We start from the raw sequence: 123,425 nt of genomic DNA on the forward strand, positions 1-123,425 counted from the left end.
TTCAGCCTATTGATCTGAATTAACACCTTTTCCATATTCTAAGTTGTCTGTATACATATGGGTTCATTTATGGGCTATTCTGTATATTCATGTATGTCTGAATTATTGAATCCTTAGAATATGTTTTCATATCCTGAAGAATTAATCCCCCACTGCACCTTTTTCCTGGAAATCTGCTGATAATTCTTGCTTTTTTATTTTTCCCTAGAAATAAATAATTCAATTCTAAAAGAAGCTTGTTGCTATTTTTATTGAGACCACATTAAATCCATAGGCTTTCTAGATAGATATGAAATCTGTGGTCTACTGAGTTCTACCATTCAATAATAGGATATGCCTTTTATTTGTTTAAATCTTCTTTTTGGTTCCTTGATAGAATCTTAAAGTTTCTTCTGAAAGTTCTTGCCAATTTTGCTTAAGTTTATTCCTAGGTATTTTACATTTTTTCATTGCTACTGTAATGTTAAATTCTTTCATTATGCTTCTAATTGGTTGTTATCTGAAGATATAAAGACTATTGATTTATCTTTTTATATCCAGTCACTTTGTAAATTCTCTTATCATTTTTAACAGTTCTGAGTATAAATCTCCCAGATTTTCCAGGTAAACAATCATAAACTTTGCAAAAATCCTAATGTTACCTTCTTTTCAGTTTTTATTCTTCATTTCTTTTCTTTTTTCATTGTATTCACTAATATCTCTAGAGATATTCCATGAATATTTAATGCATATATATACATATAAATGTATTTACAAAGTAGTGATTATAAACGACTCCCCTTTCTCATTCATGGAAATGTTCTTAGTATTAGGTCATTAGCATAATGTTGGCTTTGGAGATAAACAATTACATAAACACATGTATATTATTTATTTATACATATTCATATATTTATATATAACATGCTAAATAATTTTAACCATATTTATCATATCAATAAGTGCAAACAATAAAAATCATTTATTAAAATTAAAATGTGTTATTTTAAGTTATAAGCCAAAATTAAATATAGTATAGACAAGAAACAAACATAATTAGAATAATTTCAAAATGAAAACCAAGAATAGATAAAGTTATATCAGATAAATAGAAACAAACAGAAGGCACATTGTTAAGATCTTAGTAATAGATAAAGTTTAACTATTGGTAAAAAGATCACTCATGTCAAAAAAGTGTTTTATAATTACATTGACTATTCTTCATGATAAAGAACTGATAATTGTGAGTAGCTCTATTTCAAAATAAAAACCATTAGCTTCCAAAATAATCAGAAAAGCCAGAGGTATACTGAACCAAAATAATAAAAGAGGCTTTAATTCAACTCTTCAATTCATCCTAGACCCAGAAGAAAAAAAATGAGAATGTAGATGATCTTAGTAATAGAATTTAGTTGTATACCTTTAATTCTATAATTCATAGGATATTTTTACTTTTTATTTTTTAAAGATTTTATTTATTTATTCATGAGACACACAGAGAGGCAGAGACAGGCAGAAGGAGAAGAAGGCTCCTCAAAGGGAGCCTGATGTAGGACTGGATCCAGGTACTCCAGGACCACGTCCTGAGCTGAAGGCAGATGCTCAACCACTGAGCCACCCAGGTGCCCCTCATAGAATATTTTTAAATGTACTTTTAATTTTATTTGGCTAGAAAGAAAATCTTAATATATTTTCACAAGTAGAAAAAATATAGATAATATTTTATTAAATTCAATAAAACCATAAATTAATTACAAACTTGTAAACCATCCTTGCCATCTGGAATATCTTATAGAAAAAAGGGATTCAAAACCAAAATTTGATAATATCTAGCAAATGTTTTGAAAAATACAAGATATCAATTATGGTGGAATATCAAACAGGAATAGGAAGAAAAATCCATAGCCTTATTTATCTTAATGATAAATACAGAACAAAAATAAAGCATTCAGCTTAAAAACTACTTAAATAGCCAACAAAATAAAGGAAAGAGCCAATAAAGAGACAAGCGGAAATAAATTAATAAGAAGAAACATCTGATTTCATAAATCCAAGAATTTGTCTTATGAAGAAATTGAATTACTCAATAAAAAAGAGGGAGGAAAAAAATCACTGAAATGGGAAATAATAATGCATAAATAACCACAGAGAAGAAACAGAAACTACAACCAACTAGTTATCATAAAATATAAGAAAAAAGTAGTTAAAGATCCATCTCCCCAATGCTCTCTCCTACTCTCCCTTTGCTGAAAGCAATAAGCAACGGATATTTCATTGTGATTTCTATCAAACCTTCAAAGAAATGATAGTCCTAATACTGTATAAGTTGTTCCATGAAACAGAAAAAGAAGAAAACTTCCAAGTTCTTTTTATAAAGGAAATATAACATTAATACCAAAGCTCCATGAAACAGCCCAAAGGGAAAAAAAAAACTAACTAGAATTGATGTAAAACATCCTAAGTAAAACATTAGCAAAGAAAATACATCATGATATTAATAAGTGATAATCCAAGACCTAATGCTATTTTTTGCAAGAATGCAATTATAGTTCAATATGAAGAAATTTCTTTCTTTCTTTCTTTCTTTCTCTCTCTGTCTCTCTTTCTTTCTTTCTTTCTTTCTTTCTTTCTTTCTTTCTTTCTTTCTTTCTTTCTTTCTTTCTTTCTTTTAGATTTTATTTATTTATTCGTGAGAGATACAGAAAGAGGCAGAGACACAGGCAGAGGGAAAAGCAGGCTCACTGCAGGGAGCTCCATGCAGGACTTGATCCTGGGACCCCGGGGTCACGCCCTGGGCCAAAGGCAGGTGCTCCACCGCTGAGCCACCCAGGCGTCCCTATATGAGGAAATTTCTTAACAACTTCTATACTAACAGAGAAACTGAAAAATGATACAATTATTTCTGCAAATTCATTAAACATACATTTATTGAATGTTTACTATCTGCTATGCACTGTTCTTACTACAGGGGGTAGATTAGTGAGTCAAATAGATAAAAATCCCTGCATTCGTATTTGTTTGGAGCAGTGGAGAGCTTCAGAGCTTAAATCTGGAATGCCATTTTGACCTAATATAAAGCCTATACCGCTACACTGTACTTTTTCAAAATAAAATTTAAAAAGCCATCTTGAGTAGTGATACTAGTCCTCTATACTTTTCTCTGTACTTCCTAACTACTACAGCCAAGTACTCTTTTCAACACTAACTCACATTTTAAAATATTATTTTTTAAAGATTTATTTATTTATTTTTAAAGATAGATAGATTTATTTATTTATTTATTTATTTATTTATTTATTTATTTATTTATTTTATGATAGGCACACAGTGAGAGAGAGAGAGAGGCAGAGACACAGGCAGAGGGAGAAGCAGGCTCCATGCACCGGGAGCCCGACGTGGGACTCGATCCCAGGACTCCAGGATTGTGCCCTGGGCCAAAGGCAGGCACTAAACCGCTGAGCCACCAAGGGATCCCCAATATTATTTATTTTATTAATGACAAATCTGAGGTGGCCAAAATTTGGTTTTTCTGTCATCACTCTTCTCACCCTTACTCCTTACCCACATCATCAATTCCACCACCAATTGACCAACCCAGAACTATTTCATTAGATGTGTTGAGAATATCAGTCCTTTGAGAAACTGCAATTTGGAAATTCACCTTAAGATATAGAAACACATGAGAAATACTGAATTAAAAACTGTTTGAGGGATCCCTGGGTGGCACAGCGGTTTAGCGCCTGCCTTTGGCCCAGGGCGCGATCCTGGAGACCCGGGATTGAATCCCACGTCGGGCTCTGGGTGCATGGAGCCTGCTTCTCCTTCTGCCTGTGTCTCTGCCTCTCTCTCTCTCTCTCTCTCTCTCTCTCTCTCTGTGACTATCATAAATAAATAAAAAATTTAAAAAAAACTGTTTGATTGGCTTACCATTTCACAAATTTATTTCATCTCCTAACATGTTTTAATTTTTTTGGTATTTTTTTTATTGGAGTTTGATTTGCCAACATATAGCATAACACCCAGTGCTCATCCGCCAAGTGTTCCCCTCAGTGCCTGTCACCCAGTCATCCCACCCCCCCACCCCCCCCCCCCCGCCCACCTCCCCTTCCACTACCCCTTGTTTGTTTCCCAGACTTAGGAGTCTCTCATGTTATGTCACCCTCACTGATATTTCCCACTTATTTTCTCTCCTTTCCCCTTTATTCCCTTTCACTATTTTTTATATTCCCCAAATGAATGAAACCATATAATGTTTGTCCTTCTCCGATTGACTTACTTCACTCAGCATAATACCCTCCAGTTCTATCCACATTGAAGCAAATGCTGGGTATTTGTCATTTCTAATGTCTGAGTAATATACCATTGTATACACAGACCACATCTTCTTTATCCATTCATCTTTCAATGGACAACGAAGCTCCTTCCACAGTTTGGCTATTGTGGACATTGCTGCCATAAACATTGGGGTGCAGGTGTCTCAGTTTTTTCACTGCATCTGTTTCTTTGGGCTAAATTCCCAGAAGTTGCTGGGTCATAGGGCAGTTCTATTTTTAACTCTTTGAGGAACCTTCACACAGTTTTCCAGAGTGGCTGTACCAGTTCACATTCCCACCAATGCAAGAGGGCTCCCCTTTCTCCACATCCTCTCCAACACTTGTTGATTCCTGTCTTTTTAATTTTCTTTTTCTTTTTTAAGATTTTATTTATTTATTCATGAGAGACAGGGGGATGGGGGGGGAGGCGGCAGAGACACAGGCAGAGAGAGAAGCAGGCTTCATGCAAGGAACCTGATATGGGACTCGATCCCAGGACTCCAGGATCACTCCCTGGGCCAAAGGCAGGCGCTAAACTGCTGAGCCACCCAGGGATCCCTGTGTTGTTAATTTTCATCATTCTCACTGGTGTGAAGTGGTATCTCATTGTGGTTTTGATTTGCATTTCCCTGATGGCAAGTGATGCGGAACATTTTCTCATGTGCTTGTTGGCCATGTCTATGTCTTCCTCTGTGAAATTTCTGTTCATGTCTTTTGCCTGTTTCATGATTGGATTGTTTGTTTCTTTGCTGTTGGGTTTAATAAGTTCTTTATAGAGAACCCAGAAATGGGCCCTCAACTCTATGGTCAACTAATATTTGACAAAGCAGGAAAGACTATCCACTGGAAAAAGGACAGTCTCTTCAATAAATGGTGTTGGCAAAAATGGACAGCCACGTGCAGAAGAATGAAACTACACCATTCTCTTACACCACACGCAAAGACAAACTCAAAATGGATGAAAGATCTAAATGTGAGATAAGAATCCATCAAAATCCTAGAGGAGAACACAGGCAACACTCTTTTTGAACTTGGCGACAGCAACTTCTTGCAAGATACATCTCTGGAGCCAAGGGAAACAAAAGCGAAAATGCCTATTGGGGCTTAATCAAGATAAAAAAGCTTCTGTACAGCAAAATAAACAGTCAACAAAACTAAAAGATAACCTACAGAATGGGAGAAGATATTTGCAAATGTCAGATAAAGGACTAGTATCCAAGATCTAGAAAGAATTTATTAAACTCAAGAGCAAAGAAACAAACAATCCAATCATGAAATGGGCTAAAGACATGAACAGAAATTTCACCAAAGAAGACATACACATGGCTAGCATGTTTTCATTTAGCCTCCATACATATCCTTAAGAAATCTCATCTATGTTCTTTTAAGGTCAGCAACTCCTAGAAAACAACTGGGTTGGGAGGAAATAGGGATTAGGGATAGTACATTATATTCTGAAAAAGGTAAACACACCAAAAACTTAGGTAGTAAAGGAGGAAAATGTAGGATGTTTATAAGCTTAGTGAAATGGACATTTTTATTTTGTCTTTCCTTTCTTTCCATTTATAGATTATTCATCATTTGCACAGAGGTTTCCTCACCCTCTGAGATTAAACTAGGTTGACATTTCAGAGATTAATCCCAAGAATGGACATGTAATCCACACAGAGCTGATCTCAGTCACTTAATGAGATCTAACATTAAGATATGTTTGGGGAGAGAGAGAGGGAGAAAATGAGAGAGAGAGAGTGTGTGAGAGAGAGCCTGACTCTACCTTTGAGATTTTAAACTGAGGAATATGAATCTAAAACTACCAGTGAACAACTTTACAACTTTCCTACTGTGTGAAGTCTTGAGAATGAAGCCAAAACAGTGAAGTTCAACTAAAATCTGGAGAGAGGAAAGTACAGAGGACCAAAATCATTGTTTGAACACCTGAATCCAGCTGTCCCTGGGATCATTTGAAATCCTGAACTTTCCTGTAGCAAGTTTTCAGTGTGCAACATGAATTTGAAGGAAAAATGGATCAATGGTCTGGCACCAAGAGAATGTTGGAAGGTACAACTGATAACCAGTTTGAGTTCTGAAGCCTGAGATTTAAAAATGTTGACTCCATGCAGAGAAATAAGTGAAATAGGGAAACCTGGGTGACTCAGTTAATTAACCCTCTGAGCTCTTGATTTCAGCTCTGGTCATGATCTCAGGGCTGTGAGATGCAGCCCTGCATTGGGCTCTGTGCTGGGTGTGGAACCTACTTGGGATTCTCTCTCTCCTTCTGCTTTTGTCCCTCCTCAACTCCAAAAAAAGAAAAAAAAATGAAATAATGAGGATAAAGAGAAACTATAAAGTTTCTTTCTTCTAGAACATAGAGGAAGGAGATAGATGATTTTTAAAATGTTCAGAGAGAAAATAAGAGATGTAGAAGAAGAAGAATTAGCTTTCCCAAAGAAGAGAATTGAGAAAATATGAATGAATATGAATAATAATATTCATTGGCGCAACAGAGAAAGTTTCTCCTGAATTTAAGAAATTTTTGACTATGTTCACCTAGAATGTCATTCAGAATTCAAAAGAATGAATATTAATCACCATTCATAAATTTCCTGCCTGCTACCAGATGTTTGGATCTGATAATCTTTTGTTATCCCATTTGGTCCATTATTTCCATTGTTCCATTTTTATATTTTTGTATTTGAATTGTCACTGTCTATGTATCAGTACGTGGTTTATAACGAATATCTTGCTTCAATACTGTAAAGAAATATGGCTGTTTTAAGTAAAATTGATTCAAAATGTATAGCCATATAGTTTTACATACTTAAAAAATAAATGTAACTGATGTGACTGTTATGTTAACAGAAATATCATGAAGTATTAAAAACAAGAAAAAACAAGAAAAACTAAAGCTAGTTGGATACAGATTTTACTCACTTTGAACAAGTGTTTTGATAATTATATGGGCAACAGTATTTCTTCCTGAATTCCATTAGTATGGAATATCAAAGATTAGAGAAAGCAGAAAAAAGATCCCCTTCATTCATAGATTTTCTTGCCTCTATGTTCTTGAGAAATGTTGGCATTTGTTTTCTTGTAATGTCTTTCCAGTTTTGATATGGAAATTCTGGCTTTATAAAATGAAGTTGCAACTTTTTCTCTCCACTGTTTTTTGGAAATATCTTTGTGAGATTGGTATTTTTCTTCTTTAAATGTTTAATAGAATTCCCTGATGAAGGCATTTGAGCCTGATGTTTTCTTTGTGGGATGATTTTTAATTACTCATTCAATTTTTAAAAATAGGCATAGGGCTATTGAGATTTTCGTTTCTTTTTCTTGTTCTGATAATTTGAATCTTTAAGGATTTTTTCCTATTTCATCTAAGTTGTCAATTTGGTAGCAGAAAGTTGTTTATCATTTTCCCTAATTATCCTTTTAATATTGGTAAAATTTGTGGTCAGGTTCCTCTTTCATTGTTGATACTAATTAGTTTTTCTGATCCTTTTAAAGAAGAAAACCTATTTACTATGTCCCTATTTTTACATTTTAAATTCTAATCAGTTGACATACAGTTCAATATTTGTTTCAGGAGTAGAGTTCAGTAGTATTTGGTTCATCATTTACATACAACATCCAGTGCTCATCATAACAAGTGCCCTCCTTAATACCCATCACACGTCTATCCCATCTCCCACCCCTTCCCTTCATCAACCTTATTTGTTCTCTATATTTAAAGAGTCTCTCATTATTTGTTTCCCTGTATCTCTCTTTTTCACTCTCCTGTATGTTCATCCGTTTTGTTTCTTAAATTCAACATATAAGTGAAATCATATGGTATTTGTTTCACTCTGATTGACTTATTTTGCTTAGTATAATACACTTTAGCTCCATCCACATTATTGTCCTTATTTTTTGTTCATTATTTATATCCTTGGCTTCAATTACTATCCTTATAACTTATACTCTTATATACTTATAACTTTCTTCTGTCTGGTTATTTTGAGCATAATTTGCTCTTCTCTTACTAACGTCTCAAGATGGGAGCTGGTATCATTGAGTTTAGACTTCATTTCTAAGCATTAAAGCTCTAAATTTCTCTCAAATCGCTTTCTTTGACAACTTTTGAAAATTGAATTATAATTGACATATGAAATTGTGTAAATTTAAGTTGTACAAAGTGTTGATTTGATACGTTTATATATTACATGACTACCACCTTACCATTACCTAACACTTCTATCACTTCACATAATTATCATTTATTTTTTGCAATCAGAGCACTTAAGATCTTAGCAACTTATACAACTTTGAAGTATATAATACAGTATTGTTGACTGTAATCACTATGCTGTGCATTAGATCTCTAGAACTTATTCATCTTCTATCTGCAAGTTTGTACCCTTTGACCAACATCTCCCCTATTCCTCCCTCCCCAAGCTCCTGGTAATTACCATTCTACTCTGTTTCTGTGAGTTCAGATTTTTAGATTCCACATATTCAATATTTTTCTCTGTCTTAGCACAATGCCCTCAAGGTCCATCCATGTTGTCACAAACGGCAGGATTTACTTTGCCATGGTTGAATAATATCCCCCCCCCCTCTGTGTGTGTGTGTGTGTGTGTGTGTTACATTTTCTTTACCCATTTATCTGTTGATGGGCACTTAGGTTGTTTTCCTATCTTGGCTATTGTGAATAATGCTGCAATAAACATGAGTGCAGGTATCTTTTTGATAAATTGTTTTCATTTCTTTTATGTATATACCCAGAAGTGAGACTGCTGGATCATATGGTAATTCTATTTTAAATTTTTTAGGAAAAAATTTTTCCATTATTTTTTCTATAGTGGCTGCACCAATTTACACCCCCCACTAACAAGTGTTCTCTTTTCTCCATATCCTTCCCAGCACTTGTTATTTCCTGTCTTTTTGATGCTACCCATTCTAACAGGTATAAGGTGATATCTCATTGTGGTTTTGATTTACAATTCCCAGATGATTAGTGAGGTTGAGGATCTTTTCATGTACCTGTTGGCAATTTAGATGCCTTCTTTGGGAAAAGATTTCATTAAGTCCACTTCTTGATCATTGCTTTGTTTCTTGTGCTTTTGTTGCTATATACAAAAACTCATTGCCAAGACCAATGTCAAGGGTATTTTCCCCTATTTCCTTCTAGGAGTTTAAAGGTTTCAGGTCTTAGGGATTTAAATCTGTAAGCAATTTTGTTACTTTTTCTGAGGTATGTATGATAGGGGTCAGATTTCATTTTTATGCATGTGGTTATCTAGTTTTACCAATATCATTTATGGAAGAGAGACTATCCCTTTTCCATTGAGTATGCTTGGCTCACTTGTCAAATATTAGTTAACTCTATATGTGGGATTTATTTCTGGTCATTCTATTCTGTTCCATTGGTCTATGTGTCTATTTTTATGCCAGCACAATACTAATTTATCAAACTTTGTAGTATAGTTTGAAATCAGGAAGTACGGTTCCTCCAGCTTTGTTCATTGTCAGGATTGCTTTGGCTATTTGGAGTCTTTTGTGATTCCATCCAAAATTTAGAATCATTTGTTTATGTGAAAAATGCCATTGGAATGTTTATATTAGAACTGCATTGAATCTATAGAAGACTTTTAGTAGTATGGATATTTTAACAGTAATAATTTTTATGATCCATGAACATGGGATATCTTTTCATTTGATTGTCTTCTTAAATTTCTTTCACCCAAGTCTTGTATTTCTCAGGTATATAGATCTTTCTGTATACTTCTGTGGTTAAATTTGTTCCCATGTATTTTATTGGTTTTGATGCTATTATGAATGGAATGGTTGTCTTTACTTCTTTTTAAGGTATTTCATTCTCAGTGTATAGAAGGGCAACTTCTATATATTGGTTCTCAATCTAGCAACTTTACTGAATTTGTTGATTTAGTTCCAACTGTTCTTTTGGTTGAGTCTTTAGAATTTTCTCTATATAAGATCATATCATCTGCAAATAATTACAATTTTAATTCTTCTTTTCCAATTTATATGTCTTTTACTTCTATATCTTATGTATTTGCTGTAGCTAGGATTTCCATTATTATGTTGCTTAAGAGTGGTGATAGTGGCCTCCTTATCTTTTTCCTGATATAAAGAAAAGCTCTCATTTGCATAAAGGAGGGTACTTGATGTGATGAGCACTGGGTGTTTTATGCAACTGATGAATCACTAAATTCTATCTCTGAAACTAATAAAACACTATATATTAACTAACCTGAATTTAAATTAAAAAAGAAAAGAAAAGCTTTCAACCTTCCACTGTGGAATATGATGGTAGTTGTTGGTTTTTTCTTTATAGTCTTCATTTTGTTGAAGTATGTTCCTTCTACACAAATTTGTGGAGGGCTTTTTTTCATGAAAGAATGTTGAATTTTATCAAATGCCTTTCCTGCATCTGTTGAGGTGATCCTATGATTTTTATCTTTCATTATATTAATGTGATGTATTACATTTATTGTTATGCCTATGTTGAACGATCCTTGCATCCCAGGGATAGAGCTTTATGATGGGATCTGTTGTTGAATTTATTTGCTAATATTTTGTGAATTTTTGCATCTATATTCAACAGGGATATTAGCCTGTGGTTTTCTTTTCTTGTAGTGTCTTAATCTGGCTTTGGTATCAGAATAATGCTGGCCTCATAACATGAGTTTGGGAGTATTTCCTGTTCTTCAATTTTTTGGGAAGAGTTTAAGAAGGAGTGACATTAATTCACCCACAAAACCTTGTGGGCTTGAACTTTTCTGCATTGGGGTATTTTGGATTACTGATTCAATCTCCTTACTGATTATTGGTCTGTTCAGATTTTCTATTTCTTCATGATTCAGTCCAGCTAGATTGTATGCTTCTAGAAATCTATCCATTTCTTCTAGGTTATACAATTTATTGGTGTATACTTGTTCATAGCAGTATCTTAAGATCCTATGTATTTCTGTGGTATCAGTTGTCTTCTCTTTCATTTTTGATTTTATGTATCTGCATCATCTCTTTTTTCTTAGTCAAGCCAAAGACTTGTCCATTTTGTTTGTCTTTTTAAAAACAGCTTTTAGGGGCGTTTAAGTGGCTCAATCAGTTAAGTATCTGACTCTTGATTTTGGCTCAGGTCATGATCTCAGGGTTGTGAGGGTAAGCCCCATGTCAGTCTCTGCACTGGGTGTGGAGCCTAAGATTCACTCTCCCCCTCACCCTCTACTCCCTCTCTCTCTTAAAAAAAAAAAAAAAAAAGGCTTAGTTTCGTTGATCTTTTCTATTGTTTTTCAGTGTCCATTTCATTTGTTCCACTATGAGCTTTGTTATTTCCTTCCTTCTCCTAACTTTGGACTTAGTTTGTTCACCTTTTTCTAGTTCCTTGAGGTATAAAATTAAGTTGTTTGAGATCTCTTTTTCTCCTTAGCTGAGGCATTTATCGCTATAAATTTCCCTCTAAGAACTGCTTTTGCAGCATTCCATAGCTTTGGTACATTGTTCCCATTTTCATTTAAGATACTTTTTGTTTCTATTTTGCTTTCTTCTTTGATCCATTAGTTGTTCAGGAGTGTGTTTAGTTTCCATATGTTTGTAAATTTTCCATCTTATCTCTTGCTTTTGATTTCTGGTTTCATATCATTGTGGTCAGAAAAGACATTTGGTATGATTTACACAAAGATATCTTTTGTGGCTTATTAAATGATCTGTCCTGGAGAATGTTCTGCATGCACTTGAGAAAAGGCTATTGCCTTATTACTAGCCATACTAATATATCAGCCAGTATTCATGACAGACATCAAAGCCAGAATCTATTTTTATTTGTTGGGAATCCATTTTAATTGCTCTGTGCTCATGCCTTACTGGTTACTAAATATTTTGAATACCAGCCCTGAGTCCAGGTGGGAGAAAATAATGGCTTAAACTAGACACTGAGATGTGTCCAGATTCAGGAGATATTTGAAGACAGAACACATGGGATTTGTTTTTGTGTTGAAAACATTATATGTTCTCATTCATTTGGGGAATATAAATAATAGTCAAAGGGAATATAAGAGAAGGGAGAAGAAATGTGTGGGAAATATCAGAAAGGGAGACAGAACGTAAAGACTGCTAACTCTGGGAAACGAACTAGGGGTGGTAGAAGGGGAGGAGGGCGGGGGGTGGGAGTGAATGGGTGACGGACACTGGGGGTTATTCTGTATGTTAGTAAATTGAACACCAATAAAAAATAAATTAAAAAAAAAAAAAGAAAATATGTTCGGGGGATCCCTGGGTGGCTTAGCGGTTTAGCACCTGCCTTCGGCCCAGGGTGTGATCCTGGAGTCCTGGGATCGAGTCCCACATCAGGCTTCCTGCATGGAGCCTGCTTCTCCCTCTGTCTGTGCCTCTGCCTCTCTCTATCTGTGTCTCTCATGAATAAATAAAATCTTTATCAAAAAAAGAAAAGAAAATATGTTGGGAGAAAGAGAAAAAAGGAATCAAAAGATGACTCTCAGGCATTGGATGAATTATCGTGATATTAACTTTATTTAATTTGAACATGTTATGTTTGAGATACTTGTTAGACATCCAAGAGATGTCAAGTAGTTAATTAAATATGTGAGTTTGAAATTTTTCAAGAGAGGTTCAGGCTGGAAATACACATTTGGGATTCACAGGAGCAGAAGCAATATTTAAAATTAGGGATTTGAATGGGATAATTAGTGGGAGAGGGTACAGAGAATTGGGAAGATACATCGGGAAAATATAGTAGAATTATCTATTGGTATCGGACAGATATGTCTGTTTCTTAGATGTAAAGTTGTTAATGAATTTATACTTTGGGAATCTTAAGATTATAGACGACAGTTTAAAACTGAGGAGTAGGGACCCCTGGGTATCTCAGTGGGTTCAGTATCTGCCTTTGGCTCAGGTCATGATCCCAGAGTCCTAGGATCCAGCACCACGCTGGGCTTCCTGCTCTGCGGGGAGCCTGTTTCTCCCTCTCTCTGCTGCTCGTGCTCCCTCTTGCTAGCTCTCTCTCACTCTGTCAAATAAATAAATAAATAAAATCTTTTTAAAAATAAATAAAACCGAGGCGTATATGAGAATACTCTTCACTTTTCCTCCCTACCCTTACATGAGTCAAGGGAATCATTCAAAAGTTATGTTTCAGATCCTCTTTGCTAACTCTAGTTGCAAACATGCTATTGAGAAGGCATCCAAATAGTTTATTTGGCTCTTGACATTATTTTTTTTAACTCAATATCTTTCCTTTGTTTCTCATTCATTTCTGTGTCTAGCCTTGCCTCCCTGCATTGAACAAGGATCAGAATTATGATTGTTTGCTTGGATGGAGCAAGAGAAATTCCAGATGGATTAAATGTAAAAAAAGCACACACACACACACAAAAAAAAAAAAACAGAAGAAAAATTTTGGACACAGATGGTAAAGGACTTTGTAAGCTTAAATGCAGAGAAAATAACACAAAAGGGAAAAATAGACTGGCTACATAACACAGTTTAAAAAGTAAAAAAAAAAGTAAACAGTAAACTTTGAAAAAGTTTGGAACAATTTATAGCAAGTGATTAATATCCTTTTTATTTAACTACATCATTCAAATAGAAAAAATAATACTATGAATGCAGTAACAAACAGGAAAAATGGTATGCTAATGATAAAAGAGGAAACATCAATGTTTAACAAACATTTGAGAAATGTTAAATATTACTTATGATGAAAAATAAATGTAAATACATGAAAGAAGTAGCATTTTATGCTTATAAAACTGATAAAAGATTAAAATATGATTTTTTTATGCTTTTTGCTCTTTTATTGAGGTCTTTGATACATTTTGACTTAGTTTTTGTGTATGGTGTTGGATAGGCATCCAGTTGGATTCCTTTGCATGCGGCTCTCTATGGTTTAGAACATCACTTATTGAGGAGACTGTCATTTTCCTGTTTCATATTCTTGGCCCATTTGTCATACATTGACCACGTAAGTGTGGGTTTCCCTCTGGACTTTCTGATGTGTTCCATTGAACTGTGTGTCTGTTCTTGTGTTGATTTAAAAATGGTTCTCAGGCCTGGCAAATAAGCATTGTCAGACCCTCTAATATTCTGTTGGTTTGACTGTAAATTAATGCAAATATTTATGCAAGCATATGGGCAATATAAATCAAGATCACAAAGTACTTATAGCACAAAGACAGGAGTGGAAATGCAGTGAGAAGATGAAGGATTACAAATTCAGTGTAAGCCATGCTTTTACCAACAAAATTCATACATACAGTGTATATCTGGAAGGTAAGAAAGGAAGTCCACTATGGACCTTATGACATAGGGTCTGCAGTAAGAATTGAAAATAAAGCAGAAGGTGGCAAGCACACGTGTAAGTGTGTGCCAATAACTATCTCACTCTCCTAAGGGAGGGGAGATTGAGTATAGATTGGTCCTTGGATCTATCTCTCAAAGATGCAGGTGAGGAAGGAAATGGTTGCATTATGTCAATGATACACTGTTTGCATCAGTTTGTGTGACTTCATTTACATCCTTAGTTAGGGTTTGATTTGGATAAGGATGCCTTTCCTGTTATGCCCATAAACTGTATCTAAATATGTCCCCTTTGGAAAGTTTCTCTTAAGAATATTTAAAGTCAGGGTGGGGGAGTATAATGATGTTATTATTAACTATTCCTTTATTTAAAAAGTCATTAAGTTATATTAATTCTACTCCTACCATATCTCAAATTTAGGTCACTTAGGGAGAACCATGCTCCACATGAGGTACCTGGTTGGCTACACTCTGTACTAGAACCTCCTTTTCCTTGACAAAATCAGATGATGTTAATACTTAGAATAATTTATGCAAGGGCTATTTATCATTGATATAAAACCATTATCCATAATATACTTCATTTTGAAGTATATTTTTTCTGAAAAAAGATTTTTTGTATATTACATCTTAAAAATTATAAAATACTTCTTTTATTCATCCACTATACATTTCCCCTAATTTTATAGAATTTACTATATATTTAAGAGTTCATAATAAAAATATAACACCAACAATATTTGTTATTTTGATTTGTAAGAAGTTAAGAAAATGCCAAAGAAAAAATCTTACTTTTGGCTGATTCTTATAAGGGTAGAAATACAATGATTCATATTAAATATTTCATTACAGAGGTCATGTGAGTCCGTTTATATACTTTGGGTTGTGAGCTTATTGTTTCCCCCTCCATGGCTCTTTTGTGACAAGAAATTAATTTATTTGATTGAATATATGTCAAAGCAACACTGGGCAGTAGACTCGGGTTTGGCTGAGTGAGACCATCAGATACTGAATAAACTAATTGGTTTGATATCCTCAGGATTGAGTGAAAACATCATTTTGAGACCGCATAGGCATTCACCAGTTTTGAGTTCCAACAAGGTCTCTATTCTAGTCAACAAACATAATCTCATCCCACACAGTAGTCACTACCAGTGAAAAAATATATTTTTTCTTTTTAATGAACTAAGACAGGTCTCCACTAATCTGTGTCTTTGCTTTCTGGCAACTAAGTATATCGATTTTTTAGGTTACTCCAGGTTAGGTGAATGAAACAAACTTCATTTAGTATCATCTTCAATTAGTAACTCATTTCCACTTTGAAGTGTGTTTCACACACATCTTTTTTTTTAAAAAAAGACAACAAAACACTTTGATGCCTATAATTCCAAAACTCTTGAACAAAATAAACAGATTTGGACATAGTCTATACTACTTCATCCCAGTACGTATTTCTCAGTCTTCATTGAATTTTCTTGCCAAATACTATAAAATAAGCAATAACACACTTAAACCTCTATTACCAAGATCCAAGAGGTTATTTTCTTTTTTATTTATTTATTTATTTATTTATTTATTTATTTATTTATTTATTTATTTATTTTTATTGGTGTTCAATTTACTAACATACAGAATAACACCCAGTGCCCGTCACCCATTCACTCCCACCCCCCGCCCTCCTCCCCTTCTACCACCCCTAGTTCGTTTCCCAGAGTTAGCAGTCTTTACGTTCTGTCTCCCTTTCTGATATTTCCCACACATTTCTTCTCCCTTCCCTTATTTTCCCTTTCACTATTATTTATATTCCCCAAATGAATGAGAACATATAATGTTTGGATCTATACCCTCAAAACTATAGAACACTTCTGAAAGAAATTGAGGAAGACACAAAGAGATGGAAAAATATTCCATGCTCATGGATTGGCAGAATTAATATTGTGAAAATGTCAATGTTACCCAGGGCAATATACACGTTTAATGCAATCCCTATCAAAATACCATGGACTTTCTTCAGAGAGTTAGAACAAATTATTTTAAGATTTGTGTGGAATCAGAAAAGACCCCGAATAGCCAGGGGAATTTTAAACAAGAGGTTATTTTCATCAAATGGCAAATTTTTGAAGTGATCAAGTTAGACATTATTAATATATTTCATCACCTGTTCTCTCATTGTCTTATAACCAAATACAATATGAATTTTCCATATATAGAGAGACACAGTTATTGCTTCAACATTTTATGCAGAGCTGCCTTCACCTCCTGGTTCTTGAGGCTATAGATGAGGGGGTTCAGCAAAGATGTGATCACACTGTACTGAATGGAAACCACTTGTTCCAACTTAGAGCCTGAGAGGGGAGTCATGTACCTGAATAAAGCTGTGCCATAGTACAAAAGCACCACAGTGAGGTGGGAAGAACAGGTAGAGAAGGCTTTGCCTTGACCCCCAGAAGAACGGATGACTAGGATGGCAGAGATGATTCTAGAATAAGAGAAGAGGATGAGGGGAAGTGTCACAAATCCCAACAATGCACATGACCCAGCAAGAAGGACCTCATTGGCAGTAGCGTCAGTGCAGGACAGAGGGAAGAGAGAAGGAAGCTCACAGCAAAAGTGAGGGATGACATTGGGGCCACAGAAATGTAAGTTGTAGGTGAAAAGACTATTTGGCAAGGAGTTTAGGAACCCCACTGCCCATGCTGCAATTATCATCCCAACACAGAGAGGCCTATTCATAACCACACTATATAGGAGAGGGTGGCAGATGGCAGCATAGCGGTCATAGGCCATGGCTGACAGTAAGCAGGCCTCTGTGCTCCCAGAAAATATGAGAAAGAAACTCTGGGTCACACAGCCCCATGTAGAAATAGTTTTCTTTTGAGCTAATAAATTCTGCAGCATCTTAGGCATCGTTACTGAAGAAAGGCAGAGATCTAGAAATGACAGGTGACCTAGGAAGAAGTACATGGGTGTTTTAAGGTGAGAATCATTTCTGATCACCAGGATCATCATCAGATTCCCCATCAAGGTCAAGAGGTAAATCACCAGGGAACAGTACAAAAAGCATGGTCTGGATCTGAGGATTTCCGGACAGTCCTATGAGGACAAACTCGGTAATGATGGTAAGATTTTTCATGATTAAAGTTACTGGCCCTAGAAAGAAACATAATGCAGTTGAGTCATCCCAGATGAATAAGACTTTTTAAAAAAATGTGACTTCCAGCTTAGAGGTATAAATGAAAAACTATGAGGTCAAGAAGTTTCCCTCTGGGTCACATTCACCATCCCCATTATTATTTCAATTCTGGTGGCATGAGCACCCCAAAGTGCTTCCTCTGTAACTGGTTCTTTGAACTTTAATACCTATTTATTCAGGAAATATTTAATAAGCATCCAAGTGCTGGATACCGTACCAGATCCTGGGGATACAAATAATGCTTGAGACATTATTCCTGCCCTCAAAGGGCTTAGAATTTAACAGGGCAGAGAAACATGTAAAGAAGCAAAATAGTCTGTAATAACATAATGCATAGGACATAGCAATGGCACAAATATAAATTAATTGTCTCTGGATAACTTGGAAAATGAAGAATGGGTAATGCTTAGCCTGTTTTGGGATATTTACTCCACTAAGTAAACAAAGTGGAAGACAGTGCTCTAGGCAAAGGAAATGGCATGATCAAATATAGGGGAGGCATGAAATATTAGTGCCTCTCTGAAGAACTTCATCAGCTCAGAGTGGTTGGGTACAGGGTGATTCACAAGGGCATGTGGTGCTAAGTGTGAAGGTCATGTGATCAAATTGGTAGTTTAGAGACATTCACCCTGGGGACATGTGGAAGATGAGCTGGAGGCAAAGCAACATATAGTTAGGGCAGTGAGTTCATTCTTTTAGTAGATACTTACCAAATACCTACTATGTTCCCAGCACAATTCTAGACTCTTAGGCTGTATCATTGAACACAACAGACAAAAATTTTTATCTTCACAGAACTTACATTCTAGTTGGGAAATTTAGAAAATAAATAAAGACATAAGTAAGTAAGTATAATGTGTTAGAAGGTGCTATGTGCTATATAAAATAATAAAGCAGGGAAAGGGAGACGGCTAATATGGGGGTAGAGGAGGGCAGTGAGGTTTGCAATTTAAATAGTGTGGTCAGGAGAGGAGTGACTGAGATAGGGTTATTGGAACAAGGATTTGAAGGTGATGAGGTCATTATCCCTGCAAATGTTCTATGGATGGAGAATTGGGGGAGTATAGCACTGAGTCTAGTCAGAGCTGGTGAGGGGTTAACAGAGGCTGTAGCAGTGAGAGATTAGAGGAGACAGATTTGAGAGATATTGTTGAGATGAATTCTAAAGAATGTCATCACCAATTTGTTGTTTAGAGTGAAAGTAAGTAAATTAAAAATGATTCTCCAGTTTTTGCCTTTGGTAATTGAGTGGTCCCATTCACTGCAACAGGAGCATATTTGAGGCAAAGATAATAAACACAGTTTTGAATATGTTGTTTGATGAACCCTGTGAGACAGTGAGAGGGTGTCCAGAAGGCACTAAGAGATAGGGTCCTGAAGTTTAGAGAAGATATTTGGGCTGAATGTATGAGTCAAAGAGTCATAAACAAACTCACCCAGAGTGAGCCCATTTATAAGAGAAGACGCTCTGGGGTGGAGTTCCATATGACAGAAAAAATCCAATGGGAAAAAGAGAAAGAGAAACACAAAAGATCTCATTCAGCATGGTCAATCATGGACCCATGCCTTTCTGATTTGAAGGACCCACTGGAGGTCATACAGCACAATGCCCTGTTGATAGTTGAGGAGATTGAGGTCCAGTGAGGGAAGACATAACTCCTGCCACCAACTCCTTTACTCACCAACCCACCCATCATCCCTGTTTCTCTTTCTCTGCCTATTGTGTTAAGAACCCTCAGGTCTCAGCTCAAGGGTCATTTCCTCAGGGAAGCCCTTACTCTGCCACTATAATTTTCTTTTGTCACATTTGGTTTTCTATTATTATGCTTGCTATAATTGTGGTGCTCAAACTCACAACCCTGAGATCAAGACCTGAACTGAGATTAAGAGTTGGATGCCTAACCAATTGAGCTATCCAGGCATCGCAAAATAAATAAACTTTTCTGAATATAGAAGAGAGGTACTCCCAACCTCCCTCAACCTGTCCCCATCCCTGTAGTCAGTCTTTGTCTTATTACCCTGCTTTGTCTTCATAACACTTACCAACATCTGGTATTTTAAAGTACATTTATTATCCACTTTCTCTTCTACTAGAATGTAAACTCAAAGACTTTTTCTTGTTTTGGCCATTACTATATATCCCTAGCACTTAGAATAATACCTAGCATATAGAAAGGGCTCAGTATATATTTGATGAATGAATTTGTTTCATGTATGTCTGTGTTTTGAGAAGTTCCATGAGGACTTAGACCATGCCGGTATTTTTTATTTTTATATCCTCAGAGCTTAGCACAATGCCTAAAACTTAGTAGGCATTTAAAGTTTATAGAATAAAAAAAAAAAAAAAAAAAATAAAGTTTATAGAATAAAATCATAAAAAAATCACAAGATAGCTTTTGCACACTATTCAACTTTTAACATATCATATATTGGAGCTCAGAAAAACATTTTTGATCACCGAATAAGTAAAAGAATAAATAAAATAAATGAATGTATGATTCATAGGCAACCCTGTTAGTGAGACAAACTGCCATTGGGCAGTAAGATGTCATATTATACTCTAATGCCTGTGCCCCTGTTCTAAGGAAGGGGACAGTTTGAAATCCCTGTGACTGTCTTGGATGGATGGCAATGAGGCTGTACAAAGAGTCAGAAGACCTTGACACGAGTCTCAGCTACTAGTCAGGCAGTGTGGCTTTAGGCACGTAGGCAAATCTGTATCTGAATCTCTATTTTCTTTTCGTTTTCAAAGATTTTATTCATTTATTTGAAAGAGAAAGCGCATAAATAAGGTTAGGAGCAGAGGAAGATGAAGAGAGAGAAGCAGACTTCACACTGAGCAGAGAGCCTGACATGGGGATTGATATCAGGACCCGGAAATCATGACCTGAGCAAAAGGCAGATGTTTAACTGACTGAGCCACCCAAGGGTTCCTGATTTTCTGTTTTGTCATTAGATTTATCTCCCTAAGTCTACATGGCAATAGATAAAAATGAATTATTTTTAGGATTTAACATTTCTGGTTTCTGGTAAGGAGGGAAGATGGTACCAGAGTAGGAGGATCCTAGGCTCATCTCACCCCATGAACACAACTAGATAACTATCAAATAATCCTAAATACCCCAGAAATCAACCTGAAGACTGAAAGAATAAACTCCACACCTAAAGGAAGAGAAGAGGCCACACAGATGAAGGTAGAAAGTGTGGAGATGTGATTTAGGGAAGAAAGGAATTGTGGGTACTGTGGAGGAGAGGAAGCCATGGTCACAGAGAAGAATTAGAGAGACTGGAGGACACAGGGAAATGCACAAGGAGAACATTTCCCCCAAAGCCACTGGCTTGGAAAATGAGAGGGACTGAATTTTGTGGGTTCTTGCAACCAACATAGCTTAAAGCCTGGAGTATTAAAGGGCAGTAGGGTTGGCCAAGATAGAGCCTGGGGCACTGTGCCACTCTTGGAGAGAAGGCAGGGAAACAAACTGGGGACAGATGGCATGGAAACAGTGATCTGAAGAATGCAAGGGACACACAGGAAGGTGATTATTTGCTCTTCTTGGAATGCATCCCTGAGAGGCAGCATTCACAAGAATGCGTCTCTAGGAACAAAGAAGCTAGCTGTTGCCATTTTCCTCCCCTGCCCCTCAGCATAAACACAGACCTGCAGGAAGCAGCACAGTGCCAACATTAGCTGCCTAACTTGCTTACACTAAGCCCCACTCCCCTGCACTCCAGAGGGACTGCCTTTCTCAGTTAAGCTTGCTTCAGCCCCAGTGTGGCATGCCCCTCCCCCAGAAGACCAGCACAAACCCCTGCCCACACCAGGTTGCCCCCCCCCCCCGCCCCCCGAGTTCTTCAGGGCCTCAATTCTGGTGGAAGTGTTACCAGGCCTCATTTCACAAGCAGGCCAGAGTACACCTGGTTAAAACTCACCGCATTCAGGTCAGGAACCAAACACTGCCCACAGCACGCAAGATGAGCCTCCTTAAATGATTGACCTGAAGGGTACAGCAGCCAAAATACAACAGCAGAGCACAGGTAGCACACACCAGAGACATTTCCTGAAGTTCCAGGCCCTGGGCACTACATGACCTCTTCTTTATAACCATTACCTTCAGGAGCAGGAGACATGGCTTTTCTTTTTTCTTTTTTTTTTTTTTTAAATTTATTTTTTATTGGTGTTCAATTTACTAACATACAGAATAACCCCCAGTGCCCGTCACCCATTCACTCCCACCCCCCGCCCTCCTCCCCTTCTACCACCCCTAGTTCGTTTCCCAGAGTTAGCAGTCTTTACGTTCTGTCTCCCTTTCTGATATTTCCTACAGACATGGCTTTTCTAACACAGAGTAGAAGGTAGAAACTTAGACAAATGCCAAGACACAGGAATTTATCCCAAATGAAAGAACAAGGCCATAGCCAGAGATCTAAGAAAAACAGATATAAGTAACATGCCTAATAGAACTTTTTTAAAAGATTTTATTTATTTATTCACGAGAAACACACACACACACACACACACACACACACACACACACACAGGCAGAGACATAGGCAGAGGGAGAAGCAGACTCCACGCAGGGCACCCAATGTGGGATTGGCACCCGATGTAGGACTCGATCCCGGGACTCCAGGATCATGCCCTGGGCTGAAGGCAGATGCTCAACCACTGAGTCACCCAGGCGTCCCACCTAGTGGAAAATTTAAAGTAACAATCATAAGGATACTTACTGGGCTTGAGAAAAGAATAGAAGACATCAGCGAGATCCTTGCAACAGAGATAAAAGAGTTGAAAAACGATCAATCTGAGATGAAGAATACAATAAACAAGATTGAAAGCAGGTTTGATGCAATGAACAGGACACTGGAAGAAGCAGAGGAACAAATAAATTAGTTACCCAGAAGACAAAATAATAGAAATAGTAAAGATGAACAAAAAGGACAAAGAATTATGCAACATAAGAAGATTTAGGGAACTCAGTGACTCATTAAACATAATAAAATTCGTATTATAGAGGTCCCAAAAGAAGAGGAGAGATAAAAGGGGGAAGAAAATATATTTGAAGAAGTATAGCTGAAAACTTCTGTGTTCTGGGGAAGGAAATAGACATCCAGATCCAGGAGGCACAGACAACTCCCATCAAAATCAACAAAAGTAGGCTAAACACCAAGATATATTATAATTGAATTCACAAAATATAATAATAAAGAAAAAACCTTAAAAGCAGCAAGACAAAAGAAGTCCTTAACTTAAAAGGGAAGACCCATAGGGCTAGCTGCAAATCTCTCCACAGAAACTTGGTAAGAAGGGAGTGGCGCAATATATTCAACATGCTGAATGGAAAAAAATTGTAGCCAAGAATACTCTACCCAGCAAGGATGGCATTCAGAATAGAAGAGATAGCTTTCCATACAAATGAAAGCTAAAGGAGTTTGTTACCACTAAATGGGATGCTTTAAGTGCAAAGGAGGACCAAAAGTGACAAAGGACAAGAAAAAAAATCAGAGAAAGCTCCAAAAACAAACAAAAACAAATAATAAGATGGCATGCAATGCATATCTGTCACTAATTACTTTGAATGTAAATGGACTAAGCGCTCCAAACAAAAGACATAGGTGTCAAAATGGATAAAAATACAAGACCTATCTATACGCTGCCTACAAGAGACTCATTTTAGACCTAAAGACATCAGCAGATTGAAAGTGAGGGGATGGAGAAATATTTATCACACAAATGGATGTCAAAAGAAAGCCAGAGTAGTGATACTTAACATTAGGCAAACAAGACTTTAAACCAAAGTCTGTAACAAGAGATAAAGGAAGGCACTATAAAGAGGACAATCCAACAAGAAGATCTAACAGTGGATCTTGTCCAGTGTGTCATTCAAAGTCATTGTTTCCAAAAACAAACAAACAAACAAACAAACAAACAAAAAACCCAAAAACACCAAATCATTGTTTCCTTGTTTTCTGTTTAGATGCTCCATTAATGCAAATGGAGTTTTAAGTCCCCTACCATTATTGTATTATTATCAATGAGTTCTTTTATGTTTGTTATTAATTATTTTGTATATTTGTTTGCTCCCATGTTGAGTGCATAATATTTATTTAGATCTTCTTTAGGGGTTGGATTTCTTTCTAAAGAAATAAATGATATAGACACTTAAAAAAAATCCAATAGAACAGAACAATGAAACTAGGAGTCAGTTCTTTGAAAGAATTAATAAGCCTCTAGCTAGACTTACCAAAAAGAAAAGAGAAAAACCCAAATAAAATCACAAACAAGAGAGGAGAAATAACAACAAAGACTAGGGAAATACAAACAATTGTAAGAGAGTATTATGAAAAACTATGCCAACAAATTGGACAATCTGTAAGAAATGGATAAATTCCTAGAAACATAAACTACCAAAACTGAAACAGGAAGAAATAGAAAACTTGAAAATCCTGATAATCAGCAAGAAATTGAATCAGTAATAAAAAGTCTTTTCAGCAGGAACGCCTGGCTTAGTGGTTGAGCATCTGCCTTTGGCTCAGAGTATGATCTTGAGTCCAGGGATCTAGCATGACCTTGGGCTCCCTGCATGGAGCCTGCTTCTCCCTCTGCCTGTCTCTGCCTCTCTCTGTGTTTCTCTCATGAATAAATAAATAAAATCTTAAAAAAAAAAAATCTTTCAGCAAACAAAAGCTCAGGGCCAGATCACTTCACGGCAAATTCTACCATACATTTAAGGAAGAGTAAATATCTATTCTTCTGAGACTACTCAAAAAGGTAGAAAAGGAAAGAAAACTTTCAAATTCATTCTATGAGGCCTGCATTACACTGATACAAAAATCAAATAAAGGAACGCCTGGGTGGCTCAGCAGTTGAGCATCTGCCTTAGGCCCAGGGCATGATCCTGGTGGAGCCTGCTTCTCCCTCTGCCTATGTCTCTGCCTCTCTGTGTCTTTCATGAATAAATACAATCTTGAAATAAAAAAAAAAGATAAAGATTCCACTAAAAAAGAGAACTACAGGCCAATATCCCTGATGAACATGGATGTAAAAATTCTCAATAAGGGGCAGCCCCAATGGCTTAGCAGTTTAGTGCCACTTTCAGCCCAGGGTGTGATCCTGGAGGCCCGGATGGAGTCCCACATCAGGCTCCCTGAATACAGCCTGCTTCTCCCTCTGCCACTGTCTCTGCCTCTCTCTCTCTCTCTATTTCTAATAAATAAATACAATCTTTTAAAAAAAATTCTCAATCAAATATTAGTAAACTGATTCCAACAATACATTTAAAGAAACCATTTACCACAATCAAGTGGGATTTATTCCTGAGTTCCAAGGGTGGTTCAATATTTGTAAATCAGTCAATCAATATGATACGTCACATTAATAAAAGGATAAGAACCATATGATCATGTCAAAAGATTCAGAAAAAGCAAAACCCACAGCTAATATCATCCCTGATGGAGAAAAACTGAGAGCTTTTCCTCTATGGTCAGGAACAAAACAGATGTACACTCTCACCACTGTTATTTAACATACTACTAGAAGATCTAGCCACAGCAATCAGATGGAAGGAAGAAAGGAAGGTAGATACCCTTAAGGGAGTAAAGTGAATTGCAAAACAAAAGCAATTTGTGTGTGAACTCTGTTTTTCTGATAGGAACTAGTTTAACTATTTTATGGTCTTTAACAAGTCAATTGATTCTTCTTGGTTTACTTTAAACATGGTGTTGAGCATAAGATAGTCTCCCTGATTTCTCCCTAACATCTTTTGTTACTCTTTTGTCTCATTATTTTAAAATTTCCCTCTTTTAACAATCTTCTACAATGTTTATGCTTTGGAATTACCATCTAGCATTCAATGAAATTCAATTTAAATTCATTCCAGAGCCTTATTAGTGACCTATCTAGAGCAATTTTTCTCCTGTGATGACTTGCAGCTGATACAATTCCTTGGGCAAAATTAAAGTGGCACCATGAATAGCCTGAAATCCTATGCATATGTGATAGATAGATAGATAGATAGATAGATAGATAGATAGATGTGAAAAATCTCAACTCTACCTATAATCAAAGACTTGCAAGCTAAAACTAGATGATGATACTGCTCTACAACTATTTATATGGAAATAAACTATTTAAAACTGTAATAAACAGTGCTGGCAAGATTTGGTGAGACTTTTATGCCCTTTTACATTGTTGGTAGCATTATATGTTGGTATAATACTTTTGGCAATATGAAATACAAAATATCTCTTTTGGAAATTTATCTTAAACACATGCTTCAAAAGAAGAGAAAAAACCTATGTGTGAATATGTATATTCCAGTGTTGTTTTTAAGACAGTAGCACTAGGATCAACCTAAAGATCAAATAATTAGAGAATAGTTGCTACATTTCAGTGGAAACACATGACAATATTAGCTAACGGTGAAAATGATAATTACAGAGAGGAGGAAACAAAATGTCCATGATATATAGTTTAGAAAAAGATCAGAATATATAATTGCTATAAATTCATTAGATTATGTGAAAATATGCATACAATAAGGATTTATATGAAATTAAAAACTGAAAAATTAACAGTTGTTAGGATGGTAACAGAATGGACAACTGCTTTGATTTTTACATTTAAAAACATGCTTTTTATACTTTCAATTAAAAAATATCTTTCTGGAGTAGATAATATATAAGCCACATTGCACCTTTTTACTTCTAACTCAGCAATTAATCAAACCCAATTCCAATAAGGAATATGCAACTCTTTCTTTTCTCATTCTATTTCTGCCTTGCATGTTCTATAACAAACTTGAATTTGGTCTAAAAAGCCATTTCTTTAAGGAGTCTTAGCTGCTCAGATGGAGAATGGAAATAATAATAGTCTGATTTTCCTAATGCCTTTTGCCTGTCCTCTGTCTACAGGTTTTTCAATCCCAAATTCATGATCCAGAAAACTTGGCTGGTCCTGAGGCCACTGGGAAGGTTGGAGGCTAGAGCTTCTCTGCATTGAAAGTTCCCTGATAGAGAAGTCTCCCACCCCCACCCCCATTCCCCATAAAAAGCATTTTAAGGAAAGACAGTGTCTTAAAGTAAAGGATGCTGTGCCCTTGTGGAATGGGAAGAAAGGGGTATCAAGGATGTTCTCTCTTCTTCATTTCTCACCCTAGTTGCAAACTTTGTGGTTTTCCCTGAGTAAATCTTTTTAGACATATGGTATTTAGTCATTTAGATAATGAAAATTTGTTTTTAAAAAATTTTGTTTTATAATGAGAATGTAAAGGAAAGTTAGAGGTTTTGCTTCATCTCTGAAAAATTCTAAGGAGCTGTACAATCAGGCTGTGCTTTCTAAATATTTGGTCTTGCTTGGAGATGGGGCTGTGAACTAAATAAATGAGCTCTCAAATTAACTTCAGCTTAAGATCCTGGCATTTAGCTAGGAAATTTCCCACCAGAGAAAATGAGAATACTCCAAACTTACTGCCACCCATAAGTCAGGAATTCTCCATCCAGCTGCCCACCTGATAGCTATAGCTGCCCCCTCCCCATTCAATCCCAAAGGAATCTCAACCTTTTGTCCAGAATCTGATAAAGGAAGAATACAAACAGATTATGGATTAATAAAGTGACAAACTGGGGTGCCGGGGTTGCTCAGTCAGTTGGGCATTTGCCTTTGGTTCAGGTCATGATCCCAGAGTCCCAGATCATGCTCTGCAACAGGCTCCCTGTTCAGTGGGGAGTCTGCTTCTTCCTCTGCCCCTCATCCTGCTCATGCTCTCTCTCTTAAGTAAATAAATAAAATCTTAAAAAATAAAAATAAAAAAATAAAGTGACAAACTACTTAACCTCCTAAAAATTTCATCTCAGCCCAGCCATGATCTTCTTTTGTGAATTTGGGAAGGCACTTTTACTTGTTCTTCCTAGGCTCAGTTCCCTCTGCAGTGCAATGAAGGTCTAGAACAAATTTCTCACATTTGGTGCAATGGGGAAGATAGAGAAGGACTGTTGAGTCTAGTTTTTCTGCCTTGTTTTAAGAGGTGAATGATGTAGGACACTCAAATAATTCAGGTCTCAGGAAAAAGTGTTATATTTTCCCAACCAGTTGAAAACTGTGTGTCTATTGCAGTTAAAGTCACCTTATGTTTCGTTTTGGATAAAGGATTAAGTGTTGACATGCATGGGCTCTGGTTTGAACCACTACCTGTTAAGAGGCTTTGGCCATCCTTTTTTTCTTCCTTTGTCTTCTTTATCTCTTCTGATTCAAGGAGAGCTCCTGGCCAATTTGTATGAATTTTATCATTTTTTCTAGTCTTCTACTTGGTACCTATATGCTAGGCTGGCCCTTGGAGAAGGAGAGTGAATAATGAGGACCCCAGGGAGCCTGGGATAGTCTGAACTTATGGGGGAAGTCAGTTGTCTGGGCCCCTGGCACTCTTGCCACTATGGTAGTTTGAGCAAGCGTGGAGTAAGGGGTGGGCACTGCTAGTGCTCTGCTAGCAGGAGACTAGCCTGGGGTTTCTTCAGGTTTGGCAGAACTTTATCTTCCCTATACATTTGCTTGTACACATAGTCCTACCCTCACTCTCTCACATACATGCAAACAGTTAAGCCTCACTTCTAGAATCACAGGATTTTTTTTTAAGATTTTATTTATTTATTCATGATAGAGAGAGAGAGAGAGGGAGAGAGGCAGAGACACAGGCAGAGGGAGAAGCAGGCTCCATGCAGGGAACTCAATGCAGGACTCGATCCTGGGACTCCAGGATCACGCCCTGGGCCAAAGGCAGATGCTTAACCTCTGAGCCACCCAGGCAACCCTAGAATCACAGGATTTTATGGAACATAAAAAATCACACATATCATTTTATTTGAATCTCCAACCTGAAGCATGAGCTCCACACAGCCTCTCCCATAAGTGTACACCCAGCCTGTTAGAACTTCTTCAGGAATTCTCTTCCATCAGCTAACTACTGTAGAACTGATTTAAAGTTTGTCTCCACCCTGCCTAAAATTCTAATATTATATTACCTATGTTACCATTTCCAAAAACATCTAAACAAGCTTTAACAAAAACAAAGCAACTAGGAAAAACAAAAACTCCTCAGACTGCATATCCCCTAAATCTATGGCTGGCTCTCATATTCTCTATCTCCTTCATATCAAGACTTCTTCATGAAGTTATCTATGAAAATAACTTCTCTATGAAGTTATCTCTTTATACAGTCTCTCCTTATCTTACTTTAGCTAGTTGAAACTTGTCAGTATTATCAAGTACTTCCAAAACCAGAGTTGCAAAATCAGTGTAACTTTTCTGTTTCTTCTCACTAGAATTTTCAGTGGCATTTGACACAACTGACTTCTCTATCCTCCTTGAAACATTCTTTTGTTGGCTTTTTTGATACAAAAATTACTGATTTCCTTCCTCAATCAATGGCTACCGTTCCTGTTTCTCTTTCTGGGTCATTCTCAAGTTCAACTAAAAGTGCTAGACTGTTCCATGACCTCCTCTTCACTTCATTTTCCTTAGATGTTCTATGTCAATCATATAATATCTCCAAACACCATATATACTCCAAGTACTAGCCCTGATCCCTCCCTAGAATAATATATACAATTAGATACTTGACATTTCACTTTGATGTCTAAAACTATCTTTAACAATTTAGCTAAAATGCAACTAACCAACCAGCCAATCTAACAAATATCAAATCCTTAATTTTCACCCTCCTGGTATGCATTTCCCCCAAATATGCTGATCTCTGCAAGTGATGTCACCATCTACCTACCATTTGCTCAAGTAAAAATATGACTTATCTCTGAGCCCTCTCTCTTTTCCAGTCTAATGTAGCAGCAAGTCCTATAACTATATTAGTTCTCCATAGAGTAGCCAGAGTAATCTTCAAAGCTTGTCTCCTTAAAAATCCTTTAAAAGTGTTACTTTTAACTCTAGCTTCTTCTGCACTAGCTGTTTTCTCTGCCTGGAATGTTCTTCCTCCTGAGCAAGGTGAGTTTCTCTTGTCATTTGATCTCAGCTCAAATAGCATTTACTCAGAGAGGTCTTCCATAACACAACCCAACTAAAATAAAGAACCAGATAGTATTTACCACGTCAGCCTAATGTTATTCTCCACATAGAACTTATTATTGTTTGGGATTTCATTATTCATCATTTGTTTTATTGCTGGTTTTATCTCATTAGGTTGTAAGCTGTATGACAGCAGGGACCCTGAATGTGTCGTTCACCATGGAATTTCCCAGTATGGGGAACAAACCCTGACAATGTAGAATTTTGTTAAATAAAGGGTGGGTTAGGAAGCTGTTACTCAGACACACCAGCTGACATTTTTACATTAAAATATTACCTTTTAAAATAATTAGTACTTGATTATGTGGCCAGAGAAATTTTTATCAATTTTGATTTAGTATTTCCCATTCTGTTGCGTTTTCCTAATATGTCTTCTAAAAAACTCCCACGTGAGGCAAACAAGGAAGAGTTCAGTGTATCTGCTTGACTGGTTCAACTTTGTAAAGCTCAGTGTCAAGGTTTCCTTAATCTATTATTAGAGATTTTTTAAAAATTGTGGTAAAATACAGATAACATAAAATCTGCTATCTTAACCATTTTTAATGTAGAGTTCAGTAGTGTTAAATATATTTATATTATTGTATAACCAGACTCCAGAACATTCATTTTGCAAAATGCTAATTCTTTACCCATTAATAACAACTCCCCATTCTGCCTTCCTCCCCAGCCCTTGGCAAGCACCTTCTACTTTCTGCCTCTATGAATTTCACCATTCTAAATACCTCATTTAAGTAGAATTATGCAGTAAGTGTCTTTTTGTAACTAGCTTATTTTACTTAGGATAATTCCCTCAAAGTTCATCCATGTTGCAGTGTGTGTCAGAATTTCATTCCTTTTTAAAGCTGAATACTATTCCTATTAGAGATATTTAGCCTTGCACTCTTATAAAAGCCATAGACTACAGAATCTCCTTATTACAATTATTACAAAACTTTGGACTACTTCATTTTCCTTGACACTTTTAGGTCAAGGAAATTGACCTTGACATTTCAAGGACAATTTTATTTTCAACAAAGCACCATTTCCTGCATGTCCTGACTTGGCTTCAAATGTTTTTAATTCACTGAGTTTGGTTGCTCTATTCTCTGAATATACCAGTTTTCTCATTCCTAAAGATCTGTTTGCTCTCTTACATTCCTTTGCAGTAATGCATTTCCTCCAAGTTGCTCAGGCTACCGGGGAGAATGTTCAACTTGAGTTTCTGCTTAAAGAACAAGAATAACCTGGTGAGGTGACTGTAGCGGCAGTAAGCCTCACTGAGATGCTACCATAGTGTTTACGTAGAACCACCTCCCTTCTTCTCTTTAGGTGTTCAGGAGCCATATTCCAAGGGAAGATACCCTGAAGGCTTAGCTTGGGTCTCCTGTATTTATCTTTGGCAGTTACTCTGTCAGGACAATGGGCTAAATAACTGCCCTATCTTGATTTCCTGCTGACAGTTCCAGTTGTCCAAGTGGACTAGATGAGTAATACCTTCTCAAAGGAAGAATGGATTGCTGTAGTTGAGGAAACTAGAAGCCATGCCATTTAGGGAAAACAAAACAAAATCCAGTGTACAGTGAATACTAAATAAACATTTTTAAAATAACCTCACAACAGGGATTATTTGACCATCTTATTTCTTCTAAGAAAACTAACTCTGTGTCATCACCAGAAAATAGATCCTTAACCTATCCTGGTCCACATGGAGATAATGTATTATTTTTTAAAATCTGGGTACTAGCAAACATTTCTTTAAGTGCTCTAATATCCCATCTGAGAAAACCCCTGGAAAAGTAGCTGCAGAGAGAATCAAATCAAGAAATCCTTCATTTTAGGCAGAGGGTCCATATGACCCAGTAATGAATAGAGCAGCAGGTTATGCAGATGGTTTTAAGGACGCACAAATAAAACCTCCTCCCAGCATCCAAATATGGCTGCACTATATATGCAATCTGGGTAGAGAGGTTCTTTGAACTGTAGAAAGATTTCTGACCTTGGAACTGAGGCTCTAAACTGAAAATATATATATATAGCTAGATTATTTTCTCACAGTCTATGCTAAGTGTTAATGTCACTAGCCAGAGGCTCGACATCTATAAATGAAAAAGCTGTTTTTTTGTGTAAGGGCTATTAAGAGGATCATGATATATCTCCTTAAAAATTAAATATTCAACTTCCTTTTTTCTGCAGCTAATGCTGGAAATTTCTTCTTCGAGGTTTTATTTATTCAGATTGTGTATGCAAAATTAAAATGCAAGGAGCTCTAGGAAGCAAGGAATATATAACAACTATCACTTCATATCAACAAACCATAGACCGGGTTTGCTGGAACCTGTCTGAAAGAAGTACTACTTGAGAACAGCTCCTTACAGAGTGAGACATACAAAAACTACTTGGCACAGACACTTGGAAGAACCTCAATGACCTGGAAAAGAACAGAGTGTCACTGTTTTTGGAAAATGCATTAGGTTAAATTGATTAGAATGAGCAATTCAGGGCTCTGTACTATCATGAAATCCCTGAGTTTGTGGGAATGTATTGGTCCAGAAAGAAGAGGAGAGAACCAAAAACAAAGGTAGGAAGGTATTAGAGACAAGTTCACCTGGTATAAAATTTTGCCCAGCAAATGCCTGAATCTTGCATCCTTGCCATTTTCTGTAACCCACAATCCCGATAGGTGGACAGAATTGGAGATTACTCATAAGAGCAGAAAAATTAATGCTCTGGAAATCATAGGAATGGGGTGTTGATTGAGATGACCTTTGAGACACATGGATCTCAAAATTATCTTCTTGATGTCCTTTCTTCTATCCTTTCCAGACTAGGGCAGTGCTACAATGCTAATATCTGCTTCCCTGAAGTTTCATGCCCCCCAAAATGCAGACTCTATTCTAGAGGCATGAGAAAGTAGCAGGATACATGAAAATTAAGATAGTCTTGTAAACATATCTGGGGCTAAGTTTAAGTCATAGCTCTGTTTCTCATTAGCTGTATGTTCTTTGTAAAGTTTTTAAGCCTACTTTATCTCAATTTCCTTATCCACAAAATGGCCTCTAATACCTCTCTTGTATGGTTTTAGAAGTTATTTAGATAACTTACGTACCATGCTAAGCACACACTGGCTGTGATTAAAATTCTGTGTTATTCATTGACTAATTTTAATCCCCTAATGTTCCCAAGGAAAAGTCCATTCTGAGGGCAGATCAGAACATATTATTGAACTAAAAACCAGATCAAGGAGGGAGAGATGGAAACAGATAGGGGGAGGATGATCTCACTGTGAGAGCAGAATTTCAAGAGACATCAAACAAAATAAAGTACACAGCAAAGGAAACAGAGAGAGGAAGAGATGAAGAGAAGTGATAAGTAGCCCAGGAGCTAATCAGAGACATTAAGGGGGACCTAGCTCTCCTCTTTCCTGATGGTGAAACCCTCTAGGGGCTCTGGCCTGTTAATTGAATGTTTCAATAAACCTTAATGCAGAAGAAAAAAGCAACAATTGTGTGTGTGTGTGTGTGTGTGTGTGTGTGTGTGTGTGTCTTTCTCTCTCTCTTTCTCTGGGAAGAGGCTTTTGTCTATCTAGGTTCCAGTATTAGAAAAAGAAATATATTAGTGCATGTGCCAGGATCCTTCCAGGCTAAGATTTCAAAATCCTTTTCTAGATTCTTACAAGTTTGGGCTGCTCTGAATTCAAATAAAGAGAAATTTTGAAAAGTTTTGATTCTTGGCATGTAAATATTTGACCAATTATTTAGACCATTTCAAAACCAGCTATTTTTCACTGTTTTCTCTTACTGCTCTAAATATTTTTCCTGAGGGTATAATGCAAATTAAGGTTTCTCAGATCTAACCATTCAGAAGAGCAGGAGACTTAAATAGCCAGTGGGTTTAACAAGTTCTTTATAAATCTTGGATACTAGCCCCTTATCTGATATGTCATTTGCAAATATCTTCTCCCATTCTGTAGGTTGTCTTTTAGTTTTGTTGACTGTTTCTTTTGCTGTGCAGAAGCTTTTTATCTTGATTAAGTCCCAATAGTTCATTTTTGTTTTTGTTTCCCTTGCCTTCAGAGATGAATCTTGCAAGAAGTTGCTGTGGCCAAGTTCAAAAAGGGTGTTGCCTGTGTTCTCCTCTAGGATTTTGATGGATTCTTATCTCACATTTAGATCTTTCATCCATTTTGAGTTTGTCTTTGTGTGTGATGTAAGAGAATGGTCTAGTTTCATTCTTCTGCACGTGGTTGTCCATTTTTGCCAACACCATTTACTGAAGAAGACTGTCTTTTTTCCAGTGGGTAGTCTTTCCTGCTTTGTCAAATATTAGTTGACCATAGAGTTGAGGGCCCATTTCTGGGTTCTCTATAAAGAACTTATTAAACTCAACAGCAAAGAAACAAACAATCCAATCATGAAATGGGCAAAAGACATGAAGAGAAATTTCACCAAAGAAGACATAGACATGGCCAACAAGTACATGAGAAAATGCTCCGCATCACTTGCCATCAGGGAAATACAAATCAAAACCACAATGAGATACCACCTCACACCAGTAAGAATGAGGAAAATTAATAAGACAGGAATCAATAAATGTTGGAGAGGATGTGGAGAAAAGGGAACCCTCTTGCACTGTTGGTGGGAATGTGAACTGGTGCAGCCACTTTGGAGAACTGTGTCGGAGGTTCCTCGAAGAGTTAAAAATAGAACTGCCCTATGACCCAGCAATTGCACTGCTGGGGATTTACCCCAAAGATACAGATGCACCCCAGTGTTTCTAGCAGCAATGTCCACAATAGCCAAACTGTAGAAGGAGCCTTGGTGTCCATCGAAAAATGAACGGATAAAGATGTGGTTTGTGTATACAATGGAATATTACTCAGCCATTAGAATGACAAATACCATTTCCTTCGACGTGGATAGAACTGGAGGATATTATGCTGAGTGAAGTAAGTCAATCGGAGAAAGACAATCATTATATGGTCTCATTCATTAGGGGAATATAAAAAATAGTGAAAGGGATTAAAGGGGAAACGAGAGAAAATGAGTGGGAAATATCAGTGAGGGTGACAGAACATGAGAGACTCCTAACTGGGAAACGAACAAGGGGTAGTGGAAGGGGAGGTGGGCGGGGGATGGGGTGACTGGGTGATGGGCACAGAGGAGGGCACTTGACAGGATGAGCACTGGGTGTTATACTATATGCTGGCAAATTGAACTCCAATAAATAATATAAAAATTAGTTCCAGTATTAGAAAATAAAAAATATAAAAATATTTTTAAAATATAAAAAATATACAAAAAAAATTAAATAGCCAGTGGGTAGGCAGCTGAGCCTGCAAGCCCAGAGACAGCTGAATTGAAGTCTTGAGTTCCTTAAAGTTCATCCAGAAGCAAATTTTTGACTTCATTATCTTAGAAATTTCCTTATATGTATGTTTGTATTGACCAAAATACTCTTGACGTTCCCTTCAGCTTGACTAAACTTTAGAAAGGTTTCTTCCTGAATATAGACAGTTTCTCTCTGTGATCTCTATTTCTTGGCTTAGAGCATTTACTTCAGAAAATTTGAAACTGCAAATTCTTTCTCTGCCTCTTTAAAATGGATATCAATCTTCTCTCAGCCTTTGGCCTACTTTCTCAAGGTCCTGAGAACTATCTCTGTGAAATGCAAACATTGAAGGAAATAGTATTCCTATTTCTCAGTCTCTGGGAGAATAGGAGCCTAATTTAGATGGATAAAAATTAGCAAATACAGATGGCCTAATCACAGAGAAGAATATTTGCAACCTCAGGAATAATTCAATGTACTTGATACATCCCTTTGATCAATCTCCTCTGTACAGTTCTCTAATACTTTTAATCTACCTCATGCCAGTTCTTGCTTGCACTTTTTATTTATTTTTATTGAAGTATAGTTGCAGGGGTACAACATAGTGATTTGACAAGTCTATACATTACTCAATGCTCACCACAAAAGTGTATTCACATGTGCTTATGCTATTGTATTATAGTATTTAGTATATTCCTTATGCTGTGTTTTTCATCTTCATGTGTTTATTTTATAACTGGATTTTTGTACCTTTTAACTCTCTTAATCTATTTTGCCCATCCCCCCAAGCCATTTCCCTCTGGCAACCACTAATTTGTGTCTCTATTTAAGAGTCTGGTTTTTTTTTTTTTTAATTCATTAGTTTTGTTTTTTAGATTCCACATATAAATGAAATCATATAGTATTTATGCTTTAAAACTGTCCTACCTTTTCTTTCAGTAGAGTTCAGTCTCTCTCCTTTATTGCAATTTTAAGTCTAGTATAAAAGTTGAAGTAAAATACTGTAGCTACAATAATTTGCTAACAGATACACAATATAAAAGATGCTCCAGAGATGAGTTAAGAGGACCAAGGCATAGGAAATGGAAACTGGCTTGGGTAAAGACATAACAATCCTATTTTTACTAAGTTTTTAAAGTGTGAATTTGGGAAAGGTTTTGATCCCTCTTTTTTTGTTTCCCCAAATTTACCACAGGGATAATAATATTCTTTGCAAAATTGTGAGGATCTAGTTCTGAATAATGTTCAACACTAATTAAGCAGATCTTCAGTCACATATTTCTAACTTGTTCATCATTCTAAATTTAATTGCTCAGTATCTATACAAAGATAAAGAGGAGTAAGGGAACAGCATCCTAAGAAGGAAATGTCAGGATAATGGTCTGCTTTATGAGCCAAGTGTCACTGCAAGTTAGATGACTAGAGGACACAAAGAGGACACAAGTAAAATATGCAGAAAGGGATGGAATTAAGAAAATTAGCATCTCTGTGTTAAAAAAAGAAAACTGCAGGCCCAAAATGGCATTTCTTAGACCGAGTTCCAAACTGGGCTTAATACCCAACCTAGTTGCAGTTTCAACCTTCCCCAGAAATGTAGCTTTAACCAGTCAGTTAGGAAAATTTTTCTTCTGTTAGCACCAGAGAGTCTCTCATTTGGGTCCTCTCTATCCCCCAAAGAAAGATGAGGTCATCTGCATGATAAGACACCTGGTTGTTTTCCCCCTAGCAAACATCCTGCTCTGGAACAATCTTTTTCTTGTGCTAATAATTTTCTTACCCTCATCCACTATCTATAAAAACCTTCCATTTTGTACAACTCCTCGCAGTGCTTTACTTGCTAAATGGGGTGCTGCCTGATTCATGAATCCTTTAATAAAGCCAATTAGATCTTCAAATTTACTTGGTTGAATTTTGTTACTTAACATCTGACAGATAGCCAGGAGAATTCAGGATGGCAGTTTGCTTCTGTTTTCTGCAGATAGAAAGAGTGAACAGGTTTTCTGCCTTGATGGGTGAATAGGGTTGATCTCAGGAAACCTCTGCATAGCTAGCTATCCACATCTTGAGACAAACAGGTTTTTTTTTTCTTTTTCTTTCTGGAAATAATTTATGAAAAAAGAAAACCATATTGATTAGGGTTACAGGAATCCCCAGTCAAAATATTCAGAAGCATTTCTGAACTTGGACTTACTTGTGTACCCTGATGAGAGCCAAACTCAATCAAGAAGTTACAATTCTAGGGGTGCCTGGGTGGTTCAGTCAGTTAAGCGACTCTTGATCTCAGCTCAGGTCTTGATCTCATGGTCATGGAGCCTACTTAAACAAATAAACAGACAAGTTAAAATTCTCTCCAGGTAGTTATCTGAACTCCCAATCTCATGCTTTTCATTCCCATACATTCACTCCCCCTCTTCCCTGCCCCATAGCTTTCAGACCATTCTAAGTACCTGAGAGTATTATCAAAACAAAAGATTCTCAGGTCTAGTCAACTAGAGATGCCATTAGGCTTAACTAGCCAATGGGTGGGCAGAACCAGACGATGGCTGGGGTAGTATCTAGCATCTCCTGAATTGCTTACTTTTTGATTCTATATATCTCCTTTTAATTATTTGTATGTAATTTAATTTATTGAATAGAAGCTTTGAAATATTGTCTACTGTTTGTATTTATTTGTTTGTTGTTTAGTGACTTGCCTAGACTAATTCTGAGTGTGAAACTGCTTGTTTTACTTTTATTTATTAATTTTTAATTTTTTCCTTGCCAGTAATTATTTTTTCTTCCCAAATTTTTATTTAAATTCCAGTTAGTTAACATGCAGTGTAAAATTGTTTTTTGGTGTAGAATTTAGTGATCATCACTTACACTCAACACCTAGTGCTCATCACAATAGGTGATCTCCTTAATACCTATTACCTATGTAACCCATCACCCTGCCCAGCTCCCCTCCAGTAACCATCAGTTTGTTCTCGTAGTTAAGAGTCTATTTCCTGGTTTGCCTCTCTTTCTCCCACCATGTTCATTTGTTTTGTTTAAATCCCACATAGGAGTGAAATCATACAGTATTTGTCTTTCTCTGCCTAACTTATTTCACTTTAGCATAATACTCTCTGCTTCCACCATGTCATTGAAAATGGCAAGATTTCATTCTTTTTTTTTTTTTTTAAAGATTTTATGTATTTATTCATGAGAGACACACAGAGAGAAAGGCAGAGACATAGGCAGAGAGAGAGGCAGGCTCCATGCAGGGAGCCTGATGTGGGACTTGATCCCGGGACTCCAGGACCACGCCCTGGGCAGGCACACTGAAGCAGGCACTAAACCACTGAGCCATCCAGGGATCCCCCGATTTCATTCTTTTTTATGGGTAATATTCCACTGCATATATATATATATATATATACCATCTCTTCTTTAACCATCATCATTTGATGGACAATTGAACTCTTTCCATATTTCGGGTATTGTTGATAATGCTGCTATAAACATCAGGGTTCATGTATCCCTTTGACTTAGTTTTTTTGTCTTCTTTGGATAAATTCCTTAGTAGTGCAATTGCTGGATGATTTGGTACTTCTATTTTTAACTTTTTGAGGAAACTTCATACTGCTTTTCACAGTAGCTGCACCAGTTTGTATTCCCACCAACAGTGTAAGAGGGTTCCCCTTTGTCTGCATCTTTGCCAACACCTGTTGTTTCCTGAGTTGTCAATTTTACCCATTCTGACCTGGTGTGAGGTGATATCTCATTGTAGTTTTGATTTGGATTTCCCTGATGATTAGTGACGTTGAACATTCTTTCAAGGGTCTGTTAGCCATCTATATGTCTTCTTTGGAAACATGTCTATTCATGTGCCTAGTCTTTTCAATTGTATTATTCATTTTTGGAGTACTGATTTTGATCAGTTCTTTATAGATTGTGGATACTAACCCTTTATCAGATATGTCATTTGCAATTACTTTCTCCCATTCCATAGCTTGCCCTTTCATTTTGTTGATTATTTCCTTCACTATGCAGAAGGTTTTTATTTTGATGAAGTCCCAACAGTTTATTTTTGCTTTAGTTTCCCTTATTTCAGGAGACACATTTGCAATAGCATGGTTGGATCTAAAGCGTATAATGCTAAGTGAAATAAGCCAATCAGAGAAAGTCAGAGAAAGAAAAATGCCATATGATCTCACTCATATGTAGAATTTAAGGAATGAAACAAAGAAAAAAGGACAAACAGAAAACTAGACCCTTAACTGGTGGTTGATAGAGGGGAGGTCAGTGGAGGAATGGGTGAAATAGGTGAAGGGGATTAAGAGTACACTCCTCACGAGCACTAATGTAGAGAATTATGGAACACCTCAAACTAATATAACACTGTATATTAATTATACTGGAATTAAAAACAACAACAGCAACAAAATGAAGGTAAAGCAAATGAAATTCAGCATATTAAAAAGATTATACAGGGTGCATGTGTGGCTCAGTCAGTTAAGCATCTGCCTTTGGTTCAGGTCATGATCCCAGGGTCTTAGAATTGAGTCCCATGTTAAGCTCTCTGCTCAGTAGGGAATCTGCTTCTCCCTCTCCTTCTGCCTGCTTGTGCTCTCTCTCTCTCTCTGCCAAATAAATAAAACTTTAAAAAAATTATATATCATGATTGAGATTCATTTCTAGAATACAAGGATGGTTCAATATACAAAATCAATGTAATATACCATATTAACAGATGAAAGAAAGAACACCCATGATAATTTCAACTGATGCAGAAAAAGCATTTGACAAAATTCAACACCCTTTAATGATAAAAATATTTCAGGAATAGAAGGAGACTATCCTAAAAAATAAAAGCCATATATGCAAAGTTCTTAGAAAATATCATACTCAATGGTGAACGGCTAAAAGCTTTTCCTTTAAGATCAGAAACAAGAAAAGGATGCCAATGTCATCACTTCTATTTAACAGTACTAAAAGTTATCCAGAAGAATTAGGCAAGGAAAAGAAATAAAAGGCATCCAAATTAAAAAAGAAGTAAAATTATCTGTATTGGTAGATGATATGAACCTGTATTTAGAAACCCTAAGGACACAAAAATCTGCTAGACTAATAATGAATTCAGCAAAGTAGCAGGATACAAAGTCAAAACACAAAAATCAGTTGCATTTCTATATACTAACAATGAATAATCTGGAAAGGAAAATTAAGAAAACAATTCCATTTACAATAGCATCAAAAAATACTTATGAATTAACTTAACCAAGGAAGTAAAAGATGTGTACACTGAAAACTCTAAAACATTGCTTAAAGAAATTAAAGAAGTCATGAATAAATGGAAACATATATCATGTTCTTGTATTGGAAGACTTGATGTTGTTAAGATGTCAATACTACCTAAATGATCTATAGATTTATGCAGTTTCTGTCAAAATCCCAGTTATATTTTTTGCAGAAGTAGAAAAACCCATCCTAAAATTCAAATGGAATCTCAAAGAATCTAAAATAGCCAATACAATCTTGAAGAAGAACAAATCTGGAGAATTCACACTTGCTGATTTCAAAAATTACAATAAAGCTACAGTAATCAAAACAGTACAATATTGTTATAAAGACAGACATATAAACCAATGGAATAGAGAGCCCAGAAATAAATGTATTTAGTCAAAGGGTTTTTGACAAGGATGCCAATACCATTCAATGGAGAAGAAATAGTCCTTTTCAATAAATGATATTAGGAAAACTGGTTAGCCTGCAAAAAATGAAGTTGGATCCTTACCTAATGCCGTATACAAAAATTAGCTCAGAATGGAGCAGACATAAGATCTAAAATTGTAAAACTCAAAAATAAAATAAAATAAAAATGTAAAACTCTTAGAAGAAAACAGGGCAAAAGCGTTGTAACATTCAACTTGTAAACGTTTTATTGAATATAACCCCAAAGGCACAGGTAACAAAAGGAAACCTAGAAAATAGGACTTCGGGCAGCCCAGGGGGCTCAGTGGTTTAGCGATGCCTTCAGCCCAGGGCGTGATCCTGGAGACCCAGGATCCAGTCCCAGGTCAGGTTCCCTGCATGGAGCCTGCTTCTCCCTCTGCCTCTCTCTCTCTCTCTCTCTCTCTGTCTGTGTCTCTCATGAATAAATAAATAAAATCCTAAAAAAATAAATAAATAAAAGACGGGCAGCCCTGGTGACGCAGCGGTTTACTGCCACCTGCAGCCCAGGGCATGATCCTGGAGACCCTGGATGGAGTCCCACGTCGGGCTCCCTGCATGGAGCCTGCTTCTCCCTCTGTGTCTCTGCCTCTCTCTCTGTGTTTCTATGAATAAATAAATAAAATCTTTTAAAAAAATAGGACTTCACAAAAATTTAAAAATTTTGTACAATAGACATTACTTACAGAGTAAAAAGGCAACCCACAGAATGGAAGAATATTTGCAAGTCATATATCCGTTAAGTAATTAGTATCCAGAATGTATAGAACTCCTAAAGAACAAAAAAAGCAAACAACTCAATTCAAAAATGAGCAAAGGAATAGGTATTTCTCCAGATATACAAATGGCCAATAAGCACATGAAAAGGTATTCAGGGGGGGATCCCTGGGTGGCTCAGTGGTTTCGTGCCTGTCTTTGGCCCAGGGCACGATCCTGGAGTCCCAGGATCGAGTCCTGCGTCGGGCTCCTGGCATGGAGCCTGCTTCTCCATCTGCCTGTGTCTCTGCCTCTCTCTGTCTCTCTCTCTCTGTCTATCATAAATAAATAAAAATAAATCTTAAAAAAAAAGAAAAGGTGCTCAGCTTTACTAATCATTAGATAATGCAAATCAAAAATACAAGGAGATACTACCTCACACCCACTAGGATGGTTCCTATGTATATATATATATATATATTAAAAAAAAAAGACAACCAGAAAATAGGGGCACCTGGGTGGCTCAGTGGTTAAGCATCTGCCTTCAGAGTGATCCCGGAATCCTGGGATGTAGTCCTGCATCAGAATCCCTGCAGGGAGCCTGCTTCTCCCTCTGCCTATGTCTTTGTCTCTCTCTGTGTGTCTCTCATGAATAAGTAAATAAAATTTTTTTAAATTTATTTTTTATTGGTGTTCAATTTACCAACATACAGAATAACCCCCAGTGCCCGTCACCCATTCACTCCCACCCCCCGCCCTCCTCCCCTTCTACCACCCCTAGTTCATTTCCCAGAGTTAGCAGTCTTTACGTTCTGTCTCCCTTTCTGATATTTCTCACACATTTCTTCTCCCTTCCCTTATATTCCCTTTCACTATTATTTATATTCTCCACATGAATGAAAACATATAATGTTTGTCCTTCTCCGACTGACTTACTTCACTCATCTTTTTTGAAAAACCCAGAAAGTAGTAAGTATTGGCAAGGATATGGAGTAACTGCCTTGTGCACTATTGGTGGAAATCTAAACTGGCACAGCCACTGTGGAAAATAGCATGGTAGTTCCTCAAATATTAAAAAATAGGATTACCCATATGAGCCAAAAAAATTGAAAACAGGGTTTCAAGGGGATATTTGTACACCCATGTTTACAGCAATATTATTCATCAGAGATGGATGAATAAGCAAATGTGGTATATAGGTACAATGGGATATTTGGTCTTAAAAAGGAAGGAAATTTGACAATATGACAAGATATGTATGAACCTTGAAGATATTAAACTAAATGAAATAAACCAGTCACAAAAAGAAAAACATTCTATGATTCCACTTATATGAGGTACTTAGAGTAGTCAAAGTATAGAGACAGAATGTAGAATAGTGGTTGCTAGTGGTGGAGGAAGGGAGGAATGGGGAGTTATTGTTTTAATAGGTATAGAACTTCAATTTTAAAGATCAAAAGAGTTTTGGAGATAAACAGTGGTGATGGTTGCACAACATTATAAATGTACTTAATACCACTGAACAGTATTCTTAAAAATGGGTAAGATGGTAGGGGTACCTGAGTGGTGCAGTTGGCTGAGCATCCAGTTCTTCATTTTGGCTCAGGCTGTGATCCAGGGTCATGAGATCAAGCCCCATGTTGGGTTCCATGCTCAGCACAGACTCTGCTTAAGATTCTCTTGATTCTCTCTCCCACTGCCCCTCCCCCTGCTCTCGCTTTCAAATAAACCAATAAATAATTAATTTTAAAAATGGTTAAGATGGCAAATTTTATGTTATGTGCATTTACCACAATAAAAAAATTGTAAAGAATTAAGGTAGAATAAAGACATTTTCAGATAAACAACAGCTAAGAGATTTATTGCTACCGGGCTGGCCTTTCAAGAAGTACTAAAAAAAAGTTCTTTGGACTAAAAGGAAGTGATAGAATATGGTAACTCAAATCAACATAAGGAAATAAAGAACACCAGTAAAGGTAATTACATAGTGTTTAAAAAACAAAATTCAACTGAGTATATTTGAAGATAGAATTGGTTTTATTAAATGATTCATGGATCAGGAAACAAGTAAAGGGGAGTTCCAAAGGAGCTGACCTGTAAAAAATGGAAGGTTTTTAAGAAAGGAGGATGGGGCAAGAAAGGTATAAGCAAAATAACAGGATTGTTCCAGGAAAGGTCACCTTCCCTTAGGAGGAGGAACAGGGCGTCTTATGCAGATTACCTCATCTTCCTCTGAGGGAGAGGATCCATGTGATAAATTACCTCTTGGCACTGATCCAAACATTCCTTACTGACCCATTAAAATGTACATTTCTCAGGGAGGTTGAAACTGTAATTAGATTAGGTATTAAGCCTTGGTTTGGTGATTGGGCCTACATGATGCCATTTTGGGCCTGTGGCTTTAATTTCAATAGGTAATAATAAAGGACAATATGAAATATATTTCCCTTTTGGTTTTAAAATTAATTTAAAAGGCAATTGCATGGGGCACTTGATTGGCTCAGTTGGTTAAGCATCTGCCTTTGGCTCAGGTCATGATCCCAGAGTCCTCAGTGATCCTGTCTAGCTCCCTGGCTCAACGGGGAGTCTGCATCAACCTCTCCCTCTGCCCCTCCTCGCTTCTTATGCTTTCTCTCTCACTTGCTCTCTCTTTCTCAAGTAAATAAAATCTTTTTTAAAAACCATAATTAGAGGAGGGGCAAGATGGTGGAAGAGTAGGGTCCCCAAGTCACAGTCCCCACCAAATTACCTAGATAACCTTCAAATCATCCTGAAAATCTATGAATTCAGCCTGAGATTTAAAGAGAGAACAGCTGGAACGCTACAGTGAGAAGAGTTCGCACTTCTATCAAGGTAGAAAGATGGAAAAAAAAAAAAAAGAAACAAAAGGCATCCAAGGGGGAGGGGCCCCGCGAGCAGCCGGTCTAAGGCCAGGGCAAGTGTCCCCAGGACAGGAAAGCACCGTCCAGGAGAAGCAGGAGCTTCACCAATCTTCCTGGGCGGAAAGGCGCCGGCAGGGAGTTAGAGCAGGACCCCAGGAGGGCGGGGATGCCCTCGGGCTCCCTGGGACACTAACAGACACCTGCGCCCCGTGGAGAGCGCGTGCCACACCCGCCCACGGCAGGACCCGGGAGGGCTCAGAGGGGCTCAGGCGGGGGCTCCGCATAGAGAGGGGGCTGCGACTCCAGGAGCGCGAATCCAACAGCACAGGCCCGGGAGCACAGGGCGCCGGGGACACAGCCCAGGATCCGGCCTCCCCCCGGGATAGGCAGAGGCCAGGAGGGCACAGGACAGCGAGGACACTCCTGCCCCGAGCTGAGCAGATCAGCGGCCCCACCTCCGGAGCATCCAGGCCCTACAGACCTAGAGCTCTGTAGTTACTGCGGGAGCTGAATCCAGGGCTCCAGAGCTGGCCGCCTCCACTGGGGTTGTTCCTCCTGAGGCCTCACAGGGTAAACAGCCCCCACTGAGCCTCACCAGATAAACAGGATAAACATTACTCACTGAGCCCTAAACCAAGCAGGGGGCTGAGCAGCTCCCCCAAGTGCTAACACCTGAAAATCAGCACAACAGGCCAATCCCCCAGAAGACCAGCTAGACAGACAGGGGAAAAACAAATTCTTGTCAAAGCAGCACTGGAAAGTTCCAGGGGAAGTCAAGGGACTTATAGTATACAGAATCAGGATACTCCTCCCTGTTTTTTTTTTTGTTTTGTTTTTGGTTTTGTTTTGTTTTGTTTTGTTTTGTTTGCTTTTTCATTTCTGTTTGCTTCCCCCACCCCTTTTTTTCCTTTCTTTTTCTTTCTCTTTTTTCTTTTTCTCTTTTCTTTCCTTCTTTCTCTCCTCTCTTTTTCTCCCTTTCTGAATACAACTTGTTTTTGGCCACTCTGCACTGAGCAAAATGACTAGAAGGAAAACCTCACCTCAAAAGAAAGAATCAGAAACAGTCCTCTCTCCCACAGTTACAAAATTTGAATAACAATTCAATATCAGAAAGCCAATTGAGAAGCACTATTATACAGCTACTGGTGGCTCTAGAAAAAAGCATAAAGGACTCAAGAGACTTCATGACTGCAGAATTTAGAGCTAATCAGGCAGAAATTAAAAATCAATTAATGGAGATGCAATCCAAACTAGAAGTCCTAACGACGAGGGTTAACGAGGTGGAAGAACGAGTGAGTGACATACAAGACAAGTTGATGGCAAAGAGGGAAACTGAGGAAAAAGGACACAGACAATTAAAAGACCATGAGGACACATTAAGGGAAATAAATGACAGCCTGAGGAAGAAAAACCTACGTTTAATTGGGGTTCCCGAGGGCGCCGAAAGGGCCAGAGGGCCAGAATATGTATTTGAACAAATCACAGCTGAAAACTTTCCTAATCTGGGAAGGGAAACAGGCATTCAGATCCAGGAAATAGAGAGATTCCCCCCCCCTAAAATTAAAAAAAAAAACAACATTCAACACCTCGAAATTTGATAGTGAAGCTTGCAAATTCCAAAGATAAAGAGAAGATCCTTAAAGCAGCAAGAGACAAGAAATCCCTGACTTTTATGGGGAGAAGTATTAGGGTAACAGCAGACCTCTCCACAGAGTTCTGGCAGGCCAGAAAGGGCTGGCAGGATATATTCAGGGTCCTAAATGAGAAGAACATGCAACCAAGAATACTTTATCCAGCAAGGCTCTCATTCAGAATGGAAGGAGAGAGAGCTTCCAAGACAGGCAGGAACTGAAAGAATACGTGACCTCCAAACCAGGTCTGCAAGATATTTTAAGGGGGACTCTCAAAATTCCCCTTTAAGAAGAAGTCCAGTGGAACAATCCACAAAAACAAGGACTGAATAGATATCATGATGACACTAAACTTGTATCTTTCAATAGTAACTCTGAACGTGAATGGGCTTAATGACCTCAACAAAAGGCACAGGGTGTCAGAACGGATAAAAGAGCAGGACCCATCTATTTGCTGTCTACAAGAGGCTCATTTTAGACAGAAGGACACATACAACCTGAAAATAAAAGGTTGGAGAACCATTTACCATTCGAATGGTCCTCAAAAGAAAGGAGGGGGTAGCCATCCTTATATCAGATAAAGTAAAATTTACCCCGAAGACTGTAGTGAGAGATGAAGAGGGACACTATCTCATACTTAAAGGATCTATTCAACAAGAGGACTTAACAATCCTCAAAATATATGCCCCGAAATGTGGGAACTGCCAAATATATCAATTAATAACCAAAATTAAGACATACTTAAATAATAATACACTTATACTTGGTGACTTCAATCTAGCTCCTTCTACACTCGATAGGTCTTCTAAATACAACATATCCAAAGAAACGAGAGCTTTAAATGATACACTGGACCAGATGGATTTCACAGATATCTACAGAACTTTACATCCAAACTCAACTGAATACACATTCTTCTCAAGTGCACATGGAACTTTCTCCAGAATAGACCACATACTGGGTCACAAATCGGGTCTGAACCGATACCAAAAGATTGGGATCGTCCCCTGCATATTCTCAGACCATAATGCCTTGAAATTAGAACTAAATCACAACAAGAAGTTTGGAAGGACCTCATACACGCGGAAGTTAAGGACCATCTTGCTAAAAGATGAAAGGGTCAACCAGGAAATTAAGGAAGAATTAAAAAGATTCATGGAAACTAATGAGAATGAAGATACAACCGTTCAAAATCTTTGGGATGCAGCAAAAGCAGTCCTAAGGGGGAAATACATCGCAATACAAGCATCCATCCAAAAACTGGAAAGAACTCAAATACAAAAGCTAATCTTACACCTAAAGGAGCTAGAGAAAAAACAGCAACTAGATGCTACACGCAGCAGAAGAAGAGAGTTAATAAAGATTCGAGCAGAACTCAACGAAATCGAGACCAGAAGAACTGTGGAACAGATCAACAAAACCTGGAGTTGGTTCTTTGAAAGAATTAATAAGATAGATAAACCATTAGCCAGCCTTATTAAAAAGAAGAGAGAGAAGACTCAAATTAATAAAATCATGAATGAGAAAGGAGAGATCACTGCCAACACCAAGGAAATACAAACGATTTTAAAGACATATTATGAACAACTATACGCCAATAAATTAGGCAACCTAGAAGAAATGAATGCATTTCTGGAAAGCCACAAACTACCAAAACTGGAACAGGAAGAAATAGAAAACCTGAACAGGCCAATAACCAGGGAGGAAATTGAAGCAGTCATCAAAAACCTCCCAAGACACAAGAGTCCAGGGCCAGATGGCTTCCCACGGGAATTCTATCAAACGTTTAAAGAAGAAACCATACCTATTCTCCTAAAGCTGTTTGGAAAGATAGAAAGAGATGGAGTACTTCCAAATTCGTTCTATGAGGCCAGCATCACCTTCATTCCAAAACCAGACAAAGACCCCACCAAAAAGGAGAATTATAGACCAATATCCCTGATATAATGGATGCAAAAATTCTCAACAAGATACTAGCCAATAGGATCCAACAATCCAGTAAGAAAATTATTCACCATGACCAAGTAGGATTTATCCCCGGGACACAAGGCTGGTTCAACACTCGTAAAACAATCAATGTGATTCATCATATCAGCAAGAGAAAAACCAAGAACCATATGATCCTCTCATTAGATGCAGAGAAAGCATTTGAATAAATACAGCATCCATTTCTGATCAAAACTCTTCAGAGTGTAGGGATAGAGGGAACATTCCTCAACATCTTAAAAGCCATCTACGAAAAGCCCACAGCAAATATCATTCTCAATGGGAAAGCACTGGGAGCCTTTCCCCTAAGATCAGGAACAAGACAGGGATGTCCACTCTCACCACTGCTGTTCAACATAGTACTGGAAGTCCTAGCCTCAGCAATCAGACAACAAAAAGACATTAAAGGCATTCAAATTGGCAAAGAAGAAGTCAAACTCTCCCTCTTCGCTGATGACATGATACTCTACATAGAAAACCCAGAAGCCTCCACCCCAAGATTTGCTAGAACTCATACAGCAATTTGGCAGTGTGGCAGGATACAAAATCCATGCCCAGAAGTCAGTGGCATTTCTATACATTAACAATGAGACTGAAGAAAGAGAAATTAAGGAGTCAATCCCATTTACAATTGCATCCAAAAGCACGAGATACCTAGGAAAAAACCTAACCAAAGAGGTAAAGGATCTATACCCTAAAAACTATAGAACACTTCTGAAAGAAATTGAGGAAGACACAAAGAGATGGAAAAATATTCTATGCTCATGGATTGGCAGAATTAATATTGTGAAAATGTCAGTGTTACCCAGGGCAATTTACACGTTTAATGCAATCCCTATCAAAATACCATGGACTTTCTTCAGAGAGTTAGAACAAATTATTTTAAGATTTGTGTGGAATCAGAAAAGACCCCGAATAGCTAGGGGAATTTTAAAAAAGAAAACCATAGCTGGAGGCATCACAATGCCAGATTTCAGGTTGTACTACAAAGCTGTGGTCATCAAGACAGTGTGGTACTGGCACAAAAACAGACACATAGATCAATGGAACAGAATAGAGAATCCAGAAGTGGACCCTCAACTTTATGGTCAACTAATATTCGATAAAGGAGGAAGACTATCCACTGGAAGAAAGTCTCTTCAATAAATGGTGCTGGGAAAATTGGACATCCACATGCAGAAGAATGAAACTAGACCACTCCCTTGCACCATACACAAAGATAAGCTCAAAATGGATGAAATATCTAAATGTGAGACAAGATTCCATCAAGATACTAGAGGAGAACACAGGCAACACCCTTTTTGAACTCAGCCACAGTAACTTCTTGCAAGATACATCCACAAAGGCAAAAGGAACAAAAGCAAAAATGAACTATTGGGACTTCATCAAGATAAGAAGCTTTTGCACAGCAAAGGATACAGTCAACAAAACTAAAAGACAACCTACAGAATGGGAGAAGATATTTGCAAATGATGTATCAGATAAAGGGCTAGTTTCCAAGATCTATAAAGAACTTATTAAACTCAACAGCAAAGAAACAAACAATCCATCATGAAATGGGCAAAAGACATGAAGAGAAATCTCACAGAGGAAGACATAGACATGGTCAACACACAATGTCCACAATAGCCAAACTGTGGAAGGAGCCTTGGTGTCCATCGAAAGATGAATGGATAAAGAAAATGTGGTTTATGTATACAATGGAATATTACTCAGCCATTAGAAATGACAAATACCCAGCATTTGCTTTGACGTGGATGGAACTGGAGGGTATTATGCTGAGTGAAATAAGTCAATCGGAGAAGGACAAACATTATATGGTCTCATTCATTTGGGGAATATAAAAAATAGTGAAAGGGAATTGATGGGAAGGGAGATGAAATGTGTAGGAAATATCAGAAAGGGATACAGAACATGGAAGACTCCTAACTCTGGGAAACGAACTAGGGGTGGTGGAAGGGGAGAGTGGGGAGTGGGGGTGACTGGGTGACGGGCAGTGAGGGGGGCACTTGATGGGATGAGCACTGGGTGTTATTCTGTTTGTTGGCAAATTGAACGCCAATAAAAAATAAATTTATTATTAAAAATAAATAAATAAAATAAAATAAAAACCGTGATTACATGGGATGCCTGGTGGCTTAGTGGTTGAATGTCTGCCTCGGCTCAGGTCATGATCCTGGGGTCCTGGGTTCAAGTCCCACATCAGGCTCCCACCAGGGAGCCTGCTTCTCCTTCTGCTATGTCTCTGTCTCTCCCTGTGTCTCCCATGAATAAATAAATAAAATATTTAAAAACAACATAATTACAGAAAATAATAAAGTTGTATTGTTGATCTTGTCACATATAAGGATGAAATAATTATGACAACAATAGCACAAAAAGAATATGAGGGAATGGAGCAATACATTGGTGTAGAAATAACACTAGAGAGTAACTCAAATCTACAGGATAAAATGAAGAGTATTAACATGTTATAAAGAAAACCACAAACCTAAAATACAGTCACTGAGGTTAAAGCCCCAAGACTTAGTATCTATCCTGACTGCAGTTTCAACCCTACCTACTCCCCACCAGGAGCTAGTCCACTTGGAACTTCCTTATCAACACTAGGAAATATACTCTTAGACTCCCTTAAGATTTACTTTTACTGATGGCTCCCTTTAGGACAATCTTGTCTAAACAATGCTGCCCAAATCATGAATCTTTTAATAAAGCCAATTAGATCTTCAAACTTACTTTGTTGAATTTTGTTTTTTTTTTTTAACAATGATAAATATATTGGTTTATTTTTCATTTCATTTTAATTTTTTTTATAAATTTATTTATTGGTGTTCCACTTGCCAACATATAGCATATCACCCATTGCTCATCCCATCAAGTGCCCCCCTCAATGCTCATCAACCAGTCACCCCCACCCCCTGCCCACCTCCCTTTCTACCACCCCTTGTTCATTTCCCAGAGTTAGGAGTCTCTCATGTTCTGTCTCCCTTTCTGATATTTCCCACTCATTTTTTCTCCTTTCCCCTTTATTCCCTTTCACTATTTTTTATATTCCCCAAATGAATGAGACCATATAATGTTTGTCCTTCTCCAATTGACTTATTTCACTCAGCCTAATACCCTCCAGTTCCATCCTCGTCAAAGCAAATGCTGGGTATTTGTCGTTTCTAATGGCTGAGTAATATTCCATTGTATACATAAACCATCTTCTTTATCCATTCATCTTTCAATGGACACCGAGGCTCCTTCCACAGTTTGGCTATTGTGGACATTGCTGCTAGAAACATCCGGGTGCAGGTGTCCTGGCATTTCATTGCATCTGTATCTTTGGGGTAAATCCCCAGCAGTGTAAGTGCTGGGTCGTAGGGCAGATCTATTTTTAACTCTTTGAGGAACCTCCACACAGTTTTCCAGATTGGCTGCACCAGTCACATTGCACCAACAGTGTAAGAGGGTTCCCCTTTCTCCACATCCTCTCCAACATTTGTTGTTTCCTGCCTTGTTAATTTTCCCCATTCTCACTGGTGTGAGGTGGTATCTCATTGTGGTTTTGATTTGTATTTCCCTGATGGCAAGTGATGCGGAGCATTTTCTCATCTGCTTGTTGGCCATGTCTATGTCTTCCTCTGTGAGATTTCTTTTCATGTCTTTTGCCCATTTCATGATTGGATTGTTTCAATTTGCCAACATATAGTATAACACCAGGTGCTCATCACATCAGATGCCCTCCTTAATGCCCATCACCCAGTTCCCCCATCCTCCCACCCACCTTGCCTTCAGCAACCCTCAGTTTGTTTCCCAGAGTTAAGAGTCTCTCATGGTTTGTCTTCCTCTCTGATTTTTCCCCATTCAGTTCCCCCTCCTTCCTTATGGTCCTTGGCACTATTTCTCATATTCCACGTATGAGTGAAACCATATGGTAATTTTCTTTCTTCAACTGACTTATTTCATGTCCATGTATGTGGTTTATATAAAAGACCCTATACTTAAAATTCCTCCTTCCTTCTTTTAACTTCTTTAAAACATAAGATTTTGTAAAGCACTAACCATAATAATGCATTTTGGATTTGTAACAAATATGGACATGATATGATAATAATAGCACAAAGGAGAAAGAAGAAATTGAGCCATATTGGAACAAAGCTTCTATATATTACTAGAATTTAGTATTACTCTGAAGTAGATAATTATAATTTAAGATTTATATTGTAACTCTACAGAAAGATTTCTCAACCTCAGTACCACTGACATTTTGGGCTGGAAAATTCCTTTATTGTAGACAGCTGTCCTGTGTGTTGCAGGGTGTTTAGCAGCAACACTTGCCATTAGCCAATAGATACCACTAACACTCTTTTAATTTAACAAACAAAAATGTCTCCAGATATTGTCAAATGTTCCCTTAGGGGAAAAATTATTTCCTATTGAGAATCATTACCCTAGAGCAATAACTAAGAAAATAACTCAAAAACAAGTTAGAAAAGTCACCAAAAAATAAAGTGGATCACTAGAAAATATTTACCTAATACAAAAGAAGGTGGTAAATGAAGAACACAGGAAGAAAAAAGACATGATATACAGAAAATAAACAGCAAATGGCTGACCTAAGTTTAACCATATGGAAAATTATGTTAAATGTAAATTGACTAAAGTGTACAATCAAAAAGTCAGATATGGCCAGACTGGATTTAAAAAATCAAGTCTAGCTATATGCTATCTATAAAAGAAACATGTCAGACTAAAAGAGACAACTAGATTGAAAGTATAAAAATGGATAATGATACACTTTGCAAAGAGTAACCACAGAAGGACTAGAAAGAAGTACTAATACATGCTACCACATAGGTAAACCTCAAAAACATATGCCAAGTGAAATAAAGACCACATACTGAATAGTTCCATTCAAATGAAATATCCAAAGGCAAATCTGGATCTGGGGGTGTTCTGCGTCTGAGGATGCAGATGAGTACGAGGGATTTTTTTTGGGTTATAAAATGTTCTAAAGTTGGATTGTCATGATGATTGCACAACTCTGTGAATGCACTAAAAATTACAGAATTTACACTTAAAATGAGTGAATTTTATTATATGTAAATCATACTTCATGGAGTTGTTAATAAAACATAAATGAGGGTAGTATGAAAAAGACTTGCATTATGATATTTCAGAATAACCAATGTAAAATTATAATAGAAAAAAAACCAAAGATAATTGACTCAGAAAAGAAATCTCAGGACATCCCTGGGTAGCTCTGTGGTTTAGTGCCTGCCTTTGGCCCAGGGAATGATCCTGGGGCCCCGGGATCAAGTCCTGCATCGGGGTCCTGGCATAGAGCCTGCTTCTCCCTCTGCCTGTGTCTCTGCCTCTCTCTCTCTCTGTGTTTGTGTCTCTCTCTCATGAATAAATAAATAAAAATCTTTAAAAAAATAAAGAAATCTCATACATAAGCCACAGAATTTAATTATAATATATATTATTTCTACTTGGTGGGAAAGAAAGTATGTTGAATAAATATTGTTGTCTCTTTAAATCAATAAAATAATACATTTAGACATCCATACTACACCAAATATAAGTTCCAAATGAAAAATAATAAAATATAAAATAATACTAACTAAGGAAGACTAAGAGAATATGTACAGAATACTCCAGTTGAGTAATTGGAGCATTTATTAAACAAAACAGGACATCTACATGGTATCAGGGAAAAGGGTGTCATACCTATGTAAATATTTAAACTTTTATATGACTATAAAAATAAATAGAAAAGTAATCAATCTTGGTCAACATTTGCAGCATAGATTGCAAACTACTGTTAATATTGCTAATGTACAAAAATTGCTAATGGACAAGAAAACACAAACATAGAAGAGAAATAGGCAAAAGATATGGATGACCAATTAATAGGAGAGCAAATCCAAATTGTTAACAAGCACATGAAAAGATAGTAACACTCACTGGTTTTGTTTTTTTTTTTTTAATTTATTTATGATAGTCAGAGAGAGAGAGAGAGAGAGAGAGAGAGAGAGAGGCAGAGACACAGGCAGAGGGAGAAGCAGGCTCCATGCACCAGGGAGCCCGACGTGGGATTCGATCCCGGGTCTCCAGGATCGCGCCCTGGGCCAAAGGCAGGCGCCAAACCGCTGTGCCACCCAGGGATCCCAACACTCACTGGTTTTAAGGAAAATGCAGAATAAACTAAACAGAGAAACAATTTTGCACCCATCAGGCCAAAATTCTTAAATGATCTATAACATGTATATCTGGGGAGTATATAGGAGAAAATTACACTTACTCATTACTTAGTATATGTGAACTTTCCAGAAAGCAATCTAGCAACATATATTAAAGTTAAAATAACATATGCTTTGATATGAGAATCCCATTCCTGAGAATCACCTCCATATAAATAAAAGCATCTAAACTAAAGGATTTATATATAAATCTGTTTATTAAAACATTATTCATTGTGTCAATATCTGGAAGCAAATGTAATGCTCATATAAAAGACAGCTTGCATATATTATGGCACATCCTACCATGGAATATTAGGCTATAATTTGAAAGAATAAATTAGAACTAAACCATCTGACCTAGACTAGTATGTCCATGGTATTGCTGACTGAGGGAGAAGCAAGATAAAACCTGATATTTATTTTATTTTTAAAAATTCATACTTAAAAAAATTCAATTAATTAACATATAGTGTATTATTAGTTTCAGAGGTAGAGTTCTGTGATTCATCAGCTGTATATAACACCCAGAGCTCATTACATCACGTGACCTTCTAATTACCTATCACTCAATTACTCCATCCCCCCTCCCTCACCAGCAACCCTCGGTTTGTTTCCTATGATGAAGAGTTTCTTATGGTTTGTCTCTCTCTCTCTCTGATTTTATCTTGTTTTATTTTTCCCTCCCTTCCCCTATTCTCCTCTGTTTTGTTTCTTAAATTCCACATATGAGTGACATCATATAATTGTCTTTCTCTGATTGACTTATTTTACTTAGCATAATACCCTCTCATTCCAGCCCTGTCATTGCAAATGGCAAGATTTCATTTTTTTGATGGCTGAGTAACATTCCATTGTATATGTATACCACGTCTTCTTTATCCATTCATCTAAGGACCTCTTGGCTCTCTCCATAGTTTGGCTATTGTGTACCTTGCTGCTATAAACATTGGGGTGCATGTGCCCCTTCATATTACTACATTTGTATCTTTGGGGTAAATAATACCTAGTAGTGCAATCCTGGGTCTTAGGGTAGCTCTATTTTTAACTTCTTGAAGAACCTCCATACTGTTTTACAGAGTGGCTGTACCAGCTTGAGTTCCCACCAACAGTGTAAGAGGGTTCCCCTCTCTCTGCACTCTCACTAATATGTCATTTCCTGACTTTTTAATTTTAGCCATTCTGACCAGTGTGAGGTGGTAGACGTCTCATTGTGGTTTTGATTTGCAAAACCTGATATTTAAATGGAGTTTTTAAAAAGCAGAACATCCATAAATATGTAAAATGAACATGTATATCTGTACACATATATATGAGCACTTATGTGTGATTATATGAGTATGAAAAAGTTATGAAAGAAAATATATTCCATTAATGAGTTTCTGGAGAGGGAGACAGTGGTTGGAGGAAAAACAGAAATTGGAGAGAGGGAGACAGTGATTGGAGGAAGAATAGAAATTGGGGAAAGTAGAGGTAGGTAAAGAAAAAAATAAGACTGGACCACCATGAAGCACCTTACATAAAATAATCTCATTTACACATTCTCATAAAATTATATATTTATCTTTATATGTAAAAGGATTTTAAAATTACTTTTAAAATGTCAAGTCCATACTCCTTGGTTGAACATATTTAATATCATTTCCCACAAATTATTTCCAGAGTTCTGAAACAGAAATTAATGGACTATTGTTTTAAATACAAACCTCCTAATATCTTTTCTGAATCTTCATTTCACCCAAAGTCATATTAATTTTGGATCCTGGAGACTAACAAGAAAGGAAGGCATGAGAAGAATCTCTTAATGGCTTTTTCCATTAAGAAAGGAAGAGCTTGGCTGAGGAAAGGACAGTAGGGATACTTTTTAAAATATATATATATTTTTTAAGTCATCCCTACATCCAGTGTGGAGCTCAGATTTACAACCCCAAGATAAAGAGTTGCTTGCTCCATTGGCTGAGGCAGCTAGGTACTGCTGTAGGGTTCCTTTTCAGTGGTTTGGAAGTTCTGTACTCTGAGATCTCAAATACTACAAGGTATCACTGTTGAACTCTTGATCAATTCCCTAATTTTACATATGCAGTCCAATACGATAGTTAATTCTAACAGGGTTGTAATTCAGCAAGCCAGAGAATGAACTTTTAAGTTTAGTTCTAGATCATCTCTAAGCCATATGTAAGGTCAGAATTTCCAGATTTGAATTTGTCTTGCTTGAAATTATCCTTGAATATTAATATTCTTATCTCCACCATCCTAGATGAGAGCACCAGCTTCTTAATCATTATAACTTCATTATCAATGTTGCATAATTTGAGGTTATCAAGGTGGTAACACACTTGCCATTGAATACCATGGTGAGAAAATAAGAGAACTATAAGAGAATATAAATAGAAGATTTGCTATCTTCTTCACCAACTTATATATTAATTCAAAAGGCTCACACATTTTTCTTGGGATCAAGTGAAGAACATAATTTACTTTTTAGTGCCAATTTGAATGTCAGTTTGGATTCTTTGGTTCCAACCAACATAATTTTAATTTGATTCAAACTAGCTAAGAAAAGGATGTTTTGCAAGGGATACCAGACTAATAAAGCATTTCTGAATGCTTAGAGTTGATGAGATCATCAAAGAGGATTATATGTGTAAAACACTTAACTTAGGGTAAGTGTCTTTGTTTTCCTTTTTTAAAAAAATATTTATTTATTCATTCATTTATTTATTTTAGAGAGAGACACACGCGCATGAGTGGGGGAACAAGCAGGAGAGGAAGAAAATCTCAAGAAGACTCTCTGCTGAGCACAGAGTCCTACGCAAGGCTCAAGCTCATGACCCTGAGATCGTGACCTGAGCTAAAACGGAGTCAAACACTAAACTGACTGAACCACCCAGGCACCCCAGAGTAAGTTTTTATTAAAGGTCTGCTATTATTATTGTGCTTGTTGAAAAACCTCCTGTGAGGAAGCTTAATAAGCAAAGTATCACTGGAGACTCTCAGCAGCAGCAGGGGCCTGGACAGTACCTTATGAGGCAGAGGTAGAATGACTGGCCTGTGGGTCACATGATCTCCTTGTGGTAAGGGGACACAGGGGGTACCATGGAGAGTCCCAGTGAACTGCATAAAATGGGGAAGGGTTAATTTCCCTAACCAAGAGTAGTGTGCAGTAGGAAGGGTAAATATATATATATATATATATATTTACTGTAAAGTAATACCTTGGAAAATTATCTGATCCATCTTTCTTCCTCTGAATAGAGCTGATCTTTAATCATCCTAAGAGTAGAGCTTGCTGCCTTCTTCTTGAACATGCATTAAGATGCTGACACACACACACACACACACACACACACACACAAAGATGCTGACACGTACATCTCTTTCAACAGCTGGCATGATGGTCAATCAAGAAATAATCCCTTGTTTCTAAAAACTTCTCTTGCAAGCTGCATTCATACCAGTGTTTTATCAGTGAAGGAAGTGATCCTTATTCAATCTGTAATTTCATATAGTGAAGTTTTTAAGAACCCTTCTAATAAAGATGTTTCTAAGAATGCTTAAAAAAAAAAGCAAGAGGGATCCCTGAGTGGCGCAGCGGTTTGGCGCCTGCCTTTGGCCCAGGGCGCGATCCTGGAGACCCGGGATCGAATCCCACATCGGGCTCCCGGTGCATGGAGCCTGCTTCTCCCTCGGCCTATGTCTCTGCCTCTCTCTCTCTCTCTCTCTCTCTATGACTATCATAAATAAATAAAAATTGAAAAAAAATATTAAAAAAAAAAGCAAGAAAAACAAAAAGAGAGAAGGAAGAAAGGAACGAACCAACCACCCTTGATTTTTAGTTATATTTTGTGGCATTATGGTTTAGCTTCTCCATGGTCCTGTTTCTCTGGTCCACTATGTGAAAGAACTAATATATCTTGTTAATTTTAGCCATTCTAACTGCTATAAAGGAGGCATGGGATAATTGGGTGACAGGCATTAAGGAGGGCACTTGATGTGATGAGCACTGTTACATGTAACTGATGAATTATTGAAAATGACACCTGAAACCAATGATGTACTATATGTTGGCAAGTTGAATTTAAATTAAAAAAAGAAAATTTAAAAAAATGAACTAACATATCTTAACATTCTTCTCATAGCTATCTTCACCTTGTTTCTGCAGGCTATAAATGAGGGGGTTCAGCATATGAGTGACCACACTGTACTGCACGGAGAACATCATCTCCAGTCAGAACACAAAACTGAGCGATAGAACAAGATCGCAGTAATGAAGTGAGAAGACAAGTAAAAAAGGCCTCACACCTACAAGAGATGGAGCTGATGCTGAGGATGGTGGAAACAATGCAGGCATGGGAAGAAACAATCATTAGGAAGGTTCCAAAGAAATGCAAGACAGAGGAGCAGAGCAGGAGTGCGAAATTGGTGGAGGTATCAGAGCAAGACAAAGGGAAGAGAGAAGACCGCTCACAGCTGAAATGGGGAATAGTCTGGTCCTCACAATAGTCTAAATTGACAACCAAGAGGATATTGATGAGAGCATCAGCAAAGGCCAGGCCCCAGGAACTCCACACCATCCCAACACAGAGCTGGTTGTTCATCACCTGGCCCTAGAGCAGAGGGGAGGTGATGGCTACAAAGTGGTCATAGGCCACCACAGCCTGCAGAAAGGCCTCAGTGCCCCCTGTGGCAAACACAAAGAAGGCTTGAGCCAGACAGCTCTCTACAAAGATGACTGTGCTTTCAGAAGATAGTCTCCATCATCTTGGGGACTGTGATAGATGAGTGGCAGAGGTCCAGGAAGGGGAGTTGTCTCAAAAAGAAGTACATGGGCATAGGAGAAGTACAGGGAAGGTGAGAATTAGCCCTCATCACCAGCAGCATCACCAGGTTTCCCATCAGAGTGAGGAGGTAAAGCACCAGAAACAACATGGAGAGCAGAATCCAGGTCTGAGGGTCAGCAGACAACCTAAGGAGGATGGACTCACTGAACATGCTATGGTTTCCCATAGTGATAAAAATATTTACCCTGGAAATCCAAGAGAGACATCACAACTCCTTTTGTGCCTCCCAATTACCCCCACTGCCTTAGCCCTCCTGCACATGTGCATTATTTCACAAATGTACTGGAAACCATGTTCAAATATTTCTAAGCTGACTTCCTAATCATGATGAGAAATTTGATATTCTTGGATGACAGTCCACCACCCCCATCAACTCCTTATGCAGTTTTGTAGACCCTCATCTTATGTCCCTAGAGGTCTCCTTTCTTTTTATTTTCAAGATGAACATTAACACAAAGAACATTTTGTATATTCAGTGGGAATAGAGAAAATTTGTTGATGTGGCAAAGTAAAAGGCCAATAACAGAAGTAAAATCCTTGATAAAGGAACAATAAATGATCCAGAGCACAAGTGGTTTTGTCCATAGGTAGGAGGAGGGGCCCTTTACCTGTTGTAAATAAGAGGTAAGGTAAAGAGAGTGGGGACTAAGGTAGCTAGTTTGGTAGATTTTATGGCTGGAATATGAGAGACTTTCTGATTGATCACTGCAAAGTTGTTGATGAAATATGAGATGAAATTGTGAACAAAGTATACCTATCTATTATCTATCATCTATCTGTGTGTATACGTGGTGTGTGTTTTTAGTGATGGGGATTTTGATGACCCAAGAACAAAAAACTCAGGTACATCAAGTGGAAGACTAATTTACTACGGAAATGCAGTAAGATTAACCAATGATATATTTGCCCACTTCAGATTTGGAGACTAATTTATCTCCAGTAATATTTATCTGCTTAAGCACATGTATGGAGCAGAAAGACATCTGGTATCAAATGGGGTTTGTTTTTTTTCCAGGAATATGCAGTGACAAAAAAAAAGGTAAGAAAGTAAAGCATATTTGCAAAGTGAACAAATCACAGAATCAAGGCTATGTTAAGGAATTAAGCAGAGAATATGCAGAGGAATATGGCTAGAGCAAAAGCAGCAAAAACCACTGGTTTGGGTTTGAAGAACTGTTTCTACTTCTATAGGAACACTAGGGTAAGCAAGCTATAAATTCTGGAGATAGTGGTAAGATAGAGAAAGGCTTGAAATTCAGATCTCATAGGTATAAGTATTGAGATAACAAAGCGATGGGCGTTATTTTAAGAATAGGAAACTAAGATAGGGTAGAAGATTCTGTCTCTGGCATAGTAGAAGATAAAGTCTAGGGTGCTGAGTTAGCATGGTAAGGATTTCTCTTGTTTTTTGTTTTACTCTCTTTTCCTTTCATATAGATTAGTTTTAGAATTTAAAGAAAATTTAATGAAAAAATTTCAGCCCAAGATAATCAGGCAAGTTATAACCCTAGTGTGTTGTTGGAGGAAATGCCTACTTGCATTTGATCAGAGAGGTTGTTGCCCTGGAGTAGGATAATATCCGGTCACATATCCTGTGCCCAGTTTAAACCAGACTCTGCTCCTGTCAATGTCTCAGCCAGTTTGGAAGTCCACATGCTAACCCAACCCACATTTTCACACTCTAAAACTTGCACACTCTAAAACTTTCAAACTCTAAAAGCAGATGTTCATCTGCTTTGTTCTAACACATATGGCTTGTAACCTGACAGGATAACTACTGTTTAATGCTGTCAAAGTCCATTCTACCCTGGCCTTTCGTTCTAATTCAAGACAACTAACTATATTCAGTTGATCAAAGACTGGTCTCTCCTACCTTGACTGTTAACAAGCACTGGATGGCTAAGTTCAGTTACCTATCTGAATAAATAGTAACACCAGATGGTAGCAGCTATATTTTGAGATCCACTGACAAATTATTCAAATCCAGGGAAAATTATTCAGCTTGTTCAGACAGTATTGAGAATCTTGTGTGAGGGCAGATTTGAGAAGAATTCTACTGAAAATTATTATTTGTAGTGAAATATATGTTGGCAATAAGAAATGACAAATTATGTATATTATTTTTCCAAAATATACATATTTATTTCCAGTTATTTGAGAATGGACTATGAAAATAATGGCTAAAATTTTCATATTTCACTCATATATTTAGATCTGATCACAGTGCCCATTTGGGCTCCTGCTGCCCAGATCGCATTATCTCCAGAGGCCATGGACAAAGCAGCTGGTAGAGAGCTGAAGAAGGAAATCCTTTATGTCAGGCAAAAGGCACACAATACCCAGAGTGTGGAAGGAAAGGGACTTCTATGCCCTGTGACATGATTTTAGGGCAACACAAAGAAAAACCCCTTTCTTATCTTCAACCTCCAAAAACTCCTGTCTTATTTACTGCAAAAGATTCTATGAATTATGGGATGAAGTTTATCCTTGAAACAAAGTGAAGACAAGGTAAGCTTGCCTAGTGTATTTGCACACATAAAATACAATGACAGCAAGAAAAGTTGCCATCAGGGGCCGGACTTCCACAGAAGTAGAGCAACATATTCTTTTTAGGGTATTTGTAAAGGGTCTGTCAGAGGCATTCCCTTAAAATAAGTATGTAAGTAAAATAATAAAAACAAACCTTTTTACTGTAGCTGATGACCAAAATATTACCATTAGTGATTTCTTTCTTCTGCTGTTTCTAAACATAAAATGTCAACAACTTTGGAAAACATGACATAGTAGTTTTGCTTGCAGGTAGCAACATCATTAGACGGAGAGTGTTAATTGGATCTCATCCAAAGGAAAAAATAGCTAAAGGCTGGTCAGTGCAGAATGAAATGTGAAACGACTTTATTTCATAATGTTGATCAGAAAGCATTAGCAGAGAACATTAATAGCGTATGAATGAGTAGGAAGCAGGAGAAAATGGTCCCGCATTTTACTGATTTTGAAAGACAAGCTTGGTCACAAAAGAGCTTGAAGCCCTAGGTAAATGAAGAGGCACCCATATGCAGAAAAAAAATACCAAAACCAGATTTAAGTAGGTATTGGAGACAACCATCACCTAGTTCATCATTTTTGCCCAGACTGTGCCTCAATTCTGCCTCACATGTCTCAGGGGTAGGCCATCTGAAGATTATTGTAACCACAAATAAAGTAATTCTCTGAGGCTCATTAAGACTGGTTGATGAGGAGGCAGTTTAAGCCATGAAGAGTGGGAAATACGCTCCTAATGTCCTACCATATCCCTATCCATGCTGCTTTCAGATGGTAGACTCAGCTTCCCCAACATAAAATAAGGGCATTATGCCCGGTTCAGTAAATATAGCACAATGTTGCCAACATCCTGCAACCTGGACAGGCATATGTGTGGTGTGACCCAATTATATCACTTATTAGCTGTTTAATGTTTGATCTTTTAAACTATAATTGCTCCATATAATAGTAAACTGTGTAAATTTGGGGGAAATAATATATGTCTTATATTTGGTTGAATTAGCTTATACATAAATAGCTAGACGCAGGATTTCCGATCTTTTGTAAATGTTAATGCATCTCAAGAAGAGGAAGAAGAAGGGTATTTTAAATGAGTAGACTAGAGTGTATTAGGGAAGAGATAATATGAGGCCATATTGCAGAAAAGCTGTCTCTAGACCTGGAGATAGTGTCTAGACTTGAGAACGGTGAAAAGACAACAGGATTCAAGGGGAAGCTAAGATTCTTAGAAATCAAGAAGAGAGTAAGGGAGTTAAGGGGAAAAGGGAGTAGCAGGAGGAAACAAAATCATCAGAGGATTCAGAGGAACATTTTCATACTCTTGAATTCTTTTAATGGAGAAAGTATCCTGGAGTATTGAGACAATAGGTGAAAGGATCAGGGATCTGGTGATATTCATTAAAAGAAGATGTACCACAACTTCCCAACTCTGGGAATAGATATTTTCACGTATTTTCCTCTGTAACTCTAAATATTTTGCTGACAGCATTATCTGAACAAAGGACTCTGATGCCCCACCAATCAAAAGACCAGTTGGTTTAGGCTGAACTAAGGAACCCAGGAGACCAGCTCAATAACCTATATTCCTAGGAGTTAACAGCTTGAAGCTACAGTCTAGACTAAGCTGCTAAGAAGCTTGAACTTTAAGACGTTAGGGATTTTCTCACGTGTAACCTTTGCAACTTGTAAACTGAAATAATCAACTTAAACTCCTAGCTGTGTTTTCCTGCTAGTCTGCTGGGAACTGAAGAGAGGCAGGATTGGAAAAGAGAATTTAGAATTTTTACCCTCGGGAACATACAGGCCATATGGACCTTCAGAGAATTAACCTAGAATGTGAAGAGAGACTTACAGCTAACCTCCAAATTATCCTTTCATATGTGCATGAGATTATTTTATTTATTCAACTAGGGTTAACGTTAATCAGTACTAGTATTAATCAAGTAAGGTAATTTTTTAACATTTTAAAATAATTCTAATCCTAATTTGTATCTAACCATACAACAAATAGGTGGTCATGGTAAAGTATATAAGGAGAATGTAAATTTCAGTAGCTTTCCTCATTCTTATGTTACCTCTTATGTTACCTCAAAGATCTTATGTTACCTCAAACATTATTCTTATGTTACCTCAAAGATCAGAGAGCCAAAAAGGGAGAAGTTGTTAAAGATATCTGGTCTAATTATACTCAGTAACTAGGGAAATATCCATAGGAATTAGTAGGATGTTGGCTATATGTGTGTGTGTGTGTGTGTGTATGTGTGTGTGTATAAAACAAATTTTACATATATGGATATGTGTGTGTATAAAATTTAGTTTTCAAAAAATAAATATCTTAAGTATAAAAATGACTACATATAGGAGGATGGAGAAAACAAACAGAATGGGGAAAACAGGGAAGAAAATGATGCTTCTTTTAAAAAGATTTTATTTATTTATTCATGAGAGACACACAGAGAGAGGCAGAGACATAGGCAGAGGGAGAAGCAGGCTCCCTGTGGGGAACCCAATACAGGGACTTGATCCCAGGACCTGGGATCATGCCCTGAGCTGAAGGTAGACGCTCAACCACTAAGCCACCCAGGCGTCCCTTTATCCATGATTCAAGCCAATGGTGAGTTGGGTTCTTCTTATGCTTATATTATCTCTGAACTTCCCTTCTAAGCTTGTTGTTCCTGCCTATAGCTGAAGAAGTTTCCCTGCTTTTAAGGATTCATGTGATTAGACTGAGCCTACCTAGATAATCCAGGCTACTCTCCCTATTTTAAAGTCTATAATTTTATATGTCTGCCCGATCCCTTTTGCCATATAACATACTCATCGTTTCCAGGGATTTGGAAGGACCTCTTTGGGGGGCCAGCCTGACTATCCCAGGAACTTCTTGACATGAATTAAGAAATGTAACAAATTCACTATTGTTACTATATTTGTTAAAAATATGACCTCAGGAAGGACAATTGTTAGGGGAGCTGGATTTCATGGTCTCTTTAGGCACTATAGTCAGATTGACTCTGTTCCAAATGGTGTCTTTTCTTGTTGTTTATTCCTGCTAAGTACCTGCATTTTCTAGAATAAGATTCTGAGTAACCTCACTTGGGTCTTGGCTTTACTCCTTGCCACAGTGCACTGTCAGGAGAAAGGAATAGAAAGGTTAGTCTATCCTAGGTTATAGGATCATCCTATCTTACAGACGTGAATTTGAGAGAATGAGTTTTCCTAAAGATTTGGGTTTAATTACTTGAAGAAGTGTGAAAGAGTAATAAGCAACCAATAGCAATACATGTCCACATAGATATGAAAAATAAATCAACATTTTTATTAAATGATCCCCTAAAAAAGAAGGCTTACCCGATGCATTTCTCCTTTTCTGAATAAGATTGAACCTTATCATCCTGACATAATAGTTTTCTGTCCTATTCACAAACATTTTCAAGGAAATAAACGCCACTATGTTCTCTGTAGCATCTAGCATCATGGACAATGAAGAAACTCTCCTTAAAATCCATTATTTGATCATGTAGCATAATAGTTCATTTTCCTTTAGTCATGATTTTGTATCTACTACATTAAAGAATAGAAATATTTTCTGAAGATTCTTCCCATAGCTGCCTTCACCTCCTTGTTCTGCAAGCTGTAAATGAGCGGGTTCAGCATGGGAGTAATGACACTATATTGCAAGGAGAACATCATCTCCAGAGGGGAGCCTGAAGTTGGCAAGAGATAGCTGAGGAAACCTGAGCCATAGAACAAGATCACAGTAGTAAGGTGGGAGGAGCAGGTGGAGAAAGCCTTGCCTCTGCCTGAGGTAGAGCTGATGCTCAGGATGGTGAAGACAATGCGGGCATAGGACAAAACAATCATTAGGAAGGTTCCAAAGAAATGCAGGAAAGAGGAGCAGAGCAGAAGTGTGAAATTGGTGGAGGTATCAGAGCAAGACAGAGGGAAGAGAGAAGACAGCTCACAGCTGAAATGGGGAATAGTCTGGTCCTCACAATAGTCTAAATTGACAGCCAAGAGGATATTGATGAGAGCATCAGCAAAGGCCAGGCCCCAGGAACTCCACACCATCCCAACACAGAGTTGGTTGTTCATCACCTGGCCATAGAGCAGAGGGGAGGTGATGGCTATACAGCGGTCATAGGCCATCACAGCCAGCAGACAGGCCTCAGTGCCCCCTGTGGCAAACACAAAGAAGGCCTGAGCTAGGCAGCTTTCTACAAAGATAGTTTTACTCTCAGAAAGTAGATTCTCCAGCATCTTGGGGACTGTGACAGATGAGTGGCAGAGGTCCAGGAAGGAGAGTTGTTGCAAAAAGAAGTACATGGGTATGTGGAGGTGAGAATCAGCCCTAATCACCAAGAGCATCAAGAAATTTCCCATCAGAGTGAAGAGATAAATCAGAAGGAATAGCACAAAGAGTATTACCTGAATACTGGGGTCAATAGATAGTCCAAGAAGAATGAACTCACTGATAGCACTGTAGTTTTTCATTGCCATATAGAGAAGTGTTCTCTCTGGAAAACAAGAAGATCCACCAAAAATCTTTCAGTGTCTCTCAGTTTCCCCAGCACCTAGATCTTATTCTACATGAATATCTTTTCATTACTGTCCCACAATCCACATTCAGGTATTTAAAAGTCAATTTCTTGATCATCATCTTGCCAGTGATATTTTAAATAAGCCAAGATCCTAGTTTTTACTACAATATTTTGGGGAACTATAATGTTTTTATGTAGTTTAGAGTGATACATTTGAAAAGAAGTTTTCTGCTATGAGAAGAAGGTGGAGAAGAAAATTTCAGGAGGGCATTACTTGAGAAACTGAGGTAGGATTAAGTCTAAATTAAGAGGATGTAGGTAGGAGTAGGGATACTTTATGCCTAGAAGAAGTTAAGAAGGCAAGAAGTGTTTCCATTTGACTCCCTCCATCTGTTTTCAATAAAGTGTAAATAAAATCATTGGTTGTGCATGTGTATGTGTGTGAGCATGCCCACATGTACACAATAAATTATAAAGGTATTGATGATGATAAAATTAAGTGCACAATCATGGGACTAGGGACCAAGGTGAAGTGTAAGAAACTATTACAGGATAGGAGGACAATAAGACATCAAGGAATTAGAAACTGGATGTGGAATTAGATTGTTCTCGATTCTTCTAATTTTAAATTTCCTTCATTTTATTTAATGGCATCATATTGTAATTTAATTTTAAAATACATTAAAAAATAATAATAAATTTTAAAAAACTAGTAGCCTAGATCATGATGCACAGTAATATTTTAGGTGGGCTTTGTAAGCAATGGTATATGACTACAATTGGTCATGAGAAGCTGTTCTCAGTTAATAGGACAACATTCTAGTTAGATCACCATGTTAACCCTAAAAATCACATATCCAGGAATATATGTAATCACTACTCCTGTCCAAGCCATTATTGCAGATAAGATCCCCACATGGTTATCTAAACTCTCTCCTTATACTCTGAAACTTGTGCGTATACTCTCATAGTGGCTTGATATTTTAGACTTCATCTGAGTCTCAGTATAACTGTTCAATATTCTTGCCTCAAACTGGAAGTGCTTCCTGGCCCTTGCTATTCTATTTTAGCACTACTTCATTTACTCCACCATCAGTGAAAACTGAGGGAACTGTCCTGTTGTTCATTCACTGACTGACAGCTAAGCCTCCCAGCCCACGTAAGGAACAAAACCTAATTATCTGAATTCTCATTGGTAGTACACTGTTTTGTGGCAACAATACTTTCAAATTCAGTAAGTAATAAAACTCTTCAGCTTGTGAAGAGAACATTAAGAATGCTGTTTTAAGGGAGAAGTAGAAAATCATATTTTGGAAGTTAACATGATGGATTCAACACCAGCAATGTAAAATAATAAATTGTGAACAATATGTGATATTTACTTAGTTACTTGGGGTCAGAATATAGCATATAATCCCTTAAAGTCTTCTTCTTTCACTCTTTAGTTATAGTAATCTTGTGCATGGGGGCTCCCAATGCTTATCCTGAGATCACCCCATCACTCCCAGGGCAAACCAAGAGAACCCAGGCAAGGGTTCACAGTAGCCAGGAGTGAGGCTTGTGTTGTACTATTTCAGAGCCAGCACTTACAAAATAAAATTCCCTTTCTGTTGCCTACCAACATAGTCCAACTAACGAGATCCAGAGATTCCATGAACTATAGCGAAAATCTGAACCTTGGATCAAGGCAATACCTTGCAAAGAAACAACCATTCTGATAAAAGTCAATGCTAGGGCTTTGATTTCACAGTAAGTTTCTTCTTTAACATTTAGAGATTCTCAGAACAACCTTTTAAAAACAAAATTAAGAAATGTTAGTAAGATGGTGGAATAAGAGATCCCAGCCCTTGTCCCCTCAAAGAAATACTGATTTAACAACCATCCATGGATGAAAATACCTTTATGAAAGATCTGGAATCCAGGTGACAGATTACAGCACCCTGGTGGAACACAGAAATGAGAAAAGACACATTTGAAAGGGAAAAAATATCTTTACTTGTGTCAATCTTCTCACAACTCAGCAAAGAGAACCACAAAAAAAGATATCCCTGACCCACAAGTTCTCCCATGGTAGAAAAAGAGGGCAAGCATACCCACAGATGCCAGCCCCAGATTTACCTGCCTATGAACCCCAGCAAAAAGCACAAGGCCAGCCCACATACTCCATCAGTCAGTCTGCTCATGGTCCCCACCAGCCAACCTACCCAGAATATCTGGCCCAGCTGACAGTGAAGGACTTTTCTTGCTAAAGTTCCTCTTGAAAAAATATGTGCACCCCAATATTCATTGCCATGTTATTCACAGTAACCAAGACATAGTAGCAACCTAAGAGTCCATCACAGATTAATGGATAAAGAAAACATCATATACACATGTAATAGAATATTACTCAGCCTTAAAAAAGGAAATCCTGCCATTTGCAACAGCACTGATGAACTTGGAGGTCTATATGCTAAGTGAAATAAGCCAGACGCAGAAGGAAAAATACTCCATGAGAACACTTATATGAGGAATCTAAAATAGTCAAACCCATAGAAGCAGAGAGTAAAATGTGGTTACCAGGGGCTGATAGGAAGGAAAAATAGGGAGGTATTAATTAGTCAAAGGGTACAAAATCAGTTATACAAGATGAGTAAATCCTAGAGGTCTACCATATACCATGGTGACAAGAGTTAGTAATACTATATTATATACTTAAAAAGTGGCTAACAGGGTATATCTTAAGTGTTCTTATCACACACAAAAATTGCAATGATAAAGAGGGTGAGAAGAAACTTTTGGAGGTGATGGGTATGTCTATGGCATAGATTGTAATGGTGGTCTTAGAGTGTATACTTACCTTCAAATTCATCAAGTTAATACATTAAATATGTACAGATTTTTCTTTGTCAATGTCCTCTCAATAAAGTGCTTTAAAATTTATATTAAAACTTCCATTTTTATCGCGGCTCATTTATTTCTTCAATCTTTATTTCAAAATTTAAAGTAAACAGCTCTGGGAACATAATATAATAGGTTTTTTTCTAAATATTAACATCATTATGTGCAGGAAATTAGTTGGCTCTTGCCCCAACTAAAAGTTCCCTGAGAAGTATTAATTTCAGAGTCAGACAAAGGGTACCAAGCATAATAAACAGCTCATAAGGGTTACTCAGAATGTGACAGTGAAAAACATGAATGAATGAATGAGTGAATGAATGAATGAATGAATGAAGAGACTGCTTTTGAAAGACAAGCCAGTCTATGTGACCAAGATACAAGCTTCTAAATGGTCTGTATTAGTTGAAGTCCCTGACTTGATGAGGGGCACTTGGTATTAGGGGAAAATATAAAATGAGAAGTGCCAAAGATAAACATCACCTTTTTTCTATGTGTCCTGGTTTTGCTTTATGTCCTGCTCCTTGACTGATGCGATATGTCATATGCTCTGGGTAGATTAAGGGAGGTCTTTGTCTGGTTTGGTTTCACTAAGTTTTACTAAACAAACCTGGAAATCAACAGTATTATTACATAAATTAGACTGCAGTAAAATTTCCCAAGGATTTATATGCAAATCACAATGATTCCTATTATGCACTTGATTGACAAGATTTTAAACAGTACTTCTCCACATGAGTGAGGACTAGCTGTATACATCACACAGTAACTAAGATCATCTTATGGAGTTTCCAGTTCCCGCTTGCCAGGAAGAGCACCAAATAAAAAAGCTTACTACATCTGTGGTAGCTTTTAACAGTCACATTTGTCCTAGAAGCATGGACAACATGGTGAGACACAAAAAGAATGACACAAAAAGTAATAATTCTTTAGAGCGAAATACTCTCTTAGAGGGCAAGAAAGCACTACATTTCAAAAGCTTCAAATTCCACTTGTTAAAATATAAACTCAGTATTAGATATTTATTGAATTATTGTTATTCATCTCAGGCCTGTCAATGGGCTTGTGATTATGTAAGAGGATATCTCTATTCATAGGAAATGGATGCTTAAATATTCACGAGTGAGGTACAATGTCATAACTTACTTTCAAATGATTCAGCAGATCAAATTAGATAAATACATACTGATAAATTAATAGATAAAGTATATGCAGCAAAATGCTAACAATTTGTGGATCTAGGTGAAAGTTATACTATCGTATTACTCTTTCAACTTTCCTATATGTTTATATATTTTCAAAATGAAAAATGTTTTTAAAATTCTTGAATAAACCTTCCCACACACAAACTTAATAACTAAGTTTTACTTAGACTTTTCCACTGTGGAAGATCAAATTAAAGCTAAATGTAGTTCTTAAAATACAAAAATTTATAGAAAACAGTTACAGTATATTTCCCTTAGTTACCAAGGCCATTGTGTTTACAATATAAATCTGATAGTAAAATATTATTCTTGGTTAAAACACATTCCCCTCTATGCCCACCAAACACACTCCAAATAAACAAATTATTTATTCAAATACATAATTAAGACAACTATTTATGTGCTTTTTCCTTTTGCTTTTGTCAGGTGGAAATCGTGAATTCTCACCTCTGTAAGAAACAAGAATATATAGAACTTGACCAACATATATAAGATATATGCTAGGTAAAGTGACCAAAACTGAAAAGCAACTGAGAAATCATACTTCAAATCCCTAATATTGAAGCAACAAAGAATCTAACATTCTGTTAATACAGTGAAAATCAGCTGGTTAGGGGAGAAATCCAACCAGTTGTTTGCCCTGCACACATCAACCAAGTAGCTGGACCAACTACTTTAATGTTCAGGTGTGATGAATATCCAATCTATGGTGCTCACTAGGTTAGCCTTTTCTGCCAACATGGTTGTGCCTTGAGATCTTTAGTTAACAGCATTAAAGCCATATTTTCACAGTCAAAATGGTGCAAAAAACCCCAAACAACTAAAGTCAAAGACAGAAATGGAAAACACGTCTTGAATTACTGAATTGTTTGGTTTTCTGATGATTTTAAATATTTAAATAACTTAATTTTTAGGTATAGATTTGCAGAATAAAATGTTGAACGAGAAACTTATAAACAAATAATCATTTGTGTGCAGTTGCTCCACAAATATAGATATGAGTGAGTTTTACAGTGTTGTGATTCTTTTACAAGTATCTTTTTGACTTTGTTTATTGCTTTATGTTGATATCTAAAATCATACTCATTGTCAGCATGGATAAGTTTATGCTGACAATTCCAATTTCTGTTGTGAGGGAATTAGAAATCTATTGATGAAAATGTGCTATATGCTATATATAGTCAGTTTTGACTTTACTTCTTGGTTTTATACACACATATGAAGATGAAGTAGTAAGATCTCTGCTTAAGAAAGCAAGACCCACCAAATATACTTATTGTTGCAATGTATGCATTTCTTAAAGATATTACTTTATAGTACTGATATTTAAGGAAATGCTGACAACTCATAAAATTACATAAAATAAATCTATAACTTACCTGATACAAATTCTGTGATTTTTAAAAAGATTTTATTTATTTATTCATGAAAGAGGCAAAGTGAGAGGCAGAGACAATGGCAGAGGGAGAAGCAGGCTCCTCACAGGAGCCTGATGTGGGACTCGATTCCAGGACCCCGGGATCACGACCTGAGCCAAAGGCAGACACTCAATCACTGAGCCACCCAAGCACCCCCGTGATTTATTTTTTAACTGCAAAAATGCAACTTCCTGGAATTCAGGGCATAAAAAAGATTTTAATATACAAATACTAGAAATAATGTGCTTGATATTCTTACCTGCTCAGGTAATGTCAGTGGCCCAACCTTTCCAAACCCTGATAAAATTCAAGTTCTATGCCAAAAGGTAAGGAAAAGCAGCAGAGGCATAGCAGATCTCCTTGGAGGCAGACATTTGTAGGGCCCTATCCCAGATCTTCTATTTTCTAGATATGTGAGCTTAAAAAAGAAATTTCATCTTTTAATTTCATGTTTCCCATCTGCACAGTGGGGCTAATAATACCCAATGTTATAGTAATTTAATTGGATAATTTACATAAAATACAAGCTTTAAAGAAACTCAGTTTTCAATTTATTTTAAATGTTTAATATTTCAAAGGATGAGGAAAAGAAGGACATCTGAGAAACTGACTAGAACATCTTAGGGAACAGATAAAAAATAGTCATCCTGGAGGAAATAGCATTGCAAAAGAGCTCGACAGTAAAAAAAAAAAAAAAAAAAGCTTAGATGAAAGGAATAAAAAATAAGTGTCTTAGAAAGCCATAAGAGAAGGAAAGCAGGAGAGAAGGGAGAAGAAAGTAGCTCATGGAACTGGTCAGACTGGGTGACGGGCACTGAGGGGGGCACTTGATGGGATGAGCACTGGGTGTTATGCTATATGTTGGCATATCAAACTCCAATAAAAAAATATATATACAAAAAAAGAAGAAGGAACAAAAACATCAGACAATTTAGGAAGGACATTATTATGGTCTTGGCTTGTATTCTGAGGTCAGAGTTAATCAGTGAAGCCATCCTTGCTCAGGTGATTCCCATAGAGAGAATGTACTACAATTACTCTGCGACTAGGCATACTTTTCAGTCTAAGAAGCTGATTATGAAAAAAGAAGTAGGTTTACCCAAGCTCCAAAAGACCCTGTAGATAAATCTTCAGAAATTTTTTCTAATTTCTGCTTGAGAATCATGTCATCCAAATAATTTATTTCATCTTTCTTAATCCTGACAACACAATCATTTGTCCACTTAACTTCCTTTACAATAAATATCTTGCTGTTTGCACTATCCAAATAATGGATCCTCCTATGTAACCAATCAGAGGCAGGCAGCTGGATATTGTCGGTTGATGGGTTGTAGGATAGAATGAGGAGTCTAAGAGGCAGCTGGCTAATGTCAGGCAGTCCCTAGAGTCACACTAGAAGTTTGACTTTGGACTCATTAACTAAAAGGAACAACTTCTGGGAGTGCAACAAGGGACTTTATTATGCAATATCTTTGGAATTTCTGTGTTGAAGCAATCACTTTGGACTACTGAATGACAAGCCCTGCCATTCTGATGAGAGTTCCATAGGAACAGGGAGGGAAAAGAAAATAAAAGAAAATTTGGTCTCTGTGTAGGAAGCCAAGATTTTCCCACAGGCCAAATACAAGGTGGATGAACCCTCCTGGGATTTACTATGGAAACTGAGAAGTGACTGAATTTATCTCCTGATCATCTTCCCATGTGTATATGAAATAGGTTTGTAAATACAAGTGAGCTAAATATCAGGATAATCAAATGAGTAAAAACAAGACAAACTTGCTTTCATTAGTTTTTCATTATGTAAGAAATTATGAAACAATCTCCTGCCATATCATTAGGCACTATACCACCTTACCTAGACACAATGATTTAGCAGAAAATGCTCAGAGGCATTTTCTATATATATATATGAGATCCATAGGTTTGCTCCAGCTTGTTTTCATCATTTAATTATATACTTTGGAGGTCTTTTCATGTCCACATGTAATATCCACCTTTTTCCTCTTTATGCCTATGTGATATTCTTAACACAGATCTGCCATAATTTAGTCATTCTCCCATTGATGACTATTCAAGCTGATTCCAAGTCAAATCTATTGTAATTAGTGCTATACTGAGCAAAAACTTATTGTGTCTATGTCTTGTGTATGTATGCTAGTTACTTTGTCGTCTAGAATGCTATATTGCAATTGCTGCATCAGTATCAAATAGAGATGTTTGAAATCTGGTTTGATAGTTTACATATTCCAATTCTGTTATACCAACTTACTGTTGTTTATTGACTACGTGAGGTTATCTATTTGACTATGTAGACTCATTGAGTAGATAGATAAGCTCACATAGTTGTTTATTCTCACACTCCCCTTAACATGTTAAGAATAACATGTGAGAATAAACAAGATCAGAGCCATGCATGTAAGTCATTCAGCCTCTCAAAGGAGACTTCTTCATCTCTAGGGGAGAACAGGAAAATTTTATGTGTCTACAGTTTCAGTAAAATATCACTTTGAGAAGACATATAATCTAAAGCCAATAAATTTAAATTAGTACAATGACAGGAAAACAAAGTCATAATAATTTTTGTATTTTTATCATCATAATTAATTTTCATAACTACTGCTGGCACAGATCAACTTCAATTGCAGTGAAGATTTCCAATGAAGACCAAGCAAGCATTTATTTGGCACACTGTTCTATTAAAAACATATAGCAATGACAGGTAAAGTACAAAAGGAATTTAACCACTTATCTGAAATCTGATCTTTCGGTATTCTATTTTATGAACATTTCACAATTTATCCATTGTTCCGTTGATTGGTATTTTAATTGTTTCCACTTTTTGGCTAATATGCATAAAGTTGGTATGAACAATCTTATAAAAAATCTTTTATGTAGACATACATACTAATTTTCCTTGAATATTAGAGGAATTGCTGCTAACTATATGTTTAGTCTTAGAAACTGGCAAACTAATATCCAAAGTGTAACACTGCATGCTCAGTACCAATGTTATAAGGGTTTCAGTTGCTTCACATTCTTGTCAATATTTTGTATTGTTAGTCTTTTTTCTTAATTTTAGCAAATCAGATTCATGTGAAGTAGAAAATCATTGTGGTTTAATTTCATTTTACCAATCGTGTTGGGGACCCTTCTATATGTTTATAGGCCACCTGGGAATCCCCAACATCTTATTTTATTATCCCTTCCCTTCTCCTACATTCAACCATTTTGTTTTTTAAATCCCATATATGAGTGAAATCATATTTGACTTTCTCTGACTGACTTATTTGGCTTAGCATAACACCCTCTAGTTCCACCCACGTGGTTGCAAATGGCAAGATTTCATTCTTTTTGATGGATGAGTAATATTCCACTGTGTGTGTGTATATGTATGTATATATACACACTATATACACATCGTGTATATATATATGTATGCATATATACTATTTATATGCATACATATATATATATATATATACACACACACACACACACTACTTCTTTATCCATTTGTTGATGGACATCTGGGCTCTTTCCATATTTTGGCTATTATGGACATTGCTGCCATAAACACTGGATTCATATGCCCCTCGAATCACAATGTTTGCGTCCTTCGGATAAATACTTAGTAGTGCAATTGCTGGGTCATAGAGTAGCTCTATTTTTAACTTTTTGAGGAGCCTCCATACCGTTTTCCAGAGGGGCTATACCAGTTTACATTCCCACCAACAGTGTAAGAGGATTCCCTTCTCTCCCCATCCTCGCCAGCAACTGTAGTTTCCTGAGTTGTCCATTTTAGCTAACCTGACTGGTGTGATGTGGTATCTCATCATGGTTTTGATTTGTATTTCCTTGATACCAAGTGATGTTAAGCATTTTTTCATATATCTGTCAGACATTTGTGTGCCTTATTTGGAAAAATATCTGTTCATGTCATCTGCCCATTTCTTGACTGGATTTTTTATTTTTTTGGTTGTTGAGTTTGATAAGTCTTTATAGATTTTGGACACTAGTCCTTTATCTGTTATGTCATTTGAGAATATCTTTTCCCATTCAAAAGATTGCCTTTTAGTTAATTTAATTGTTCCTTTGATTTTTATACTGGTGAAATCTCAATGGTTCATTTTCACTTTTCTTTCCCTTGCCTTGGAGACATGTCTAGCAAGAAGTTGCTATAGCCAAGATCAAAGAGGTTACTGCCTGTGTTCTCCTCTAGATGTTGATGGATTCCTGTTTCATGTTAGGTCTTTCATCCATTTTGAGTTTATCTTTGTGTATGGTGTAAGAAAGTTGTCCCATTTCATTCTTTGGTATGTAGCTGCCCAATTTTCCTAATACTATTTGTTGAAGAGATCTTTTCCCGTTGGATATTTTTTCCTGCTTTGTCAAAGATTAGTTGACCTTAGAACTGAGGTCAATTCTATTCTGTTCCACTGATCTATGTGTCTGGGTTTTTTTTTTTTGCCAGCACCATAATGTCTTGATGATGACAACTTTGTAATACAGCTTGAAGTCTGGAATTGTGATGCCTCTAGCTTTGGTTTTCTTTTTCAACAATCCTGTGGTATTCAGGGTATTTTCTGGTTCCATACAAATTTTCAGATTATTTATTCCAGCTCTGTGAAAAATGTTGGTGGTATTTTGATAGAAATTGCATTGCATGTGTAGATTGCTTTGGGTAGCATAGACATTTTAATAATTTTTTGTTCTTCTAATTCATGAGCATGGAATGTTTTTCCATTTCTTTGTGTCTTCCTCAATTTCTTTCATAAGTGTTCTATAGTTTTCAGAGTACAGATCCTTTACCTCTTTGGTTAGATTTATGCCTAGGCATATCATGGTTTTAGGTTCAATTGCAAACAGGATCAATTCCTTGATTTCTTTCTTCTGCCTCAGTGTTAGTGTACAGAAATGTAACTGACTTCTGTGCATTGATTTAATATCCTGTGACTTTGCTGAATTCCTGTATCAGATCTAGCAATTATGGGGTAGAGTCTTTTGGGTTTTCCACATAGACTATTATGTCAACAGCAAAGAATGAAAGTTTGACTTCTTCTTTGCCAATTTGGATACATTTTGTTTCTTTTTGTTGTCTGATTGCTGAGGCTAGGACATCCAGTACTATGTTGAACAACAGTGGTAAGACTGGACATCCCTGTCATGTTCCTAACCTCAAGGAAAAAACTCGCAGTTTTTCCCCATTGTGGATGATATTTTCTGTGGGTTTTCTGTATGCAGCTTTTATTATATTGAAGTATGTTCCCTCTATCACTCCACTGCAGAGAGTTTTTATCAAGAAAAGATCCTGTGTTTCATCAAATGCTTTTTATGTGTCAATTAAGAGGATCATATAGTTATTGTCCTTTCTTTTATTAATGTGGTGTAACACATCTATTGATTTGTGGGTATTAAACCATGCTTGCAGCCCAGGAATAAATTCCACTTGATTGTGGTGAATAATCCTTTTAATGTACTGTTGGATCCTATTAGTTAGTATCTTGGTGAGAATTTTTACATCCATGTTCACCAAGGATATTGGTCTGTAATTCTCCTTTTTAGTGGGGTCTTTGTCTGGTTTTGGGTTCAAGTTAATGCTAGCCTCATAGAGTGAGTTTGGAAGCTTACCTTCCACTTCTATTTTTTGGCACAGTTTCAGAAAAATAGGTATTAATTCTTCTTTAAATGTTTGGTAGTCTGCTAGGAGGCCATTCGGCCTGGACTCCTGTTTGTTGAGAGATTTTTGATTACTGCTTCAATTTCTTTGAGGGTTATGGGTCTGTTCAGATTTTCTATTTCTTCCTATTTCAGTTTTGGTAGTTTATGTTTTTAGGAATGCATCCATTCCTTCCAGATTCCTAATCGGTTGGCATTTAATTTCTCATAATATTCTCTCATAATTGTTTGTATTTCTGTAGTGTTGGCTGTGAACTCTCCTCTTTCACACTCACGATTTTGTTTGGGTCTTTTTTCTTTTTGATAAGTCTGGCTAGCAGTTTATCAATCTTGTTAACTCAGAGAAAAGCACCTAGTTTTGCTGATCTGTTCTACTGTCTTTTTAAATTTTTATATCTTTATTTCTGCTCTAATATATTGTTATCTATAGATATAGATATCTAGATCTATTCTAATCTATTGTTTCCCTTTTCATGGTGGATTTAGACTTTATTTGCTGTTCTTTTTCCAGCTCTTTTAGCTGTAAGGTTAGGTTGTGTATTCAAGACTTCTTGTTTCCTGAGAAAGTCCTATATTGCTATATACTCCCCCTTTTAGGATTGATTTTGCTGCATCCCAAAGGTTTTGAACTCTTGTGTTTTCATTTTCATTTGTTTCCATGTGTCTTTTAAATTTTTCTTTAATTTCCTGGTTGACCCATTCATTCTTTGTAGGATGTTGGTTAACCTCCATGTATCTGTGGTCTTTCCAATTTTTTTCTTGTGGTTGACTTCAAGTTTCATAGCATTGTGGCCTGAAATATGCATGGTATGATCTCAATCTTTTTGTACCAGCTGAGACCTGATTTGTGAACCATTATGTGATCTGTTCTGGAGAATGTTTCATGTGCATTTGAAAAGAATGTATATTCTCTTGCTTTAGGATGAAGTGCTCTGAATATATCTGTTAAGTCCATCTGGTCCACTGAGTCATTCAAAGCCCTTATTTCCTTGTTGATCTTCTGCTTAGATGATCTGTCCATTGCTGCGAGTGGAGTGTTAAAGTCCCCTACTATTATGGTATTATTATCAATGAGTTTCCTTAATTTTGTTATTAACTTATTTATATATTTAGTTGTTCCCGAGTTAGAAGCATAAATATTTATAATTGTTAGATCTTCTTATTGGATAGACCCCTTTATTGCAATATAGTGTCTTTCTTCATCTCTTACTACAGTCTTTGGTTTAAAATGTTGAAAAAAGCATAGAAGACACTAGAGAAGCCTTTCTGTAGAGATAAAGACCTAAAATCCAGTCAAGCTGTAGTTAAAAATGCTATTACTGAGATGCAATCTCAAGTGAAGGTCATGAAGCAGAAGAGCAAATAAGTGATATCAAAGATAACATTATGGAAAACAAGAAAGCTGAAAAGAAGAGGGAAAGAAAACTATTAGATCACAAATAGATTTAGGGAACTTAGCAATTCCATAAAGTGGAATTACACTTTATGGAATAAAGATATAACACTTTATTCACTCAGATAACACTCAGATAATAGAGGTCTCAGAAGAAGAGTGGGAACAAGGAGCAGAAGGTTTATTTGAACAAATTATAGCTTAGAATTTCCCTAATCTGTGGAAGGAAACAGGCATTCAATTCCAAGAGGCACAGAGAACTCTCCTCAAAATCAACAAAAGTAGGTCAACACCTTGACATATTATGTGAAACTTGAAAATTACAAAAATAGAGAAAATCCTGAAATCAGTTCAGGACAAGAGGTCCTTAGCTTACAAGGGTAGACACATAAGGCCAGCAGCTGGCCTGACCACAGAGACGCTGTAGGCCAGAAACAAGTGGCATGACATATTCAAGGTGCTAAATGGGCAAAACATGAAGCTAAGAATACTTTACCCAGCAAGACTGTCATTCAGAATAGGAGGAGAGATAAAGAATTTCCAAGAGAAACAAAACTAAAGAAATTTATGAACACTAAACCAGCCCTACAAGAAATATTAAAGGGTACTCTGAACAGAAAGAGAGACCAAAAACAACAAATAATAGAATGGAACAGAGAAAATCTATAGGAACAGTGATTTTATAGGTAATAAAATGGCACTAAATTCATATCTTATAATAATTACTTTAAATGTAAATGGACTAAATGCTCCAATAAAAAGATGTAGGTTTCAGAATGGATTTTAAAAAGACAAGACCCAAGAAACTCATTTTAGATCAGACACCTCCAGATTGAAAGTGATGGGAAGGAGAACCATTTGTCATATTAGAAGACATGAAAAGAAAGCTGGAATAGCTATCCTTCTATCAGACAAACCAGATTTTAAGCGCATTTTAATTGGATTGTTTTTTTGCTATACAGTTGTATGAGTTCCTTATATATTTTGGATAGGAACCTCTTATCAAATATGTGGTTTGCAAATATTTTTTCCCATTCTGTAGTTGCCTTTTCATTTTATAGATTGTTTCTTTTGCTATGCTTTAGTCTGATGTAGTCCCACTTGTTTATTTTAGCTTTTGCTGTCTGTATTCTTGATATTTTATTCAAGAATTCAATTTCTTTTTTTTTTCATCAGAAAAATACAAATCAAAACTACAATGAGCTATCACCTCATACCTGTCAGAATGGCTAAAATCAACAACACGAGCAACAACAGATGTTGGCCAGAATGTGGAAAAAGGGGAACCCTCTTATGCTGTTGGTGGGAATGCAAACTGGTTTCCACCCTATGGAAAACAGTATGGAGGTTCCTCAAAAAAGAAAAACAGAACTACTTTATGATCCAGCAATTGCACTACAAGGTATTTACACAAAGAATACAAAAATAATAATTTAAAGGGACACATACATGCACCCTGTAGTTTATAGCAGCAGCATCTTATTAATCAAACTATAAACTGGCCCAAGTGTCCACTGTATAGGGATATACATATATATATGTATATATACATATATATGTACACACTCTACATATATATGTATTATGTATACACACACACACACACACACACCATCTCTCCCCATTTATATAGACTATTCAGCCTTTAAAGAGAATGAAATCTTGACATTGCAATGATATGGGTGTAGATAGTATAAATGCTAAGTGAAATAAGTCAGAGAAAGACAAATACTGTATAGTTTCACTCATATGTGGAATTTAAGAAATAAAACAAGTGAGCATAGGGCAAAAAGAGAGAGAGGCAGAGAGAGGGGCAAACCAAGGAACAGACTCTTAACTATAGAGAAAAAAACTGATAGTTACCAGAGGGGAAGTGGGTGGGGAGGCTGGGTTAAATAGGTGATGGTGATTCAGGAGTGCACTTATAATGAGCATCAGGTGTTATATGCATTGAATCACTAAATTGTACACCTGAAACTAATATTACAGTGTATGTTAACTGAAATTTAAATAAAAATTTTAAAAAGTTATTATTTTTTAAATTTATGATAGTCACAGAGAGAGAGAGAGAGAGGCAGAGACATAGGCAGAGGGAGAAGCAGGCTCCATGCACCAGGAGCCCTACGTGGGATTCGATCCCGAGTCTCCAGGATCGCGCCCTGGGCCAAAGGCAGGCGCCAAACCCGCGCCACCCAGGGATCCCTTAAAAAGTTAATCTTCAATACCAATATCAAGGATCTTTTATCCCTATGTTTTCTTTGATGAGTTTTATGGTTTCATGTCTTACATTTAAGTTTTTGATCCATTTCAAATTAATTTGTTAGTGATATAAGATAGGGGTCCAGTTTCATTTTTTTTGCACCATTTATTGAAGAAATTATCCTTTCTGCTGTTGTGTGTTCTTGCCACTCTTGCCAAATATTAGTTCACCATATACATGTGGGATTACTCTGGGCTTTCCATTCTGTTCCACTGATTTTTGTCCCTGTTTTAATGACAGTACCATACTACTTTGATTACTACAGCTTTGTAGTATAGTTTGAAATCAGGAAGTGTGAAGCCTCCAATTTTTTCCTTCCTTCTCAAGACTGCTTTGCCTATTTGGGGCCCTTTCTGGTTCCACAGACATTTTAAGATAGTTCTTTTTCTTTGAAAAATGCCATTGGAATTTTGATGAGGATCGCATTGCGTCTGATTACTTTGTGTAATTTGGACATTTTAACAATATTAATTCTTCCAATCCAACCACATAGCATATCTTTCCATTTACTTATGTTTTCTTCAATTTATTCATCAAAGCCTTATAATTTTTAATTTACAGGTTTTTCACTTCCTTGGTTAAATGGACTCATGTTGGGGAACATTTCTTTAATATCAAGTTTATTGAGAGTTTTTTTGTCAATAATGGAAGAATGTTGTATTTTGTCAAATGCTTTTCCTACATGTACTGAAGTAAGATTTTTATTCTTCATTGTGTTGTTATGGTGTATGATGTTGATCCATTTGCAGATGTTAAACCATTTTTTCATCCCAAGGATGAATTCCACCTGATCATGGCATATGATCTTTTTGGTGTGCTGTTAAATTCAGTTTGTTAGTTTTTTTGGAGGATTTTTGCACCTATGTCCACCAGGGATATGAACCTGTAATTTTCTTTCTTGAATCGTCCTTGTCTAGCTTTAGTATAGGGTAAAGCTCCCCTCATAAAAATGCATATGAAAGTGTTCCTTCCTCTTCAATTTCTTGGTTGAGTTTGAGAAGAATTGCTATTAGTTTTTTAAAAGTTGATAGAAGGGATCCCCGGGTGGCGCAGCGGTTTGGCGCCTGCCTTTGGCCCAGGGTGCGATCCTGGAGACCTGGGATCAAATCCCACATCGGGCTCCTGGTGCATGGAGCCTGCTTCTCCCTCTGCCTATGTCTCTGCCTCTCTCTCTCTCTGTGACTATCATAAATAAATAAAAAATTAAAAAAAAAGTTGATAGAATTCACCTGTAAAGCTATATGGTCCTGGGATTTTATTTGTTGGGAGATTTTTGATTACTGATTCAATCTTTCCTCATTATTGGTCTTTTCAGATTTTCTATTACTTCACAATTAATTCAGTCTTGGTAACTTGCGTGTTTTAGGAATTTATCCATTTCTTCTAAATTATCTAATAAGCTAGCACATAATTATTCACATAGTTTCTCATGATTCTTATATTTCTGTCATATTAGTTGTAGTGCTTTCTTTTTCATTTATGAGTCAGCTCTTTCTTTTAAGTCTAGCAAAAGTTTGTCAATGCTGTCACTTCAAAAAACCAACACTTAGTTTTATCTTTTCTATTATCTTCCTAGTCTTTATTTCATTTATTTCTGATCCATTTTGTTCTTTCTTTTCTATTTCCCTGACAGGTAAGTTTGAGATTTTTCTTTTTTTCTCAATATAGATGCTTATAAATTTGCCTCTCAGAACTGCTTTTGCTGCATCACATAAGTTATGGTATGTTGTGTTTCCATTTTTCTTTGTCTCAGAATTTTGATTTCCCTTTAGCATTCATTTGCAAGCCATGTCTAGCATTCATTTGCTAGCCATGTGATAAAATTTCCTCAGCCTTTTTTTTTCTCTCTAGGAAAGTCTTTATTCCTTCTTCATTTCCGAATAGCAACTTACTTTGCTGGGTAAAGTGTTTTTTGTTGACAGGTTTTTTTGTTTTTTGTTTTGTTTTGTTTTGAGCATTTTGAATGTATCATTCCGCTCTCTCCTGGGTAGAAGGTTACTGCTGAGAAATCTGTTGATCTTATTGGGATTACTTTGCATGCGATGAGTGTTTTTTCTATTGCTGCCTTTAAAATTCCCCTTTTGTCTTTGATTTTAGAGAACTTGATTATAATGTATATCGGTTAAGACCTCCTTGGGTTGAATCCTTTGGGGATCTTTGAGCTTTGTGTACCTTGTTGGTCATATCTCTCCCAAGATTTGGGAAGTTTTCAGCCATTATTTCTTCAAATAAGATTTTTGTCCCTTTTCTCCTCTGGGACTCCCATAATGCAAATATTTTTCTTTGTGATAGTTGCCCATAATTCACATAGGCTTTCTTCATTTTTTTCATTCTAATTTCTTTTTCTTTTCTGATTGGATAATATCAAGAGCTCTGTATTCCAGTTTACAGACTTTCTTCTGTCTGAGGCTGTTGTTGAAGCTCTTATTGCATTTTTCACTTTAATCATTGTATTCTTCAGCTCCAGAATTTCTGTTTGGTTCTTTTCTGACTCTAATCACTTATTAACTTACCATTTTGTTCATGCATTGTTTTCAGGAGACTGTTGAGTTGTCTGTGTTAAGTCTCAATTTCCTTAAAATAATTATTTTGAATTCTTTTTCTGATAACTTACAGATCTCCATTTTTAGAGGATCAGTTACTGGAAAACTATTATGTTCTTTTAATGGTATCATCTTTCCTTGTTTTTTTTTTTCATGTTTCTGATGAGTTTGCATTGATCTCTATGTATCTGAGGAAGCAATCACCTCTTCCATCCTTTTTGGACTGGCTTCATGGGGAATATCTTCATCTGAAGGTCACTGCAATGGCACTGGTCAGGTGGGATGCAGTGTCTTTGATTCTGGGAGGACAGGGCAGTACAGTCTCTGTGCAGCTCCATCATCTGAGGCCAACATTGGCACAGACTGTGAGAGTCTTCCGTGGCCAAGACTGTTGAGTTCCTGTGGATGGTTGTGTTGGCTATAGCAATTGCTATTCTCAAAGGAAACCTGCTGGGGTCTTCTTGTTGCATTCTTTTACCCATGGGAGGAAATCAAAGAGATCCCTCTTGGTGCCTGTTCTGGCATGCTGGCACTCAAAGTGGTAGTAAAGCTCGGGTCCTAGTACTAGGTATGTGTATCACTATCTGTGTCCTGGGACACAAATGTAGTTCCTACTGCACTGGTACTGGTGTCTAAGGTGTGAAAACGTGCAAATCTCTCATGGAACCAGGGTCTAGGGCTCTAGGGCTGCCATAGTGACTCAAGAAGGAAGAAGAAATGCAGTAGTAGCATCAGGCTCAGAATTATAGGACACAGCAGTGGCTTGGGCCAAGGAGGCAGGGTGTAGTAGCAGCATAGCCCATGGATGATGGGTCAAAGTCCCAACTCTGGCCCCAGGGGGCAAAGGCAGAACAACAGGAGCATGTTTCCAGTGGTAGTCCATTAAAGGTGCATGTTAGGACCCAGGTAGACTGCAGAGCAGTGGTGGCTGAGTCCCAATAATGGCAAATCAAAGTCACAACCTGTTATCTGGGGACAGGGCTCAGAACAGTGGCAGCATGACCCCAATAATGGCAGTCAAAGAATGATTTGGGACCCAAGGGGTACAGCTCAGAGAAGCAGTGGATGTCCTGGTAATGGTAGGACAAAGCTATGACCTGGGACTGGGGGCAGGGTGCAGAGAAGCAGCAGCTCTGGTCCCATATATGGCAAGGTACTATAGCATCCTGATCCCAGAAAGTGGGGCACAACAGTGACTGGGGACCCCAGGGGCAAGTCTCACTACAGCAACATCTCCAGCCCTAGGGAGGAGATGCAGTGGTGGGGACTCCAGGCAGCTCCATCAGCTGGAATAAGCGCTGGTAAAAAACTATGGGAGTCCTCAGTAGCAAAGGCTGCAAATATGCACAGCAGGGAGGTTTTCTGGGGTTCTCCTGCTCTCCTTTTCCCCGTGGTATGAGGGGATCCCCATCCTCTGAGGAGATCTTTCCTGGAACTGAGTTGCTCTGGACCAGAGAATAGGATGACACAAGTAAAATGCTTCCTATGCTTTTCTATGTGGCCATCTCCAATTTTTGAGCTCAGCAGAGTTTCTTTCTGCTTCTTCATTACAGTCCAGAACTTTCTCTGAGATATTTTATTTGTCTATTTATTGTTTTGCGGGTTTTGGGGGGCGGAGAGAGTGTGCAAAACTCCTCGCCCTTCATCTTGCAGATTATCACTTCTCTTGCCTCATATATTTTTGAAGCTCTGTTTTTAGATCAATAAACATTTAGGACATTATTCTTTGGGGGAGATTTTATTCTTTTATCATTATGTAACATCTCTTTTTGTCCCTGATAATCTTATTTATTCTAAAATATACTTTGAAAAATTAGCATAAACGGAGTTCTCACAGTTCTCTTCATAGTCTTTCATAATAATATGTCTTTCTCCATCCATTTTTGTTTTATATACTATTGTATTCTTAAATTTTATTTCTTATAGACAGCATATACTTGCGTTAGACTGCAATATAATAATATCTGTGTTTAAACCCATTTGCTTAGTGGTTCATTCACATTTAAAATTATTATTAGTGGTCACCCTAGGTTGCTATCATACACATACTTAAATAATCTGAGTCTACCTTCAAATAAGTATAGCACCTTATAACAATTTATTCTCATTCCTCCTTCCTCTCCCTTATGCCACTGTTGTCATGCATTTTACCTGTAAACACACAATGTGTTGTTATTATATAAAACAGAACAAACACGTCGTTACTATTTTTCCTTTAAAAATAATTTTAGAGCAGTTAAAGTTTTGTAAAAGATTGTATTTTCCCTTCATTTGTTCTTTTTATGCTCTCCATTTCCTTTTGTAAGTCCAAAATCTTAGCTTATATAATATTCCATGTACCTGAGAAACTTCATTTATCTTTTTAATAAAGTAGGTCTTCTGGAAATATATTCTCTCATGTATTGTTTGCCTTAAAAAAAAACCTTTATTTATTTTTTAGTTTTGAAGATTATCTTTGCTGGGTATACAGTTCTCAGTTGACCATTTATTTCTTGCAGCATTTTAAAGACTTCACTCTACTGTCTTCTTGGTTGCATGGTTTTAATGGGAATTCTGCTATAAAATAATATATATATTCTTATATTGTACCTCTTATATTTGTACTTCTCTAGGTAACATATGTTTTCTCTGTCTAGCACAAAATCCTGCTCTTTTTCCCATGGGTACTACTCCATTTTCTCCCTCTTTTCCTTTCCTCAAGGTGCAAAGAAATTTTACCAGTACCCTCAAATTAAAGGTTTTAATGATATACTCTGTGCAAATTAAAGTTTTGGTTCCATATGGAAATAAAGGAGAAGGGTCCAGGTGGAGTTTTTGCAATGACTGTTGCTCCCCTACCCCTAACACAGGGAGGCTTTTTTAGGGTACTCTATTTCGTTACATTTCTCAGAAGAGAAGCCTGCAAGAGAGTGTGAACTACTCCACAGCCTCCAGAGACCTCATATTCTCACACTAGCCCACACTCACCCTTTAGGAATTCATTTAAAATGTTGTGTTTATTCTTTATACCAGTTTAGTATTTTTCATAGTATCTATCCTAGTTAAACCTTGTTACTCATGCAAGTGTTTGCCCTATAACCTGCTTATAGTTTCAGGCATTGTAGTTGTTAATCCACAGTGTGTCCAGCTATCTTCTTGTTACAGTGATAGCAGTGGTTCTCTTTCCAGCTCTCCACCTCTGGCCTATAACGGGAATTTCTCTCTTCATCAATTATCCACCATTTCACTCTATTTTTTTAAATTTAAATTCAACTAGCCAACATATGGTACATTATTAGTTTCAGATGTAGAGTTCATTAATTCATCAGTTGCATATAACACCCAGTGTTCATCACATCATGTGCCCTTCTTAATGCCCATCATCCAATTACCCTATCCCTCCACTCCCTTTCACCCCTCTCCCCTCTAGCAACCTTCAATTTGTTTCCTATACTTAACAGTCTCTCATAGTTAGTCTCCCTGATTACTTCTCATTCAGTTCTCCCTCCCTTCCCTTATGATCCTCTATGCTGTTTTTTATATTCCTCATATGAGTGAAACCATATAACAGTCTTTCTATGATTGACTTATTTCATTCATCATAATACCCCTAGTTCCATCACATCAATGCAAATGGTAATATTTCATCCTTTCTGATGGCTAAGTAATATTCCATTGGTATATGCATACACTACATCTTCTTTATCCATTCATCTGTCAATAGACATCTGGGCTCTTTCCATAGTTTGGCTATTGTGGATAATGTTGCTATAAACATTGGGGTGCAGGTGCCTCTTTGGATAATTACATTTGTGTCTTTGGAGTAAATACCTAACAGTGTAATTGCTGTTTCATAGGGTAGCTCTATTTTTAACTTCTTGAGGAAATTCCATACTGTTTTCCAGAGTGGCTACACCAGTTTGCATTTCCACCAACAATGTAGGAGGGTTCCTTTTCTCACATCCTCAACATCTGTTGTTTCCTGACTTAATTTTAGCCATTCTGACTGGTGTGAGGTGGTATCTCATTGTGATTTTGAATTGTATTTCCCTGATGCCAAGTAATGTTGAGCATTTTTTTCATGTGTCTGTTAGCCATTTGTATATCTTCTTTTAAGAAATGGTTGTTCATGTCTTCTGCCAATTTTTTAGTTGGACTATTTGGTTTTTGGGTGTTGAGTTTGATAAATTCTTTATGTATTTTCAATACTAGTCCTCTGTCTGATATGTCATTTGCAAATATCTTCTCCCTGTCTTTTAGTTTTGTTGATTTTTTCTTTCACTGTGCGGAAGATTTTATTCTGATATAGTCCCAATAGTTTATTTTTACTTTTGTTTGCCTTTCCTCAGGAGACAAATCTACAAAGATTTTGCCCCACCAATGTAAAAGAAATTACTACCTATGATCTCTTCAAGGATTTTTATGGCTTCAGGTCTCACATATAAGTCTTTAATCCATTTGGAGCTTGCTTTTGTGTATGACATAACAAATTGGTCCAGTTTCATTCTTTTGCATGTAGCTGCTCAATTTTCCAAACACCATTTATTGAGGAGACTGTATTTCTTCCATTGTTTATTATTTACTCCTTTGGGAAAGATTGATTACATAATTGTGGTTTTATGTCTAGATTTTCTATTCTGTTCCATTGATCTGTGTGTCTTTTTGTGCCAATATCATACTGGGTTGATTACTATAGCTTTATAATATAACTTGAAATATGGAATTGTGATACCTCCAGTTTTTTTCTTTCTCAAGGTTTCTTTGGTCATTCATGTCCTTTTGAGGTTTCATACAAATTTTAGGATTCTTTTTCCTAGTTCTGTGAATAATTCCATTGGCATTTTGGTAAAGGTTGCTTTATTTTTGTTTTATTTTTTTATTAGAGTTCGATTTGCCAACATATAGTATAATAACCAGTGCTCATCCTGTCAAGTGCCCCCCCTCAGTGCCTTTCACCCAGTCACCCCATCCCCCCGCCCACCTCCCCTTCCACTACCCCTTGTTCGTTTTCCAGAGTGAGGAGTCTCTCATGTTCTGTCTTCCTCTCTGTATTTTCCACTCATTTTCTCTCCTTTCCCCTTTATCCCTTTCACTATTTTTTATATTCCCTGTATGAATGAAACCATATAACGTTTGTCTTTCTCCGATTGACTTACTTCACTCAGCATAATACCCTCCAGTTCCATCCACATTGAAGCAAATGGTGGGTATTCGTCATTTCTAAATGGCTTTAAATCTGTAGATTATTTGAGGTAGTATAAACATTTTAACAATATTTGCTCTCCCAGCCTATGGGAGAGCAATGCATTTCCATTTCTTTGGGTCATCTTCAACTTGTTTCATCAATGTTTTATAGTTTTCAGAGTACAGAACTTTGATTATGTTTATTCCTAGGCATTTTATTAATTTTGGTACAACTATATATGGGATTGTTTCTCTTAATTTCTCTTTCTGCTGTTTCATTATTAATGTATAGAAATGCAACAGATTTCTGTCACAGACTAATTTGAATTTGGCTTTGGTTACTTTGTTTTGTTCCCCCTCCCCATTTCTCTATTTCTTAATGCTGTTCTCTATTTCTCAACTGCCTTCATATAGACCTTTGTGACTTTCTGCCCAATCGGTTACTCAGTAGGGTATTGTCTCAAAGGCAGGGAAAATTGAAACTTGATTAAACACTACTCTGGTTTTACTTAACAAAATTTAAAACAAGAGCTGAAAGTAACCTAACTGCTTCTAGAATGAAGCTCAATAATACTTTTAGGAATTCAAAAAATATCAAGAACCTGGAAGAGTAAATTCTTAATATCTGATATCATAATATCACAATAAAAAACTCTTAGGCATGTAAAGAAAAAGGAAAGTACAACACACAATAAGCAAAAAAAAAAAAACAGTCAGTCGAAGCTGACCTAGAAATGGAGTTTGTAGATTATTGGAATGTTGGCCAAGTGCAAGAGGTTAAGGATCACAAAGCAGCATAAAGAAACATTTGTACTGTGGTGGCGCACGCGTGCACACACACACACACACACACAATCATATATATGTCAAAGCTTATTAAATTATATAGCTCTTGTATACAAATTATGCCTCAATAAAGCTGTTAAAAATTTAAACTGCCTTTCAGATACAGCAAAAGTGGTCCTAGGAAGGTAGTATATAGCAATGTAGGCCTACCTCAAGAAACAAGAAAAATCTCAAATACACAACCTAGCCTTACACCTAAAGGAGCTAGAAGAAGAACAATTGACACGTAAAGCCACCAGAAGGGAAATAATAAAGATTAGAGCAGAAAAATGACATAGAAGCAAAACCAAAAACCAGTAGAATAGATCAATGAAACAGGAAGCTGGTTCTTTGAAAGAATGAATAAAATTGATAACTTTCTAGCCAGACTTATCAAAAAGAAAAGAGAAAGAACTCAAAAAAAAAAATCACAAATAAGAAAGGATAGATCACAACCAATAGAACAGAAATATAAACAATTATAAAAGAATATTATAAAAAGTTATGTCAATAAATTAGGCAATCTAGAAGAAATGGATGCATTCCTAGAAACATATAAACTACCAAAACTGAAACAGGAAGAAATAGGAAACTTTAACAGACTGATAACCAGCAAAGAAATTGAATCAGTAATCAAAAATTTCTCAACAAACAAACGTCCAGGGCCAGATAGCTTCCCAGGGGAATTCTACCAACATTTAGAGAAGAAGTAATACCTATTCTTCTCAACTGTTTCAGAAAATAGAAATGGAAGGAAAACTTTCAAACTCATTTTATGAGGCCATACTACTTTGATTCCAAAACAGACAAGGACCTCACTATAAAAAAGAGAACTATAGGCCAATATGCTCGATGAACATGGATGCAAAAATTCTCAACTAAATACTAGCAAATTGAATCCAATAGTACATTAAAAGGATTATTCATGGGACACCTGGATGGCTCAGCGGTTTAGCGCCACCTTCAGCCCAGGGCATGATCCCGGGTCTCCGGGATTAAGTCCCACGTCGAGTTCCCTGCTTGGAGCCTGCTTCTCCCTCTGCCTGTGTCTTTGTCTCTCTCTGTCTCTCATGAATAAATAAATAAAAATCTTTTAAAAAAGAAAAGAAAAGAAAGGATAAGAATCATATGACCTTCTCAAAAGATACAAAATCAATGCCCAGAAATCAGTGGCATTGCTATACAATGAGACTGAAGAAAGAGAAATTAAGGCGTCAATCCCATTTACAATTGCACCCAAAAGCATAAGATACCTAGGAATAAACCTAACTAAAGAGGTAAAGGATCTAGACCCTAAAAACTACAGAACACTTCTGAAAGAAATTGAGGAAGACACAAAGAGATGGAAAAATATTCCATGCTCATGGATTGCAAGAATTAATATTGTGAAAATGTCTATGCAATCTACATAATTAATGCAATCCCTATCAAAATACCATGGGCTTTCCTCAGAGACTTGAAACAAATAATCTTTAAGATTTGTGTGGAATCAAAAAAGATCCCGAATAGCCAGGGGAATATTGAAAAAGAAACCAAAGCTGTGGGCATCACAATGCCAGATTTCAAGTTGTACTACAAAGCTGTGATCAAGATAGTGTGGTACTGGCACAAAAACAGACACATAGATCAATGGAACAGAATAGAGAACCCAGAAATGGGCCCTCAACTCTATGGCCAACTAATATTCGACAAAGCAGGAAAAACGATCCACTGGAAAAAGGACAGTCTCTTCAATAAATGGTGCTGGGAAAATTGGACAGCCATGTGCAGAAGAATGAAACTAGACCATTCTCTTACACCATACATAAAGATAAACTCAAAATGGATGAAAGATCTACATGTGAGACAAGAATCCATCAAAATCCTAGAGGAGAACACAGGCAACACCCTTTTTGAACTTGGCCACAGCAGCTTCTTGCAAGTTACATCTATGAAGGCAAGGGAAACAAAAGCAAAAATGAACTATGGGGCTTCATCAAGGTAGAAAGCCTCTGCCCAGTGAAGGAAACAATCAATAAAACTAAAGCACAACCTTTGCAATGGGAGAAGAAAATTACAAATGACAGATCTGATAAAGGGTTAGTATCCAAAATGTATAAAGAACCTATCAAACTCAACATTCCAAAAGTGAATAATCCAATTGAAAAGGCTAGAAGACATGAAAAGACATTTTTTCCAAAGACATGCAGGTAGCCAACAGACACATGAAAAGATGCTCAACATCACTCATCATCAGGGAAATGCAAATCAAAACTGCAATGAGCTATGACCTCACACCTGTCAGAATCACTAATATTAACAACATAGAAAGCAAGGATGTTGGCAAGGATTCAGGGAAAGAGGAACCCTCTTGCTAGCACTGATGGTTGGAATGCAAACTGGTGCAGTCACTCCAGAAAAGTTTGAAGGTTCCTCAAAAAGTTAAAAATAGAATACCCTATGATCCAGCAATTGCACTACTAGGTATTTACCAAAGGATACAAAAATACTAATTTGAAAGGACATACGCACCCTGATGTATATAGCAGCATTATCAACAATAGCCAAATTATGGAAAGAGCTCAATTTCCCATCAGCTAATGAATGGATAAAGAGGTGGTGTGTGTGTGTGTGTGTGTGTGTGTGTGTGTGTGATGGAATATTACTCACCCATAAAAAATAATGAAATCTTGCCATTTATAATGACACGGATGGAGCTAGATTATATTATGCTAAGCAAAATAGACAAATACTGTATGATTTCACTCGTGAAATTTAAGAAACAAAACAGATAAACAGAGTGGGGGCAAAAAGAGAGAGGCAAACTATAAAACACACTCTTAACTATAGAGTATAAATTGAGGGTTGCTGGAGGGGAGGTGGGCAAGGGAATGAGTTAAATGGGAGTTGGGTTTTAAGGAAGGTACTTATTGTGATAAGCACTAGATATTACATGTAAATGATGAATCTCAAAATTCTACTTCTGAAACTTAACTAATATTATACTCTATGTTAACTAACTGGATGTTAAATAAAAATTTGAAATGAAACACAATTTTTTAAAAATTAAAATAAACTAATAAGTGGGAAATATCAGAAAGGGAGACAGAACATGAGAGACTCCTAACTCTGGGAAATGAACAAGGGGTGTTGGAAAGAGAGGTGGGCGGGGGGTGGGGGTGATTGAGTGATGGGGACTGAGGGGGGCACTTGATGGGATGAGCAGTGGGTGTTACGCTATATGTTGGCAAACTGAACTCCAGTAAAAAAAATAAATAAAAATAAAAATAAAAATAAATAGGGATCCCTGGGTGGCGCAGCAGTTTAGCGCCTGCCTTTGGCCCAGGGCGCGATCCTGGAGACCCGGGATAGAATCCCACGTCGGGCTCCTGGTGCATGGAGCCTGCTTCTCCCTCTGCCAATGTCTCTGCCTATCTATCTCTCTCTCTCTCTCTCTCTCTCTCTCTGTGACTATCATAAATAAAAATTTTAAAAAATTAAAAAAATTTAAAAAATAAAATAATAAATAAAAAATAAAATAAAATAAAATAAAATAAAAAGGGGGATCCCTGGGTGGCTCAGCGGTTTAGCGCCCGCCTGCCTTTGGCCGAGGGTGCAATCCTGGAGTCCGGGGGTCGAGTCCCACGTTGGGCTCCAGGCATGGAGCCTGCTTCTCCCTCTGCCTGTGTCTCTGCCTCTCTCTCTCTCTATGTCTATCATAAATAAATAAAAATAAATCTTTAAAAAAATAGATAAAATAAAAAAATAAAAAATAAAATAAAATAAAATAAAATAAAATAAAATAAATAAATAAAATAAAATAAATAAAATAAAATAAAATAAAATAAAATAGCTCCAGGTTGGCTGTGCTCTGGGATTAGTGGCAAAGACAAATGCAAACTGAGTAGAGGAATACAACTTCAAGTTTCAAAGTATTCTCCCAGATAAATTTCTAAGAAAAAGGAGCCACAGATATTAAAAAAATCAAACATGAGATTTCACTATAAGTAAAGATCAAGAATCAGAAATACCAAGATATTTGATACTGGAATCTTAGTCACAAATATAGAATAGATGGATTAAACACATTTTAGAAATAAGAGAAGTTGGCAATGTAATAACAGAGTAAGACTTATAGAGGACAATAAAATCAATTTGAGAAAGAAAAAAAAATTGCAGAAATGTCACATACAAACAAACAAACACACCCCTTCAGAATTTCAGCAATGGATTAAGCAGTTGTTTAATCCAGTTTTAGAGAAAATTGATAAATTTTATTATTAAATCAAATCAATTGTCCAGATTGTAGTTCTAAGAACAAATAAATTAAAAATATTAAGAAGAAGGTAAGAGACATGAATGATAGAGAAGATAAAATATGCCTAGATCAGAGTCGCATAAGTTCACAAGGGGTTGAAGAAGAAGGAATATCTTAAAATCTCTTCCAGGAAGTAATATCAACAGATTAATAAAAATAAAATGTAAATCTAGTCATATAATATCCATCTGTCTGTCAATGGACATCTGAGTTCTTTCGATAGTTTGGGTATTATGGACATTGCTGCTATAAACATTGGGGTGCAGGTGCCCCTTCAAATCACTATTTTTGTATCCTTTGGATAAATGAATGGACAAAGATGTGATACACACACACACACACACAGAAATATTATTCACTTATAAAAAATGAAATCTTACCATTTGCAATGAAGTGGATAGAACTAGACGGTATTATGCTAAGCAAAATAAATTAGTCAGAGAAAGACAAATACCATATGATTTCACTCGTGTGGAATTTAAGAAACAAACAGATAAACATAGGTGGGAAAAAAGAGAGGCAAGTCAAGAAATAGTCTGTTAACAACGAAAAACAAACAGATGGTTACTGGAGGATAGGTGGATGGGGGGTTGAGGTAACTGGGTGTTGGGAACTTGATGTAATAAGCACTGGGTGTTATATGCAACTGATGAATTACTAAATGTTACCCGTGAAACTAACAATACACATATATGTTAATTGAATTTAAATAAAAATTTGTTTAAAAGAGAGAGAAAAAATAAAAATAATCATATAATAATAAAACTGCAGAACACAAATGCATGGAGTACAACAAAGCAACCAGAAAATAAATGACCAATTATCTACATAAGAATGGTAATTAAATTAGAGCTTGCATTCTCTATAACAACAGCAAAAGCCATGGTGAGCTGAGAGAAATTAAACATCTAGAATTCTGGGACCCCTGGGTGGCTCAGCCGTTGAGCGGTCTGCCTTTGGCTCAGGACATGATCTCAGAGTTCAGGGATCGAGTTCCACACTGGGCTTCCTGCATGGAACCTGCTTCTCTCTCTGCCTATGTCTCTGCCTCTCTGTGTCTCTCCTGAATAAATAAAATATTTTTTTAAAAATCTAGAATTCTATACTCAATGCAACTGTCTTTCAAATGAGTTAAATAAAGGTAATTTCTGACAAATTAAAAAAAAAAGAGAGAGAACCTAAAGTCTAGTTTCTCACTAAAGGTCCTATCTAAAAACTATGCATGGAGCAATAGGGAACTAACCCCAGGTGAAAAATGTAAGATGCAAGAAGGAATGGTACAATGATTATCAATGACCATTATGAAGTAGAGTTGTTTCCACATAATAATAATGGAGAAAATATATGGCACTGAGCTGATCCTCTGGGATGCCTCTTGACACTGCAGTTATAGGAGCTACATCTTGATAAGGATATAGAAATTCTTTGTTTCTATATCAAGGATAAGGATATGCCAAACAAAGGATATGCCTAGGGATGAAGTTCTGGTTCACTCTGCAGAAATGTAAGCCAATGAAAGTAACCCCTAATGGGTGTTAGAGAAAGGAAATGATGAATATGTTATGGTCTAGGGACTAAGCACAGCAGCAAGAGCTGTAATTCCCACTAGCCTTATCCTTGTAGATTGGGGCAGACACAGAGATAAACTGTCCAGATTCCATTTCAACAAAACCTACTGTGCAGAGTCAAGGAGTGTAGTTAGCACACACCTTGCAGGGCAGGGGTGAACCACCTTGCCTAAGGTCATGTCCTTCCAGGGACAAACTATACCACTTTGAGTGAGCCGGTAGCATATGACTGGCTGTCTTGGCCTACTGTGGGACAAATTTGATGGTTAATACTCCCAGGCTTCCTGTGGATTGTCTAAACCTTCATCAGACTTGTATCACAGTTTAATTCCTCCTTCTGCCCAGTCATGCTTACCCTCTAACTTTCACAGGCATTGTGACTTACTCCAATAAACTACCTTGCCCCTCAAACTCTAACGCATTAGCTTCCAGAGAACTCAAATTGTGATAGAAGTTTTCTCCCAAGAAATGATGACCCAAATAATTCTTTTTTTTTTTTAAGATTTTTTAAATTTATCCATTCATAGACACACAGAGAGAGAGGCAGAGACACAGGCAGAGGGAGAAGCAGGCTCCATGCAGGAAACCCGGCGTGGGACTCGATCCTGGGTCTCCAGGATCACACCCCAGGCTGCAGCCACCGGGGCTGCCCTGACCCAAATAATTCTTAAAGGGTTTTGGCATGATGGAATTAAATTAGTGTAAGAAGTATATAAATCTGAGTGGTATAATGAATACGCTTCACTGGTACCTCTGTAGAATCCTTTGGATTCCTCATCTCAAGGTCTGCTCCTGGAGAAGGAACTTAAATTATGTAGGCCATAATTTTGGACTTGATGGGCCTATCCTGCTTCCAATACAGTATCTGGCAGGTAAAATGGCATAGTCTAATAAAAATATAATGAGAATATCCTTGAAATACAAATGGAACAGAAATGCAAAATGTTGCACAGCACTGAAACAATACATCTTCCAATCTCTAGGTATAGCTCTGGTTAACATCATACAGGATACTGGGAAATAAATGTGCTCTGTATGAGATGGAGGACAAGAGAGTTAGCCAAGCTTTAAGTGAGTGTATGAGGTGGGGTTAATTTATTCTTGAGAGAAAGCTAAGAACCAATGAAACTTGCCAACTTTCTAGTCAATAACTTTATAGGAGTTTCTGGAACAAGCATGTCAAGAAATCATAAACAAAACCTCATTAGGAGGCAGTAAGACAATTTGCTCGCTGACTCACTGACAAGAAGGAGTTTCAATTAATCATCACCTAATATCATGACCAACCAAGAACCCCAAAAGGATATGAAGGCTGTTTGTGAACTGGTTGGGGTAGAGGTAAGGAGACACAAATTGATAAGGAGGAGACTGCACAGATGACAAGACAAGAAAAGAAAAGAATCAAATCCTGCTTATTACGTGAAACTGCCCACCAAAATTACAAAACCTATGAAAAAAGCTAGTGCTAAAAATCTAGCCAACAAAATCAATTCACTATTTGGAACCCTATCACATAGACTTTAGCATACATGTTTTTAGTATACTAAAAAGGGATAAATGAATAATAGTTTAAATATTAGAATTCTGAAAAATTTCCTACCCATTTCTTCTCCCTTCCCCTCTATTCCCTTTCACTATTATTTATATTCCCCAAATGAATGACTCCTAACTCTGGGAAACGAACTAGGGGTGGTGGAAGGGGAGGAGGGCGAGGGGTGGGGGTGACTGGTTGGCGGGCACTGAGGGCAGCACTTGACGGGATGAGCCCTGGGTGTTATTCTGTATGTTGGCAAATTGAACACCAATAAAAAATAAATTTATTATCTAAAAAAAAGAATTCTGAAAAATTAAGGCAAAATGAAACAAAATCAAACAGCTATTAAGATAAATTATTAGGTATTTTTAAAATTGTTCTCATTAAAATTAAAACTATAATGGATGGAATAATCTGTATACTATTTTGGTTATAAATTAATGGGTGATTTTGAAGATAGAACTATGAAATTCCCTCAGAACATAACACAGAAAAATAAAACATAAAAAAGAGAGCATTTAAGAGACAAAAAATAGGTTGAGAAATTGCTTATATTATAGAGCCCTAATGAGCTGTCCAAAAATTCCAAAAGGCAAATGAATGATAGAGAATAAATATTTGAATAACTGGAGAATTTTCCATAAGGACATATTCTATTCATTGTAAAGTGTATTATTAACATCAAGCAGGATAAATAAATATAAATTTATAGTAAAGCATATTCTGGTGACTCTGAAATCAAAGCTTTTTTTTTTTTTAACATTGTAATCATTTTTAAAAGTATGGTTCAGTGACATTAAGTACATTCACATAGTTGTGCAACCATCATCACCACTCATCTCCAGAACTTTTTCATCTTACCAAACTGGAACTGTACACCCATTAAACAATAATTCCTGATTCTCCCCTTTCTCTGTCTCTGGCAACTAACATTATCCCATTTGTCCCTATGAATTTGACTTTTCTAGGTACCTTATATGTACTGGTTTATTTCACTGAGCATAAAGTCCTCAAGGTACATTCATGTTGTTGGATGTGTTAGAATTTCCTTCTTTTTCAAGGCTGAAGAATTTTCAATTTTATGTACATCCAGATTTTATTTATTCATTTATGGACAAATATTGGGTTGCTTCGAACTTTTGGCTATTATGAATAATGCTGCTATGTACATGGGTATAGAAATATCTGTTCAAGCACCTACTTTCAATTCTTTGGGGTATATAATCAGAAGTAGGATTGCTGAATCATGAGAACTGTTTAATTCTTTTGAGCAATTGCCATCCACACTATCTGCCATAGTGACTGCACTATTTTTTTTCACACTCCAGTGCATAAGGGTTCCCTTTTCTCCACATCCTTGACAACACTTATCTATTTTATTTTATTTTTAAGTAGGACTTGAACTCACAATCCCCAAGATCAACAGTTGCATACTACCAACTAAGCCAGCCACATGTTCCTCTTGTCTTTTTGATACTAGTCATTCCAACAGGTAGGAGATGATATCTCATTGTGGATATGATTATGCATTTCTGGCCTAATGTGTCATCTAAGGTCATGTCATTTGTGTGTCACTGGTGACAACATGGATGCACCTTGAGGGCATTATGCTAAGTGAAATAAGTCAGAGAGAGAAAGACAAATACTTTCATACAGTGATCATGCTGTATGATTCTGTTTATGTGATGTTTTGTAAAGGCAAGACTAATCTATAGCGGAAAAAGCAGTTCAGTCATTAACAAGTGGGGAACAAGAGTTGACTGGAAATGATATGAAGTAGTCTGCTTGAGTGTGGGTCTACTGGTTCTGTCCAAGTCTTGCTGGGGCTTGGGCAATGGCTTGAAGTTCCAAGGCAGACCCACCTCACCTATGGGTTAGCACCTGCCCCACCAGGGGCTCAGCAGCCTTCTACTGCTGCAGCTCCTCAGCAGAGCCTTGCTCCTCAGCAAACAGGTTTGAGAGTTTCCAAGTCAGCAGTAGTGCCTGAGCTTCTCTGACAGCAGCCTTTCCCTGAGGGTGCCCCTGATGACTGGGATGAGGCAGGGGACTTGGTCCATACCCCACTACTGTAACCTGAATAGTATGCTTTGAATAGGTGACCTTGTGACGTGTGAAACATAATCTCAATAAAGCTACTGAAAAGACAAGATCAGATGAATGTAAGAAAAAAATTATACTATCTCATTTATGACCATAAATGGGAGATTCCTAAATATTGGCGAAAGCTAATTCAGTCTTTACAATTCCACCTAAAGGGAGATTTCAGTAATGCAAAAATAATTCAATACCAGAACACCTACTTATACAATTTAGTATTTTAAAAAATAAAATTTAGGATTGTTTGTTCTAGCTCTATGAAAAATGCTGTGGTATTTTGATAGGGATTGCATTAAATGTGTAGATTACTTCAGGCACTACAAACATTTTAACAATATTTATTCTTCCAATCCATGAGCATGGAATGTTTTTCTATCCTTTGTGCTATCTTCAATTTGTTTCATGAGTGTTTTATAGTTTTCAGAGTACAGATCTTTTACCTCTTTGGTTAAGTTTATTCCTAAATATCTTATGGTTTTTGATGCAATGGTAAATGAGATTGATTCCTTGACTTCTCTTTCTGCTTCTTAATAGTGTATAGAAAATATACAGATTTGTATAGAAGTGTATAGAAAGGCAACAGATTTTTGTACATTTATTTTGTATCCTGCAACTTCACTGAATTTGTGTTATCAGTTCTAGCAATTTTGGAGTGGAGTCTTTTGGGTTTTCTATATAGAGTATCATGTCATCTGCAAATAGTAAAAGTTAACTTCTTCCTTTCCAACTTAGATGTCTTCTTTTTTCTTTTTGTTGTCTAATTGCTGTGGCTAGGACTTTTAGTGCTATGTTGAATATAAGTGATGACAGTGGATATCCCCTACAATCTAGTAATCACACTACTGGATATTTACCCAAAAAATACAAAAACACTAATTCAAAGGGGAACATGCACCCCTATGTTTATTGCAGCATTGTTTCTAATAGCCAAACTATGGAAGCAGCTCAAGTGACAGATGAATGGATAAAGAAGATATGGTATATACATACAATGGAATATTATTCACCCATAAAAAATTAAATCTTGCCATTTGCAACATAATGGATGGAGCTAGAGAGTATAATGCCAAGCAAAATAAGTCAACCAGAGAAACACAAATATTATATGATTTCACTCATATGCAGGGTTTAAGAAAAAAAAACAAATGAGCAAAGAAGAAAGAAAAAAGAGAGGCAAACCAAGAAACAAATTCTTAACAGAACAAACTGATGGTAAGCAGAAGAGTGGGGATGGAGGTAGGGAGATGGATGAAATAGTTGTTGGGGATTAAGTTGTAAGGAGCACTAAGTGTTGTCTGTAAGTGTTGAATCACTAAATTTTACACCTTAAATAAAAACTTAAAAAAAAACTTAAAACTTAAATAAAAACTTAAATAAAAACTTAAAAAAAATAAAACCTTAAAAATAAAATAAATTTTTTTAAAATAAAAAACTTAAATAAAAACTTAAAAAAATAAAACCATATGACTATTGCAATGAATTTATTTTTTATTCAATATGTATTTATTGCATGCCTATGTGACAGACATTATATATTAGTAAATAAACAAAAGAGTCCTAGTCTTCAATGGAAACAGAAAAGGCATTTGATAAAATTTTACACCAATTCCTAGCAAAATAGAATTAGAAAATAATTAAGTTAAAGGTATTGATCAAAAACAGAACAAACATAAGTTTCTCACTGATCCCAATAAAAAGATGTTTGTAGGAGAGATTCTGGCCACTGAATTAACTTTAAAAATGAAATATATATACAACTCAGCACCAAAAAAACAAACCGATTAAAAATGGGCAGAGGACCTGAATAGATATTTTTCTAAATAAGACATACATATGGCCAAGACACATGAAAAGATGCTCAAAATCACTAATTATCAGTGAAACGCAAATCAAAACCACAAGCAGATAACTACTTTACACCTGTCAGAATGACTAAAATAAAAAACACAAGAAATAACAAGTGTTGTCCAGGATGTGGAGAAAAAGGAACGCTTGCACACTGTTAATAGGAATATAAACTGGTGCAGCCACTATGAAAAACTTTTTGGAGGATAGAATTTCCTCCAAAAAATTAAAAATAGAGATACCATATGACTCAATAATTCCACTACTGAGTATCCACCCAAGGAAAATAAAAACACTAATTCAAAAAGATATATGTACCCCTATATTTATTACAGCACTATTTATAATAATAGTCAAGCAACCTAAGTGTTCATCAACAGATGAGTGGATAAAGATGATGATGATGATGATGTGTGTGTGTGTGTGTGTGTATACAAATGTTACAGCCATAAAAAGGATGAAATCATTTCATTTGGGACAACATGGATGAAACCAGTGGGTATTATGCTAAGTGAAACTGACACACTGAGAAAAACAAACACTAGATTTACTCATGAGTAGAATCTAAAAAGAAAAAAGCAAATAACAAAAAGCAGAATCAGACCTATAAATACAGAGAAAAAAACTGGTGGTTGCCAGAGGGGAGGGGGGCCAGGGGATGGGCAAAATGAGTGAAAGAGAGGGGAAGATACAAATGGACTTCCAATTATGGAAGGAATACATTCTGGGAATAAATGGCACAGTATAGGGAATATGTCAGTGTTCTTGTAATAGCGCTGTATGGTGACAGATGGCAGCTAAACTTGTGAAGAGCATAGCATAACACATAAAGAAGTTAAATCACTGTGTTGTAGACCTGAAACTAATATAGCATTCTGTGTCAACTATATACAAAAAGAAAATTTTTAATTTAAAAATAATAAAAATAAAAATGAAATACATAAAAATTAGAAATAGAAAATGGTAAAAGAAATAAATTATTTGCTTTTATTTGAGATAAAATAATTAAAATGTAATTTTAATAAATGTAATTTAAAAATCTAATAATGTCTATAAACAAGCCATTAGAACTAGGAAGTTCAACAAAGTCAACAAATACAAGCTTAGTATAGAACATATCACAAAATTCATATGTACTAGAAATAACCAAGTAGTAAATGTAATTGAATTTTTAGTTCAGAATAAAAACAACAAAAAAAGAGAAGGTATCTGATAATGTATCTAACAAAATTTGTGTGTGACCTTTATCAAAATAAGTTTCGCCAATGGCAACAGTAGAATAGTTTTGGTGAATCAAAGTGTTGCCGAACCTTTGCATAACCACCATGCCCAGCCATGGACACACTGTTAGCAAATTTGTGGGCCAAAACTAGGCTCACCAGGAAGGAAAAGACTGGCATTCACATGGTAGCCTATTCTATTCATAATTATTTCAAACTGCTTTGGCAGTGGAATACCTCTCGTGAAAATTCATCCTATATATTTTGTTTCTCTGCCCATAATTTACACAATCAAAATACATTTACTGTGCAACATGCATGTTTGAAACTATTTTACATCCTTGAAAAAGTAGCAAAGATTGCCAAAAAATGCCCTTAATCTCTTTGAGTTTATATTTGCTGCTACTGAGGAGTAAAAAGTGAAGGGTAAGTAAAAACTAAAAGGTAATTTGAGAAAGAAGTAATAATTAATTTTTGACATGATAGTTTTAATCTCCCAAATCTCCTTCCCAGTAATTCTACAATTGCATTTCAAGATCTAAGGGGCCTTTGTTGAAATTCTGTTGGTTTCTTTCTAGAGTTTGTTATAGGCACCGTGCAGCATTTATTCTCTCACATTCCACCATTTCTGTAGCACTATTAGGGCTGAGTGGCAGAGCTACTTGTCAAGCAGGGTCTTTCTCTCACAATTAGGTCTTACCTAATTGACCATTAGGTAAATGGTTTGAAGCTAGATAAACAAATGTTATATAGTCTCTATTGGACACACCTAGGTCCAATAAACAATTTCAAATATCCCAATTGTTCTTGGAGGTCTATACCTGCAATTCAATTGCAGTATATGTCTGTGTGTGTGTGTGTGTGTGTGTGTGTGTGTGTGTGTGTGTGTGTGTATCTTTTAGGTCTTTTCCTTGCAAATGACAGAATCTAATTCTGACTTACTTAAGTGAAATAAAACAAAACAACAATAATAAAGCATTAAAGCGACAATTCATGAACTGGGTCTGGGGTAGCTCACAGCACCAAAGGGATAGTCAGTGTGTCAAGATAGTAAAGAAAACAGGTTTTGGGATGAGTCTGTTCGGTTCCAAATTCCATCCCCACCACTTACCTCTCTGAATCCACCTCCTCTTCTCTGAAACAAGGATAACTGAAGTATTTACCTAAAGCATTTGTTGTGATATTTAAATGGGATAATGCATGTAAAATTCTTAACACAGTGCCTGACACGATGCAAATATCTAATCATGTGCTTTTAATATAATTCATGTTTATCAATCTGCCTTAAAAGTGTAGAATCTAGGATAACAGTAGTGGTCTTATCATCAGGGGCACTGGGATAGGCTATCAGAGTGCTGCAAACAGAAAGACTTACCTCTGCCTCTCTGAATCTATTCTGAAGATTAAAATTCCTAAGGGAGTGGATAGTCTAGCACTGACCATATGCTCATTCCTATATCAGCCACTGTGCCAGGAAGAATGAGCAAATAAGGAGTGGGGTTGGGAAGAGGATTTAGGGACACCATGCTTAACAGTCTCTCTGGAACTATACTGACCACATGGAATTTAATTACTGGAAGAATGGTAAAGATAATGTAAGCAGGCAATAACAAAGTTTACCATTCTGTTTACCATACTGTAATAAATTAAAGATTTTTGTAAGAAAAACTATAAGACAAGAGGTTCATCCATCCATTTTCCTCTGGCTAGGACAGACCTACTATCACACCAGGAAAATAACTCCACATTTTCTTAACCATTTTAAAGAAAAAATGCAAGATATCTTGCAGGTCCTGATATCAGAAAATTCTCCTTAATATTCAGGCACTACTTATTGCAGTTCTATTCAGTTTCTCCCCTCATCATTCTGATTTTGTAGTCTATTAATTATAATACTAGACACATTTTCTCAAAATTCTTCTCACAGCTGCCTTCACCTCTTTGTTCTTCAGGCTATAGATGAGAGGATTCAGCATAGGAGTGACCACGCTATACTGCAAGGAAAAGATTAACTCTTGAGTGGATCCTGAATTTGGCATGAGATAACGGAGTAACCCTGAGCCATAAAAGAAGATCACTGCAGTGAGGTGGGAGGAGCAGGTGGAGAAGGCCTTGCTTCTGCCTGTGGTAGAACTGATGCTCAGGATGGTGGATAAAATGCGAACATAGGAGAAAAATATCAGGAGGAAATTTCCAAAGAAATGCAGGAGGCTGGAGCAGAGCAGGGCAGTAAAACTTGCAGACACATCAGAGCAAGACAAAGGGTAGAGAGATGGCAGCTCACAGCTGAAGTGGTGTATATTCTGAGCCTCACAGAAGTCTAAATTGAGAGCTACAAGGATATTGATAAGAGCATCCAGAAAAGCTAAGCTCCATGAGCCCCAAACCAGCCCCATACACAGTGGTCTGTTCATCATCTGGCCATAGAGCAGAGGGGAGCTGATGGCAACATAGCGGTCATAGGCCATGACAGCAAGTAGGCAGGATTCAGTGCCCCCAGTGGCAAACACAAAGAAGACCTGAGCGAGGCAGCCCTCTACTGAGATGGTTTTCTTCTCAGACAGAAGGTTCTCCAAAAGCTTGGGCACAGTGACAGAGGAGTGGCAGAGATCCAGGAAGGACAACTGTCCCAGGAAGAAGTACATGGGGCTGTGAAGGTGAGAATCAGCTCTAATCACCAGCAGCAGTAGCAGGTTCCCCATCAGGGTCAGGAGGTAAATAACAAGGAACAGCATAAAGAGCAGAGCCTGGATCTGGGGGTCAGCAGACAGCCCAAGGAGAATGAACTCAGAAACAACACTGTGGTTTCTCATTGCCTTCAATATTTTCTTTGGAATAGAAGAAATAAATCAGTTAAATCCTCTTCTTATGTCGTTCAAGGGTTTCAATGTTCTTCTCCAGTCAGTTTCATGCCTACTCAAAAATTTATGTTCTGAAATGGTAAACTTCCCTGAGTCTCTAGATTTCCTAAAATCTGCAATAATTTTTTTCTACATAATTACAACCTTAAATCAACTCCCTGTCCACTTTTATTGTTCTTTCTTTAATGGCTTCAAATTTATTTGTTGTTGTTGTTTTATTATTAAAGCAACTGGGGGATGTTTTGTAAACTCTTGATAATAATGCAGTAGAGAGGGAGAAACTGCAGGAGGAAGAGATAACTGCAGAAATAGTGTCTCTGAGAGCAGCTGGGTTGCAGAGCAAAAGCATAGCATGTCCTTACATGGGAGCAGGTTTACTTCATCCATCAAACACGCACAGATGTGATGTTGGGAAGGAAGCAGTTCCCATCTAATGGCTCATATTTTTTCAATAAATATTTAAATGGGTCATTAACGGAAACTGAAGAGGAGTCGTGGCTAGACATTTGCAGAATAAGGAGAAAGGAAATGAGTTAGAAAAAAGGTAGCATAGAGATATCCCAGATGCTATATAACTGATCAAAAGAAACTGTGGACATATGCTGGTCATCATCTCTATCCCCAGTCAGTGTTATCTATTCAGATTCAGCTCCTGTCTGTGTCCTTATGCCATTTGCAAATAAAGACTGCCTACTAACTTTCCAAAGTTTAGCCCTTTGTTCCTACTTTGGGCTGACAACCCAGATTATAACCATATACTCAGAATAACTCTTCAACACCAATGACTATACCATCTTGACCCTGCATGTCCTCCTCTATCTCTTGCATTCATACTGCAAGACTGGCACATTCAATTTCTCAAAGGACTTAGGATTTCTCTCCCATTATTAATCCAAACAACACCCAGAATTAAAGCTATTCTTAGGAAGCAAGTCCACATTACCTGTCCTTCTCAACTAGCTGAGCAATAACTAGCATAGAATTAAAGAAAAATGTCAAATCCAATTATCCAGAAGACAAGTTTGAGTGTCAGGGTTAGAATTCAGTGTTAAGGTAGAGTTTGAAAATTTGTTGGATACAGACCTCTCCCTTGATTTCTAAAAGAGGAAAGAAAAGGCTAAATTGTGTGCATTATTTCTAAAAACCTAAATACTTCTAGTCATGTAGGGATATTTTCTATGCTAGTACATTTTTTTCTTTTGTTCACCACTGTAGCTCTAGCTATAGCAATCTGGATTCATCCTGAGAATACTGTATCATTGGCAGAAGATACTGGAAAAGCAAGGAATCAAACCATAAAATTCAGACAGAGAACCACCCATTTTAATTTTTGAGGGCAGCAAAAAGAAAGGTCCCTCCTCTTCAAATGGAGTCCCCAGTTACTAACACTAGGAATTCCTTAAACTTTGGGGAAATTTTCTCTCTTAGAAATAAAAGAACATTTTCATGAAAGACAAACCTGGAGACTGTACTCTATCAGGAGCCATACTTCCTCAAAGGTATAGGTTTACTGTATTAGAGTTGAGGGGTCACATAAATAACATCACTTACATTTTTACCCGGTGCTGCAATTCATTATTCTCAATGCTCTGTTTGTTCAGGCTGTGAGTCCAAATTTAGAATAGAAACAGCTCTGAAAACATTACCACTATTTTTCAGTCATTATCACAATTAGATGGAGTTAGCTGACTAGATAATATCTAAAGAAAAGCTGCCCAAGAGAACTTCTTTTAAGATGAGAGACACATAAGAGTACTTAACATTATAACTTGCCCGAAGGAATTGTTCAAAAGGTATTATTTACAAATAAAAATGAATACATGAATGAGTGAATGAGTAAGTGAATGAATGAAACTCAGGAGAATAGTAGCCTAGGGCTTACTAGTCACAGGGAACAGATCTGATTAGGAATCAGTAAGGGATTTGAACACTTGGTGCTTGCATGAAAGCAGATGTATAAGGGGTACCGAAAAATTTTGCCAAATTTTGCCCAAATGCGGTGTCTCATGCCCTGTTCTGAACTTCCACATACCTCAGGATACATAATTGTAGAGAACGCCTATAATTAAAGATGTAATCAGTTTCTGGACCCTATACATTTGGAGTGCTTGAAGAGGGTATTTTTGAATGACAGGATATCCAAAGTCTATCACTCATGTCCTATCCTCTCTCACATCTTACAGACAGCTCTCGGGTATTAGCTTTCCTGGACTTCCACGTTTCTGGTATAATGTGGTCTTTCAGCACCAGAAACACTGAATATAGCGAGATATAGAAAAGATCTTGTCCCCGTTATCCCATATGTAAAACAAACGCTAAAATAATTACCTTGAAAAGTTGTAAAGACTTAAGAATCCTGAATTCTGAAGAATCATTAGATTCTATTTTCTTCATATCCAATGCAAGTATTTAATTTTCCCAAAAGGAGGAAGAGAGGTGATTTTGAGGAGTAGACCCAAACATTTCAGGTCAAGAAATGAATGCCATGTCAGAGAGAAACAGGGAATCCATAAAATCCAACCCAGGGGAACAGAGATAAGATGAGAGAACTGAAAGAGAAAGCAAGTGCCTGATGAGGGAATAAGGGGAAGTGGCAGGAATTGAGAAAGAAAGGATCCTACACAGGAAGCACAGGAACAGAGAAACCCATTAGAGAATAGAAGAAAAATGTTACCATATTTCTAGGTTTTCCTGGTGCAGAATATATCCTGGAGAGAAAATGTGTCACAAGTGTCCAATCATGTGAACTGACATTGCTTTTTCTATTTAAAAGACTTTTTGTGCATAAAGAGAAATACGTAAGCTCTGTCCTCAAAAGCCTCTGCTACCGAAGACATCAGAAAATGCTTCTAAACTTTAACAGTATTTTACACTTATCCCTTAATGACTCCAGAAAATGACAAAGGAAAACTTGAAAACTTCAAATTTCTAACAATAAAACAACTTCTCTTTCATATTTCCCCTAGCATAATTCCACCATCATTTCTGCACATATCCCTTTGTATGACTATTCATATATTGCTATGGGTATCATTCTGACAAAGGAGGCCCAGATCTAGCCATTAAGAAGGGATTGTGGGTTAAGGTGGCCAATGAGATTGCAAACTATGACAACCTGAGAGCCCAAGGGACATTATGGGTCAGTCCTGATTGCTGGGAAGCTTAGCCTGAAGCTTTGACTCATTAGCTAAAAATGGTTACTGAATGATCCCTCTGGGAATTCCCATTAAAGTTAAGTGATTCACAGCTTACTTTTAGATCATCTTCCATAATGTTGTCATGTACTTAATTATTACATGTACTTAATAATTATTATAGATGACATCTTTACTACTACTACTACCACCACCTGGCCAATGGTAATTTAAATTTACCTACATATTTGACTTTATTTATTCAATTTTTTTCTACAGCTAGAATTAAAAAGCTTAATAGCTAAGATTTCAATGAATGAGTTTAACACAAATTAGACAATGCTGAAGAGATTTTAGTGAATCAGAAGATAGGACAGAAGAAAATAAAAACTTCCACCTGTGAGTGTTTTCTTTCTCCTAGAACTCCTTTTATTTTTATTTAATGCTTGTCTTCTAGTGATGTATTTATGTCACCTTCATTCTTAAATGATGTTTTACTGGACACAGAACCCTAATGGGGAAGTTATTTTTTATCCAGTACTTTAAAGATATTATCTCAGTGTCTTCCATCTTCTTGTTAGTCTAATGCTTCTCTTGAGAAGTCAGTTGTTAATCTAACTGTATTATCTGGAGTTAATCCATCTTTCTTTTCCCTCTCTCTAACTGCTTTTAATATTTTCTCTTTTGATTTTTAGTAACTTTGTGACAAAGTATGACTTCCTTTTTATCATACTTGGGATTTATTTATAGGACTTCTAGCATTTGTAGTTAATATAAACTTTAGTTTGGAACATTTTCATCCATTACCTTACACATTGCCCTAGTTTCTCATATATTACCTCATTCTCTCTTTCTCTGTAACTCCATGTACATGTACCTTATCCTTCTCATTCTATGGATTATTTCATACTTTTTTTCTTTACTCTGTGCCTTTCTGAATATATTTTCTTCTTACCTATCTTATAAGTAATTAGTATACTTCTCAATACCGTCTAACCTCCTTCAAACTTATCCATTAAGATCTTAGTTTTGGCTACTGAGTTTTCTAAAATGTTCACTTAACATTTTTTATAGTTTCCAGAAACTATGCCAAAATTCTCAATCTTGTCTTAAATCTCCATAAATATTTTATTTTAAAGTGATGTGTCTGCATCTGTTTCTACTGTCTCTAGCTTTTATCTCTCCATATTATTTCATTTTTTTCTATTGAGAACAGTATGTTATTATAAAAATTATGGAAATAATTTACAGCTCTGGCTTGTATTCTCTTCCTCTAGAGAAAATTTCCACTAGCTTCTGTCAGACAGCCATGGGCATTCACAGTCCTGGATCATTCTCATGTAATTCCAGGGACTGAAATGAAGCTGGGCCTCAATCCTTATGAAGTTGGTATGCTTCCAATCTACTTTTATTTCAGGGTACTGCCCTTTAAGGCTCCAACTCCCCCTTGGTGGTCTCTGAATTCCATTTTTCACCCTTACTTTAGGACTATGTCAAAATAACTTTTCACATTCTCAACCACCTCTTCAAGATGCCCTTATGGGAAAAACAGATCCCCAAATGCTGAGCTTGCTTTTCTAGATTTTCTTTTCTTTGGGATGATGGCTCCAAAATTCTTCACTGGTTTCTTTGCTTTAAAATATCTTCAAATCATACATTAAAAATATGCCCTTCAAATAAAGATCCCAGAAATAAAACCATACTTATATGGTCAATTAATCTATGAATAAGGAGGCAAGAATATATAACAGGAAAAAGTATCTTTAATAAATGGTGCTAGGAACACTGGACAGCTACCTGCAAAAGAATGAAACTGAACTACTTTCTTATACCATACACAAAAATAAATTCAAAATGGATTAAAGATCTAAATGTGAGACCTGAAACCAGCTTACCAATCCTAGAAGACAGCAGAGGCAGTAATTTCTCTGACATTGGCTATAGCAACAATTTTATAGATATATCTCGCAAGACAAGGTAAACAAAAGCAAAAATAAACTATTGGGACTCCACCAATATAAAAAGCTTTTGCACATCAAACTATCAACAAAACAAAAAGACAGTCTACTAACTTGGAGAAGATATTTGAAAATTATATAAATATGATAAGTGGTTAATATATAAAGGACTTACACAACTCAACACTAAAAAAACAAACAATTCAATTCAAAAAATGGGCAGGGCATCTGAATAGACATTTTTCCAAAGAAAACATACAGATGGCCAACAGATATATGAAAAGATGCTCAACATAACTAATTACCAGGGAAGTCCAAATAAAAACCACAATGAGATACCACCTTACACCTGTCAGAATAGCTAAAATAAAAAACATAAGAAATAACAAGTGTTGGCCAGGATGTGGAGAAAAAGGAACCTTCTTACACTGTTGGTAGGAATATAAACTGGTATAGCTGCTGTGGAAAACAGTATGGAGTTTCCGTAAAAAACTTAAAAATAGAAATAAAATTAAAAATAGAAATACCATAGGCTCCAATAATTCTATTACTGGGTTCTACCCAAAGAAAACAAAAACAAAACACTAATTCAAAAAGATATATGAAAAAAAAAGATATATGTACCCTATGTTTATTGCAGTATTATTTACAATAGCCAAGATATGGAAGCAACCTACATGTCCATCTATAGACAAATGGATCGAGTAGATGCTGTGTGTGTGTGTGTATACACACAGATAATGAAATATTACACAGCCATAAAAAAGGATGAGATCGTGCCATTTGAGACAATATGGATGGACCTATAGAGTATTATGCTACATGAAATAAGACTGAGAAAGACAAATAACATATGGGTCCACACATAAGTGGAATCTTTAAAAAAATGAATAAACGAACAAAAAGCAGAATCAGACCTATAAACACAGAGAACAAACTAATGGTTGCCAGAAGGGAGAGGTGTGGGAGGTCAGATAAAATGGATAAAGGAAAGAGGAAGATATAAGCTTCCAGTTATGGAATGAATAAGTGATGGGAATAAAAGGCACAGCATGAGGAATACAGTCAATGATATTGTAATAGCAATGCAACATGGCAAATAATAGGTAATTTGTAGTGAACATAGCATAATGTATAAACTTATAAAATCACTAAGTTGTACACCTGAAATTAAGGTAATATTATATATGAACTATACCCAAATTTAAAAAAAAAATAAAAAATTTAAAAATATGTTCTTCAGCTTTTTTGTTTTGGAAATATGTTAGTCTAAGTCATCTAGTTAGTAGTTACCAGAGTGGAAGTCTGTGATAATTTTTAGTCCATGCATATTCTATTATTATTATTTGGTATTGCTAATTTACATATTTTATAATACATTTTTTTAGTCCTTCTTTGGTTTACTTACTCTTCTGTCTACCTTTTCCTCTAAGCCCAATTTTTATCATTTGCTCCCTACCTTTTTTAAGGAAACGAATGTTCTTATTACATATTACTATCAGCAGAACAATATGCAAAGAATTTGAGATTCTTTAACTTATTTTTCTCCTAGATTCCTTCTCCTATCTTTGCATTGTATATCAGTTAGGATGCATTTGGATGAAAATAAAGGATAATCTAAAAAGCCATTGTTTAAATCACAAGAATGTTTAATGTTACTCAAGAAGTCTAAGGAGGATATGAGATTTTGAGTTTGGTTCAGCATTTCCATGATCAGTCCAATTGCTGGTTAAATGTGACTATAATTTTTTTCCCTTTCCCTCACAGTCTCATTACAGTTTCTGTAGCTTCTAGCATCACATTCTCAGACATCATGTCTAAATTAGAGAGAAAAGACTATTCCACCTAAAGATTCCCTTTAGACTCACTGCCTAATTCTGTATCACATGGCTACCCTTGGTGGCAAGGAAGACTGGAAAACTAAGTGTCCAGCCAAGGAGAGTTGGAATTTCATGTGTGGTTTAGACAATAATCAATCATCCCCTGATGCTGGGTATCTAACTAAAATTAGAGTTGTTAGTAAGCAAAAAGGTAAAAATAACAATAAAATAGATAAGCAACAGTGTCCACCCATGTGGCATGTTTCTCTCCTTCCTAATTTTGAATGTCTTTGCTGTAGTATGCCAGCGATCTCAGTGATATCCTTACCTTGCTCTTTGCTAAAGATTATGAACTTATATATTTCATTGTGTGCATTTTTTTTGGTAGCCAATATATAAGAACATTTTCACCGATTTCCCCACCTGTGACTAGATACCTCTTTATCCAACTGTTTTTACTCCTTCCTTCAGTTTGGTAGATGCTATGAACTGTTAGAAAGATCCCTATTATCCTCAGTTTGCAAAGACCTTTATAAAAATGAATACGTGATGAATTTTATTGAATATCTTTTTTGGGTTTTTTGGGGTTTTTTTGTATTTACTTTTGTATTTAAATTCCATTTTCCATTAGTATGTATGTCATTAGTTTCAGATGTAGTTAATAATTCATCAGTTGCATATAACACCCAGTGTTTATTCTATCATGTGGCCTCCTTAATGCTTGTCACCCAGTTACCCCATCCCCCCACCCAGCACCCCGTCAGCAACACTCAGTTTGTTTCCTAGAGTTAAGAGTGTCTCATGGTTTGTCTTCCTGATTTTTCCCCATTCAGTTTCCCCTCCTTCACTTATGATCTCTTGCACTATTTCTTATATTCTGCATAGGAGTGAACCCATATGATAGCTGTCTTTCTCCAACTGACTTATTTCATTTAGCATAATACCCTCCAGTTCCATCCATACTGAAGTAAATGGTAGATATTCATCCTTTCTGATGACTGAGTAAAGTTCCATTGTATATATGTACCACGTCTTTATCCATTCATCTGTTGAAGGGCATCTCGGCCCCTTCCACAGTTTGGCTATTGTGAACACTGCTGCTATAAACACTGGGATGCAGGTGCCCCTTCATTTCACTACATCTCTATGTTTGGGGTAAATACCCAGGAGTACATTTGCTGGGTCGTGGGTAGCTCTATTTTTAACTTTTTGAGGAACCTTCATACTGTTTTCCAGGGTGGCTGTACCAGCTTGCATTCCCACCTACAGTGCAAGAGGGTCCCCCTTTCTCCACATCCTTGCCAACATTTGTTGTTTTCTGTCTTATTAATTTTAGCTATTCTAACTGGTGTAAAGTGGTATCTCATTGTGGTTCTGATTCGTATTTCCTTGGTGACAAGTGATGTGGAGCAATTTTTCATGAGTCTTTCGGCCATTTGCATGTCTTCTTTGGAGAACTGTCTGTTCATGTCTTCTGCCCATTTCTTGACTTGACTATTTGTTTTTTGGGCGTTGATCTTGATAAGTTCTTTATAGATTTTGGAAACTAGCCCTTTATCTGATATATGATTTGCAAATATCTTCTCCCATTCTGTAGGTTGTATTTTAATTTTGTTCGCTATTTCCTTTGCATGCAGATGCTTTTTATCTAAAAATAGTTCGTTTTTGCTTTTGTTTCCCTTGCCTTTAGAGATGTATCTTGCAAGAAGTTGCTGAGGCTGAGTTCAAAAAGGTTGCTGCCTGTGTTCTCTAGGATTTGATGGATTCCAGTCTCACATTTAAGTTTTTCATCCATTTTGAGTTTTATCTTTGTGTATGGTGTAAGAGAATGGTCTAGTTTTATTCTTCTGCATGTGGCTGTCTAATTTTCCCAGCACCATTTATTGAAGAGACTGTCCTTTTTCCACTGGACATTCTTTCCTGCTTTGTTGAAGATTAGTTGACCGTGGAGTTGAAGGTCCATTTCTGGGTTCTCTATCCTATTCCACTGATCCATGTGCCTGTTTTTTGCCTGTACTATGCTGTCTTAATGATCACAGCTTTGTAATATAGCTTGAAGTCAGGCATTGTGATAGCCCCAGCTTTGAGGTTTTTTTCCAACATTACTCTTGCTATTCGGGGTCTTCTACAGTTCCATACAAATCCTAGAATTGTTTCAACTCTGTGAAAAATCTTGATGGTATATTTAACAGGATTACATTGAATGTATAGATTGCTCTGGATAACATAGACATTTTAACAATATTTATTCTTCCAACCTATGACCAGACTTCTCAAGAAGAAAAGATAAATGACCCAAATTAATAAAACCATGAATGAAAGGGGAGAGATCATGACTAACACCAAGGAAATACAAACAATTTTAAGATATATTATGAGTAACTATATGCCAACAAATTAGGCAATTTGGAAGAAATGGGTACATTCCTGGAAACTTATAAACTACCAAAACTAAAACAGGAAGAAATAGAAAGCCTGAGCAGAACAATTGCCACCAAGGAAAATGAAGCAGTAATCAAAAATTTTACAAAAACAAAAGTCTAGAGCAGGATGGCTTCCCACGGGAATTATACCAAACATATTTTTTAAAGATTTTATTTATTTATTCATCAGAGAGAAAGAGAGAGAGAGAGAAGCAGAGACACAGGCAGAGGCAGAAACCGCCTCCATGCAGGGAGCCTGATGCAGGACTCAATCCTAGGACTCCAGGATCACACCCTGGGCCAAAGGCAGGCGCCTCAACTGCTGAGCCACTGAGGCATCCCTCTACCAAACATTTAAAGAAGAATTTATACCTATTCTACCGAAGCTGCTTCAAAAATAGAAATGGAAGGAAAACTTCCATACTCATTCTATGAGGCCAGCATAACCTTGATCCCAAAAGCAGATTAAGACCCTGTTAAAAAGAATTACAGACCAATATCTCTAATGAACATGGATGTCAAAATACTCACCAAGATACCAGCCAAAAGGATCCAACAGTACATTAAAAGTATTATTCACAGTGGTTTATGTATACAATGGAATATTACTCAGCCATTATAAACGACAAATACCCACCATTTGCTTCGACGTGGATGGAACTGGAGGGTATTATGCTGAGTGAAATAAGTCAATCAGAGAAGGACAAACATTATATGGTCTCATTCATTTGGGGAATATAAGAATTAGTGAAAGGGAATAAAGGGAAAGGAGAGATAATGAGTGAAAATATCAGTGAGGGTGACAAAACATAAGGGACACCTAACTCTGAGAAATGAACAAGGGGTAGTGGAAAGGGAGGTGGGCAGGGGGTTGGGGTGACTGGGTGATGGGCACTGAGGGGGGCACTTGGTGGGATGAGCACTGGGTGTTATGCTATTATTTGGCAAATTGAACTCCAATAAAAAAATTTTTTTTAAGTATTATTCACACAACCAAGTGGGATTTATTCCTGGAATGCAAGAGTGATTCAACATTCACAAATCCATCAATGTGACAGATCACATTAATAAAAGACAAGAACCATATGATCCTCTCAACACAGAAAAAAAATTTGACAAAATAGAACATTCTTTGATTAAAACTCTTCAAAGTGCAGGGATAGAGGGAACATACCTCAATAACATAAAAACCACCTACAAAATGCCCACAGTGAATATCATCCTCAATGAGAAAAAACTCATTGAGCTTTTCCCCCGAGGTCAGGAACATGACAGGGATACATACTCACACTTAACCACTGTTGTTCAACATGGTACTAGAAGTCCTACCTCAGCAATAAAAGGCATTCAGACTGGCAAAGAAGTAGTCAAACTCTCACTCTCTACAGATGATATGATGCTGTATATGGAAAACCCAAAAGACTCCAACCAAAAATTGCTAAAATTCACATAGCAACTCAGCAATGTGGCAGGATACAAAAATCAATGCACAGAAATCAGTTGTGTTTCTATACAGTAACAGTAAAATAGAAGAGAAGGTCCTGTTTACAATTGCACAAAAAAACCATAAGATTTTCTAGGCATTTTCTATGCCTATTCTAGGCATAAATCCAACCAAAGAGATAAAGGATCTGTACTTTAAAAACTACAGAACACGTATGAAAGAAATTGAGGAAGACACAAAGAGATTGAATGTCTTTTTGCATCTGTGGAGATAGCGGTATTTTTTCATTTTAAATTTCAATTAGTGGATTTAAATAAGATATTTTTTAAAGCTTGAATCAGAAAATTTTCCACTTATGGTATAAATCCAACCACTTTAAAGTTAGAGGAATGGAGAAGAAACAATTCCTTCTAAATATATTTATATTCCAAGATTCAAATAAATTAATTTGCCCAAACCTTGCAACTAGACATTTAAAGGTAGTGAAGAACAAGGATTAAAGTTTATTTAAATCTAAAATACATTTCATGTTGCCCTTTTCAAACACACACACCATTATATATGAAATATATAAATGAAATATCATATACCTCTCTATCCATCTTTCTCTCATGTATCTTTGTATCTACACACACACACATACACACACACACACACACACACACACACCATTTGTAGCTCATTTGCTCTGTCCTTGGGGGGAAAAAAGGGGAAGGTGATATTTCACTCCTCCACCAAACTGAAAAAGAGAAATCCCTTATTTTGATTTAGATAAATTGGAATAAGAAGCTCCTGTAACCCTGAAGCATAATGGCTTCAGTTAATTTCTCCATTCCTCAGGTCAGACAACTTCTGTTATTGCTGAGAAATAAAGCAGGGGTTCCAAGTTATAGGAAACAAAATTAAGACAATTCCTTTAATTAAATTAATCAGATCCTACAGGTGGCATAGCCATTTTTACCTGAGATCAAAACAAGACAGAGATGATCACAAACTGTAGGCACATTAGGAAGGTGTAGGACATGTGGAGTTTTGCTGAGCAAGTCTGATGGCTGAGAATAAAGCCTGTGAACTACTTTTTCTCTTCCTACCCTTTTTCCTCTTTCATTCTTCTTTTAATAAAACCTAAAATTAAAGTTAATTAGAATAAGCTGAGTTAAAAGTACAAAATTTTCCTTTTTAACATCTAAATTATTCCTTTTTAGCATTGATTCCAAATATATTTTAAATGGTGTCTATTGCAATAGATTTACATTTTTTTTGTAAATGACATATGCAAAGCTCAGCTTATAAATCTGTGGAGGCATGAGTAAATAAGTCAGCTAGTTCAGACCTAATAACACATCACTGCCTCCTTGTGGCAAAATTCCAGGATGATAAGTTATGATTATTGGAAGTTTTTGCTTGTTTTCAAATCAGCTTTGACAGTCAACGAATGTCACAGAAGCCATGGCTTGGAGTAGAGACAGAGTTGTTAAAGGTCCCAAAGAGACATGAGAAAGATAACAATTCTGAACAGAGACATAACCAGAGAAAGTTATCTTTGTTTTTCTTTCAGATCTCCCAGGAATGAGAGTAGAGAGATTAAAAAAGACTTGAGTAATAAGAAAACCTGGAGTTGAGCAGCTCCAGAATAGTATGCAGCCAAAGCATGATTGTGCAGAAAAACAGACACTGAAATCAAGTCTACAGTACAGGCATTGCTCTTTTATGTGTTATGTAAAATTATGAAAAGACATATACATATATAAAACCTGGGTCTTTCTTTATAATTACAGAAAGACTCAGGTTCAAAATATGCCATTTATTGTATATTTGTCTGTGAATAAGTTACTTAATCCTCTATCAGTTTACTTATCTATAGTGACAATCACAGTTAACTACTCCAGCGAGATTCTGCAACTCAGTTTAAGAGTTTTGCAGTTAAAAATGGTAATAATAATAAAAAAAAAAGATTGAGTCTTCACCACATGCCACAGGCTATTTTAAATGGTTTATCTTATTTCTTCAAGACATTTATAAAGTCTGTAAATCTCTTAGTTAATACTGTGTCAGCAATGTGTCCTCATAAATGATATTTTAATATTTTAAAAGTCTGTAAAAGCTTTCTCTATATCTCAGTCAAGTAGGAGGAATAACACAGATGAACTCAAATCCCAGCTCTGCTCTTCACCTACTTGTGACTCTGGGCAGGATATTTCTCTTTCTCCTGTTTCCTTGCTTAAAAAAATGGATTTGACAATTGTGTGCTCTCATAGCTTGGTTGTGAGAATTAAAGGAGATGTGCACATAACATTTAGCACACTGTCTAGTCCAATAGTACCAAGTTATTATTAATATATTGGCCTCTACGTTGTCATTTGATGAAAAAGGTAAACCACTTATTAATTGCTAATATTTTTGTCAAGTAGATAAACCATGTTAAAGATGTATTTGAATTCCAGGAACACTAAAATATGAAAAATATGCATCTTTCAATCAAGGAAGATACATTATCATAATTATGACAATTGACCTGCAAAGAATCTTTAATACTATCTTCAATGTTCAGATGTGAGCCTATTGTTAAAACCCTTCCCTTCTCGGTGATTTCTAGGTATTTTGTTTGTAGTTCTTAAACTGCACATTATGTTAATGTTAACTTTCTGTCTCATATGGTCTCTAACATGTCCTCAGCAAATAGTGGACATTCCAAAGAATACGGAATTAAATGGAACCTGACCATCCTGTGAGGTGATCATCAGGATCTCATTCTAGAACTCAAAGGCATAAGCCGTAAGAGCAGTACAAAATAAATGCAAAAACACACAGTTTTGCCTGAATCTAATAGCTGATAGATGATAGCTTACCTCCTCCCATTATGTGCTTGGTAATCCCACCAAAAAAAAAAAAAAAAAATCAAAACAAACAAAAAACCCAACTATATCAGTGGTTGCCAAACTTTAGAGTGCATGTGAATCGTGTTTAAGCCCTGATTGCTGCCTGGCCCCCAAAAGCTTCTGATTCAGTAGGTTCAGGGGTGAAGCCCAAGCACTTGTTAAATTTTGTAGGCCAGTACTGATACATCTGGTCTGAAGACTACACTTTGAGAATGACTAAAGGTTGAGGAAATTGAGCCTCCAGAGCCTCAGGCAGGGACAATTATTCTGAAGGGTCCTTGACTCATCTGACTTTTTCTTAAGTGGGTTGGGTAAGTTGGCCTCAATGCCCAGAAGCCTGTGAGCCTCTCCAGTAAGCTGCCTTCTCTGGTTTTGGCTCTTCTTTTTGTTTGGCATTCTCTACATCCACAATGACATTAAAATATTATCCTGGGGAAAAGCAACTGTCATCCCATTGAGCATTATTAGCCACAGGGTGAGATAAATGGGAAGTGAGATTCTGCAAGGTATCTTGGGGTCTTGTTACTGTAAACTACACTGGTCTCTTCAGGCTCCAGCAGCTTCTGCCTCCTCTGACAGATCACAGGAAGCTTAGTTGAGGAAAATTTGTGGAAGAAGGTCCCCAGTGTCCAACCTCAGGAAAAACTGCTTGAGCAAGGACTTTAGTCTCCCTCATCTAAAGACTTCTGAAGAAATTAGCCAGGCGCCCACTCTGTCTTCAGCTTCTTAGCAAAAGTAACAGGAATGCAAAAAAGAGAGGGGATACTCTTGAGGCTTTCATAGTGAGCTCCAGCCTGACCTGCTATAGCCTATTGCAAGCATAAACTGTCTTCAGCCTCGCTTACTGGGATTGTTCAAAAGCTAGCTGGATTTAGAAAATATTTGTTGACTGCCACAGGAGAACGATGACACCAGTTAAAATCCTGAACTACACACATTTAAAACACATAACTCAAATAATTAAACATTCATGGCATTTTATTATTGGGATGTTTGGGCAGAACAGACTCCTCCTTTTCCATAATTATTCACATATCTTTTCTACTGCTTTGTTATTGTAACAGCGACCTCTGTTGACCTCCTCCCTGATTAACATCGTCAATTACTGCAGCCTCCACCCAAACATGACTGCTTAATTACAAAAGGGCCACTTAAAGACTGAGACCATCTCATCCAGCTATTTCACTTCGTTTCCATCCCAGTTCTCAGGACACAGCAGGTGCTTAATAAACATTCACAAAATAATGTTAACATCAAATTCCTGATCTCTCTTCATTACATCCCTGAAATACCCTTTCCATGAGGATACCTCATTGTTTGTTTTACAAAACCCCTATCCTGATGATACCTCTCTCTTTTTTTAATAATTTATTTTTTATTGGTGTTCAATTTGCCAACATACAGAATAACACCCAGTGCTCATCTCGTCAAGTGCCCCCCTCAGTGACCGTCAACCATTCACCCCCACCCCCCGCCCTCCTCCCCTCCCACCCTCCCTAGTTCGTTTCCCAGAGTTAGGAGTCTTCCATGTTCTGTCTCCCTTCCTGATATTTCCTACCCATTTCTTCTCCCTTCCCTTCTATTCCCTTTCACTGTTATTTATATTCCCCAAATGAATGGGACCATATAATGTTTGTCCTTCTCCGATTGACTTATTTCACTCAGCATAATACCCTCCAGTTCCATCCACGTTGAAGCAAATGCTGGGTATTTGTCATTTCTAATGGCTGAGTAATATTCCATTGTATACATAAACCACATCTTCTTTATCCATTCATCTTTCGATGGACACCGAGGCTCCTTCCACAGTTTGGCTATTGTGGACATTGCTGCTAGAAACATCGGGGTGCAGGTGTCCTGGTGTTTCATTGCATCTGTATCTTTGGGGTAAATCCCCAGCAGTGCGATTGCTGGGTCATAGGGCAGGTCTATTTTTAACTCTTTGAGGAACCTCCACACAGTCTTCCAGAGTGGCTGCACCATTTCACATTCCCACCAACAGTGTAAGAGGGTTCCCTTTTCTCCGCATCCTCTCCACCATTTGTGGTTTCTTGCCTTGTTAATTTTCCCCATTCTTACTGGTGTGAGGTGGTATCTCATTGTGGTTTTGATTCGTATTTCCCCGATGGCAAGTGATGCAGAGCATTTTCTCATGTGTATGTTGGCCATGTCTATGTCTTCCTCTGTGAGATTTCTGTTCATGTCTTTTGCCCATTTCATGATTGGATTGTTTGTTTCTTTGGTGTTGAGTTTAATAAGTGGGGAATTTTTAAAAAGAAAACCATATCTGGGGGCATCACAATGCCAGATTTCAGGTTGTACTACAAAGCTGTGGTCATCAAAACAGTGTGGTACTGGCACAAAAACAGACACATAGATCAATGGAACAGAATAGAGAATCCAGAAGTGGACCCTCAACTTTATGGTCAACTAATATTCGATAAAGGAGGAAAGACTATCCATTGGAAGAAAGACAGTCTCTTCAATAAATGGTGCTGGGAAAATTGGACATCCACATGCAGAAGAATGAAACTAGACCACTCTCTTGCACCATACACAAACTCAAAATGGATGAAAGATCTAAATGTGAGACAGGATTCCATCAAAATTCTAGAGGAGAACACAGGCAACACCCTTTTTGAACTCGGCCACAGTAACTTCTTGCAAGATACATCCACGAAGGAAAGCAAAAGTGAACTATTGGGACTTCATCAAGATAACAAAGGTTACAGTCAACAAAACTAAAAGACAACCTACAGAATGGGAGAAGATATTTGCAAATGATGTATCAGATAAAGGGCTAGTTTCCAAGATCCATGATACCTCTCTTTTGATTTTAGAAAGAAGATTGAGATGTTCCAGCATGGATAAACAGACTACTATATTTTTAGTCTTCACCAAAATATGTAAGGTTTTACTTAAGTTTTCAAACATAGATTTTAGTTTAGGAGAACTTATCAAATCTTTTCTCTTATTTCTGCTGCTGTGCTTTTCAACACCAGGTCCAGGTATACTGACATTACTTTCTATCCATCAATTCTTTTCTTAAACTCCACTTTCCCTGTAAACTGGCTTCCATCTGTCCTCTTCAGGAATTTCACAGTTTGTATACCAAAATCTTATTCTTGGCAAATCTTAACTATCTCCTGTCTTTGATTTCCATAGTCCCTTGAATGTTATGAAACTGTACTTTCTCCCTCCTTATATTTCTTATAATTTTTTTCTCTGCATAATAGATCTTGTTCTAAATGGTAGGTATCTCAAGTCAGGACTTTCAAAGCTTGTAGACACTGAGGTAATTAGCAATGCCATTCACCAATACTCCAGTTCTCTGTCTGACCCCATCATGGGAAGAAATTCCTGAGCCATCTCAAAGCTAAGAGTGCTTGTATGTCTTGTTTGGGCCAATGAAATATGAGTGAAAGTTATGTGTCAGTTTAAGGAACGTGTTTTTAAAATAGGCATGATTCATAATGTTTCTGTTTACCTACATCAGAAATTGCTGAGACATGAAGAAACCCTCTCAGCTTGAATACCTGAGTGAGGATGATACAGAGCTGAGCCCTTCCCCTAAGCACCGCCCCCCCAAAAGGACAAGTTTCCAATTTTAAGCTGCTCCCAAGAGTACCCTCAGGCTTAATGATTCACCAGAAAGATGCACAGGACTCAGAAGCTGTCCTAATTATGGTTACAGTTTACTATAGGGTTAGGATACAAATCAAAATCAGCAATGGGAAAAAGCACATGTGGCAAAATCCAGGAGAAACCAAGCACAAGCTTCCAGCTGTTGCCTCCCAGTGGATTTGCATGAGGGCACATTTCCAGTAATGAAATGTGACAATACATGGAAAGTGTTGCCAAGCAGGAAAAGCCCACCTGAGCCATGAGATCCAGGGTTTTTATTGGGTATCAGTAACATGCAGTGCCCGGCCTCAGCTACTCAGACTCAAATCCCCTCCAGATCACAAATAGGCAATTTACCATAAATATAAACTTATTGGTCAAATTAGTACTACATGGCTCAAAGCCTCAAGCTACAAAAATGCTCTTGTCAAGAACAATATTCCAAGAGTTCAGAGGTAATCTCCCAGAAGCCAGACAAAGAGGAGTACTAAAGACAGGCCTTTCTTTGGAATATGTAGGGTATGAGAAACCCAGGCCTGCCAAATTAACTCTTTCTTGCCCAGGTAGTTAACGTGCCAGGTCATACCACCTCTACTGATTATCCAAATATTTCCACTTTTGAAACACTGGCTATACTAAAAAATGAACAAACGTCCAAACAGAGCTCTATGGAAAGGTAGAATAATTTAAACATTTATACTTAGTAAAATAAAACCTTGGAAATAATACTTTGAGACGTACAAAAGTTAAAGAATTCATTGTCAGGAGATCTGCACTGCAAGAAATTTAAAGAAAAGTCCTTCAGGGAGAATGAAATGATATTATATGTATCTACATAATCTGCATCTACATAAAGAAGTTAGATACTTACATGGGTAATTCTAAAAGATGGGTTTATTCTTTTTACATCTCCTTTAACAATAATTGACTATTTAAAGTAAAAAATAAATAATGTACTCGGAGATTTATAACATAAGACAATAGCACAAAAGCATCAGGGGATAAATGAACATATATTGTTATAAGATTCTTTACATAAAGTGATATCATATCACTTGAGACTAGACCCTAATTTGTTAAAAATATAAACTATAAATTATAAAGCAGCTTCTAAACTAGAACAAAAAGAGCTATCGCTAATAA

General features: G+C 36.8%; 2 protein-coding genes, 1 long non-coding RNA gene and 2 pseudogenes across 3 annotated transcripts; all 5 read right to left on the reverse strand.

Annotated features, from left to right (window-relative positions):
• On the reverse strand, nucleotides 16,830–17,742 carry OR8BJ3P (olfactory receptor family 8 subfamily BJ member 3, pseudogene; annotated as a pseudogene).
• Nucleotides 35,990–118,459, reverse strand: LOC119877652. The gene is made up of 4 exons (XR_005380106.1): nucleotides 118,295–118,459; nucleotides 116,741–116,904; nucleotides 37,371–37,492; nucleotides 35,990–37,275 (listed from the first exon to the last, which is right to left on the reverse strand). It is a non-coding gene; the product is annotated as an uncharacterized LOC119877652 (long non-coding RNA).
• OR8S4P (olfactory receptor family 8 subfamily S member 4, pseudogene) lies at nucleotides 58,409–59,305 on the reverse strand (annotated as a pseudogene).
• On the reverse strand, nucleotides 65,242–66,177 carry OR8S3 (olfactory receptor family 8 subfamily S member 3). Its single transcript, NM_001388763.1, has one exon. The coding sequence runs from the start codon at nucleotides 66,175–66,177 to the stop codon at nucleotides 65,242–65,244; it is 936 nt and encodes a 311-aa protein (NP_001375692.1).
• OR8S2 (olfactory receptor family 8 subfamily S member 2) lies at nucleotides 104,035–104,952 on the reverse strand. Its single transcript, NM_001388762.1, has one exon. It carries the CDS (start codon nucleotides 104,950–104,952, stop codon nucleotides 104,035–104,037), a length of 918 nt encoding a protein of 305 aa, NP_001375691.1.
• Nucleotides 118,460–123,425: the final 4,966 nt, after the last annotated feature.

Source organism: Canis lupus, chromosome 27, assembly GCF_011100685.1.
Source record: "Canis lupus familiaris isolate Mischka breed German Shepherd chromosome 27, alternate assembly UU_Cfam_GSD_1.0, whole genome shotgun sequence".
Taxonomy (NCBI): Eukaryota; Metazoa; Chordata; class Mammalia; order Carnivora; family Canidae; genus Canis; species Canis lupus.

Coding starts and splice junctions, on each gene's coding strand:
- OR8S2 (NM_001388762.1), bottom strand. CDS start 104,952: ATGAGAAACCACAGTGTTGTTTCTGAGTTCATTCTCCTTGGGCTGTCT.
- OR8S3 (NM_001388763.1), bottom strand. CDS start 66,177: ATGGCAATGAAAAACTACAGTGCTATCAGTGAGTTCATTCTTCTTGGA.